The following is a 144,179-nucleotide window of genomic DNA, read 5'->3' as shown; positions in this document are numbered from 1 at the left end:
TTCACCATGTAAATCCTGTTTGTTGTTGAGATTACAGAATTCACCTCTGAATTCTTCATCGTGAAATTGGGTGATCATCTCGCCCTCGCCTTCCAGGTTCAGACGGGTCATTAACATCATCTTCAGCTCATCCACCGTCTCTGAAAGAGCTTCAGTACAAACTCTCTGAATGTTGTCATCTGAAAGAATGACATGAAGCAACAGGCTGGCTTCTATGTTGATGGGAAAATATGGAAAGAGATCTGGGGATAAGATGAGACATGGATATCAGACAGCCATAACAAGGCCAATTTTTGTTGAGAAGATGAAACACTAAATAACACATCCGAGGGTTACAGAAACAAATCAACAGACATATGATCCCTGACTCTTTTGGTCATCATTTTGATCCCCTTACTACATCCTTGTTAATATGTTCAAACTTTACAAACAAACAACCATGCATCAAGCATTTGTTGTTTTACAAAAACAACAAAAAATATAAATAATACCTTTAATGTAGTAGAAAATCCTTGGGTGAGAACAAGATTCTTTCTTGAAGGTGGTAAGGAGATAGTGGGCAGTAGCTGCTCAGTTTTTCTGGTTCAGCAACAACTACATCTGCTGAAGATTTCTTGTTAAGTTCATAAGATCTGAGGTGCTCCAAGTACCAGCAAGACAAACGCTCAATGATGAATGAGGCCTTGTTTGCAACAATTAGTACTTTGAGAATTTTGCCAAAATCTGGGAGGCCACTTGTGCTACCAAGAGACACAAACATGCCCTCAGCATACACTGCCATGCAGAGAGGCGCGAGATGTAAGACACACAGATGAGACATCTTTGTACTTTGACTTTATGGCCTGTCTCAGTGAATAATCCAAAGTGTCTGGAGAAACATGAATCACATTCCTGGCTTCCACTGGGGGCTTAAAAAGACTGGACAGGTTCAGGAAGTAGGCCAGCATGAGTTGATGTCTTTTAGCTAATGTGAGCAAAACATTTTTAAAATTGTTCACATCACGGACAACTTTTTAAAAAACTGTGCTTAGCTTCAAAACGGATAGTCCAGCAGTCAAGCAATTGTCCGAAACAATGAATGAGGTAGGGATAATGTTCTATAAAATGATGTTTGGGTCGTAACATGAAGTCCAGGAAATCCTCCTGCAGGAACTGCCTGTGGTTGGATATTTTGTACTCCAAATAGCACAATGATTCAGTTGTAAACACGGAAGAGGAAAGAAGTTCCACTATGTCTTTCAGTTCAAGCAATATTCTCCAAGTTGTCTTGTTCTCTGGGATCAGATGACCAACCATCAGGGGTAGCAACCGCAAAATAGTCCAATTCTCATGTCCATTGCCCCCAATTGTTACATTAACTTTAAAAGTCTTTGAAGTTGGTTTGTCTTGTCTGAGAACGAATATGGGAAGTTCTGAATGGCAGTGTCTGGGGGTTCCTCAGGGAAATAATGGCAGAGGAGCCAAGGTGAGAGTATTATTGTTTTAATTTCAAGAACAGAGCACATTAACTGCTCCACATAAGGCCACATCAGCATATGACACCCTCTCTCTCGACCACTCACATTTCCTGTGACACTTCCTTTTAAACCATAAGCCCCTCCTACTGGGCGTTGCTCTTCATTAGTCCAAAAAAAAAGTTTTACATTGTTCTGCAAAAACATAAATGAACATACAAAAATAAACAATTCACTCAGAGAAACAGTCTAAGTTATTTACAAAGAAATCCCATTAATCTCCTTTAAAAATAAAATACAAAACAATGTGGCGTTGTGTGAGCTTTGTGTAAGTGTATGCGTGAGGAGTAACAGTCGGCACCCCAGTGTGCACCCAGGGTTACCTGCAGAGGAACAGTGACAGTGCGCACGTGTGTGGGTGTGCATGTATGTGTGTGTGCGAACGCAGCACCAGCTGACGGTGCTACACCGTCACATCATCCCCCTCCTTTGGGAGATTGGCGATGTGCTGCAATCTAGACAGATAATCTGTGACCATGTTATGTTTGCCAGGATACGACTGAGTTTTAGGGCCACCAAAAAAAAAAAAAAGGAAAATTGCGAGATTTTATCTCAGAAATTTACAAGAAAAAAGTCATAGATTATCAAGGAGAATACGCCAAAGTTGTCCGTTTATCGGAGCCTAGCTTGAAGAGGAAATATGTGGAGCCTTTTGTGAAGCTTTATTTCCGGATTATAGGTTTGAAAAACAAAGAGATTCTAAACTTTTTGCCGACTCAAAATCAGATTATTGACAGTGGAGCCGGCTTTCCGGGGTTCGGTGTCGGGAAAGCGGAGTTTCATGTGTAAAACAAGGAGTTCAGAGACACGTTTGGGTGTAGAGGACCGCTGCAGCCTTTATTCTCCTTTTCATCCGAACACCAATGCGGAAGTAAACAGTATTACATACGCCCCCTCCTGCAGATGAAGTGTCCCGTTTCAACATTAAACAATAAAGATGAATGAAAATAGTCTGTTATATTAGCATTAGAACGTTGAAAATCCCAAAAAGTGCTGCTTCTCCTCAGATGGAAGCATCACACAGACGTAGAGATCTGGGGCCTCATTTATAAAACTTTGCGTAGGATTTGCGTCAGAAGTGGCGTACGGATGAAACATAGGACGTGCGTACGCACAGAAATATTCGGATTTATAAAACCGTGCGCACGCACATCCTACGCATCTTTCCCTTAATAAATCACAACCAATTCTAAATGCATCCCAGCTTTTTGCGGCTACATGACACGCCCATAATTACCCATAAATAGTCCGTGAAACGCCCACAAATTAATATTCATGGCTTGCTAAACCATGGCAAACACAGATGGGAAATTAAAAAAAAACGTAACTTCACTCAATGTGAAGTAGAAGTTATCGTTGGCGAGGTGGAAAAGAGGAGAAAAGTGTTGTTTGGAGGGCACAGTGTGTGCATTACTAATGCCAAAAAGGCATGTGAGCGGCAAACGGTGGCAGACGCCGAAAATGCTGTAGCTTCACAACCTCGGACCGTGGCCGAAATAAAAAAGAAATGAAAGAAATGATCGGACATAAAGGCGAGGCAAAAAAGCGTCTAGCGCTGCATCGGCAAAGTGTGTCCGCCACGGGGGGGGACCGGAGCTGACCCCTCTTGATGAGAAACTGCTGGCCGCTATTATTGGGGAATCCCTATTAAGTCCCCCTTATCGGCGTCCTCCTCCGCCTCAGTCACCTGACTGAGACGGAGGGGACGCCGACGCGCCAGGGTCAGGGTGACACAGGTAAGAGAAATAATTAAAATGAATGCAATCAAGTCACATGTATGCAGGCTACACAATTACAGATTATTAATATAGAACAATTTTATTTTAGTTGCTGGGTGTTCCAGCGGGGCCAGTGGTTACGATGCTGCAGCTGAGCAGCCGTCTGGCCCCAGCGTCTCCACGGCACGCGGCTCTCAACACTCCAGCAGTGGGCGTGTCCTCACCAATGCAGTCCTTGAAATGCAGAGGGAAGTCAGTAGTTCAATCAGAGAGGTGGCCAAGGAGTTGGGCGAAATCAAGACCGCCCTGACTGAAATAAATTGCACGATGAGGGAATTCTTAAATAAATTATATTTTCCACACCTCTTGTTGTTCTTTACAAGCGACGCATCACTTCCAAACGCTGGCGCACAGCAGCAGCATTTGGCTAAAATGCGTGGGGATGGGGTTCAGGGTCGGGGCCAACACAGCAATCGGCGCCAGGGGGTAGAGGCACGTTTTTAAGCTGTGCCACATTGTGTAGCACAGCACATCCCAGCACGATTTGGCACACACTGTCACTTTCACGTGTTTCTTCCATCTGCCGACGGTGTCGCCGTTTCTCATTTCACCCGTTTTTGTGCGTACGCCTGGGTCAGAGCTTGCGTGGAGGACCGCACATTTTCCCGTCAAGTTTGCTTTTTATAAATCTCAACTATTGCGTAGAGAGTGGTGTACGCCTTCTTTTGTGCGTACGCAACGTTTATAAATGAGGACCCTGGTCTTTGGTGGAGGAAGAAAGGATTCAAGCAGACAGCTGCAGGGACACAGACGACGGCTTCATCGGGCTGCAGAGATCCTGCAAACTAACCATCAATAAATAAAACGTTAATAAATCATAAATCAAACAACTGAGCTTCCAGACGTTTGGAACGTTATCAATAAACATTTAGCTCACCTGTTCAACTAAGTTTAGTTGGTCTGCTCTGCTGCTGCGCGGCGTTCACCTGCTGCTGTGTATGCTCACTTCCACTTTAATCTCGTAAATTTATGAGTTTTTATCTCCTAAATTTACGAGATAAAACTCTGTCATACCAGGACGATGACGGACATTGAATTTATACGGCTGAAGCGCCAAATGCCAGCGTGTAAGCCGGTTGTGGTGGTCCTTTGTGGAATTTATCCATGTAAGGGCCCTGTGGTCTGTCTCAAGGTCAAACTCCCTGCCAAGTAAGTAGTACCTCAAGTTGTCAAGTGCCCACTTAATGGCAAGTCCATCATTTTCCACTGTGGAGTACCTAGTCTCCCTCGGTTGCAGTTTACAACTGAGGTACAAGACTGGTCGCTCCTCTCCGGGGTCTCCCTGGGCCAGGACAGCACCAAGCCCGACTGCAGAGGCATCCACTTGGACCAGGAAAATTTGATGAAAGTCATGACTCTTGAGCACAGGACACGAACATAATTTAGTTTTTAATGTCTGGAAAGCCATTTCACATTCATCCATCCAGGTTATGGGGTTTTTTCTGCCTTTTCTCTGTAAGGGCAGTGAAGGGAGCTGCAAGAGTGGCGAACTGATGGACGAACCGCCGGTACCATCCAGCTAAACCTAGGAAGGATCGTACCTCTTTCTTGGTGCATGCTCGAGGGCAGTTGCGGATAGCTTCAACTTTATCCACTTGCGAACGCACCTCACCACCTCCCAACAGGTACCCCAGGTAGCGGGTTTCCTTCTGGGCCCACTCACATTTGGTTACATTCAAGGTCGGACCTGCTTTCTGTAGTTTCCCCAGGACAAGACATAGGTGTTCCTCTCCGGTGTGACCGAAGATCACCACGTCCTCCAAATAGGCCGCACTACAGTGGTCACCTCCCTGCAGCACCCTGTCCATCAGCCTTTGAAACGTGGCTGGTGCTCCATGCAGACCGAAAGGCATCACTGTAAACTGAAACAGTCCAGCAGGTGTTTTGAATGTTGTATGTGGTCGACATGTGTTGCTGAGAGGTACTTGCCAGTAACACTTGCATAGGTCGAGGGTGGTGATGAAATTGGCAGCCCCGATCTTCTCCAGCAGATTGTTAATTCTCGGCATTGGATATGCATCTAACTCCGAAATGGCGTTCAGTTTCCTGAAGTCGACACTGTGACGGTGTGGCACCACTTGTGGCACTGCGTTGAGGAACTGTGGTGTCAGAAGTGGGAATGCAGAGGAGCCAAGGTGAGGAGGGTCGTTCTTTATTCAGAACCAGTTGATACCACAGTTCCTCAACGCAGGGCCACACAGCGCATGGCACCTCCGTCACTCCTCCTTTCACTACCTGTGATGCACCCTTTTAAATGATGAGCCCCTCCCATTGGGCGTGGCTCTTCATCATCTTCCAGGTGGCACCACAGGTAGATATTTCATACATAAAATATACACAAATACACAAAATAAAAACAGTGTGGGCCCCCTCGCCATCTGACGGTGCCACACCGTCACATCATCCCCCTCCTCTGAGGGATCGACGATGTGCGGCGATCCAGCTCAGCAGTCCGCCACCGCGCAAGCCCCACGCCGATCTCCACCCGACAGTTCTGCAGACGCCCTCCAGCGTGGTATTCCTACTGTGGAAAAAAGCTGAATTAATGCTCTCATGACTGCAGGAGCTGTAATGGTGCGCAGGGGAAAAGCTTCTGGAAACTGTGTAGCATAAACACAGACCACTAGGATATACTCGTGACTACTGCTGCGTTTAGGTAAAGGTCTGACAATGTCCATGGCTATTCTCCTGAAAGGTATTGAAATAATAGGAAGAGGGTGCAGTAATGCTCTGACTTGTGTGTGATGGCAGTTTTCTGGCAGGTAGGACATGTTGCACAGTACTTCTGAATATCCGTGTACATGGATGGCCAGAAAAAATGTGAACTAACACGAAGATATGTTTTGTGACAACCCAGGTGACCCGCCCATGGAAATGTGTGAGCTAAGTGCATGACAAGTGGCCTGCAGGTGGTTGGAACAACTAACCCACGGTGTTCACCTTCAGCTGCATACAGAACATCATCAACAACAGTAAACTGCATATTTCCCAAATATTTGTAACTTTCAGTCGTCACTTTGGCAAACAAACGTTTCAACGTCTGATCTTCGTTTTGTAAAGCTGAAATGTCAACTGGTATTTTGAATGTTTGTGCCGTGAATTGGATCTCAGGATCAGGCAACTTCAGTTTGTTTTAAACCGTCTCTGACAACGGGACTTTTTGTTATTTCTTTGCCCCTTTCAAAGAAACTGTCATCCAAGTGTGGAAGACTTTGCATCCCAGCTTTGGCCTGAGCTCCAGTAAGCACGGGTGCTGAGACATTGACATCTAGCTTAGCATTAGCATTAGCTGTTTCAGTGGCCTCATTTAATAAATCCCTCAACATGGGTCAATCACACCCCAAAATTAAATCAACAGGCAGGTTCTATACCACCCCAACAGTCAAAAGATATAATTGTTTGTTTATGGTCACAGTTACATCCGCTTTTGGGTACAAATATTTGTCACCATGTACACACACATTTGTTTGCCTGCAATAATCAAATCCACCAAAAGGACTTAAACTCTGTTTGACCAAGGAAAAAAATCTACCAGTGTCCAGCATAGCGGAACTTGCTGACCATTCACAGTTACCAATTTAAGTGGTTGAAAAACGTCTTTGTTCTTGAGAACAACCAACTAGCGGAGACCCCGACCCGCCAAACCTCCAAGGTCCAGTACCGATAGTGCCCCCCCCCCCCCCCCCCCCCCCCCCCACAGGACAGGTCCAACAAGTCCCCCACCCCCAGACCATTAAAATTAAAGGTATTATATCATTATGCAAAAGCAAAAATCCAAAGCGAGATAAACCATTTAATCATTTTTTATTTTGCATAACTTTAACTCAGTACTTGTCAATTATTTTTTGCAAAACCCCCGGAAAAAATAAAAAGTTTCACGCCCCCCCACTCACCGCACTTTGTATAATAATTGTGCAATTATACCTAAAATTTTATTCTTTTTAACATTAACAAAAGAAAAAAAGCAACATAAATAAACTTTCAACAAATGTCTTTATTTACCACACAGAAACCCTGTTCTAGTCTAAAACAGAAAAAAAGCTTAAAGTGCTTGATAGAAAAAGATCTGTCATTACTTATTTTAACTAGAAACATTTTGACCAACTCAACCATTTGATGCCGAGAAAAATAATTCAATCAATCAATAAATATAAAATGTAAATTGATCTGAACCATTAACACAGCAGCACCGAGATATTTAACGTTTTTAGTCTGAAGAAATTGGTTAAAAAAAAACATTGTGCCGATATTTTTTTCTAAGTCACATTAAGTAATAAAAACATATCAGAGGGATTTCATTTTTTAAAAACCTGTTATTGTGAATTTCATTTTTGGGTCTTAATAATAGAACTCATCACTGAAGTTACTGCAAAGACATTTGGAATTTCCCTAATATCATGCAACGCCAACAGTAAACATCCTCCAAAACCATCAATACATTCATAAACAAATGATTATTTAGTTATGATCTTCTAAACGCCAGCTGTTTTAACATCTGCATTACCTGCTGTCTTTATGTCAAACAGATTACAAATACCAACTAAACGACAGGCATACCTGAAGAATACTTTCATGTGAGATAATGACACGTAATAAAAATTTCTACAATAGTCGGCCCATAGCTGAACCCCATTGGTCCAAACTACCTAACAACAGCCTGAGCGACAGAACTGATGGCCAATCAGATCTCTGCATGATGCGTTCAGCGAACTCCAGAACTTTTAATGCGGCCCAACAGCCAAGTTAAACTGAGTCCGCTATAATATGTTTAAAACTAAGTATACAAATGAATGTGTGCTTTGATGTAATTTCAACATTTTTAAAGTACAATAAGTCTGTGGATTCTTCATCAATAACATTGTTATGCTGTTGCTAATAAATGATGAGTATTTCTCGTGGTAGTTTTGCTGATGGTCTAGTCTGGTTGATACGTGGTGAGTTTCTGCTTCATGCAGGCGTTGAGACTTTAAACGTGATCGTAGGTCTGAATGTTCTATAGATGTGAGACAGACATGGAGCCAAACACACACTCACACGCTGCAGTGAGTGACAGACAGCAGGTTTTATGTTATTGCAATCCCTGCGCGATTCACCTGCTGCCGGTCCCCCCCACCCCCCACCCTCTGCTTTCTTCCTCAGACGTCCCGTCCCCGCAATTGCGCGCTCTTTCTCAGAGACGGGAGCGCTCAGTTTTAGGCATGGCAATTCACAGGTTTCCAGTTGGTACAAACTCTGTGTAATAAGAGATAATAGTAAACTGAAAGAGTTGGCGCAGATTTTTCTCTCCAAGCACCACCACTACTGCGCGCCTCTTGCATCGCATCGCGCCCGAGAAGGACTGGTCTAATGAAATAAAAGTATAATTAAAGATTTGTCTGCGAGCCACATGTGATCATCAAAAGAGCCATATATGGCTCGCGAACCATAGGTTCCCGACCCCTGGTCTAAAGGCACTGGATGATCCAGGTGTTGCGCAATAGAGGCTGCACTCCATGCGCGTTTCACCTCACTGCCTACGCCCACTACCTCTCCCCTTTTCCTTGTCAAAGACATGAGCGCGCAGCTGCAGGGCGCCAATTTACAGGTTTCAGGCTGGTAAAAAAGTTGTTATATAACAAATAATAGCAAACCCATAGTGGCAGAATTTTTTTCCAGTTAAATTTGCGCCCCAGGCAATTGCCCGTGCCTAAAACTGCTATTACTATTGCTTTAACTTGTCTAACGCACACACGCAGACACACATACACACACAGTGTTCCCCCACGTATTCACGGTTCAGCGCAGATTTTTACCCCCCAGTCACGTGACACCTCTGTTTCATCACAAAAACTCAGCTCAAGACGCTTTTACAAGACTTTTGCCTCCCACAGGGGTGCTGCGAGGGGGGAGGGCTGCGTGCTTGCCTGTCTCCTTCCTTACAGGCTCCTAAAGACCATTTAACGGCTGGTTCCACCAGTTCCTGAATAGTTATAACCAAAGTTAGTTCCGCTGCACTGAGAAATGGCATCAGCTGATTCAAAAGCAGCCGAAAACATCCTGAAACGCTGAGGAAGATAACCGCGGAGAATAATTATCATCCGGATGGATTAATGTTGGATGAAACTGGCCTCTGGGTATCGTTAAGGTTTTAACGGTACTCCTACTCTTATTGATATTGCTTATCGATCCGTTATTTTAACAATACTCTTTTCGATACTTATTGAGGACGAAAAATAAATAAATAACAAATTAAGAACATAAAGTGTTTTATCTCCTCATTATGCAACAACAGTGGTTTTTTAACAAAACATTTTACTATATACATTTTTCCAATTTGAAAAGTAAAATACATGAAAAAAGAAGTTATTTAAAGAAAAATGAACAGCAATTTGACATATTGCTGTCATTGAGGTAAACATAAAACAAATTAAATAAATGTTTGAGTTCATAAAATCATCCCAGAGAATATCTCTGCTTCATTCCTGCAGTGAAAGCTGCCGTTTTCTACCTGTTCACATCCTCTGCAGCAGCGAGTCGTTTTTTCCCGCGTGAACCATGTAACTCAAATGTTATTACTAAAATCTCAAATTGACATGGTGTATATCTGCAAGGCTACAAAGATGCATTTTCATCGTTTTAAAGTCCACGGAAAATAGAGAAGGAGGAGAGGGCAACAGTGCAACACATGATAATGCAGTTTTCAATGCATTAAAACGTTTTACATATTTTTTTTTGTTTTCAAAGTAAAAAAAATCTTCAACTGGACAGCTCTCACTCTACAAACTGACTGGCACACAACCATGTTGGCTCAAAAAATCTTTAATTACAATACCCTCTGTAGAGCTCATCCCGCTTTTTGAGTTCAAACATTCTGTTCAGTCTTGTCGGTCCTTGCAGGGCAGGATTTTAATTTAACAGATATATTCACACAGGCCTGTTGCCAGTGATGAAGGAATACATTGGGGCAATAGAGTGCAGTGATGAAAACGACCAAAGATCTCTCATCATTTTAATGAAGATCTTGGAATGCTTCAGGGGTTTTTCGAAGGCATTCCTAATGTCTCCAGGGTTTAACAGCATCACATTCAGAGGACAATTTCAAGAGCTCTATACTCAAGTCATAGATTACTGCACAAATTCAGAAATACAGGAAAAAGATTGCAAATGGGTTTGATTGACAAGTATTGATAGTTTGACTTGCCTATTTTCGGCTGTCTGCAGTGCAATACCTGACTCTTCACATCTAAAGCCTATGGTACACAAATATAGGATCTGACAGTTGCATGGGGAAATGGAGAAAAAGAACAGAAAAAGAATCGTTTAAGATGTCAGTAAACATGTATTTGCGTATAATTGGACTTATATTTCTTTAAAATGAGAAGATGTGGGTCAGTTCCTTGTGAAAATAAAATTTAGTAAGTTTTAGTTGGAGAACAAGTCAAGTCAACTTTATTTATAAAGCACTTGTAACCCTTGTGCTATCTTAGATGACCCCCCCCCCCCCTTCCATTGACGTGTTCTCCCTACCATGACAAAGGTGGATAAAGGTGGAAAGATTTCATGTAATCCATGGACACCAGTGAAGATCACAAATCATTAAAGAAAAAAGGTTCAGAGCACTGTCTAGTGGGTCTAGATGACCCAACTCCCAATGGTAAAGTGCCTAAGATAGCACAAGGGGTAAAACAGCAGAGGCTGACCAAAGAGCTTAACAATGAAAGATAAAACAAAACAACAAACTAATATAAACAACATAATACAGAAGTAATAAAAAACAATAAAATCACTGACTTATTGTGAGTTAAAAGCAAGGGAGATAAAAGTGAGTTTTCAACATGGACTTAAATCATTCAATGAACGGGCCTGCCTAACCTGCATAGGCAGTGCATTCCACAAGCTGGGGCCATAAACGGCAAAGGCCCTATCCCCTCTGAGTTTCCGCCGTGTCCTTAGCACATCCAGTCGCAGCTAGTCAGATGATCTAAGCGAGCTAGATAAGGGAATGCAGCTGTAGCAGCTCAGAGAGATAGGGCAGAGCCAAACCATTTACAGATTTAAAAACAAACAAAAGAATTTTAAAATGAACTATAAAATGGAAAGGCAGCCAGTGTAGAGAAACCAGAACTGGCTTCTCTACACTACAGGGCAAGACACAACAACAGAGGAGTGAAATATGCTCTTTCTTCCACATTCCAGTTAACAAGCGTGCAGCAGCGTTCTGCACCAGGTGGAGACGGGACAAGGACGAGTGAGAAACACCAAAGTAAAGTTACAGTAATCCAGCCGGGTTGTAACTAAGGCGTGGATTACTGTCTCAAAGTGCTTTCTTGATAAAAAACGATTTGACTTTAGCCAGCTACCTTTACTGAATGAATCTGGATCTCACCACTGAACTGATCTGCTTGTTCAAATTAAAACTATTGTCCATCTTCACCCCTAAGTTTGTGACAGTAGATTAAACAGATTGAGTTAGAGCCCAGAGCTATAGGGTGTTACCCACCATTGACACTGGGACAGAAGACAATCACCTCCGTCTTTTCTTCATTGAGGTGGAGAAAGTTAAGAGCCATCCAAGCTCTTAATTCCTCCCAGCAATCCATTAAAGAGATGATTGAGTAGGCATCCCTCTTGGTTAATGGCACATACAGTATATCTGGGTATCAGCCGCATAGCATTGAAAAAATTGCGAACGAGTTCGCCTTTCAGGCAGCCAAAAGTCTGCAGTCTCTTCCCCCCCTAGGGCGGTAGCTAATTAACTCACCTGTTCAGCGTTCTATTCAAGTCCAGGTGTGCAGCTGTTCATTCTCTTCCTTACAGCAGCGCTGCATTCGTCGCCCCACCCTCCTCCCCGGCTTCCACCTGTGGGCTCCGTTCGGGGTTTCTTACCCTAAAGTTTATGGAAATTATCTCATGGAATTGTACGGAGCCTTATGCCAATCAAAGTTTGTTAATGCCAACTAAGATGTAATTAAGTATGTGAAAATAAATGTATTCTACTGCAAGAGTTTTGTCTGACTGAAAGCACATTTGTGCTTTCTAAGAATGGAACCCAGGGGGGAGTATGTAAAGGGAGAATAGCTGAGGCCCAAGCACTGAACCCTGCAGGACCCCGTAAAATAGAGAAGAATAAAAGAAGGCTGAACATTATTGAAATTTACACACAACGTTTTTATTTTCCAAATACAACCTAAACCACTGCAGAGCAGTGCCAGCTGCATCAGTTGCTGTTATCGGGAGATGAAGATGTTGTGATCTAGTGTGTCGAAGGCAGCCGTAAGATCCAGCAGTACCAGAACTACATAGTCCCCAGCATCTGGAACTAAAAGAATGTCGTTAAACACCCTGAGGAGAGCTGACTCGGTGCTGTGTAGAGAATTGAAGCCAGACTGGAAAACCTCAAGGTGGGGCCAGGTTGTTGATGGTCCAGCGGGCCCGAAGGAGAGGCTGCAAGCTCTCCGCTACCTGGGGCGGGGAGAACAGGGACCGCGAGGCTGGAACAGCTGCTTCAAGCCGGTGACAGGTAGAAAACCAGGTGCTGAAAGGCTCCAATGAGCGCGGGGAAGGAAAGAGTCAAACAGTTAATAATAATTAACAAAACAGCACAAAAATCAAGTGTAGTAAATAAAGCTTTGCTGCAATTTGGTGCTTTGGTGCATGAGGAAGATCAACCTCATTTCCAAATAAGCTGCACTCTACACGTCATTATCAATTAAATCTTTACTTTGAACCAATAGCCAATGCCTTAGTCTCAAGTGCCCTACAGGCTTTCTGCAAATAAAATTTGGGCAAATCTGTGCAGAGGCAAAAAATATCAAGGTCGTAAACTGGAAGAGTGAAAATGTTCATGGGTATGCTGTGGGCGACAAGTCGTAGGGAATTTCTAAACAACACTTAAGGTTAAGTAAAGGTGAAGTAGGCAAGACGCAAGAGTGTCATGTGGATTTTTCAGTCCTTGCCTGCTTCTTGCCTGACTGTTAGAAATGAGAAAATCAGACAGAGTGTAGTTTGTATGGGTATCCTTCAGGCGTCCTGCGGACACTTACGTATTACCTGCACACCTCATGTGTGCAGTAGATGTTCAGTAAGTAGATATTGAACCTTACTAATGTCTGGTGTGGCGTAAGGGCACCATACAACACCATCAACTGTAGGTCATTAGTGCATATAATTTCAATTAGCCTTAAAAATACTTCACAATACGCACAACAATGGTATGTTCTATTAGCATGACATTTCTTGAGGTGGCCATACGAGGTTGAAGGAAACAGCGAGACATAGCAGTGGTCCATATGCCCCCCTCCCCCCCATAGCTTTAATTGCCCATCTTCCCTTCTCAACCAATCAAAATACTGTTGGCCTTTAAATTAATGTTTATTCTCTGCATTCCAGACAGTTTTGTTGGCCCTCTTCTACCCAGTACTCTAACAGAAACAATGCCCTGGCATGGCCTGCCCCCTAACCAGCATCTAGGCTCTGGAGTTTACTCATAAGGGGTCTGACCTTATCCCATGCATGCAAGACGTCACCAAACCAGAGTCTTCCTGCCAAAGATTATGAACTTATTCCTTTCACACCTAAGATCTCTCCATATTGAATAATTTGTCTTTGACATTGATTTTGTTGTCTTCATTGTCTTCCCTGGGGGAGGTGGTGTTTTGCACTGAGGGGTGAGGGGTCACAGCAGCACGTGATCTGAGTATGAGGGAGACATAGAGAGCGACAGGTGCAACAACAACAGACCACTTCAACACAAAAACATAAAGTGGGGAAAAATCTGGAAATAAGGCCAAATCTGGAACCGTTTCACTTTTATTAATAATAAAAAGGAAGAGTGTAGAGTCTGCAGGAAAATAATTCCATCTAGAACCGGCTCCACAACCAATCTCAGAGAATCTTCTCTAGATCGACACAGATTAAAACTGATAGAAGAAACCAGATGAGTTCCTCAAAGGTTTTTCTAAATGTCAACCTGTACGGTGAATAAAGGCCTTTTTTTCTTTTTGTTTATTTTGTTTTACACGTTTTAATTTGTATTTTGTGTTGTGGTAACAGTGTTTTGTGTTGTATCACTTCAGGAAAAAGCTAAAATGTAATAGACCACAAGAACAAAACAAATTCTATGGTAGAAGTGAAACACGCAGCAAAAAATTAATTCAATTTTAAAAAGTCAGTGAAAAATATAAATGCAGGAAAGATTGTTTAAGAGGAAGATTGCAAGTGAGGATTAAGATATACAAGCTAAAATTAGTAGAGCTGAAGAAGAACATGAGAAAAGAGGTACATTTCCTCAATGTATCAAGTTCTTTGGTACAATAATCAATGTCATATGACTTTATAAATTCAGTGTGTGACGGTGTGGCACCGCCAGCTGGTGGTGGTTTCCACACTGTTTATTTATTTTATGCTATTATGTCTTGTCAATGATTGTAAGACTGATTCCTGTGATGTTAACTGGAGGATAATGAAGAGCCACGCCCAATGGGAGGGGCTTATCATGTAAAAGGGGGCATCACAGGAAGTGAAAATGGAGAGAGACGGAGGTGTCATGAGCTGATGTGGCCCTGCGTGGAGCTAATGAAGTGCTTGAGGTCTTGAAATAAAGAAAGAACACTCTCACCTTGGCTCCTCTGCATTATATTCCAGCGGGACCCACGACAACTATGGTGTCAGAAGTGGGATTGCAGAGGGTAAGCCACAAAAAGGTGGAGACGCAAAGGTATGGGGAGAGGAATCCTACATCAGGCTCAGCTCCTCCGTCGAGGAGTTCATCCTCTGAGGAAGAGGGGGTGGATCCGGGTGGCCTCGTCGGTGCATCAGGCCTGGCCGGGGGCCCGGAGAGAGACCTAACGGCGTCCAACTCGGCGTCCATGGTGAGCGGCGGACTTCACGAACAGCAAGAGTTGCGGGCTGCCGGAGGCGGGGTGGGCATACCGCCCGGTTCCACTGCTGACTACGCAAGCGTTGGAAGCCTGCGCGGCGATGGACAGGGGGCGGGCCAACGTCTACCGGGGCATTAACGGAGCCCTCCGGGTGAGGCTTAACATCTCGCCAGAGACTTGCTGTCGGCGGTTCTGATCTGTTAGGGTGCCATCCAGGGAGAGACCAGCGGGGGCTTGTCGCTGATTGAAGGGCCTTTGCCGGGGCTGGGTCCGACCGGAGCGGCACACCGAGGAGCAGACCGGAGGGGTCGCCATCAAGGAGCAGCTGCAGCGAGTGCATCCATCCGACATCGGGACGTGGGTGGAGGAGCACGAGCCAGAGGAAGGCCCCGCTGATGCCTGGCCGTTGGACTGCAGGGCCCCAGCGTTGGATGAGGGGCGCCTGCGGAGTTGCCTGCGTAGCTGCCTGGTGGAGCGGCGTGGTGCCTGCGCGGTGGCGGACGGCTGGACTGGATTGCCGCACATGGTCAATCTCGCAGAAGAGGGGGATGATGTGACGGTGTGGCACCGTCAGCTGGTGGTGGTTTCCACACTGTTTATTTATTTTATAATAATATGTCTTGTCAATGATTGTAAGACTGATTCCTGTGATGTTACCTGGAGGATAATGAAGTGCTACGCCCAATGGGAGGGGCTTATTATTTAAAAGTGAGCATCACAGGAAGTGAAAATGGAGAGAGACGGAGGTGTCATGAGCTGATGTGGCCCTGCGTGGAGCTAATTGTAGTGTTCGAGGTCTTGAAATAAAGAAAGAACACTCTCACCTTGGCTCCTCTGCATTATTTCCCGGCGGGACCCACCACAAATAGTTTCCGCACATTGGACTGTGATAAATTTTTTTCTGCCTTAGTTTTTTGGACCGAAAAAAATACAGAAAATAGATAAAACTTTATTAATCCCTCAAGGGAGACATTCAGGTGTCCGGCAGCAAAACACACACAAACACACACAATAAATAACAATAAAATAATTGTTCATTAAATAGCAGTTCATATCAGGCAGATTTGTTAAACAGCAGTACCAAACCGAAACGTACCGAACCAAGCCCTATGAAATTCTGAACCGAACCGAATTGAGATTTAAGCGCATCGTTACTCCCCTAATATGGGAGGCTCCAAGACTGTTCAGGTGGTCTGCAGCACGGGGGCTCCACAAGGGACAGTGCTCCCTCCTTTTCTTTTCACACTGTACACATCTGACTTCCACTATGACTCAAACAGCTGCCATATCCAGAAGTTCTACGATGACACAGCCATCGTTGGATGCGTGTCTCAGCCATCACAGCCATCGTTGGACGCGTGGGAAATGATCTGGAATATAAGATGGTGATCAAGGACTTTGTGGACTGGTGTGAACTCAAGCACCTTCACATCTTCTTTCTCTTTCAGCTCTTCCCATCAGGGGTCGCCACAGCGAAATAACCTCTCTTTTGAGTGGGAGTCGTATGGGTAACTTGGCAATGTTCTACGCCGGATGCCCTTCCTGACGCAACCCTCTCCATTCATCCGGGCTTGGGACCGGCACAGAAGCAGAGAAGGGAACAGGAAGCAGCCCGGATTCGAACCCTGGTGTCGGACGGAAGGCACCGCAAACCAGCATGAGTTAAACCGGCTCCCACTCAAGCACTTTCTCATCAATGCCACCAAAACAAAGGATATGGTGGTGGACTTCCAGAAAAAGGCTTCTCAGTGGTCATTCAGGGACATCGAGAGGGGGTGTGTGTACAAGTACCTGGGTTTTCACTGCTGCTGTATCTACCTTGCTATTTATGACGTGCACTTTTACTTCCATTTTTTATTACAATTTTTGTATTCTTACTCATGCTCCCTTGTCCGTTATATTTCTTGTTTGGCTGCTGTGACAACTGAATATCCCATGTTCAAACATACTGGTAAAACATGCATGCTAGTGTGAGTTTAAAAAAGGCAGCGGGAGCAAAACTGAGTTGGTTATGATTACTTTTTTAAGTCATAAAACAGCATCCTAAAAACCATCAAAGTCCTAATCTTCTGTATCTGCAATGAACAGCTAAATTTCATACACGCCAGGTTCCCTTTCGTCATTGTCAGAGTCCGTCTCGTTGCTGTGCGGCTCCTCATGAATGATGATACCGGCTTTTCAGTAGTTTGAAAGCAGTGAAAGCAGACGTTAATCCAAGCTTCTACAATCCATTCACAAATTGTGGCGTAAATCGCCCGGCGCTGCCTCCCACAACATTAAAAGCTGTTCCCCGTTGTGCGTATCGCTACTGCGCTGCTTCCGGTCTTCACTGCAAAAAAAAAAAAAAAAGTTAGAACTTAAAATTGTAAGGCAACAAACTTCCGCAAAATTTTGGGTTAAGACCCCAAACTTAACATTTTAAGTTTTGTGTTGGAGTTTGTGGAATATTCCAAGTTGTCATTTGTAAATTGTATGAACTTACAAGTTCAATTTGGATTAACTTTGAATCCTAATTTTGCCCAGCTCAGATATAAATTACAGTGACCTAAAATGTCACGTAATCCTAACCTTTCCCAACTCAGGCACAAGATGTAAAGACTTAATTTTTTAAGCTGTAACAACTGTAAATTCCAATTATTGGTAACTTAACTATAGGTTGTGTGGCAAGTGGTCGTAGCAGATAAAACAAACGCCACCCCGGGTACAGGGTCTGGGGAACCCAAAGCACTGTAACACAGGCGTGCAGACTATTGTTTAAAATGAGGCCAAGACGTGGTACCAGTTAAAAGTAATTTATTTACACTAAACTGTATTAATAACAAGGAACTCAGTCACACTGGGGAGGGAGAAAGGGGAGGAAACCCTTTGAGGGCCGAAGCTTACCAACGGAGCACTGGGCAGACCCATGTGGAGGAGACTGGGAACCAAAATAAAACAGAACACCACACACACCCACACACACACACACACACACACACACACACACACACACACACACCCACCCACACCCACACACACACACACACACGGAAAAAAACAATAGTAACTAAATCCAAACACGTCCCAGTTGAGCTTCCACTGTTGTCGCCCGACACGCTCCGTCCCTGCACTTGGCCCTAAGAAAAGAAGGATAGAAATAGAAATAAAGGGTTGGCAATATGGTTAAAAAAGAAAAAAAAAATCCGTCAATGCTCACTCTCACACCAACACACTCAATAAAACCAACAGGTAAAACCAGCAAGCAGCAGCCCTTGGGAAGGGCGGGACACCTCTCAGAAGGTCCTCAGTCCAATGACCAGGGAGAAAAAGAGGGGTTGATGCCACTCTGTTGGCTGCCGCAGAGACCAAGAAGATGAAGGTCCGGGCTCGGAGTGCCGCCTGAAGCCCACTGGCAGGAGCTGAAACACCGAGCCTAAAGCTTTCAGCCACTGGTTGAAGCGAGGTGTACTTGCTGCATGATTAAAAATCAGGAAAGCCAAACAAAAGCAGCAGTGTGCCTCTGCTGCCCCTAAATACAAACAAAGATCTGTTAAAACCCAATTAATAAATATTAAAACCAACAGGCAGAGGCTCAGACCAAACAAACTGATCACCTGAGCAGTGAGGAGAAGCTCATCCACGCCTTAAGCTCACTGGGGCGTAGAGAGGAGCTCCGGATGCCAGAGCTCTTTTCTTTTTTTTGCTAAAGAACATAATTTGTTTAGAAAAACCCACAGCAGAGTCACTGGAGACGGCACCACCACACTTACAGGGGGTTAGCCACCAGGAAATGGGCGGGGTTTGAGCACCAGACACAAGTGTTCAAGTGATGGGCCAAGCCATTTTTAAACTGCTCCCAGGTAGTCAGGGGGGTTGCCTGCAGCTGTGCAGCATCATCCTGCTACAGTTGCAGTAACTTAAAATGTAACATTATGTGAACTTTTAATTTTGACCTTCAATTCAGTTGTAAAATCACACATACATTAAATATCACTTCAAATTTGAATCACAACTTTAGGTAAACACTGTACATTACTGTCATCTTTTAACAAATCACTAACATATTTTACAATATATTGTGATTTAATTCCCTAAGGTCTAAATTTTTTGGTTGCAAGTAATGTATACATAGTAATTGTTTAGACTTTGAGCACCAACTAAAAAAATACAATGCACATCTACAGTTATTAGGAAAACTCTAGCTTATCAATGACCTACAAATTCCAAACAAAATTAAATTGCAGATTCAAACGTTTAAAAAACGTTATTCTTTTTATGAACGTCTGTGGCATTTATTCCGAAAAATCTCGAACAACAATTATGACTTATTGCACCTTGAAAAAACAAAACAGATTACACCTTAATTCTGATGTAAGTGTATAAAAGCAAGCCTGGTAAACAAATGGCGATCAAGCTGAAAAAAATACTGTATGGCAGTGAAAATGCTCCAAGTGTGAAACTTCTTAAGCAGCTATAAAACATGCCATCACCTGATACACAAGTAAAAGAAGTGGACAATTTGACACTTAAGATTACTGTAACGAGAATACAACTTTTTTTGAAGGTTTACTATTACATATTTTGATTAACATGTTTTTCTTTAGAAAAGTGTTTAGATTGTAACAAAACAAAAATGTAAAATGGTTTAACTGAGAAACATGCTCAAACCACAACAGAAAAACCTGCACTGTGTGTATGAACACACAACAGCTGTGTTATTGTGGGTGGTCACTCCAAAAGTCTGCTTTTGAGAGATCTTACCCTTGCAGAGAGATCTGGTCCAAGTCCCATAAAAATCTTCTGAACAGGTTCAAAAGTATACCTCTGATCTTTTGGAAACTGAAGGTTTAAGGCATAGATCTGCCCAAGCAGGTACAGTAGGCAAAAGCTGTTGGCAGGTCAGGGAGGTCCTGAAGGACGATGGTTTCTTCCACAACATAGAAAGATTGATGATATTTGCAGCTGTTGAAGTACCACCGTCTTCCAACACAGTAAGGAGACCCATGGCGAGATCTTTTGTCTGCTCCTCCTCTCAGTCAGTGTCGTTGCACACAGAAAATCAGCTTTGACATTAAAGAATTCAACTTTAAACCCTGAAATCAAAAAGCTATTTATACATTATGTACCATAAATTTAATCATTACAACTTTTTAATGATCTAGGTATCAGTTAAGACCAAATACACTGAACAGTAAACTGAAAAACAGTATATATTTGACAAAAAAAGGAGGGAATATAGAGTAAATACACGACATTCACAGTTTTTTCTAATAACGTACAAAGCAGTTCCTGAAGAGCTTCTCATGGCTGTCACAAAGACACTAGGGAAGACCCTTCAAAGCAGCAGTTTGTTGCTGTATTGTGATGTCATTGAGGAGGTGCAGCAAACATTAGGAGACAGACATGTCAAACACAATGCTAACAAATAAACATGAAACTATATTCTGAAAATGTCACTGTCACTACAACAGGCAGATGGCTGGATCCAAATGCAGCATGGTTTATTAGCACAACTAAAAGTCCACAAAGCTTAATCAGGTTCAGGCAGGCAGGGGTCAATAACAGGCATTAGATTAGGGGTGGGGTCGACATTGTGGCTCTCGAGCCTTTTGCAAATGACAGTGTTCTCGACATTGTGGCTCACTGGGATGTCGAAAGTCAGCAGCGCCTCGTCCATGTTGGGGATGTGTCTGGGCTGGAGGTGTTTGTCGGCAATCTTTTTACTGTAAAATGAGCGGAAGATGGACACCTTTTTTTTATTGTAATCCGCTGGAAGTCGCTGCGGCACCATATTCCTCGCCCGGATGGAAAGATGACGTCGTTTCACAAAGTGAAAGCTTAAGTGTTACTGCCCTCAGTGGAATGGTGCTCTCTGATCGTTAATCCATCACTGGAGTCACCTTTTTTCCGCAGAAACTCAGCTGTGTCGTTTTCCAGCTTCCTCCACTTGTGAAGCACAGATTCATTCATCTTGAATTCTCTGCAGCTGCTCCCATGTTCCTCCGCGTAGCTGCAGTGTAAACCGTGCTTCAGCGATATTGTAAACAATGGTGTTCACGCCCACACTTCCCTCCCCCGTTCTCATGCCGTCTCTTTCTATGTCCCACAACAACACAGTAGGCGCCCCCTACATTTTGGAGAAAATCTAAGACCTTTAAGTGCGCCTCATGGTCGTGAAAATACGGTAGTTGGATAAATCACTTCATCGATTAATCATCACACCCCTGATCTGCATTTACTGCTATTAAAAAATGTAAATTGATTAAACTTGTTATAGAACCAGCATAAACAATAATACCACAATAATCTACTTTCACCCCTGGCTATAACCATCTGTAAGGGTCAGCTAATGGCATCTAGATAGATACAGATGCTGGGTTAAAACAACCTGCAAGATCAGAATAACAACATAAGGAAAAAGGACAAAGGACCAAAATGTACGTTTTACAGCCAAGTATAACAGACAGAGGAATGTCAGTCACAGACCTCTCTCTACTCTGCACATATTCTGCTGTCCTCTCCTTTTATTAAGTTTTGGGAGTACCCTGGTTACAATGCGCTGAGCTTCTAAGGCAGGAGACACACAACTGCAGCGCTATCTGAAAAACATTAATTGGAATATGTCCATCTTCTCACGGTCTTCCCACATGGTCTCTCAGATCTACAACATTTTCTTGTGTGATAATTCACACAGAGCGGGCTTTGGTTCCTGTCCTGACACAGATAACACATAGTTCTAATGCTGTTGCTGGGAAGTTGTTTTGGATTTCACCTTCAGCTTCCAGCAAAACTATGGAAGTCTTTCTGTTGCATAATTAAAAATGAAATTCAATACCAGAAATGTTTTTTCATTTTTATGTAACTGCATCAAATGACTCAAAAATAAAATGAATGTGAAAACGAAAAGGCTATCCCCTCTTTGCATTTTCGCTTTAATAATTTTACAGAATGAGTGATGTTAAAGAAGATACTAATAAAGCATTTTAAAGTATTAACTTTTAATTCTATTTTTGAGTCATTTGATGCAGTCACATTGTGATAATGAAAAAGCATTTCTGTTAATCCATTTTAATGATCAAATTAAATATTTCTAATTGAATGTTGCTACACATTTACCAGAGAACTTTTTGAAAATGAAATGTCAAACACTATTTTTTTAATCATTTTATTTAGTGACAGAATAAACGGTGTTAAAGAAGAAAATGAAAAAGCATTTTGGCGGATTGCTTTTTCTTTTTAATTTTGAGTCAAAAAATGCAGCTTCATTTTGAAAATGAAAAAGCATTTCTGGTTTTAACTTTTACTTTTAACTATGCTACAGAAAGACAGAAACACTTTTGCGCATATGATTATTTTACCCAATATAGTTAGGTAATGGAAAGAAAGCACATATGAGATAACTTGTACTAAGTGCCGCCAAATGAGTAAAAAACAAATTTGCCAAAGCAACAAGATTTACACTCAATATACTTTTTCTGGGTTTAAATGTACCTCACCCGTTTTAAGATTTCATAATAACCTCTTACAGATTTTATACTTGGTAGGTTGTCTGATGGCCCAAAGATGAGTTTAACCCTTACGCTATCCTAGGCACTTTAACATTGGGAGTTGGGTCATCTAGACCCACCAGACAGAGCTCTGAACCTTTTTTCTTCAATGATTTGTGATCTTCACTGGTGTCCATGGATTACATGAAATCTTTCCACCTTTATCCACCTTTGTCATGGTAGGGAGAACACGTCAATGGAAGGGGGGGGTCATCTAAGATAGCACAAGGGTTACACAACTAACACTATGACATTCATCCAAGAAGAACCCAAGTAACGCATCATCTAAAACAAATAAATAATATAAATAAGTCAAACTTTTGAGACAGTGTGTCAACCCTTCTCCTTATGGTGCAGTGAGAAAAACATTGCCTTAAACAGACAGGTTTTGTTATACCAGTAGTTGTTTTGTTTGGCTTGCTGTCTTCAAAACCTTGTAAAATAATTTTTCAATTTAGTTTTTAGCTGGACTTATTATTACTGCTTTGCATAGTATTGAAGTTGAAATGACCATACTCAAACTTCATGCAGGCCTTATTTTTATTTTGATCATTTAAGTCATTTTTTGTACATTTAGGTCATTTAGCTAGCTAGCTAGCTAAATTCCTTTCTGTCAATCCTAACTAGCAAAATCAGTGTTACTGTTAATCAATCAGAAAATAAATAAATAAACAAAAGTTTATTTTTTTTATACATAAACATTTCTTACCAAAGAAGCAAAAAACCGCCTGTGCCTTGGTATTAGGGGTGTGTATTGGGAAGAGTCTGGCGATATGTATCCCTATATTGTACAGGAACACACTTTCTTTCTTTTTTTTAAAATTAGACTTGGAAAAAACCTTCGTATTGAAAAAATTTCAATATGTCTTCCATTGTAATTAAATTGTCAAATTCAATTGATTTAATTATAACAATATAACGCACTGCAACTGTATCTCATATCCCAGGACCTTTCCTCAGGCCGGTATCCCTCCCAGTCTACTAGGTATTGAAGACCCCTCCCTCACCGCCTGACGTCCAGCAGGCGATGCACATCGTAAACAAGCTGACCATCAATGAGACGTGGAGGAGGTGGTGGAGAAGGAGACTGTTGCGGCGGACTCGTGACATAAGGTTTAAGCTGAGACACATGGAAAACCCGGTGGATGCGCAGAGGCCTAGGCAAACGCAGCTTCACCGCCACAGGGTTGATGACCGTTATCACCTCAAAAGGGCCAATGTACTTAGGTGAGAGCTTCCTTGACTCAGTCCGGAGCTTTATGTTGGCTGTTGATAGCATAACGGACTGACCTGGCGAGTAAGTGGGTGCTGGAGTACGATGTCGATCAGCCAGCCTCTTGTTTGTTGCAGATGAGCGAAGCAGGGAAGCACGAGCCTCCCTCCATGTGCGTCTGCAGGGCCGATGTTGGACCGATTGAACTGCCACCTCCTTCTCCTGCTCGGGGAACAGCAGGGGTTGATAGCCCAGGGAACACTCAACGAGGGACATGCCCGAAGCTGATGATGTCAGCGTGTTAACCCAAGGAAGCAGGGAGCACCAGGAAGTCTGCCGGCGAGAACAGACCCACCGGAGGGCCACCTCTAGGTCCTGGTTGGTTCTCTCGGCCTGACCATTGGACTGGGGGTGGAAGCCCGAGGAGAGGCTGGCCGTGGCACCAAAAGCTGCAGAGAAGGCCTTCCACACCTGAGAAATAAACTGTGAGTATCTATTTATGCACAAAACGGGCATGCGCGCATACTAGCGCGCACATTGGCATGCACTTGCGATCCCACACACACACGTCGATAAACTGCAAAAACCTCACATAGGCTCACATAGGACGCACGCAACATGCAGCTCACAGCCAGGAAACGTTCACCCACAACGCACAGCACTTCTCGGTGCAGCACGCGCAGTACACACGGACTGGCACACGCATTATTTAGCCTTACACTCTCACAGTTAGAGTAGATATGTCTGGTCTTAACATTGTTAGTTGGAATGTGCGTGGACTTGGCTCTAGGCCAAAGAGACTGAAAGTGTTAACCCACCTGAATGATCTTAAAGCAGATATAGCTTATCTTACCCACTTATCTAAATCAGCTGATCATCTCTTGTGCTGATCACAGTTTCCAATCATGTATTCTGCTAGTTACAACTTCAAACAAAGAGGAGTTGGTGTCTTAATAAAAACATTAACAATATTTACTCATAAGGATACAGTTACTGACCCAGAAGCCGAATTGTAATTATTAATATATCCATTCAGATTAAGGACTTTATAGCGAGTGTTTATGGCCCAAATGTTGACGACTCTTCCTTCTTTCACAGATTCTTCACCTCACTCTTGGTTCACTCTGACTCCATAATTCTTATAGGAGGAGACGTCGATCTGATTCTGGACCCTGAACTTGACAGACTCAGCACAGCAGCAAACCAGCGCACATGGCGGTCTGCAAGTATTCTAAAGCAGTACATGAATGATCTGGGTCTCTGCGACGCTTGGCGCTCATGTCATCCAAGCACTAAAGGGTTCATCTTTTTTTCTCCAGTTCACCCCTCACACTCTCGTTTAGATTATTTATTAGTCAGTAAATCTCTTTTAAAAGATATCCAAAGTTCCAACATTCATCCAATTATTATCAGTGATCATGCTCCAGTTTCTGTTAATATTTCTAGGGGAATATCCTCATTCTCAGGTACAACCTGGAGGCTTAATACATCTCTGCTAAAAGACCAAGAATGTATTCAATTCTTTAAAAAAGAGTGGGCAACCTTCTTAGAATTCAACAATGCTCCTGATATCTCACCATGTCTTCTTTGGGAAACAGGTAGAACGCTTGCGGAAGTCCACTAACCTGGAAGTACACAGACTGCATTCAAAGGAGATGACTGGGGCACTAGACAATATGATTAAGTTTGCCAGATCTAAGTATTTGTCTTATCTAGTATACATGAACAAGAGAAATCCAAAAGTTGTCTTTGATACTGTTCAAAACATTGTTTCACCCCCAGCTCCACCTGTACCTGTTTACACTACTGACCATTGCAACAGATTCTTACAATATTTTGTAAATGAGGTGAATGAACTCAAACTAAACCTAAAATCATCCAATGAGAATACCACTATTGTAGCCTCTTTAAACTACTCCTGGACTAGCTTTTCTTCCATCTCAATAGACAAAGTCATGGTCGTATTAAAAAGGATGTAGCCATCCTCATGCCCCCTAGACATATTGCCATCATCTATGTTTTTTAAAGTTATCGATCGTATTGCCCCATTTCTTGTTAAAATGATTAATTTGTCTCTCTCCACCGGGACTGTCCCAAACTTTAAACAGGAAGCGACAAGTCCCATTTTAAAAAAGGCCAACCTGGATCCATCACAACCCTCCAATTATAGGCCAATTATAGGTAAATTACCTTTACTCTCAAAAGTTTTAGAGAAGATGGTGGCAGAACAGTTAACGTCTTTTTTAAACAACTATGAACTCTTTGATAAGTACCAATCTGGTTTTTAGAAAGATGCATTCCACGGAGACCACTTTACTCAAAGATTCAAATGATATACAGATGGTTGCTGACTCTGGAAAATGTACAGTTTTGGTTCTTTTGGACTTATCCTCAGCATTTGATACTGTAGATCATAAAGTACTGTTGGGCGGATTAGAAAATTAGTTTGGTATCGCTGGGTTTGTTTTAAAGGGGTTTACCTCATACCTGACTAACAGAACATTCTCTGTTCAAAACACTGCTGCAAGGCTTTCAACAGGATCGGACAAAAGGGCACATTTTACCCCCATATTATCCTTGCACTGGCTCCCAATTAAGTGGCGTATTGATTTTAAAATTTTAGTTCTAACCTATAGAGCTTTAAATAGACAGACCCCAAAATACGTATCAGACTTGCTCTGTCCCTAAGCTTCTGGCCGTGCCCTCGATCCTCGGATCAAAATCTTTTAAAGATTTTTAAAACCAAGTATAAAACCAGAAGTGACCGGTCGTTCCAGGCAATAGCCCCCAGACTCTGGAATGCCTTCCCTCTGTCCCTTTGTGTGGCTAATACCATCTATTCTTTTAAAAGTCAACTGAAGACACCTTTATTCGTAAATCTTATTTAATTGATTGTTTTTCTGCTTTTACTGTATTGAATTTTTTTTATTGTTCAGCGCTTTGTGATTTTATCTGTGAAAGGCGCTATACAAATAAAACTTACTTACTGACTTACTTACTTATTTACTTACTGACTTACTGACTTACTTACTTACTTACGTACTTATTGTCTGAACGTCATGAAGTTCTGTTACTTATGCCTAATGGTAAAGCACCAGGGCCTGACGGCTGTCTGCTGAGTTTTATAAAGAATTTTGGTAAAAGCTGGCACCAACATTTTATAAAATGGTCACATCTATCAATGAAAGTCAATCACTAACACCTAACATGAACTCAGCCAACATAATCCTTCTTCCAAAACCAGACAAAGATCCCACTAGTCCTTCAAGCTATCGCCCCATTTCTTTAATCAATGCAGACGTAAAAATTATTTGCAAAGCACTAGCACAGAGAATAGAAAAAATCACTCCTCACATAATTTACCATGATCAAACTGGTTTCATCAAAGGCAGACACTAGGGGGACAATGTCCGCAGACTTGTTGATATAATAGACTTTGCCACTATTAAAACAGGGAAATGACTATACTCTTGTTAGATACTGAAAAAGCTTTTGACAGAGTAAACTGGAAATTTCTCATTGCCGCCCTCCAAAAGTTTGGGTTTGGAAAATCATTCATTGACTGGATTAAAATATTATATCACAACCCCAATGCATCAGTTAGAACTAATAAACAGACTTCTGACAGGTTTTTTCTGGGAAGAAAAAATATTCATGATGTAGAGTAGAGTGTTCTTCCTGAAGTCCAGGATGATCGCCTTGGTCTTGGTGGTGTTCAGGATGAGGTTATTAGCCTGACACCACCTGGACAGTTTCAGGCCGTCTCATCACCCCCAGAGATCAGCCCCACCACAGAAGTGTCGTCTGCAACTTCACTATGGTGTTGCTGGTGTGGGCTGGTCTGCAGTCTGCTGTGTAGAGCGGGTAAAGCAGAGGAATTATGATGGATGACTTCAGGCAAGCAGGGATGAAAGCCTGTATTAGCGACAGGTTAAAAATCTTTGTGAAGACCTGGGAGAGCTGGTCGGCGCAGGCCCGCAGAACCTTCCCAGGAACTCCATCAGGTCCAGCCGGTTTCCTGGGGTTTACCCTGCTGAACATCCGTGCCACGTGCTGTGTCTTCACAGTCAGGGGTTCGGAGCTGGAAGCAGAGTGAGGCTGAGGTGATGGGACTTCAGACTGCGGTGGTGTGGTCTCGAAGTGTGAGAAGAACGCGTTCAGCTCTTCTGCTAGTGCAGCGCTGGAGTGTGCCTCGGTGCTGGTCTGTTCCCTGAAGTTGGTCAGCTGTTGTAGTCCCTGCCACACCTGCCGAGGGTTGTTGTTGGAGAGGTGGTCCTCTATTTTCCTTCTGTAATCCAACTTGGCTTTCCTGATCCCTCTCCTCAGGTCGGCTCTGGCGGTCCTGTACAGATGCTTGTTACCTGACCTAAAGGCAGAGTCACGGCCTTAGTAGCCTAACCTCTTTGGTCATCCAGGGTTTTTGGTTTGGGAAGACCCGGATGCGTTTCACTTCCAGTCTCCATACAGAAGGTGATGTATTCCATCACGGCCTCTGTGAATACTGTCAGGTCCTCGTGTTCAAAAATGCTCCAGTCAGTGTGTTGGAAGCTGTCCTGGAGCTGGAAGAGTGCATCCTCAGGCCAAGTTGTGATGGTCTTCAAGAGTGAGGTTGAGCTCCTTGTCAGAGGTGTGTAAGCAGGTGTTAAGAGCAGAGAGAGGTGATCTGACCGACCTAGGTGTGGAAGCTGAGTGGCTTTTTATGCATGTTTAATGTTTGTGTAAACATGATCTAAAGTATTTTCCCCTCTGGTTGGACACTTAACATGTTGGTAAAAGTTAGGCAGGACAGACTTCAGGTTGGCCAGATTAAAGTCGGCAGCTATTACGTGTAAACCGTCAGGGTGAATCCTCTGTAGTCTGGTATTGTGTCTGTTAGCAGTGAGAGAGCTATGCTAGCGTTAGCGTATGTAAACAGCTGTGATTAGCACAGCTGTTAGCTCTCTGGGTAGGTAGAATGGACGGCATTTAACGGAAAGGGACTCTAAGTCCGGTGAACAATGATTGTGGATTAGTTGGCTGTCTTTTGACCAGTTATTGTTTACGTACACGCACAGGCCTCCCCCTCTGCTCTTACCCGAGGCTTCTTTGTTCTGGTCACTGTGGTGAACAACGCGGCTAGCCAGCTAACTAGCCGCGTCGGGAATCTGCGGGTGTGGCCAGGATTCTGGTATTACCAGCACGTAGCAGTCACGGACACAGCGGTTTCCATCCATGAGTAGTTCCAGTTCGTCAATTTTGTTGGTCAGGGATCGTGCATTCGCAAGGAACATAATCGGACGAGGAGGACTACGGGGTTTTGTCCTCAGTCTTTCCAGCAGGCCTGAGCGGCAGCCCCGCTTCTGCTTCCTGTCTCTACTCTGTCTCTTGCCGGCACTGAAAACAAGCCAGGGGTCTCGCTATCTCCATGGGGATGCCGTGTGTGTGCGGCGAAACTCTTCCGTGACGGTTAGATGCACTGTAGAACCGCTGTCCAGAAGCTTCTGTCGGCTGTAGTGGTTGTTTGCGTGTGCACGGGAGCACAAAAAGCAGCACAAAAACACCACAATCCAACAGCTGCGAGCCGCTGCGTTTGTACGCGCCGCCAACTTAAGAAAACCCAAATACAAGAAGTTTCACAGACGATGTATGGTTCTCAGGTCCTGAGCTGCTCGCATCAGCAACCTTTCAGCACTGTGATTGATGGTTTGAGCTCTTATGGCTGAAAAAGTTTGTGTTTTTTTGGACTTTTGTTTTAATTCAGCAAGACTCAAAGGAAAGGTGTACAAGACAGTGGTGAGACCAGCTCTGCTCTATGGGTTAGAGACGGTAGCAGTGAGACAGAGACAAGAGGCTGAGATGGAGGTAGCGGAGATGAAGATGTTGAGGTTCTCCTTAGGAGTGACCAGGTTAGACAGGATAAGGAACGAGTACATCAGAGGGACGGCTCATGTTGCCTGTCTTAGCGAAAAAGTCAGAGAAGCCAGACTGAGATGGTTTGGACATGTTCAGAGGAGGGACAGTGGATTTATTGGTAGAAGGATGTTGGAGATGGAGCTGCCTGGCAGGAGGGCAAGAGGACGGCCAAAGAGGAGATATATGGATGTCTTAACAGAGGACATGAAGTTGGCTAATGTTAGGGTAGAAGATGTCCATGATAGAGTGAAGTGGAAAACGATGATTCGCTGTGGCGACCCCTGATGGGAAAAGCCGAAAGAGAAAGAAGAAGTTTTAATTCATAGATATAATTAAGGGTCAGGTCAAAAACAGTGTACATATACAGAATATATCTTTGGTTATTAAGGTTTATATTTACCAATCTTAAAGACTTTACCGCTTTAACACCAGTGGCTCCAGTGTTGACATTCTTTTGACCCAACTATTTACACAATTGTTATCCTGTTTCTAGCTCTTTGTCTCTTGTGTTTTTTCTTTGCAGTTACTTTTCTCTTCCACCTGTCATCTTATTGGCTACACCTGTCTTCACTCATGTCATCAGTCCACCTGTGTATATAGTCTGTGTGTTTCCTCCACTCATTACGAGATTGTTTTGTGTTGCCTCTCGAGTCTACTAAGAATTCTAGCCTTGGTTATCAGTCAGTGAGTTCAGTGCTGAATTAAAGACTTTGCTTCTGCATTCCTGCATCCTGCGTTTGTGTCCGCAACCGGATCCTGACAGATGCAGAGATAAGTTGTTTTGGACAACAATTCACATTAGTAATGTGTAGCAAATTGGTGCAAAGCCAATATGAAAAGTGTATTTTCTTTGTCAGAATCAGCTGATTCAGGTTGATCGCATAAACAGTCAAATGTTAGAGTATATTAAAGTGCATGTGTTATTCAGGAATCATCAGCAACAGATCGAATGTTAAAGGGATAAACCTAACGTTTTACAATATCAGTCAATGTTTTTGTGAGTTTGTTAAGCTGCATAATAGATACAGATTACTGTGTAAAATGAGCCCTGCTAAAGGGCATACGAACAGTTTAACAAATTATTATTATATTTTCATGAGAATGATAACGCTTGATGCCTACAGCAAGAAAAAATGATGTGCTGAGAAATATTTCTCCCGGTGATAAAAAACACCGTCACTGACGGTCAATAAAAAATTCATGATACTTTAAATTGTTTTCCTTCAGCAAGAGAAATGCCAAAGTACATGTTTCACATATGACTGGAATAACAGACCCAGAGGGTGAAAAGCATTAGCTGTAAATGGCTCACAAATAAAGATAACTGTCCTTATGCTGAACACTTTGCCGTGTTTAGGCAGCAGCTGCAGTCATGGAAAGCATGTTGAAAACAGCTTTTATCACACTGACGACAGTTTTATTCTTTACTGTTGGGGAAAACTGATCACTGAATGGTTATTTCAACGTTTATAAGAGGCGGGATTTCAAAAATGTGGTCTGGCAAAGAAGTTTCTTTTATTATTTCTGTTTGTCCCCACACTGGAGTCACATTGAAATCAACGGCAGTTCTGGCTGTTCTTTGAGTTCCGAAAGAACTTATCAGAAGTGAATGTGATGGTTTAAGAGCCCTTGTGTTTTATGCACTATGGTACTTTTAATGTATCTTATATGCCATGGGTGTAAAGCTCTATTTAATTATGGAAGCCGCGAAACTCTAATACTTTATTATTTTATATTCCTACTTTCAGCTATACAATTTGACACGAGCTGCTACTGTTGGGTGAAGTCAGGGTACACCCTGAACAGGTCACCAGTCTGTTGCAGGGAAACACTCACATGCACACCAAGGGACAAACCTTTGCATTTCTTATCATGTTTAGCTTTGTTAATACAGCTCAGCTCCCCTTCACATACTTTCGCCACAATGATTGCTTCATCCAATGGCACAGTTTGTATTGTTTTTCTAAGCTTTAATGTATACTTTACAGTATTAATTCCAAATCCATTATCGCTGGTAAAATAAACAGATAAATAAAAATACTGAATTTAAAAAAGCATGCTAACAGAACGTTGCAAATATAGTTTTCACAGTTTCCCGCCAGGGACAATAAAATAAATCTGAATCCAAGTGTAAATTAAAGAGGACTTCATTTACTTTTATTAATATTTTGAGGAAAATCAAAAAGAATGGTAAAGTGTTTTTTTTTTTATTAAAAAAGGAATTAAGACATATTTGAAGTTTTTCAGTGTATGTTTCAAGAACGCAATCTAACCAAACATAAATGATCTGCCTTACATGTATGTTTGGTTTCCTGAGACTGATTTTTAGAAAACCAGAAAGCAACATATTCATTCTTCATTCCTCTCTGTGCCTAACTGTTATTGTTTGGAGGAGCTTTCGTAAAGACCCACTCCAACAATGTGTTGATCTATTGTTTGAGCGTTCCCAGTGGTCTTTTAGTTATGATTATGCCATTTTTAGCCAAAATCAATAACCTGTGTCATTTTCTAGGACATAATTTCTAGAGAGTAGCAGTAGTTCATTAGAAATCACACATAACTGAGTCATCTGTTTGAACTCTCTTCCACTAGCTTACAGCCACTCACACCTCCAACCTAACATTACTGGCTCAAGAAAAATGGGGATTAATGCTGGAGCCATCCAACCTTGGTTTAAGATAGATAGATAGATAGATGACTTTATTAATCCCACAATGGGAAATTTCATTTATTTAAAGAGTTGGTTTAAAGTTAACATTTGTTTTTCTTCACTTTTATTTGCTGAAGTTGTTAGTTGGGTTGTGGTATAAGTATCACAGCGACATCCTTTGAGGACAAAAATCAGAACATTATTCCTCTCGTCTTTCTCCTCTTTTTCATATTCATGCGCTAAAAATAATCTTTTTTATTGAAAAAAGAAATGGTGCCCTGCTCTCTTTCATGGTAAGTCACTTCTTAAACAACACATCTTTCCAGAGTCAAATGAAACCTCTCTCCTTATTACACATCATCCACTACACAAAGGGATCTACAGCTGGCTGCTGATACATGCAGCCTCGTAGGTTTCTAAAGAGATGAGACATTCTCAGAGGTGCAAATGCCACCACTTCTCCACAGCTCAGAGAATGAGGGGGAAAGTGTCACTGGTAAGTACTGATAGTGCTATCAAAGTGATAAGAATTATTCTTTGTGTTCATGTTCTCCCTCTTCCAAATCCTAACAGTTTTTCCCATCTCACATACTTTAAACACACAGGTGCGTTTGTTTATTTGACAGTTTTTTTATGTCTTATGCCATATTGTGTTGCCCCTTTATCATTGTGTTGTTGCATATTTGTTGAATTGTGGAAAAGGTCCACATTTAATACATAAGTGTCAAGAACCAGTGGTGTGGGACCCAAAATGTAGGAGACAGTGGCTCTGTATAGTTCCCTCTGCGCTAGTGCGAATTATAGCACTAAGCTCTGGCATAGTGCAGAACTATCCGGCGCCCTGGATTATAACGCAATTCAGACACCGTGTTCACAATTTTTTTTTTTTTTTTTCAAACGTCAAATGGCTTCATCCATTTGCAGAAAAGTTTCATGTGAACATTATATCAAAATTATTGATGAATCCACTGTGTTCTGATGATGAAAACCTGTATTATTTATACAAATAAATTTAATGACCACAAGTAGTTATAGCGCAATGCATTGTGGTCTATATTCGCCAGTGAGTTTTTTTTTTTTGTGTTGTTTCTTGTGTTGTCTAGTTTTTGCTCAGACTCCTGGGAATTTCCAGGGAACTTGATTTTGGAAATTGTAGGTTTGGACCCCCTAACAATATGGTGAACACCCTTGAGGCATACAGAGCACAAGGTAGTGAGTAGTAATATGTCTGGGATGCTATTTTCCCAGGCTTGATGGAGGAAAACTTGAACATTTAATAATTTCACTTGAACATGACAAAAACATGAAATAAGGGAGTAACAAAATGGTGACAAGGCAGATGACCTAAAAACCAGACACTAAATACACTGAGGGTAATTAACTGAAATTGAATACAGCTGTGGATGATCATCAATCTCATGGGCAGTCTGACGTAACCCTTGTGCTATCCTAGGCACTTTAACATTGGGAGCTGGGTCATCTAGACCCACTAGACAGAGCTCTGAACCTTTTTTCTTCAATGATTTGTGATCTTCACTGGTGTCCATGGATTACATGAAATCTTTCCACCTTTATCCACCTTTGTCATGGTAGGGAGAACAATGCAAGGGTGGAGTCATAGGATAGCACAAGGGTTAAAGCTACGTTCACACCGCCCTCTGCAAGGCACATTCAAGTGAGAAGTCTAGGTAAACAAGCTCCTGTGTTCAAAACTCTCACATCCGGATTCTACACACCAAATACCCAGCCACTGAACGCGTGTTGAAAGTTAAACTAGGTAAAACCTTGACCAATCAGGGATTGGTAGTGATGTATAGGTAGCATCTTTTAAATTTACGGAAGTGCTAACCATTTGAAAACTGATCATAGAGGAAAAATAAATATTCACAGTTTGTGTCTGGCCAGAACTATTTGAAGTCTTTCATAGATCAGAGAAGAGCTGTGAAAGAAAAAGCCTGGATGAAGATTCATGAGATTTGCACCAGTTTGGCATTGGTGCAAGGCTCTTCCGATTGTAGCTGGTGGACATGTACTAGTGAACAGTAGAAAAACAAAAAGAAGGCGGCCCTCCCTGCTTGTCCAGTGTGAACAGCATGGACTATACTTGCATTCAAGAACACGCGTCAAATGCCCAGTGTGTACATAGCTTGACAGGGAGAAATTAAAAACAGAATATGGCCAAAACCAAGACATGACAACAACAAAAAACCTAGGGGCACAATCCTCACAGTTTCTTTTACCATGTTATATGTACATCCAGGCTTTAAATGTGTCAGAGGTGCTCCAGTTATTCCTTCAAAAACACATTGCTTTATTCAAACAATAACACAAATAGATAGATGACTTTATTAATCCCACAATGGGGAAATTTCATGTATCTGATGGCTGTGAGGAGGAATGACCTATATATACCTAAATAAACTACATTACCCATCTTGGCTCTGGTTTACCTGATGTGTGTTGTCTAAATCAAGATAGTTAAACACTTGAAATGATGGCAATCAACACCAACCAGCAGATTACTGCCAGGAAGAAAGTCAGGGCTACTTGGCATCAAGTCTACAGACAAGCAGACCTGACATGGAGAGATATTAGTGTTAGCTTATGAATAGAAAAATGGGTAACACTTTATATTAAGATTCCTTAACAAGCTTTGTTAATGCATTAACAAACATTATAATAGAATTTTTAGGGTGTTATTAAGACATTTATTAGTACAATAGGTCTAATAGGGGTTATAAAATTACTTAGCACATTTACAAGAATAATTATTAGGATGTTTTTAAGAGGCGAGCACACCTGTTATGCTGAAGAGTTTGATTGACAGATTCATTAGGCAATGGTAAAGTAGTTGACCTGCCCATAGATAGATGCTAATATTTTATCCTTTTTAGCTATGATGCTAGATTCCTCCAATACCGATCCCTGTTTTTTTACTAAATGTGTCATTAGCGTCTTAAAAACATCCTATTAATAATGCTTGTAAATGTGCTAACTAAGTACTTTAATAAACCTTATTAGACTTATTGTACTAATAAATGTCTTACTAACACCCTAAATATTCTATTATTATGCTTGTTAATGTGTTAACAAAGCTTGTTAAGGAATCTTAATTTAAAGTGTTACCGAAAAAGGAAGTGACAGACCCCGCATCAGACTTTTGATGTGTTTTTGTGCACCTGTGTCCTCAAACAAGAAACCTTTGATGTGCCGATCCTTGAAAAGAATATTTCTATTAAAGCATTTCTGAGTTGTGTTAACTATGAAGTGACTATAAAGAAAAGATACTTGCCATTCAAATTGTTTTTCCTTTGTCAAAAGCTCTTCTGCATATGACACATGAAGCATGAAAAGAAGTCAACCCTAAAATCAGGTCAATAACCGTCTATAATATTTAAACATACGGAATATCCTTGTGAAACATCTTTGCAGCATCACCCGTCACTACAGGGCCACACAGATACAAATTGCTGCCATTTTCCCTTAAATTAGCCTCTGACTATTTCTGGAGGTGGATCAGAGACCGTCTAAAAACCTACACCGCCGTGGAAAGAGCTGTTCTAAATAAAGAGAGGTGCAGGAAAGACGCCTTAGAGGCTAAATAAAACAGCTACTTGAAAGGAGCTTGAGACACAGGCAAAAAGCCATTCAGACACTCAGTGTTTCAGAAAAATTAACAGAGTGACTCCAGAGCTCAAGAGACAAGAGGAGGAGAGAGTTTGCCTGAGGTGAGGGAGGGGGTAAGGACTAGGAGAGAGGAGTCCAGCAACAACTCTAGTACCAAATCAAACAGGACATAGACAACCGTAAGAAAGGCCGGATATGTGGTTATTGAACCACAATGTGTGGAATGTATTAAAGACCTGAGAACTATCACCGGAGTACACTGATGAAATGTATCGCTCTTTTCATGCTATAGCTGATAGAGATCCCAACCAGCAGCCAGGTGGATCAGACCATCAGCACTCTGACAGGGTGGTCTGCAGCACAAGGCCCCCTCAACCTTTGACGGTTTTACTGATTCTCTTCACCATATGTTCTTCAGATTTAAATATTAAATATAATAATATTAGTGCCAGAGATTGATCAGTTTTATTGGCCATAGATGATTATTGGTGCCAGTATTTGTTATTTAAACTATATCAGCGAATTTTCTTTATTGATAGTAAATTGTGTTAGACAGACCATAAGTCCAGCTGTTAACAGAGACTTTTCAATTCTATCTGTTGTTTCTGATGTGTTTGATCATTTTGAGTTAAATTCTCTTTCAACTCCTTCTCAAGTAGTCAAATCACTCAAACCCACAAACTGCTTTCTTGATGTGATTCCTGCTAAAATTCTAAAAGCAGCTTTTGATATTGTAGGGCTTGAACTTTTGAATTTTATTAACACGTCTTCAAGCTCCGGGGTTGTTCCATCTGCCTTTAAACATGCTGTGGTGTCTCTTTTCATTGTTATGCTGATAATCTGCAGATATATCTTCCCCTCAGTTTGCGAAAAAGAGCTCACACAACAAAGCAGTGGTTGAGCCCGAATTTTCTGTATTTGAAGGAGTCAAAAACGGAGAGAATTGTTTTTGGAGACACATCTACAGCTAACATGACCGGTATTAGATATCTGGGGGTTATTTTTGACAGCTGTTCTAAATTTGACAAACAGATTGACAATGTTATCAAAATGAGCTTTAATCATGTGTGCTTTTTTGCTAAAGCTAGCCCTTCCCTGTGTCGCAGTGATCTAGAAACAGCAGTACACGCCATGATTATCTATACCAAGCGATCACTGAACAGTCTCCAGTTAGTTCAGAATGCAGCAGCACGACTGTTAACTGGAACATCCAAACAAGAACACATCACTCTGGTACTTTTAACTGTCCGCACCTATTCTAAAGCTTTAAGGTCTGCTAATCAATATTTGCTTCATGTGCCCAGGTCACACCAGAAACACTGGAGGGGCCGTGCTATTTCCAATGCCAGCCCTCAGTTACAGAATAACATTCTGCAGAATTGCGTTTTTAATTAACAGCTTTAAATGTCAGTTTAAAAACTTACATTTTAAAATGGCTTTTAATGCTTATTAGTTGGTGGATGGTTTTTTTTCTTTTATTTGTTTTATTGCATTCTTATTTATCTTTTATGTTTTTATTGCTTACTGCTTTTATTTTGGTGTTACTTATCACTGGAAGAAGAAAACCTCACAGACTGACCCGTTCACTCAAGTTAAGTATAAAACAAAGTTTGCAATAGAAGTACAGAACCCTTGTGTAAAACACAAAAAAGCCATGAAAAAAACACAAAAAGGAAAAATGGATTCACAAGGTTTGCCGCAACATAATTACTTCTTGAATTACATCTAAAGACCCATTCGGCCCTGTAGATGAAGCAGCACTCATGGGAAGGAAATGATGCTTAAACAGCTCATGTGACTGGAGCATTAACAATATGAGTTATTCAAGATCAGAAAATACACACCCAAGCAATGATTGAGATGCAGAACCTGTTTGACCTGCACACACAGTTACACACATACAGACACACACATGCTTACTTACTTACTTGCAAAACTCCTTTGGGGAGGTGTCCAACGTTTTTTTTACTAAGATGTGGGGTCCACCATTCCAGAGGTACCAGAGCTGAGAAACAAATCAGGAAGATACATGCATACAGACACAAACACTATCTAACGCTATGCTCATCTCTTCCCCACTGCACAACCTACGTATTAATGGCTAAAAAATTGGACTGTTATGTAGGCTTTTTCTTGGTATTTTTCATTGTTGCCTCTCAGAAAAAGTTTTTTGCCCTATACTTTGCAAAGGACAGACAGGAGCTCACTGCTAATATTCAATGAAACTGAAAACAGAAATGTACTTTTACAGTTGAAGGTGCTGTATACTGACTTTTGTATTTACAACACATCTGCGGGGAAAAGTGAACTAACTGCACATGAAAATGTAATTTAAAGTAGTACGTTTAGTTTGTTTGCTACTTCCAGCTAATAAATCTTAACTACACAGCAAAATCAGCAGTGTTAATTTAACTCCCATGGTGTCAATTTTAACACTTTGCGAGTGTTTATATAATCCTCACCAGCCCTGTGTTAAAATTACACTTTATAAAGTGTTACTATTTTAACTCTGCAATAGTGTTACATTACTGACATTCTTAGTGTTTTTTTTGACACTTCAACAGTGTTTTTTTAACACTAAATTGTGTCAAAAATTAACTCTTATTCTGAGTTGATTCCCATGATTAGTTTTTTTTCTGTACTTTACTGCCATTAAAAGACTAGTTTTATCTTACGTTAAGTTTACTTTTATAAGTAGTCAAATACAAAACATAAAAGGTTTGGTTCCTATAATGTTGTAAATATGTTTATGTCAATATATACATACAAACAACCGACGATCAGTTGAAGCGTGGCTATAGCGGATAATTATAAGAAGCGCTTCACTACTTTCAAAAACCTTTTAGCACTGGAGATGGTGTCTCCATTTACACAATCAATGTGAATCAGCAGAGTCTCATGCTAATAAAAGCGTTGTTATTTATTGGCTTGCACCAATATGCAACAGGTTGCTAACACAAAGCTGCGTTTCTTCCCAGCAGAATTAGTGGGTATAAATAGATTGTGTAAAGTGTTGCATATCAGGTTAAGGCTGCTTTTCTTTTTTCTCCGCGTCAGACTGCACTGGAATTATGTTAATTGTGTAAATGGTTGAAAGGTTACGACACTCGAAACACTGGAACTAAAGCTTTAGAGCACATGTGTTAAACTCAAGGCCCGGGGGCCAAATGTGGCCCTCCATGTCATTTTATGTGGCCCTCAAGACCATAAAAGTTTTTAATTTCTTAAAATAATAAGAAAATATGTGTGTATTTATTCATATCTAGGGGGAATCGGACTTGAAATATTGGAATTGCCAACTATAAATTAGGACTGAAACACTGTCCATATAACCTAACCTGACAATCAAATCTAAAATGATTGAGTAACAAGCAAAAATGTGTTTTCTATGCAACTGCAATTTATTTATTTAATTATGAACAACATAGGACTCCATAATCGTCACTTTAAAAATGTATCATAAATAATGAGTTATTTAACATTAAGGAGTAGTTACATATATTTTTCATTACTTTTAGTTACATGTATTAGTGACATCTGGCCCTTTGAGGACAGACACTATACTACGGTGGCCCAGAAGGGTCACAACACAACACATTAACTTTATACACAACACACTAACTTTACACACAACACATTAACTTTACACACAACACACTAACTTTACACACAACACATTAACTTTACACACAATACATTAACTTAACACACAACACAATAATTCACAACACAATAACTCACAACACAACACAATAACTCACAACACATTAACTCACAACACAACACAATAACTCACAACACAACACATTAACTCACAACACAACACAATAACTCACAACACAACACAATAACTCACAACACAACACATTAACTCACAACACAACACAATAACTCACAACACAACACATTAACTCACAACACAACACAATAACTCACAACACAACACATTAACTCACAACGGAAGTAAAGCAGCAATTGAAGTGCTTTTATTCTGAAATTTCTACTGGGCTGAGCAGCTAACTACCTAACAGAAAGTAAAGTCACAGTGAGCTGTGGAGGGAGCATGTTATTGCTACAAGAGAAGCTAGCAGCAGTGTTGCCAGAAACTTTGTCTTTACTACGGTTCTCCTTCCTCTAAACACACACAATATGAACGCACACTCCTCCCTCCGCTCTGACACCCCTCTCTGTCGCTGCACGCGCGCTCCTCTCCTCTCCTTTTTTCCGCTCCGTCCTGTGTGTGCGTGTGTGTTGGGGACTGCACGTGCCTGTGTGAGAGGACGGAGCGGAAAAAAGGAGAGGAGAGGAGCGCGCATGCAGCGACAGAGTTCTTGCTTTTGCCAGTGTGTTTAAATGAATGAATGAAAACTTATTTCAGTAGCACAATACAACACCAATAAGGTATCAAAGTCCTTTACAAAAAAAGTAGGATAAAAAAGACATTGAGCAAATTAAAATCAAATATTACTATAAAAATGATCAAATGTAATAAAATTAATGAAAGATGAGAATTCAATCAAATGAGTGAAAGAAAATAATATTCAAAGCACAGACCTTAAATAATTTCCATCTCTACTTGCTTTTCCCCGCCCTCGTATTTCCTGGCCAATGATTAAAAAGATCTTTTGTTAACAAGTTCTGGTTCAAAACAGGAAATGCCACTTAACAGCGGTCTGAAGAGACTAAACCAGGGGTCGGCAACCCATGGCTCCGGAGCCACATGTGGCTCTTTCATCCATCTGTTGTGGCTCCCTGTGACTTTGGAAAATAATGAGTATTTTATAATAATTAAATTTTATTTTAGTTTTTTCATTTTTCATGGCATTTCAAAGGCGCTGCTAGCTCCGCACGAAGCACGAGCCACGTAAAAAAACAGCTTCATAATGAGCTCGTATTTATCGGGCGAGACCTGCAGAGCTGATAGCAGGGAGAGGCACACTGGGCGGCTTCAATAAACACTCCGATCTTCTGCCGGGAACTTGACGTACCGCGGGGCAGAGACTGATGACAGACTGAGAGTTCGCGCCAGAGTTGCCAGATAGAGTCACTGTTTTCCAGCCCAAAAGTCATCTGAAAACCGCCAGACCCAGCCAAAAACCGCCCAACACAGCTTTTGTTGATGTTTTCTTTTCGTACTGGACTCATAAAATAAAAGATTTTTCTAAATAAAAGATAGTTCAGACTAATAATAAAATGTGTACAATATTGAATATTTCTTCAGCGGGCCGCCTTCTTCCATTCATTTGCTTAACCCGCTCTGTCCCCGCTATAACCTGCGTCCGGCTCTTTCATCCTTGTGCTGCGCTGGAGCGCCCCGACTATCGTATTTAGCGCTCTCTGTGTAGGACACACTGAGGAGCGCGGGGGAAACCACTCTCAGCTGCAGAGGATGTGAACAGGTGAACAGGTAGAGAGGAAAAGCAGGTGGAGAGGCGGAGGAGGGGCTTTGGCTTCAAACTCTGTCAGAGAGATGGAAACACGGGCGTCAGATTGAGACGCAGCTTTCACTGCAGGAGTTGAAGCAGAGACTTTCTCTGGGATGATTTTATGAACTCACACATGGAAACATGATTACCAATTAGAATAATAATCCTGATCTCTCCACATTCTCAGTGTCTACCATGCATTGATAAACACATCGCTCCATGCAGCGATCAGACCAGAACCAGTAGCTCCTCCCAACGCGGCCGCGGTATCATCCTTTAAAGAACATAATGTGCATTTGTAGCGATATATGCTTCAGACGATCTCCGATTGGCCAATCTCCATGTCAATCAAGTCCCGTACTTCTCAGTGAGGATTTTGATTGGCTGGTGGATTTTAAAGAAGTACTTTTTTTTTTTAATCTTTTCTGGCCCGCGATCTACACTCACGTCATTGAAGATCGACCGGTAGATCGCAGTTTCCAGCTTTTTCTGTAACAATTATCTCAAAAATGCATGTGAGATTGTGGAGGGGCTGTAGATCAATACAGACTATGAGTTTCACCTTTTTTTTTTTTAAATTTTGGATGCTGGTGTGCCGTGGGATTTTTTTTAAGGTTAAAGTGTGCCGTGGCTCAGAAAAGGTTGAAAATTGAAAATTAAGACATTTTGCCCCTGAATGTATCAAAATGAATTGTCTAATTTATGTACTACAGCAGAATAGCAATGTAATTATTTGTGTAAAAAAACTAAAGATGTAATGTATTGAAAATCTTCAAAAATCTGACAGATTTAAAAGATAAACACAAATTAAAATACTCAAGTGCTCATTTAAAAGTTATTTAATGCAGAGACTTCTGTAAATGGCATCCATATGACAGTGTCTATGCAAATATTCAGTTCATATCTTTTAATCAAATACTAAAGTATTAAAATAGCAAATTTGAACAAGAAGGCCAGCTAAGGCTACGTTCACACTGCAGGCTGAAACGACCCAATTCAGATTTTTTTGCCCCTGTGCGACCTGTATCTGATCTTTTCATGACAGTCTGAACGACACAGATCCGATCTTTTCAAATGCGACCCAGGCCACTTGGGTATGTGGTCCTGAATCCGATACGTATCCGATCTTTTGAAATGCGACCGCTGTCTGAACGGCCAGGCAACATGAATCCGACCCGTACGTCATCGATACGCTACAAACGTCATCATTCTGCGTTGAAGTAGGCGGGAACGAGAACATAAACATCAACCATGGCGGACGATGCTGCTGAGACCAGTCAGTGGAAGGGAAGCGAGGTCACCGATTGGATTAATATTTGGGGTGACAGCTCTATTCAGGCCAAACTCAAGGGCTCTTATCGCAACCGGGCGGTTTTAGAAAAAATTTCCAGCGAAATGGCCGAACGTGGTGTTGCGGTGGTGTGGTCTTTCCCACAATGACTTTCTTTTCCCTTTCTCACCGTGGTCAGAATCGCGGGGGACAGAAGGCGGATCCTCCTTCGGGGTTCACTTCCATGTTCTGATCCTTAGATTCTCCAGACCGGGTGAATAAAGAGTCAATAGCATTGATTTCGGGGGGAAACCTTCTTTTATTATCATTCTCCTTCCTTCCTAACACACATGAATGCGCCCCCCACTGCCCCTCTAATTCCCTCCTGCGCTGCACGCGCTCTCTCCTCTCTCTCTCTCTTACACACACGCGCCCGGCCCCAGCACATCCACATCCCCATTCCACAACAGTAGGTCCAGACGATCTTGGCTCCAATGCCTTCTTAAAATGAGAAGATTGTAATTGCGCTGGCTCCTTCGTGAAAATAAATGTAATAATGTAAAAAGAGCTCCTGTTGTTGTTGATATCCATTGTTAACGTTAGCTACTTCCGCAAACAACAGTGATGTCGTTCACCGTTGAGTACTCTTCTGCGGATGCGAGTCACTTCTGGGTCATTTCACGGTTACACAGGAGATAACAAAAGTTTGCATTTAATTGGAAATGTGAACGGCCTGGCAAAAAAATCAAATTAAAAAAAAAATTGGAATTGAGCATTAAGCCCTGCAGTGTGAACGTAGCCTAAAAGCTTAAAAACACAATAATTCTTAGAGAAAACACCAGTAAAATATTATAGAATTATCTTTTTAAAAGATGGTATCATCATTACAATGTTTAACTTTAACAATAATCAAAATCTATATAGAAAAGCACAAAAATAATCAAATATAAAACAATAGGTGCTTTGGATGTGCAAATATAATTTTTCTGTGCATGGACTGCATGTCGTTTAAAGTGGTGCTGGGTCATTTCCTCTTTTTTTCCCCACATCCATGCTTCTCTAGCTCAGCCCTCCAATTGTCATACGACTGAGTCTCTGTGGCTTCACAAAACCAGTTCCCAAAGTACTGACGTTGGCTATCTGTTTCCACATTTGCTTCACATTATGGTATCTGTTTTTTTAATGTATTTCCTTTTCATTAAACCCATTTGTTCAGCTTCAATTTTTTCTTTCTGTATTGCTGCGTTGTGTATGGCGCGTTGGAAACAGGCTGAGAGAGTAGATCGGCACAGAGAGTATGATCGGCACAGCAGGAGGAGGCATGACGACACTGAAGGGGACATTTAAAACGGGAGGAACCAAAACCTGTGAGGTGGACCCTGATGGGACGATGAAGGCTGTAGAGCTCACTGAAGCAGGCAAGTCCAGCTTTTGGGGTGCTATTGCCTGCAGCTGTGGCTTTGGTTTGAGTTTTGCCTCCCCAGCAGTGTTGGGCGGTAGCACAAAAATGTGCAGCTGAGCTGAGGTCCCCATCTGTGAAGGTGGTCCTTTCTGGAGTGGATCTGGTAGTTTTTCTGTTGCTGCCACAGAAGCAGCAGGTTGTGGGATGCCCTGGTTCAAAATGATTTGTTCTTGTGCCCGGCACCGTCTACTGTACCTGTAAAGACAAACAAAACTAAAAGGTTCAACAATAGAATCAAAATAGGGTAACAGCCCAAGCTGCCTCTGTGTTCATAAGATGCAAGATAAATGAAAAAGCCTCGCCTTACCATTGTTTGATCCTATTTTTTGATTAAACTGTTTTGATTTTCCTCTATACATTCTAGAGAACACAGCTTCTTATCTTTTTCTGTTTGATGTTGTTGAAAATGTATTCATAAAGACTGAAAATGTCATATATTAAAATCATTCTAATTTACTTAGCATTGTGTGACTGTAGCAGCATTTACTTCTGGGAGCTGGATGGTGGTCTCACTCATAATTCTGGCATTTGAGACGACACACTCTCTAATCGTCCTGTACATCCGCCGCACCACCATAGTGAACCGAGAAACCTTCTTCCCTTCGCATCGGACGGCGTTTGGATACAAGGCACACAGTCTCACAAATATGGCCTCTGCCACTCGGCTGCAGTCTGGCCACTGTGGAGGACTGTGAGCCCTGATAAAACACCTGAATGAAAAAAGAGGGGGAAAAACATGGACACATAAGCAAGGATATTTGATTTAAAGTATTATTTTAAAGCCAAACATTCGGTTCATTGTCACTTCTTTTGGTGGCTCAGCTCTTGTGTGTTTTTTGTCTACTCACCTTTTTGTGCTTTTGACACCAGGGGCTACAATTTGCTTGGTAGCCCTAAATCTACCCTGCTTCAGGTGGGCTTTGTGATGTTGGGAGTAAACCGTTTTTTGTTTATCATAATCCCCCAATAACTCCCACAGGGAAATGATCCGGTTTGACTCTTCTTCAGTAACCACAAGATTATTGTGCCGGAGGGCGACCAAGACATTAGCCAGCTCCTGCACGGCCCCATAACCATAACCCTCCACGTTGTCAGGGCCGACAGAATCCTTGAAAACAAGAACAACTGCCTTAGTGAATCAAATTGAAAGAAAAATGACATTTATGCTTTTGAAAAGAACTTAGTCTTACGTCACATGAAGAGTCCAACTGTTGAGGGGTTGCTGGCAGATCTGTTTTGGAGGCTGTAAAAGAAAAAAGCTAATCCCTTAATAAACAGTAACATCATACATTCTTATAATTAAAGCACTCCTAGACCTTTTTCCCGTTTGCAAAACAAAATGAATAAATGAAAAAACATTCATACTACTTTACTTTGTTTTTTTTTCAACAGAAAAGTTTACCTAAACTCACTGCTCTGTTCAGCGGGGGATAAGACACAAGGGTGAAGAAGAGGTGAAGAAGTGAGAGATAGTGATGTAGGTCCAGGCGCCGAGTGTTGCAGTTGTTAAAGGACCCTCAGGAGGAGGAGGAGGAGGAGGAGACCAAGAGGGGCCAAGCTGAGGGTCTGGAGCTGACAGACTGCTGGTGGGTGCCTAGGATGACTTTAAAGAGACTGGGAAGGTCCTCACTGGCTCCAAAGTGGGTACAGTGAAGTCTTCAAACTCTTCAGGTTCGTTGAAGCGGTCTTCAATCTCCATGTCAGTTGTCTCCGACTCTTCAACAGCCTGTCTGTAATCTTGGAGAACTTTACCAGTTTGCTTGTAAAGTTACTCTAACCCCAGAAGTTCACCTGTAAACGGCAAAGCACTCATTAGAAACAGAAAACAAGTTTGGAAATTCTTTTCAAAAAAATGTGCATACCTGTAGGGAACAATTTCCTGGCCAAGGACCTCCTCAGACAAACTGTTAGCAGCATGACGCAGGAGATGGTTATGGGAGCATGGCTGCTGCTTGTCGGTTGTGGCTGCTTCAGCGCGGTCTTCATTCCCCCTGGCCAGCCCATCTAACAGGTAGAACTGGAAGAAGATATCACTTGCCAGGGTGCCTGTAATATCCATGGAAAAAAAACATGTTTCCATGCATAAATAAATATGGCTCTTTATTATTTACAATATTTTAGGATTTTTGTGTTTCAAGGAAAGAAAATAGAACAACTTACCAGGGATGTACCTATTCAGGTGAAGATGAAAAGATTCAAAGGATGTTGAACCTCTGGCACAGCGGTATGTGGGCAAACGATGTCCTCCTTTCAGGATTGTTCCCGTCCTGGTTTAGAGCTGGATGCTTGGGGGGTCCTGGATGCAGACCACAAGTTTTGCCTGGGAAGCTAAAATGTCACCCATGCATGCAGAGTTGATCAGTGGGACCCCAGAGTGTCGTGACCATTGTCCCCATCAAAAGCTTGGATGAGGCTTTTGATGAGAGCCAGAGTCTCCTGAGAGCCACGTGTCGTTCTCCTGCAGTGCAGGGCTAACTCACTGCGGCTAATGGACCTCAGCACATCAGCTTCTGACAGATTTGTGAGCCTGGCAGACAGTTCTGAGCGTTTGGCTATCTTGAGGGCTGTCAGATCTTCCTCATCCCACATAAAGAGACACTGGCTGAGGCGCCTCATGAAGGAAGCATAGAGCTGGTGTGAATCAGTGGTGCAGCCCACCAAAAACCTTCTCATAAAGTGCCATATGTCCAGGCGGATCTTAAGGTCTTTCCACTTCTGGAACATTCGTCGAAGAAGCGTGTTTCCGCAGCAGTCTCTGTCAACGTAAAGCACTTCAGGGGGAGGTACCCCAGCCACTGCACATCCCCCTATTAGTCCTTCGATCATTGGCCCCAGGCCAAAACCCTCGCTAGCAGTGAGCACAGACGTGATTATTTGGCGCTGCTCATTGCCAACATTTGTTGCCCAAGTCGCTGTTCCAAAGCCTTTTCCAGCCAGTTTCCGAGCCACTTTCTTGGTGGAGTCCAGCTTCAAGATGCGTCCATAAGTTGATGTTACTGAGGCCTTGATCTCAGTCAGCCTCTGGAGAACAGACCCTTTTTAACAGCCCCTTTGACATGTTTGCAGTCTGTCAGTTACTGGACAGTCTTCTTCAGCCAGTCTTCAGAATGACTCTCCTGCAACTTCCTCCTAATCTGGCTGCTGCTGTTTCCTAAACCTCTCTGGCGCATCAAAGTGACCACCCGCAGGTCACAGGCAAGCTTGGATGTGAGGATGCATGGAAACTGCATCCTGTGACCCACATCCAGCTGGGAGACGATGCCATGGCTCCAGCTGATGACCTTTTTGCATTGTTTGCAAACTAAACACTCAGATGCCACAAAGTAAGTTATCTCCACAGAAATTACTTGTCTGATCTTCTGATGCACACCAGATGAGGTCAGAACCCTTTGTGGCAATCTGAATGAGGACATGTCAGCTTGACTTGCCAGAGTTTTCGGGGCATCCAAAGAAAGAGGGGACTCCCAAAATTGTCTTCCTACTGAGGGACATTGGTTACATGCAAGGGGACTTGAGGAGGAAGCCACCACAGTCTGTCCACCCTGCTGAAGTCCAGTTCAGGATGTCCTTGCGCTGTCTGTTTGAAGAGAGCTTTGGACATCCATCTCTGGTCCACCTCTGGGAGTGTATGAAGCCAGCCGGCTGGAAGACACACTCTTCGTGCTGAGAGGAAAAAAAGAAGGGAAAAAAAAGTCTATTAATAGAAATTGTTTATGGATGGATAAAATGTAAAAATTTCAGGGGACACTTGAACCTTAAAGCTCTTTAAGTGAGAGCAAATGCAAAAGGGTTTTGTTTATGTATATCTATATGGGAATTTTTTCTTTGAATACATAATTGAGTAAAGTCATAAAAATTCTATTTAAAATGTACATACTTGCTGAGTGAGATTTATCCCATCTGTCAACCTCACTCGACACGGGTGGAAAAGACAGAGTTTTTGGATCTGCAGGGGTGGAGAACTGCTCACTGGCTTTAGGGCCAAAGGCTGGTGGTGTCTGTGGAGGATTGATGGAGGTTTCCCAGTTGGGTGTGGGGAAGAGGGTCCTGCTACTGGGAGGAGGAGGAGGCTTGGAGGGTGAAGGGGGATCCTGCAGGCGCAGATGAGGAAGAAAGGGATCCAGCTGGCTGGTTTAAAGTTGTGAATGTGGAATGCAGCCGTGCATGTATCAAAGCTGAAAAACAACAACAACACAGCATTAACATACACTACCAATAAGATTCAATGTGATTCAGGGTTTAGAAAAAAATGAGAATTGTTTTCTTACAGGGTCTGACGTTAAATGGGGACGCCAGCTTTTTTACAGCTTTCTCAATGTTTTTGTTCATTTTTTTTTTACATTCATCTTCTTAACCATTTATTCCCTTTCAGGGTCACGGGGTTGCCGGAGCCTATCCCGGCCACTTGGGCGTAGGCAAGGGATGCCCTGGACTGGTCGCCAGTCTGTCCCAGGGTAGAATATCCTCAATCACACACCCATTCGCTCTCACAGTCACACCTATGGACAATTTAGAGTTGCCAATTAACCTATGAAGCATGTTTTTGGACAGTGGGAGGAAGCCGGAGATCCCGGAGAAAACCCACGCATACACGGGGAGAACATGCAAACTCCACACAGAAAGGTCCCCCATTGATGTTGTGTTTTTCATGTCCCCCAGCCGGGACTTGAACCGGGGGCCTTCTTGCTGTGAGGCAAGAGCGCTAACCACTGCGCCACCGTGCAGCCTGCACGGTCAATGTTTTTGTCCTTGGCCAAATTACCCACCAATAGTGAAGAGAGAGACGAGGTGGAGATGGGCTGAGGAGTTTTGGGATGTGGTGGTGAACTGGGAGGTTTTGCAGCAGAAGGATTTGACGTTGATGGAAACTGAGAAGATGAGGATGCCGTCGATGGTCCTGGCTGGCTGGACAAACTGGGTGGTGTCTTCTCTCGAGACATCTGCTCCTCTTTCATCGCCACTGCAGTTTTGGCAGATGGAAACATTTCCATGTATTCTCTAAAGCTTTCTTTGTTGCTGGCATGATCCTTGGTGTCTTTACTACCCCCTGTTGGATCTTTCTTCATAGCAGCAACAAGGTAGGCAGCATAACCTAAAGCATTTTCCAGCAGCCATTTGAATGTCTGGCCCTGGAAAATACCAAACTGGATCTCAAAGAAGCCAAGAAGATGCTTTCTTGGAAAGATCTCCCTGATGATCCAGCAGGTTCTTTGTTGCCTTTTCCAGTACTGCTTCCGGAGACAAGGGCTTCATCCATGGTTTTCCTTTGTTTGCCCTTCTTAAGGGATACGCTTCAGCGGAGTCTGACAAATTCAGAGTGCCATTAGCCAGTCCTCTGAATCTGGGTTCCATCCTAGAAGCTGAATGAATCAAATGAGAAAAGCGGATTGTAAACCATAAACTGAGCTTTGAAAACACAAGAAGACAAAATAAAATGCTACAAGAAGGCTTTAATACGGCTTTATTTAATTGGATAGATACTCGTATTACTTTGATTTTTTTGTGTTCATAAATACCAACTGGTTGTTTTTTTTGGGAATGTTATTTATTTAAATTATTATTAATTATTATTATTAATTACTATTATTCTAAACATTGAACGCAACAAAAGAAAAAGAACATATTGCAAAGCTCGAGGACAACAGTGGTTCATTCTCAAAAAATGTAATTCATATTTTCTATGTTAAATGATAAAAACAACAACAACAACTTTGAATAAATAAAGGCATTTGTGTGCATGTGTGAGTACTTGCTAAAACACGCAGCAATCGACACGTAAAAGGTCCGGTTTGAGCTAGCTAATTTTATTTTTACTTGACGTTTTATTACAGTAAGTGACAAACGTGGAAAACACCGCTGCTTGCTATGGTAAAAGTTCGGTTCATTCAATATTTCAGTTAGCCTAGCTTTCATACCTTTAAAGATGATTTACTTGTTATTTCTACTATACGGTTACATTAGTGGAAAAACACCGCTGGCTGAACAACAATGGAGGACAACTACTGTAAATGACCAAAGGAAAACAACCTTTCTGTCGGAGTACGACAGCTAACACCATCAGCGTGTTAAAATGTGTTATTACGATAGCACAAACACTTAAAATGAAATTTCCCAATGACAACTCCGTACTTACTGTGAAAAGTCGTGATCAACGTTGAAAACTGGATCAAATCTAACTCTGACACTTTTAGTGATGTTTGCAGATGTAAATGAAGCGCTCTTCTTTCTGCCATTTCATTGGTCAATCCTTGGGTATCGCCCCGGTGGTCCATCGTGACATCTGATTGGGTAATTCTTTGTTACTCTTGGGCGGGATTTCGTATGAACGAACACAGCTAAATGGAGGGGAGGTTTGACTCTTGGGAGCAAGGGAGTGATTTGATTGGATAAGTACCAAGAATTACCCAGATTGAGCTCGACTAACAAGCGGCCGGGAGGACAGACACTTTCCAAAAGGCCTTTTTTTTGTAAAAATTCTGAGATACAGTTTAGTGTGATGTACTCAGCTTTAAAATATTTTTTTCACCTCTTGGGGTGATAAATATTTAGTCAAACAAATGCATTTTTGTTGACATGGATAGTAGAAAGTAACAAAAAAAAACTCATTACTTACAGTTACTTTGAAGAGAAGATGAATTATTGATTAATTCTGATTAAAAAAGGTCCATTTTAATCTACATTAATTTGAAAGTCTTTTTCTTTGTACTCCTGATGGCTCCACTTGCTCTGTTGGTTTGTCTGGCAGCAGCTCATTCACTCTGTTCTTTAAGGGATCAGTTCTTCTGAAACTATTGGACTCAATTCATCTTAAATAAAATAAAAACGTGAAAAAATGATGATGGAATTTTGTTTTGCTGTCATTCTTCCCTGACCAAAAGTCTTTTCACCTTCCACCACTTTGGTTTTGTTACTTCTGTGAGCCAGAAGTTTCCATCTGACAAAAACTGAAAAACGGGAGAGAGGATCTGGTTTCAGCCACCCATGTTCTGCACCTTTTTTTAAGTTTACAGTAAACCTTACCCAAAAAGGTATTTTATTTATTTAAACAATTGAAAAAATCGTGATGGAAGACCATCAAGAAATTTATAAAATAGCCCTAACACACAACTTAAAAAACATTTTAGAAAGCAGTTGGTAAAATTTGTGTCATTTCACATAAAATTTTTGAGATTTAAGAAAATAGCAAAAAAAAGACTGGAACAACAGACGGACAGAGACAAACGGAGAAGAGGAAGAAACCCAAGTAATCAACAGAATAAAGTTAACAATTTTATCACAAAAACTCTGAAGTGCTGAGAAAAATCTGAAAAATGTTTATTGAAATAATATTTCTGTGTAAAATTCTGATAAAGATAATTTTGTAATTAGAGGACTACAAAGAGGTGTTTTTTTAACTTCACCCAAATAGATAATTTTTGTCTCTACTTAAACTGTGGCTGTTCTATGTTTTGTGTCGGAGCGTCTTTGTGTCAATGCTCCAGTTTCTGTGTTTGGGCTTTTGGCATTAAAGCCTTTTCTAGTTAGAACTAGATCTGTGCCGTTCTTTCCTCCCCCTGGCCTCACCGTCACATTCACTGTATTTCCACCAACCAGCATCCTCAGGAAAGACCACAGGGGTCGCTGCTGTGGGATTTTGGTCAAAGTCCCACACGGATCATCTTTTGATCTATTGTAAAGTGTTCCCAGCTGTCTTTTAATTATGATTATACTGTTTTTAGCCAAAATCAAAAAACTTCTTTCATTCTCCAGGACAACATTTCTGCAGAACTTAATTTGAAAATTTGCCTCTGAGTTTTGGCCGGACCGTTGGGGCAGAGTAAGCCCACCTCTACTTCCCATTTTCCATCAGTTTACGTGGGTTCCTGCTAGCTTACAGTCTCTCACACCCCCAACCTAGCTTTAGATGTGCAACAAAAATGGTAAGCAATATTGGAGCTATCCACTTTTGTGACCACATATGGCCTTCCCAGGTTCGGATGGTTAAGGATATTAAAACCCAGATGTGCAAATGGGAAAAAGGAAAAATCCCACAAGTCTGCATGAATTTTCAAACCTTTTGCCAAAGGGAGAGCCAGGGCAGAAAAAGTGCTTCATTACTGCTCTGATCTGCTCTGAGTCCCCCCCTCACAGTAAGCAGGTTTTATTACCCAACATGTGTAAATTAAGTGATTGGCATACTATGGCTCTGCGTTCATCCTTACAAGCACAAAGTTAAGAGACCAGCTGTTCTATGAATGACAGTTATGACTGCAAAAAACAGATACAGCACTTACTTCACAGGATGTTCATGTCTTTAAAAAAACAAGTGAATGCATAATCAAAAAGTGTAATAAAATGCGTGATAATAAAATATGTAATCATGCTACACCACCTATACAGTTCTGAGCCAAATGGCAGATCAGACGAGGAAAACAAAGACGTACAAGGATTTAGTTGTCTGCTCCTGATTCACAACTGCTTTAAGAAACACTCCAATATGTAATTTTAAGCAGATTATATATATATATATATATATATATATATATATATATATATATATATATATATATATATTTATAATTTTAAGCAGATTTTATATATATATGTGATATATATAGATATATAGATATGTATATATATATGTCCTCCACACCAACAACACCATTTTCAGCGGAGTGGGTCACAAACATACTCCCAAACCAATGGCCCAACAGCTATGCCACATACTCAAACCCACCAGAGGAAAACGGGGCTTTGATGTCTCGCCCAAGAGCACTTCCATATGTTACAGGTAAAGCAATGAATCGAACCACAAAGCCTTCGGCTTGGGAGACAGCTGGATACTTTCAAGGCACAGCTCTACTACAGTATGATGCTGTTTCATGAGGTCAAAGCTGCTTCTAAAAAGAAAACTGGAATTTCATATCTGTGTTTCTTACATGACCAAGCAAGACAGTATTTCATTCTGTAAATGCGTTTACCCTCAAATACCTGCATGTCAGCTGTAGCTGTTAATCAGTGGGATTTCAGACTTTGTAAAATAATATCAATCTTTACATGATGTGAGGCTTGTGTAATTTGGATTTGGATCCTTCTTGTGTCAGAAGGAGTTTAACTGCTATGTAACCAGTTCAACAGAATACAGTACATAAATAAGCCTATTTGAAAGATAAGTAAAGAGGATTGAGAAACCATTGAAGATTGGCAGCAGCATTGGGATCAAAAAACCAGAGGGACGTTGTTCCATTGAATCTAAAGTGGTATGAAAAGTGAAGATAATTTGGAGAAGGGGAGGTACTTCTGATCAGGCTATAGGACATTTTAATCTGAAAAGTACTCTAAAGGATCCAGCTGTGTTTTCTATGAGCGATCCTGGAAGCAAGAAGCAGCGGAGCGTCATTACTTTCAGCAGGATGCAAAGAGGATGAACATGATTGAAGACATGAAAAAGTCCGAATAAGAAGAGAAGGCTTCGATAGCATTTGTCTGGATTTGCCTGTTAAACTACAGACGGGTTATGTGTTCAGGTATTCAAAGCTGCTTTTATTTGAGTTATTTGTCCACCTGTGTATTGAAGACATTGGTTTTGGTCGCTTACAGCCAGATCCTCTCATCCTACACCCATCTGCAAGACATTTGTCTGTGTTTCGGTTTGTCACATTTAGTTAAAGATTTGTGTCCACATGGACGTAAATGAGTATCCATTGTTTATTGTGGAGGATCTATATAATCTATAAATAGTCCTTGATATTTGAAATCTACGAAATAGGATAACAGATGTTTTAAGGCTGAAAGACTTTTCTCAAACAGACATGAGTGTGATCATGATCGGATCAGGATCAAAGCTCTATGTAAATGTGTCAAGCTAAACACATTCTGTACAGGAGACACGGCACAGGGAAGACTGATTGACAATGGTCTACAGCAAATCAGGATGCAAAACACAGTAGGCTGATTTAAAAAAAAAGCATGCAAAGAAACAGCAACATTGCAAAAGGTGAACCGCAAAACAGTGTTCCCCCGCTTGTTCAGATCTCAATATTCGCTGTAATCACGTTTTTTTTCTTAAGTCACATAACTCCTCCGATTCAGAACAAAAGCTCAGACAACTAAAGATGCTTATATGAGACTTTTGCGTCCGAAGGAGGTTCTGCGGAGATAAAGAGCATGCCGGCAGGTTCCACCAGTTCCTGAATCGCTATAACCGAAGTTTGTACCCCTGCGTGGAGAAATGGCTCCGAAGCCACCGAAAAATATCCTGATGCGCTGAAGAAGATAATAGCGGAGAATACTTATCATCCGGATGAATGAATAATGGATGAAATCGCCCTCTTCTGGAGTGGTGCTCAAAATCTTCTTCCACTTTCGGCTTCTCCCATCAGGGGTCGCCACAGCGAACAAGTCGCATGGTAAATTTGGCAATGTTTTACGCCGGATGCCCTTCCTGACGCAACCTTCTCAAACCGGGCTTGGAACCGGCACAGAGGTAGAGAAGGGAACAGGGAGCAGCCCGGAGTCGAACCCTGGTTTCACGGACGGAAGGCGCCGCAAACCAGCACGAGCTAAACCGGCTGTGGAGTGGTGCTCAAAATACGAAGGACATATAAAGAAAATTCAGCTTAAAATTGCATTTCTGAAAATTTCTTATTTCAAATCATTGTGAATCAGGTGCAGACCAAATTTCAGATTGATTGTCATTTAACTATTGACATAATTTAGTTGTGATCTAAAGGTTTAAATTAGATAACGGTTTGAGTTCTGTGTAGGTCCTAGTGAGAAAACATGATTCATTTTGGAACATGACTGGGAGATTTTTAAGATCCTCATAAAATAGTTGTTGCCAACAGTATTAAATGTGCTGTTTGGTGTTTTGTTGGTAATAACCTACAAATTTTTATGCATTCAGTAACTGACTCAAACAGCATTTAAATAAGGATTTAGCCTGTGTCAGGACCAGGTCTTGAGGACCAACAAAATATGACAGACCCAGGAGTAAGAACTTCTGAGTTTATTTGAGGAAACTTGACACCAGAGGGCGCTGAGGCAGACCTGTGGGTGATAAGGAAGGAGAGGAGGAAGGTAACGGAGCAGAGTCCAGAGTTCAGAGAGGGGGCAGGACGCTGGTCTTACTGCTTGGTATCTTGAGAGAGGACTTGGCAATGTGTAAATGGAGATCACAGGGAGGTAAGTTGATATTGAAAATTTAGAATCACGGGTAGAGTAGAGAGGCTGGGATATCGGCAGGCAGGCAGGCAAGCAGGCAGGCAGGCAGGCAGGCAGGCAGGCAGGCAGGCAGTCTGAGAGCTTGAGAACATGGAGCAAAGAGGCAGGCTTGCAGACAGGCTGAAGACTGTAAACATAGAGCATGAGTAAGCTGGGAATCAGGCAGAATATTTGACGTTCCAGTAGTGAGTGGAGCTGCATGGCAGTAATATATACTCAGGCGACCAGGTGGAGTGAATCAGAGGCGATGAGCAGCAGCTGGAGGGCGGGGCGGCTGCTGTCATGACAGCCTGATGTAAAGTAGAGCGGTTCACAGATGACAGGCTGCTGCTGGACCAAAATCCCCTTGAAGATTGTTTGAAAATAATGCAAGCTAGGTTTGTTTTCAGTGTCATGAGGGGATACTCAGTCCTTTGTTGCATACTTGGCTGCTGGTCAGTCTGGATCTAGGCTAATGATGGCCAATAATGCTCTAATGAGAGGGATCCAAGGGCTCTCAATGCCAGCACCTTCAAGATGGAGCGCATGGTACTGGAAGAGAAGGCGGGGTGGTGTGTAAGCCACACGAATCAACATTTAATAAAAGGTATGTTTAAAAAGAGGGATGAGGGGATGGAATAAAGCTCATTAGCATTAGCGTTGTTTACCATGAACGACTCCATGTCAGCCCTGAACTCATCCAGATGCTCTAAGATTGGTCAGTTGGTTGGTAAACCACCGACCACATCTGTCCCGGTCATGTCAGGACATACAGAATGTATAGGGCCCATGTTAAGTAATTTATCCCTTGGGTGGTGTTGTGTCATCTTTGATGTCTGTTGTGAACGCTCAGCCCATTGTTGATAACGTCACAGGAAGTGATGTCGAGTTCTTTTCTTCGGTGGTTTTCTGGGTTTGTTGAGCTAGTTCCTGTTGCAGTACCTGAACAGCTCTACAGAAGTCCTCAATCTACCATTCACAAATCCAGACCCCAGCGAGTTTGCCAGGCTTTGCATAGCCCTAGAGAACCTGCTTCCCGCTTCACCTCAGATGACCCAACTCGCAATGTTAAAGTGCCTAGGATAGCACAAGGGTTAAATGCTGTTTGAGTCAGTTACGGAATGCATAAAAATTTGTAGGTTATCACCAACAAAACACCAAACAGCACATTTTATACTGTTGGCACCAACTCTGTATTTTATGAGGGATCCACATCTATGCTTCTCAGGAGATCCAGGTACACTGCTCTGGTTGTCAGACATGTTTTTCCACCAGGTCCGCCTCCTCCCCTGTAGATCGCCCACTCCTCAAGTTCCTTTGGCGAGACCTACGAGTGGATGAACCTCCAAGAGTTTTTGAGTGGCAGGTCCTTCCTTTCAGCACAACAGGGAGCCCCTGCTGTGCCCCTTATGCTCTTCAAGGCCTCGTTGCAGATCACAGCCATCCTAGTGAGGACCTGAAGTTTTTAGTGGAAAACTGCTTCTGCCTTGAGTATTGCTTACAGAGTCTGGATTCATCAGAGGAAGCCACGTCTCTTGTGGATTGTCTAAGAGTCCTCCTAGCACCAGTAGGCTTTGACCTACACCAGTGGGCCTGCAACGATGCAAGTGTTTTCAGCCACTTACCTCAAGATGCCAGATCGAAGAGCCTAGATCTGTGGCTTGCACAAGATAAGACAGATCCGCAAGAATCCACCTTGGCCTCAGTTGGAACTGGGAGACAGACACCCTGGGCTACAAACATTGACTTACGAGAAACCAACTCCCAGGAACATCTACAAAGTCCTGGCATCACAGTATGATCCCTTGGGTGATCTGTTGTCCTACTCCACGCAAGCAAAGCTCATCATTCGACAGTTATAGGACAAGAAACGTGGCTGGGACGACTCCAACCTGCTCTCTGAACTAATTCAAGCCTGGACCAGTTGGGAAGCGGAGCTTCAGTTTCTACCTCTGCTGTCTCTCCCACTGTCTTATGTGCCTGTAAGTACCACATTTTTGCTGATGCATCTGAGCAAGCCTACAGAGCAGTGGCCTATCTGCGAACTCAAGACAGCAAAGGTGAGGTACACCTGTCCTTCATTCTTGCACGTTCACGAGTGGCTCCTAAGCGCTTCCAGTCGATTCCCCGTCTGGAACTCTGTGCTGCCCTCACAACTAGCTCATGTCCTGGAGAAGGAACTCACCCTGACAGTTAGTCAGGCGGTGTTATGTTCTGACTACACAACAGTTTTAACCTGGCTACAATCCAAATCCTCTCGCTATAAGGTCTTCCTCGGGGGAAGAGTAGTCGAGATCCAAGAGCTCACAAAGAATGGTACCCGGCGCTATGTGGATTCAGTCAACAATCCAGCAGATGACCTGACCAGAGGGAAACCCCTGAGAGCCCTCACAGAGCCTAATAGGTGGTCACAAGGTCCTCCTTTTCTTCTCCAAGACCCAGAAACTTGGCCAGAGATACTTAGCACAGAGCCACAGGAAGACTCCACAGAGCTTCGGAAAACTGCCTTCTGCGGTTTGGCAGTTACTTTACAAACCAGCCAAAGTGCTACTGTTTACAAGACCTGGCAGAAGTGCATAGAGGCTAAAGCCCTTGACCTCCATGCATCCAGCCCTTCAGATTCTTGCCAAAGAGTAACATCAAGCGGAGAAACTTATCCTACTGCAAGCACAACAAGAGTCTTTCTCCGAGGACTACAAGCTGTTAGCAGCAGGAAGGTCAGTCTCATCTAGCAGCCGCTTACTCACCCTCTCTCCTGAGCTGGACCAGTCATCAGGCCTAATAAGAGTAGGTGCATCGGCTAGAGGGCCTTAGTGACTCAACGTTGCACCCGATTGTCCTTGACCCGACACATTCAGTAATCCTGCTGCTGATTAAAAACTATGACCAAGACCTCAAACATCTAGGTCCAGAGTGGGTCTTTGCGGAGTTGCGGAGATCATTCTGGATATTACATGGCAGGGAGGCCATCCGCAAATACCAGCATACCTACGTGGAATGTCAGCACTGGAGGGCCCGACCAGCCATCCTTAAGATGGCAGACTTGCCAGCTGCTCGCTTGAGACTAATTAAACCAGTTTTTTACTCCACTGGTGTGGGCTGTTTTGGTCCAATGATGGTGAAAGTGGCCAGATGCCATGAAAAGCACTGGGGAATAATCTTTAATTGTCTGACAACCAGAGCAGTGCACCTAGATCTCCTGAGAAGCATAGATGTGGACACCTACCTCATGGCCCTAAAGAGATTCATCGCCAGAAGTGGGACACCAGTGGAGATCTGGTCTGATCCGGGGACCAACTTCAAAGGTGGAGAACTTGAACTCAAGGAGGCCTTCACAAGAATGGAACCTGCTCTACAGCAACAGCTTGCTCAGCAGAAAATCAAGTTCCATTTCAACCCACCAGCAGCTCCGCACTTCGGTGGCGTGTGGAGCAGGAATTTTGTTATTTGAAGACGGCCCTATACACCTCTTTTGCAGCCCAACCAGTATACGAGGAAGTGCTTCACACTGTGCTCTTGGAGGTGGAGTCAGTCCTTAACTATAAAGCTCTGGGCTACGTCTCTGCGGATGTGGCGGACATCGACCCTGTGACACCTTACAGTCTCCTGATGGGGCAGCCTGACGAATCGCTGCCTCAGGTGGTCTATCCAAACACTGAGATCCTGTGTCGGAGACATTGGCGGCACTCACAGGTGCTTGCTGACCACTTTTGGGCAAGATCCTTCGAGAATACCTCCCCACCCAGCAGACTAGACAGAAATGACATTCAGCCACTCCAGAACTTGGGTGCGGTGATCATGTTAGTTGACCCTTAGCTGCCCTGAGCTTCGTGGCCCATAGGAAGAGTTGTCAAGATTCAGCGGCGTGATGATGGACACATCCGGTCAGCTGATGTTGAGATAAACTGACATGTGTACACCCGACCAGTAGCTCGTTTAATTATGTTACCTGCATTGCCATCTGGAGAATATTACTTTTAGTTGGCACTTTATATTTATTTTGAAGCAAAATGTGCCTTGCACATTTGGGGGCAGCTGTTGTGAAGGCTCAGCCAATTGTTGATGATGTCACAGGAAATGATGTCGAGTTATTTTCTTCTTCTGTGGTTTTCTGGGTTTGTTGAGCTAGTTCCTGTTTTCCATGTGCTCCGGGTCAGTAGCAGAGAGAGTTGCCCAAGAACCCTGACCTACATCCTCAGTTCATTCCAGTTGCTGTATTTTTTAATGTTGAGTAACTGACAAAACGTAAGAGTTTAAATCCATGTTTTTACGTGTATTACTCATTTGATTCGTATTTTCCCGGCCGTTAGGTGTCACTGTTGTCACGTTTTCTATGTGTTTTATTGCAGATTTTATTATATTTTGTCTATTATAATTAGTTTGTTTTCACAAGGACATACTCAAGCAGTTTCCTTGGGTTTATGTAATTTATTTTATTTACAGCAGGCCAGTTTGTGTTATTTATGTAGTGATGAGAGGGATCTTTTGTTGTTTGCAGACTAACTTGGATGAATCAGCAATGGAATAAATTCAGAACATCTGCCAAGTGGAGTCACATCTCTGTTTTCCTCCTCCCTTTGTCCTGACCAACACCCCATCTTGTTTCCTGTTAAACTCCTACCCCGAATCAGTGACACAGTCCTCCATCCTCACAGTCCTCCCTAACAATGTCAATTATGATTATAGGTTGATTAGCTGACCTTAGACAGATGTGTTTCTGGTGGAAAGGCAAGGGGATTTCAACTGCTGTTGCAGTAAGAAATAGATAAATAAAAGGTAGATTTCTCATCAGTGATGTAAATAAAACTATCTGCAACTTTGATCTGAGACTTTTAATTTACTTGTCATACAGGAAAATGACAGTTTAGTCTGTCAATCTGGCAGCACACCTCCTATAAAATGAATAGTGGAAATCAAACTGTTTAAAGATGACAAAATATAATAATTAAGATGAAAAGCTTTACTTAACCTTGTCAAAATATTGGCATTCCAAAACTATTGTAGTGCTTGTGAAGACATTTCAGCGTTATGTTTTGTAATGTCAGTGGTTTAACATTTCTCCTAAAAAGCTAGTTATTTCTGATAATTGACTTGCTTTTTTTTTCTACAGAAGTTATTGTTAGTTTTAAAGAGAAGCAAGTTATGTGACTGAGGAACAATAGCATTACCCTATTGAATTGGAAAATGATTGATTGATTGATCGATCGATCGATTGGTTCATTCATTCTTAATATCAAAAGCCAACAAAATGTTTACAGTTCAGTCTAATCCAAATCAAATCATTTTTTTTTTGTCATTTAAATAAATTGGGTACGTCTCAATTTGACTAGCATTGTTAGTGTTTACTGTTTATTTTCTAAATTTCACTGTATTTTTCTCTTCTTGCATTTTAATAAGACTAATGCCATTCAGCATTGCACTTTCTGCAGGTCTAATCTGACACCTGACCACAAACACAAATTACCTTGTGCAAAATGTTAGAATGTTTCCATTTAATACTGAAATTAGCTACAGGAAAAACAGGCTTTTTTAATAATAAAAAAATCATAATGCAAGTATTCAAAGCACAAAGTGTTTGCTGAAGCTAATTTCCTTCCTTCTCCTCTTGTTGACAGCAGAACGCTATCCCCTGGCACATTTAAAAGCAGTTGTAATTGCAGAGGTATTTGAAGGCCACAGATTGAAAACCAAAGAACGCTAAGTAGGAACCAATGAGAAACATTTGTTTTCAATAAGCTTCTTATGAAGGGACAAAATGTGTTAAGTAAGGCTCTTCACTGTGAGAATGTGGTTTTTCATCCATGCCACATAATAATTTCCATCATGCTTGTTGCTCTCCACTGGAAATCACTGCCATACAGTAAAAGGAGATTATTCTCATGCTTGTCAAACATATTTGTCAATTTTTGCACTGATTTTGCACGGATTTGCTCAGTCACTTTATTATACTGGTTTTTCTGCAGGTGTGATAACAATAATCATACATTTTACAGACATCAAAAAACAGCAAAGACGTTTAATGTCAGTTACTCTATTATTTAAAGGATGGATTCTGCTGACAAAAACTTCATAAAGCTTTACCCACTACTGGCTTTACGGGTGGATACGGGCTGTCTGTGGGCAAAAGATGGTCAAACCTGAACGGGGCACTCAGGAGGGCCACAGGAAGTGTCAAGGTCAAGACTATCCCAACTGGGTCACTGAACATTGAGGGAGCAGCAGAGATGTTGAAATTTTTTGTGTTAAGTGTGTGTCCACTTAACTCATCAAGCCTCCAGACCTTCTTAAGGAGATCAAGAACCAGTATTCATCACCAAAACTTAGAGATCACCAAACTTAGAGATCAGGCCATCCATTGATGGCCTGATCTCTAAGTTTACTTAGTCCAAGTATCCTTGCTCTCGTTTAACTCCGTTCTATGCCTCGTTCTCAGGACATCATTACCACGAGTCTCCAGCCTTCCTGAATAGCAGTTCCTCACGGATCCATCCAGTCACGCCACGAGCCGCTGCTGATTCTCCAGTCTCGCTATGAGCCATAATCCAGCCTCCCGCTTTGCCACAACTCCACGCCTCACCGGACAAAAATAGACTTTATTACTTACCTCATAACCCACCTGTGTTTTCCTTCTGGGTTCCAGTATCTGGGTCTGTCTCGCCTAGCTTGCCATGACATTTTCTTGAAAATTTGAACATTGTTTGAGCTCATTACTTAACCCGTTCCAAAGTTTAGTGCCACACAGAGACACACAGAAACATTTCTTTGTGGTTCTTATCAGTTTGATCTTGAAGTTCCTACATCCCTCAGTTTGTAGCCTCCTTCATTTTCTAAGAACTGTTTTCGGATATTGAATGGTAACGATTTTCCACTGGCTCTGTATAGAGGCTTGTAAATTCTTACAGCTCATAGGAGTACAATACAAAATACAAATACAATACAAAAAGTAACAATAACTCTTACAAGGATAACATCATACATGTTTGCTTGAGGTTTAAACAACCTTCATCATAAGATTTAAAAAAAACTATATACAACTAGTGCAACTTAAAGCTTGAAGCCCATTGAGACTATATGTAATGTTGGGCTATATAATAAAATTTTCAGAGTGGTGATGGCAGCTTCTTCCATCATTCATTCCTGGGAACAACAAATGTGGATGGCATCTCAATTGGTCCTCTGCAAACTGGATGTGTTGGATTGCTGTCAGTCATGGATAAGGGCTTTATAGCTGGGTCAGCTTCAGTTCATCCGCTGAAGCCCCAGTAATGGATGGAGAGTTTTTTGTGTTTGTAATCCTAAACATGGCACATATATTGGGGATAAATAAGTGTTGGCAGAATTTGTTATATGGATTGTAACACACTATAACTGACTATGAAAATATATACCATATTTACTTCACTAGAAATGTAAATGATGTACAAACCAGATGTTTCTTGCTTTTGTGGATCAGATGCAAATGGGCTTTCAGCGTCTGTGGAAATGTTCAGCTCTAACCTGGATCAGGTTTAGTTGAAGGTTAGTTTGCTTTCAGAGAGGTGAAGCAGCATGGCGTGTCTATTTAAAGATGATTTAGTGGATGAAGAAGCTCAGATAATACTTCTTCCACCATGAGAGGGTGAAAAGACCATATACATATTGTAAAGATAAACTTTTTTTCATTGATCTAACTTAATTATTTGCTTCAGTTAAGATAAATATTTTTTTGAGTTCAGTCAACTTAAAAATAACACGTAGTTATCAGACATTTAATTTTACTTTCATTTGAATTAATTCAGTTAAGTAGGTGTAACTTTGGTGTTGCTGTTGGATCGGCACCACAAGAAATTGTGGGATACCATTCCATTTGCCTGTGTGGATGGATTGGGGTGTAGGTTTTTGTAAAAATATGTTTAGTTGTAGCTGTTTTATTGTGTTTTGCCAAGTTATTTTACCCCGTTATGTTTAATTCTTTCTGCACCATGAGTGAGAGGGAGGAAGAGGATGATGAGGGTATTTAGCAACCTTTGTGCAGCTTGATGTTGCAAGAACTAAAGTTAAAGTCAGAGTCATGATAATTAAAGGCATGAAATATATTGTAAATTCACACTGTATCATTTATTTTAACTTTATACAAATGAGAAAATCTGCAGCCTCTAACTTAGACATATGTGAGTTCAAGAAGTACAATAAATTAATATGAAAAATCTGTCATGGCAAGCTCGGCGAGACAGACCCAGATGCAGGAACCCAGAAGGAAAACACAGGTGAGTTATGAGGTAAGTAATAAAGTTTATTTTTGTCCGGTGATGCGTGGAGTTGTGGCGAAGCAGGAGGCTGGGTTATGGCTTGTAGCGAGAATGGAGGTTTTGCAGAGGCTCGTGGTGTGACTGGAACTTCAGCAGTGGCTCATGCCGTGACTGGATGGATCCGTGAGGAACTGCTATTCAGGAAGGCTGAAGACTCAGGTGATTCGTGGTAATGATGTCCTGAGAACGAGGCATAGAACGGAGTTAAATGAGAGCAAAGATGCGTGGACTAAGTAAACTTAGAGATCAGGCCATGCACCATCAGGGGCAATGAACTGGTGATGAATACTGGTTCTGGATCTCCTTAAGAAGGTCTTGAGGCTTGATGAGTTTAGTGGACACAGCTGAGTCGAATCAGGAACCAAGCAGAGAGGGGAGGCGGAGGAGAGCTGCCAGAGGCACTATGACAACCCCCCCCCCGAATCGGGGGGGGGGGGGGGGGATTGTCGGGTGGGCCCGGTAAGTCCTCGATCAGGGACGGGTCCAGGTTGAGAGAGCGGAAGATCTAGGACCGTTCCTCAGGACCGTAACCCTCCCAGGGGACCAGGAACTGAAAAACCATGACCCCGACGCCGGACATCCAAAACCCGGCTAACTGTGAAGGCAGGGGCGCCGTCGCCGCCGTCGGGCGGAGGGGAAGCAGATGGCAGGCAAAGGGGACTGTCCAGAACTGGTTTGATCTGAAAAACATGGTATGAAGGCTGTACCTTGAGAGCTGCCGGTAGTCGGAGGCGGACACTGGAGGGATTGATAATTTTGTCGATAACGTAGGGTCCAATGTAACGGTGAGCCAGTTTCCGGGAAATAGCTTGGATTGGTATGTTCCCAGCCGAGAGCCAGACTCTCTCCAGGCTGGTAATTGGGTCCCACCACCCTGTGTCGATTGGCGATGCTGCAGTTGCTCTCCTTGGTGTGGAGGAGAGCGGCCCTGGTCTGACGCCAGACACGTTGACAGCACTGAAGGGATGTTGGACCGAGGGCACCGCCAGATCAAATTCCTGCGACGGAAACAGAGGTGGTGAGTACCCGAGTGCGGCCTCGAACGGAGACACCCCAGTGGCGGAAGACGGATGAGTATTATGGGCATACTCGATCCAGACCAGAAACTGGGACCAGTCCTTGTTGTTCTGTGCCGCCATGCAACGAAGGGCCACTTCCAATTCCTGGTTCGCTCTCTCTGCTTGGCCATTAGACTGGGGGTGGTGCCCAGAAGTGAGGCGGACTGTGGCTCCCAAGATGGAACAGAATGCCTTCCACACTTGAGACATAAACTGAGTACCACGGTCGGACACAATATCCGAAGGTATGTCATGATGTTGGAACCCTTAAGGAACTCTTAGGACACGCTGCTAACAAAGAGTTTCGGTAATCCAGTCTAGACGTAACAAACGCATGGATGAGCTTTACAGCTTCACTTTTAGAAAGTATATTTCTGATCTTAGCTATATGGCATAGGTGAAAAATTGCTGTTTTACACGGCAGGGATTTGTGAGCCTTAAATGATAAATCCTGGTCAAATAAAATCCCAAGGTTTCTAACTTTGGAACTGAAGGCTATACTTACGTCATCCAGGGAGACTATCTGATCAGAAAGAGCATCTCTGATGTTTTTAGGACCTAGTATAATGACCTCAGTTTTTTTGGGTTCAGGAGGGGGTCAGACCCCCACCGGCCCCTGGCTGCACCTAGTCCATAAAGACTATGAACAGAACCGGGAATAAAGGGCAGCCCTGCTGAAGTCCAACATGCACCACAAACAGGTCTGACTTACTGCTGATTTTACAAACAGAGCCCCTGCTCCAGTCACACAAAACTGGACAGCCCTCAATAAGGCTCCCTGGACCCCATAAAGCACCCTCCACAAGACACTATGGGGGATGCGTTTAAACACCTTCTCCAGATCCACAAAACACTTACGGACTGGATAAGTGAACTGGAGCATAAATAAAAATAAAAGTCAATACTAGAAATGCTTTTTCCTTTTCAAAATAAAGCTGCATTTTTTGACTCCCATTAAAAAACAGAGGATCTGTAAACCAGTCCTTATAAGGACTTGTCTGGCCAAACAACTTACACATGGATGAATTTAACAGGTTTTGTTTTCATAACATTTGTGGTCATGTGTCGTATTTGTCGTCACCCCATTGGATGAACAGGACCACCTGACAGGCGACAGTCAGGCGACAGTCAGGCGACAGTCAGGCGACAGAGCGACACACCTTTTTTTTTATTAGATGCGCTGTAAGGGAGAGGGATGCACAGCTAACAGCCGACCAGGAGCAAGCAACCTCGCATTTGGATTATTTTTCCCAGCTACTTTTGGACTACTTTACTTTTGGGGTATTTTTGAGTGGGTTTTTCTTGAGTATTTTTTTTTTGAGGAGCTCGGATCGTCCAGGATGAGGATCAGCAGCATCATTAACGGGTGGAACGCCTTCCAGCGAGGGGAACGGAGCGGCCTCCCACCAAACGCGTGAGACTGTCTAGCATTCATTTCTTCCAGATCATTTTCTTTTTTTGTCACCAAGACTGCAGGACTTGGGTTTAAACTGTGGGTTTTGTTAATATTATCGACTTTGGGAAACCTGGTTGTTTGTTTTTTTGAGTGTTGGCCGTGGTTTTTAATCAATGTCAAGTTCGTAATTTGTCACAAACACAGAATACACGACTGCAAAAACAAGCGGTTGTTTTATTATTATTTTCAAGAATCCATATTCATCATTACATTACACATTGTTCTCCATACATAGATTTACATAAGGTAATTTTCACTGTTTTGTCATACATATATTACAGAAATCGTGTCCATGAGCGACCAGCAGGGTGCACCCAGTCAGAGTTGTGCGCTGAAGCAGGAGCATTTCCCCTCGTGGACCTAACACCTGATTCCAACCCAATGACTGTCCCCAGTTCACCGCGTTTTGTCACCACCAGAGGCACAAATGGTAAGGTGGGAGAATTGACCAGTGGACAGAGAAAGCAGCTGTAGTCCGTGACTGGAGAAGACCAGCTAACCTAGCTGACCTCCGATCTTTTTTGGGGTTTGCAAGCTACTACAGAAGGTTTATGGCTGGGTTTGCAAAGATTGCTTCTCCATTAAAAAGTTTGGTGGCTAGACTTCTCCCTTCTGGAAGAAAGGGTAAGACGCCTAAAAAGCCGGTGGATGAATTTTGGGACGCAGAGTGTGAGAAAAGCTTTCAGGAACTGAAGACTGCTTTAATAACTGCCCCTGTTCTTGCTTATGCAGACTTTCAGAAACCCTTTGCGCTGGAGGTAGATGCTAGTCATGGAGGGTTGGAGGCTGTACTGTCTCAAGAGCATGAGGGTAAGCGGCACCCTGTGGCTTTTGCAAGTCGTGCCTTAAAGCCAACCGAAAGGAACATGAACAACTACAGCTCCATGAAGTTGGAGCTTGTGGCACTTAAGTGGGCGGTTACGGAGAAGTTTCAGGAGTATCTGCTGGGGAATGCATGCACAGTGTTCACGGTCAACAACCCGTTAATTCATCTAGCGACAGCAAAGTTGGGTGCCACAGAGCAGAGGTGGGCATCTGAGCAGGCAGCGCTTGATTTAACAATAAAGTATCGCCCAGGTTCCCAAATGCTATGCGTTGTCCCGTCAACATCCAGTGTTGGAGTTGTCAGAGGCTAGGCCTTTGGAAACTGAGAGGGTTTAGGGGTGCAAGCTGAGATAAGTACTTTGCCTGGGTTGTCTCCTTCAGACCTCTACACGTTGCAGCGGCAAGACCCTGTCTTTGGCCCCTTTATGAAATACTGGGAAAGTGGTAAAATGCCAGATGCAAGAGAGAGGCACGGGTTAAGTAAACCAGTCCGGGAATTGATAAGGCAGTGGAAGCATCTCCGGGAGGATGAGTCTGTGCTCTATTGCTGTATTTATAGTTCAGACGGGTATTGTCCTATAATAATGATCCTGTGGTTAATAAATCTTTGACTTGCTTTACAGCAGTTATCAGTTTTTACTCGGTGCAGCATAAGTAAATATTAATTTCCACTGATCTCTGTTAATTATACATTTTCAGTCAACTCAACACATTTTCCACAGTTTCTGAGGTTAAAAACGCCGAATTTGAGTGGTGCGGGATCACAGACTGAGCTGAATCTCTGGGTGAGGCTCGGGAGCGCTGTGCCTCATGTCTGACGGCAGGGCTCAATGTTAACAGAGACGTGCCGTGGAAGCCCTGCAGAAACAGCTTCAGGTGAGGCATGCCTCACCAGGAGGGGGCAGACGAAAGCTGACAGCTGCTTTGTAGCTACACTGGTGCCGTAGAAACAGACAGAGGACGTCTGTCTCCATTGAGAGGAAGAAACTCATAAAATAAAGGAAAATAAGGAAGACTTTTTCAACAGATCAGAGAGCTTTTTGGGGAGAAAGCTCGGCAGACAGACGCAAAAAATGAGGAGATGTTTTAAATGTTTGCTTTTTTTAAAATAACATGGGAGTAAGTGGATAAAAATGTAAGTAAAATCATTTATTTTATTTTTATGATAATTTTCACAGACAATATTTGATAAATTATTAAAGCTCCAGAATTTGAAGTTGGAAAAATAACAGAAATAGTTACTGAGGGTCAAATGTGTGCTGAACACATCTTTATTCTTAAAGTATGTATGAATAATTTATACACAAGAAAAGTGTTCTATCCATCTATAAAATAAATATTCTCTGTGGGACAAATATGATTTTGTGTATTTTATAAGCTGTTAGCTGTTTTTGGATTAATGGTGAAATATTTAGTTCTTTCATTGTAAATCTGACTCCAGACGGGTCAGTGCCTCACCAGCCATCAACCTCACCGCACGTCACTGACACTTTCAGTCGGAATAAATCATTTGGTCAAGCGCAATAGTGTTGAAAATACCGGAAGAGGAAATGAGTCCCACTGTAAACAAACCCAGCTGTCATATAAATTTATTCAGCAGCTCTGTAATATATGAGATGATCTAAACGTGCTTTTATCACTGTTATAAATATTATGAAGAGCCTATTTGCTCATCATTTTATTTTTAATCAGTGTGGTCAGTGCTTTTTCTGTTGAAGAACGGAGCTCCCAGGAGAAGTTAACACACACGCGCTAACAACATTAGCCTTGTTTGATTAACATAAAATCCATGCGGGAAATGCTGCAATCTGCATCTTGGCTGCACTTAAATATGTGGAATAACATCAGACTTTATTTTGTCAGGACACGACTGGAAACACAAATCTATGTGATTGTTTGAACAGTTTCTAAGGACTGAGCGACATTTCTGCTTTGAAAAGCTGACACACCGCCCCAGAAAGCCGGTGGTGAACCGTGTGTCCGAGCTCTGCTCTGGGTTCGGCAGCCGCTAACCCAGAGCGGCGGGACGGATCGCAGTCCAAAGCCTCCCACACATAACAAGACAATGAAATGCACACGTAACAAAGCATCCTCCCTTCCTCTCAAACACAAAGTTATAAGTCCGGCTGCTCTGCTCAGAGACACTGTTCACTCAGTCAACTGACACCCGAGCCCGGACCGCACAGGGTCCAGACGTCACGGGGCATGAAGCTCTCCTCCCCCGCAACCCCCTCGTGAGGGGTGTAAGAGAGAGGAGAAGAGCGAGGGCGGAGCGGCGCTTTGCACCGGGCGTCGGCAGAGCAGCCGGTCGGCCCTGTTTGAGCTCCAAAGCTTTTCTGGAACGAAACATCCGTCTATGCGTGATGTTAAACCAGAGCAGTAGTGACACACGATCGGAATGAACTGTTTATATGAACAACGATCGGATCAACTGTCGGCATAACCAACCTATCTCCATCGGAAAGAAATTTTGATCAGAACGAGTCTGATCGGGGCAGAGTACTCTGAACATTGTGTTTATATGATACATTTTTCTTCCGATCAGGGGTTCTTTCCGATTATTTTTGTCCATGTAAACGCAGCTACTGTTGTTTATTTTCATATCCATTATTACAATGCTCACGTCAGCATTCAGTTTTTTTCTCCGGCAAAGAAACATTTCTAAACAACAGCTTTGAAAATCAAACATCAACTTTGTTAATAAAGCTTTAAAACCTAAAATGGTAAACATGGAACAATTCCTAAAGGAAGCACGTCTATAGTAAATAAATTACTTATCTCATTCCACAATTTTAAAAGTGACTACTCATTGCTTTTTTGCCGACAATATACAGTTGTATTTATCCATGAAACCTGACCAGAATGACAATATAGAGAAACTGAATGCCTGCATCAGTGACATCAAGACCTGGATGACAATTAATTACCTCCTCTTGAACCCAGAAAAAACTGAGGTCATTATACTTGGTCCTAAAAACCTCAGAGATGCTCTGTCTGATCAGATAGTCTCCCTGGATTGCATAAGTATAGCCCCCAATTCCACAGTTAGAAACCTTGGGGTCTTATTTGACCAGGATTTATCATTTAAGGCTCACATATTTCTTGTCTTCATATTTCTTGTCTATGTTAGCTTTAGACCAAAAATGTGCCATTTCTCTTTTGATTTGTTTTTTAACATTGTCATTCAATAAAATAGAGCTATTAAGTTTCCAATAAGCTGAATGAGTGGCATAAGACTTAAGAGATGGTAAACTTTATCTTAATAACTATGGCTTTGTGGTCTGTAAGAGGGGTGGGGCAAATGTTTACATCAATCTGATCCATAGCAACATTTTTTGAAACCAACCAAAAGTCAATTCTGGACTGATTTGTACCCGTTTTGTTACTCCATGTAAAGCATTTGACATCAGGGTTTTTCCTTCTCCATATATCATGGAGGTCAAATTTCTCCATAAATTTCTTTAGCTTGGTGTTGCTTCCATCCGGCGCACGAGGAGGACACCTATCTGCATTATTATCTGGGACATTATTGAAATCACCCCCCAACAATATGATGGCATTTGGAAATTTTTCTAACCATTTTAACAATAGGTTTTCTATAGAGAAAAGAAGTTGATCATTTTCTTTGACAGTGTTGTATCCATAAATTTTGGCTGAAATAACAATATTATCATCACATTGTAGTATTTGGCAAATATAATGACCCAATGGATCACTTTCAGTAAGTAAAATATCCCCACTAAACCTATTTTTTAGAGTTGTTAGGAATGACCCCACTGACACTTCCAGAATTTGACATCATCAGATATTGAATGAGACTCTTGTAAAAAACAGAGATCTGACTGAAACTGCTTAGCAAAAAGAAATAAAGCTTTGCGTTTAACATTGTTGCGTAGCCCCCTGGCATTAAAAGAAACAAAAGATACAGTAAACAGATTAACTAGAACAATAAACAACACACAGAAAAAAGATTTTGTTTTATAAAAACTATAAAGTTAGTTAACAAACAGTGCAATATCGAGAACAGCACCAAAATGAATTTTAGCAGCTTTAGGAGAAAAAAAAATGTTAAACTCCTTTTTTTCCTTTCTGCCCCTTCTTCCTCCTTCCTTTGTGACCCCCCCATAAAAACAAAACAAGAGAGAATCATCTCAAATAAAAAATTGAAAAGGGATTTGGGAGGGGGAAAATGTCCTGAGAATACAGATGAGAACATACTGGACCTCTCACATGGTTGGACAAAAACAAAAAAATTAAAAAAATCTCTCTTCTTCATTCATTTTTCTTTCCTTTCTTTAATGACGGGTGAACTTCTGATCCATTAATAAATCCACGGCCTCCTACGAAGTAAGCCGCCTTTCCCTCCTCGCATGCTTTCTTGATTTTCGGCCACAGCTTCTGCCGATTCTCCCTGTCCTCTTTAGTTAGGTCCTCGTTGAAGCGCAGGCCTTTGGCTTGGAGAAACCCGTTCTTCTTGGCCGCTCTCCAAACCTCTTCCTTCAGACGCCGGGAGATGAATCTGATCAGAACCCCTCGAGGCCTCGGGTCCTCCTGGCGTTTTCTTCCCATCCGATGAGCGACATCAACAGCATCGGGAAACTTTTCTTTTTCTGAGGGCAGAACATGCTGGCGAATGTTGATCACCTCCTCGCGCACGTTTTCCTTCTCAGCCTCAGGAAGACCGTAGAGCCTCAGATTCCATCGTCGACCATAAGCTTCCACATCTGCAACCCGTGCCAAGCATTTCGATGTATATTCCTCATTTTTTTCCACACGTTGTTCCATAGCATCAACTTTGTCATTTATGAGTTTAATTTCGGAACGAACAGTTTCAACCATTTTTTCAAGAGCATCGCTTCTTAGTGTTTTATATATTTATTACGTTTTCAGTTTTAAAACATAGAACAAACAAACTCAAAACCCAGTCCCCCACCCCCTGCTGCTGTCAGTGTCATATACACCAATATCAATTTTAGTAATGGAAATATAAGGAAATAAAATGGTACAAGTTATAAGCAGAAAGATGAATATATAAAATCTGTCACAGTATAGTTTAAATAGCATATACATTACAAAAAAATAAGTAAAGTGCAAATATATTAATACACACGTAAAGAAGAAGAGAAAAAGAAAAAAAGAAAAAAACGGCATCATTCTGTTACACTTGTAGATGGTAAACTATAAAAGTTGAGAAATGGTCTCCATACCTTATAAAATTTATGCTCTGATTGTCTTACAGTAAATCTTATTTTTTCAAGCTTAAGATGGTAAAGCACATCTTGAATCCAATGTGAAAGTGGGTGGGGCAGCATCCTTCCACTTAAGAAGAATGAGGCGTCGAGCTAGTAAAGTTGTAAAAGTAATGATTCTCTGACCACCTGCAGGCAATGTCGGAGCCCCACTGTTTATTCCAAACAGAAATACAAGTGGGTTTGAAATCAATTTGACTCCCAAGATGCAGCAAAGTGCCTCACATATATTTCCCCAAAAGCACTGTAATTTGGGGCAGTACCAAAAAGTATGAACTAGTGTGGCCTCTGCTGATTTGCATCTGTTACACAGTGGATCAATTTGTGGGTAAATTTGGGCTAATCTGGATTTACAGAGGTGAGCACGATGCACAACCTTAAACTGCAATAGACAGTGTTTTGCACAAATCGAGGATGAGTTGATGTTCCTCACTATATTTTCCCAGTCTGTTTCATTAATGGTTTCATCAAGATCCTGCTCCCAATATGTTTTAATGGTTAGCATCGAGGAAGACTCTATGGCTGAGATCATGCCAAGCAATTTAGATATGGAATTCTTCCAGGTGGGATTGAAGATCAAAATGTTATCCAGAGTATTTTGAGGAGGTTTAATAGGGAACCCTGTGATGGAGGTCATGATGAGATGACGCACCTGCAAGTATCTAAAAAAATCTGAGTTAGGAACATTATATTTGTCGACCAGTTGCTGAAAAGTGGCAAATTGATTATCAAAAAATAAATCGTTAAAGGTCGTCAAACCGTGTCGCCGCCACCTCTGAAATGCAGCATCCAACAACGAAGGTTGGAAAAATGTATTGGATGCTATTGGAACTTGGAAACTCATCCCTAAGTAACCAAAATGTTTCCTGAATTGATGGCAGATTTTAATCGAGTTATGTACTACAGGATTATCAATAGTCAGAGGTTTAGTCAGTGGGAGTGCTGCACCAACGACCGAGGGTAACAGACCAGGTCCAGCAGAAAGTTTTTCCATCTCCACCCACGGCGGTCCAACATCATTAGAGTAATGTGCCCAGTATGTCACACAACACAGATTAGCAGCCCAATAATAATAACAAAAATTTGGAAGTGAAAAACCACCATGTTGTTTTGCTTTCTGCAGATGTTCCTTGCGCAGCTGTGGTTTTTTGCCGTTCCATATGAACGCTGAGATAATAGAGTCAAGTTTTCTCTGAAATAGATATAGAAATCTGGGTAATACAGAAATCTTAACCACGTTCACTCTCCCAACTAGCGAGAGGTAAAGGGGAGACCATTTAGCCAGGTCCTGTTGTATTGTCACCTGCAGTTTCCCAAAATTTTCTTTAAACAGATCACAGGGTTTTTGTGTTACAGTTATTCCTAAATAGACAAAGCTAGTTCTTGTTATCTTAAATGGGAGAGTAATTTCCTTCATGGCTGAATCAGATATGTTAAGTGGCAATAGCTCATTTTTCTGCAGATTTATTTTGTAACCAGAGATAGTTCCAAACTTACCAAGCAGTTCTAAAACGTGAGGGATAGTGTCTTTAGCCTTAGATATAAACAGCAGGAGGTCATCCGCATAAAGGGCTAACTTATGTTCTGTACCCCATCTTGAAATGCCACAAATGTAATTATTTTTCCTTATTGTTATTGCTAAGGGCTCGATGGCTAACACAAAGAGTAGTGGGCTGAGGGGGCAGCCCTGTCGGGTACCACGATGCAGACTATAGTTTGGAGTAGGTATTATTAGTGAGTACTGTAGCAGATGGACAAGTATACAAAAGCTTGACCCATGATAGAAAGGATGACCCGACCCCAAATTTGTTTAGAGTCTCAAAAAGATATTTCCATTCAATCCTATCAAAGGCTTGCTCAGCATCCATGGAAAGAAGGCATTCAGATTCGGTCACACTAGGGGTGTATAAAATATTGAAAAGCCGTCTAATACTAAAAAATGACCGACGGTCCTTAACAAAACCAGATTGGTCACTAGAGACAAGACTAGGCAGGACAGCTTCGAGTCGGCAGGCAAGGACTTTAGCCAGGATTTTATAGTCAGTGTTCAAGAGTGAAATTGGCCTGTAAGAACCGCAATCTAGTAGGTTTTTATCCTTTTTAGGGAGTAAAGTAATACTGGCTTGGTTCAAACTATTAGGAAGAGTACCTTTGCAGAAAGAGTCTGCAAACATTGTGGTCATCAAAGGGGCCAGTTTTTCAGCAAAAGTAGAATAAAACTCACTTGGCAGACCGTCGGGGCCTGGTGATTTGTGTGGATGTAAAGCCCTAATTGCTTTCAAGACCTCCTGCTGTTGTATAGGTGCATTCAACCTCGACAATTCCTCTGATCTCAGGGTGGGTATTGGTAGGTCTCTAAAAAATTCAGAAAGAAGGTTAGAGTTGCACATATTATCAGAGCTATATAATTTGTAGTAATAAGATTGGAAAGCATCATTTATTTCCTGCTGGTCTTTAAAACTGTGCCATCTGGTGCAGCAACCCCATGAATAACTTGCTTGGCCCTCGCACTTTTCAGTTGCCTCGCCAGTATTTCACCTGCCTTATCCCCATGTTTATACATGTTGCTCCGATTTTTCATTAACAAGTATTCAATAGAGTGTGATGTGAGCCTGTCATGTTCGGCACTGAGTGCCAAGCGCTTTTTATATAAATCTTGTGTGGGGTTTTGAGAGTGCCTTTGATCCACATCAGCTATTTGTTTTTCCAGATCTTTCTGCCTTGATACAGAATCACGTTTCTTTTTGGCCATAAAAGATATCACTTGACCTCTAAGATAGGCCTTAAGAGCCTCCCACACAGTTGCAATAGGGACATCAGATGTTAGATTAAATTCCAGGAACAAGGAGATCTGGTCTGAGATGAAATCTACAAATGTTTCGTCACTCAGTAAAAGAGAGTTAAATCTCCAGTGTCTCCTGGGAGAAAAGGAAGCGGGTATATTCAGTTTTAGCACAAGAGGGGCGTGGTCAGATATTACAATTGGTTGATAATGACATAGCTGAATATTTGGAGTCAATTTGTTATCTGTAAAGAGATGATCAATTCTGCTGTAAGACTGATGCGCATTTGAGAAGAAGGAATATTGCCTGTCTTGTGGGTGTAAAAAACGCCAGATATCCAAAACGCCATAGGTGGAGAGGAATGATTGAACATGGGCAACTGATTTAGGTACAGAGTATCCAGGTTTCACAGACGACCTATCCAGCCCAGGGTTCAGGCATAGGTTAAAGTCTCCTCCCATAATAAGGAAATGTGTGTTAAGGCACGGTATCTGACCAAAAACCCGTGAGAAAAAGGAAGGATCATCGCAATTGGGAGCATAAATATTGACCAAAATAACACCAAGATTATAAAGTGAGCCAGTAACTATGATGTATCTGCCAGCCGGATCAGCCAGGACAGAGGAGCATGTAAAAGAGATATTTTTTCTTATAAGTATTGCAGTCCCTCTAGCTTTCCCTTGAAAGGACGAATGAAAAAGCTGCCCCACCCAGCCACATTTCAACCGGTTGTGATCCGAGATTTTGAGGTGAGTTTCTTGTAGGAAGATTATATCCGCGCTCAAATTTTTTAAGTGTGTCAGAGCCTTCTTTCTTTTAATGGGGTGATTTAAGCCCTTTACATTCCAGGTGATAATATTAATGGAACCAGCCATTACAACTTGTGTTGCTAGGGAGGGGTGAAATGATCACCAGACCATTTATACAACGTTCGAGCTAGAAACATTGACAGCAAACCCCAAACAGCCCCCCCCCCCCAAAAAAGACAACAACAACAAACAAAAAAAACAAAATAAAAAACAGGTGAAACTAGCTGCAAATGTCTGCAGCACACCTACCTTATCTAAATGCAAACCTTCCATACTCAACCTACCTATCCTACAAATACTTAAATAGTAAGTTAAACTATTAAAAGAATATAATAAAAAAATAAACTTTAAGAAAACAAGGTAAACTTTAAAACAAACACACAGAAACAGCAAGTAAGGAATGGACGTAATATCTTAAAGAGTATTTATGAAATACCCATTGTAAACAATTATTGGCAGATTGTAACGTGAAGCATGGAGCATCAAGCTTAGCTACACGCTAATGGTTTGGCATTAGAGCAGCTCCATACTTCACCTGAAGTAGACAGTTTAATCTCGTCCAAAGTCTTCCACAAACTTTTTAGCCTCATCCACAGAGTTGAACATGACACGGGTGCCATCCGTTTTGATGATGCGTAACCGTGCTGGGTACGTGCACTACATCTCCCATGATGCATTGGGTTAAAGTGACAGCGTCTCAGCGCACAATGAGTCTCTCCTCTTAACGTCTTAAAACAACAACGAACACACATCAAACAGTTTTTAAATCTTCTAACTTAACTTTTATTACATCTTTTAGAAAAAAAACAGCTGCAACTTCCAGCTTTTTCTGCAACAATTATCAAAAAATGCATATGAAATTGCAGGTGGACTGTAGATCAATTCAGACTATGAGCTTTTCCTTTTTTTTCTTTTTTTTTGGATGCTGGTGTGCCGCGGGATTTTTGTCAAGGTCAAAGTGTGCCGTGGCTCATAAAAGGTTGAAAAACTGATCTAGACCCACTAGACCGGGGAGATGATGGGGGAGAGAAAATAAATTTTTTGTTTTAATATGGTTTATGTAGGAGGAAAAACAAAACACAAACATTCTTAACGTTTTCCAATGCTGTAAGAATGTGTAGAATAAAAATTAAATTTCAACATTTCTGTCAACCAAGATTTGCGTCATAGTCTGCGACACACGTTTCTACCAGCAGGGCAGCGGACCGCTAGGCTGATGGAAATCCAACCACTGGCAGTTCCGTGCATTGCTTTGTAACAATTCACCCTCCACTCAACGAGGGGAACGTCACAACGCCGTTCTACGGCTGGGGCATTAAGTATCAAGACAATCTGCTCTCTAATATTACCAAGAAAAAAACTTATATAACAGTTTGTTTGTGCAGCCGTGTATTGTGTGAGCCTGACAAACGTACATTAAACACTTCGCCCAACACTCAAACATCAAAAACCCAATTTCCCCAAAAACACAATATATCCAAACCCACAGTTCAGACCCAAGTCCCGAAGTTTTGCTAGCAAAAAAAAGAAATGTTCTGGAGGAAAAATGAGTGTTCGACAGTCTCACGCGTTAGAGGGGAGGCCGCTCCGCCTCACTCGCTGGAACGCATTCCACCCGTCAAGGAAGCTGGCACAGATCCTCGTACCGGACGATCCAAAATATATTCAGTAGGCAAATAATCCCAGCTGGGAAAGGTAATCTGTATGAGAGATCACTTGCTCCTCCGCGCTTCTGTCAGCTCTGTCAGCTGTGCATTTCCCCCCTCGCGCTCCCGCGTCTCCTTACAAAAAAAAGGTGTGTCGCCTTGTCACCTGTCGGCTGGTACCGTTGAACCAATGGGGTGACAACAAATACAACACATGACGACAAAGTTTCATTGAAATAAAACTTTCAACCCTTGTGCTATCCTAGGCACTTTGACATTGGGAGTTGGGTCATCTAGACCCACTAGACAGTGCTCTGAACCTTTTTTCTTCAATGATTTGTGATCTTCACTGGTGTCCATGGATTACATGAAATCTTTCCACCTTTATCCACCTTTGTCATGGTAGGGAGAACACATCAATGGAAGGGGGGGGGGGTCATCTAAGATAGCACAAGGGTTAAACATGCTTCCTGGAATACCCCCCAGTTCCTGACACTTAGTTTTTTTAGTTGTAAACGTTTCTCCTTTTATCTAAGTCAAGACGACCCGTTATAAATATTTTCTGCACTTAATCATCCTGGATAAATAAGGAAAGGGGTGTTTTTTTTATCCTAAATTAATTTTTGGTTCTCAAGTTTAGTTTCCAAATGGCATCTTCATGTTGTGAAACACCTGTGCCAGTCAGGGGGGAGAAACAATTATTTGTACGTAGATAAATTAAACTTGGCAGACGACTATTTTGGCTATTTCATAAATCTCTGTCTGTTGGATGAATATGACCATGGAGCTGGTACAACATGAGGAATGGAGTTGGTGGTTAAGCCACGGTCACAAATACATCTTCCAACGCGCAATAAGGAGGCATCGGCAGAATGTTCAAGATTAATTCATTTGTAAATAGTTTGATTTGAATTGCAGCCGCCAAATTTTTTAAAAATGGTGTAGTCACGAATGCAGTCGGCGACAGACGGGCAGACGTCAGGCGTCAGCCAGGTGGGGATGACATCATTACAAAATCATCCGTTAACAGCGTGCTGGCCAATGGATAGCCAGCCGGCAGCAACTCTGATTGGACGATGTGTAAAATCGGCTGATCATCAGACGATTTTGGGGACCTTGGAGACTCTCCGATCTGTTAATTATCGGGCTGCTGCCGCACGTCACTGGGCTTCCACCGCACAACATCTAAATGTGCTGGGCGGTTACTGACTGATGTCAAGAAATTGTCTGGTCACCCTAAATATTGAACTTTTTCTAAAAACCTCCACAGCTGCAGTGTAAAAATGCAGTTACCGTCTCCCACTTACACGCAGTGGCATTTTGGGACATGCGGCCGTAGTCTTCGTGGGGGGTCTTGAGGCATGTTTATAGTCTTAGTCAATTTTTCCAAAAGGCTTTCAAAGGTCTGTGTAAATACGTCAATCTCCAATATCCTTACATCCTCAATGGAAAACTATAGAAAGATGATAAACAAGTCACAGATTCCGCAAATAAAGATATGACATGAAGTTTGATGTTGCAGTGCAACCGAGCTGCAAGATCATTTGTATTCCCTGAATTTATGTGTAATTGTGTCTCAGCAAGAGTCTGAAGCAGCAAAGTCTCATTCATTTAAAAAAAACTTTGGGAGTGTTTTAGCCAGAGATGTGCCAAACGGGTGACAATAAAATAACAGAGCTCAGCTGTTCTTAGAGGACAGTCCAACACTGCCCTCTAAAGGCAGGAAGAGGCACTAACTATTACTGAGACCAAAAATCTTTTTCACAGAATGAAGCACTTTAAAAGTGAGGTAATGGTAATTCCTTTTTTTTGTTTTTTACTTTTCCTTCAGAATCAATGAAGAATGTCCAAAAAAACAAAGATTTAAAGTTGCACCAATCAGATAATTAAACCTGTGTCTGCATTTTTAATAATAATAATAATACATTGGATTTAAAAGCGCCTTTCAGAACACCCAAGGACACTGTTCAAATTGAAAGAGAACACAATAAAATCACAACATGCTAAAAACAAGAAACAAGTTAAAACCAATAATATAAGCAGATGGCAGAAGATGAAAAATTGGGATCAGGGAAAGCGGATTTATCAGATGGGTTTTTAGTCTGGATTTAAAAATTGAAAAGGAATTGTGAAGAAACTGGATTTTCTAGAAAGGACTGTATTAATAAAAGGATTAGGTTTGTTCCCTTCAGTTTCCTGCACACAGAAATGAATGAATAATGACTCAGAGACAACACTTAGCTTCAGTGAAAGTTTACTCCGCACAAACAGCACAAATTTGTACGAAGGGTCACAGACAGATGAACAGGGTTGCTGCATCAAGGTTCGAACAAAGAAAACAGGAAAATGGGCTTGGTATATAAGCCCTGCATTTGCATATTCAGAAGATCACCCGATAGACCATGGTGTGAAAAGTCCACCCCCAGGTTGTTGCAGGCTAAATGTTCAAAGGTCAGATGAAGTGTCAGATCTCTCTGAGGTTATCACAGACATTTTCCAGAACGCATACAGCAGTAAACACAAAGATGGACGGAAAGCTGAAGGGAATGTTTCTACGGAGGAGATTGGAAATATAAGAGGGAGCAGGTTATGGAGGGCTTTGAACGTGTAGAGAAGGAGTTTGAATTGAATCCAGAAAGCTATTGGAAGTGCAGCTGCTGGAGAACAGCAGTGACGTGATGGAAGGAAGGAGTTCTGGTGATGATGCGGGCTGCTGAATTCTGGACCAACTGAAGTTTATTCAGAGTTTTCTTAGGAAGACCAGAGAGAAGTGCATTGCGATAGTCAATGCGAGAAGTGACCAGACTATGAACTAAGATGGAGGCGGAGTGGACGGTGAGGGAGGGGCGGAGATGAAAGTATGATTCAACGGCAGAAGTATTCTGTTGTGTCAGTGTAGACGCGTTTCAGGCCTGCTCACAACTCTTTAAGCTTCAAATAAATAAAGATTTTATTTTGTCATTTTCATACAATATTTAACCTGGAGGTTTCAGAAAATTTTTAGCTTTAAAATTTTGGGTTTAAAGAAAACTTTACAAAAGTTATGACGCATAATTATGACACCCCTTGGAATAAATCCTTGGGACTTTGTCTGTAGTTTGAAGCTCCGCCTTGTTTTTTTAGACAATAGTCACATTTGTTTTTGGATTTATCTCTACATATTTGATACTTTGTCATAAACCATAAAAACTGTAAACATAAAAATTACCGTATTTGATCTTTTTGCAGAACTAAAAGACATTTTCGGTACCATTTGGAACTGAGTTATTTAGGCATTTTCAATTTTATTGTGGAATTATTGTTTCATATAATGAAAAATATCTGTTAAAAAAGCTGGGGTTGTACTAAAAAGATGAATATCAAGCAACACCACAAAAAACTGTTTTAAAGAGAAAATATTGGAGCAAAATTTAAAGTAAACAAATACACTCAAACGTGCCCCAAACCTATGAAGCGTTAAACAAGCAACCAGGGTTTGTGTGCCGCTTTGGGGTCTGGGTGGATGGGGAGGGTTGTGTCGATGGGGGACATTGTGGGGGTTTTCAATGTGGGTTCACTCATTCTCTGGGTTCTGGGCTGGGTGAGGGTGTGTCTTTTTCCTCTGGGCTGGGGGTCGGGGGCGATCGTGGTCAGTCGGTGGCGTGGAGGGTCTTGCCTGGGGGCCCGCACTGTTTGGGTCTCGTAGCGGGGCAGTGGTTAGCGCTCTTGCCTCATAGGTGACATGAAACAGAACACCAGCAGGGGACCTTTGCATGTTCTCCCCGTGCATGTGTGGGTTCTCTCCGGGGACTCCAGCTTCATCCCACCGTCCAAGAACAGGCTTCATAGGTTAATTGGTTACTCTAAATTGTCCCCGAGTGTGAGTATGGCAACAGACTGGCAACCTGTCCAGGATGTCCCCCGCCCTCGCCTACATGTGGCCAGGATAGGCTCCAGCAGCCCCGTGACCCCAAAACGGACAAAAACAGGTTTAGAAGATAAAAACTGTGGTTTGAAATATTGTGTGTTGCTGCAACCTGACAGGTTCTTTGAGTCTTGGGGTCCTAAACTTCTGAGGAGGGATCGTGTGAATCGCATACAGAACTCCCATCAAATCAGTTGTGGCCCAGGTTAACAACAACCACCACCGAGACTTTTTAGATACAGGGCGTCGGTGGAAACTGGACTACTGTTGGTCAAAAAGGATGGAAGGAGCAGGAATATAAATATTTGTTGTCTTTTTCTGTATTCTCATCTGTGTAATGTCATTGAGAGACTTGAAGGAGGTTTCAAATTGAAACCAACATTAGTATCAACTGTTGTTAATTGTAGTTTTGATTCAGACTGAAATAGATTCAGTTCATCAGCAGGGTGCAGCTCAAAGGCCGTACCAGTGCCACGAGGAGCAGGGGGCCTTTGGTACCTGTCACATCCCATCTGTCTACCAATTTATCTTCAACTCATCCCGTTATCTCTTCTCATCATTTATTATTTTTCCTGCTCATGTAGACCGCCTCTGCTGGGATGAGAACAAACAGAGGAAGCACCAAGGTGAGGTTACTACATCTGAACTCAGGATTCCTCCAAGTTAACACCGTAAAGTATGTAGTGTAAAAGTGGAACATTCCCTCTCAGCACAGCTGGACAGATTTAGTTTCATGTTATATAAATTGCTTTGAAACTTGGCAGGTAATGAATCCTTTGTCAGTCCCTTTCTTTAGCTCCCACTCAGAGACACCTTATAAAAAAAAAACATCTTGACATTTTTGTAATTACACTTTTTCTTTGCAACTCAAAGCAACCTCGAGAGCTGTTTACAAACGGAGGGGGTGGGGGCACTCTGCTTCAGAATAGATGGAAAAACGTTCATTTTACTCTCACCGGTTACCACACTCACTCATGAATGTGCTTGTGTTACTTTTGGTATAATGTCAGTGGCTGTTGTTTCTATGAAAAGACCCCCAGACCATGTCTGCTGTTCCACTGCAAGGAGCACTGAAAGCAAATCCTAAAATCTGAGGGTGTATTCAGACTTCAAAAATCCTTTGGTCCAAACCAAATCCACCCAATCTGAACCTTGTGTTTGATCTGTAGTCAGGCAGCAGTGAAGTGGACCTTCCTGTTCGGACCAAAGCTTGTGAGCAAAAACCATGTGACTAAAGATCTCTTCACTGATTGGTCAGGAAGGAATGAGGGCGGGAAAAGCAACAAGAGGCAAAAATTATGGGCGTCTTCCACTTTGCAGTCTTTGTCGGCACAGTTCACTTATCTAAATTTTATACTTCACTGACCGATTTTGAGTCTTTTTATTACCGTCAGGCTCAACACTTTTTACTTGCTTCTTCTGTACGCTGGAGGCCTTCTGCAGGACGGTTACTGGAAAGAAGATAGGCTGAATAAGTGTTTGTTGTTTCTGACATAAACAGTCAGGACCATAAATATTTGGGCAGGGACACATTCTTTATAATTTAGTTTCTGTACATTACCAGTGGGAATTTGAACCCTTGTGCCATCTTAGATGACCCCACCCACGTTAATGAGCCTGCATTCATCCAATCACATTTGACTGAGTTGCTGTGTCTCATAGTTTTGGCGTTCTGGTACAATAAACGTTCAAATAAATAAACAGTTGGAGCCTTTTTTCTGTTTGATAATACGACAACCCTAGCTTTACATTTTTCTCATCTTTTGCTACATTCCTTATCTGTTTACATTATGTGACCATTGGCTACGGTGGCTGTTCTGGTTCAGTAGTTCCGCTCCGGGAACGGATTGCCTTTAGACTGAGGAATCTCAAAGAGAACCGAAGCTCAGTCCGATTGGAAACTAACCAAGACCACCCCCAAAGATGGGTCCATGAGCAGTTCCAGCAGACCAGGGTCCGCTAGGGCGTATTCAGACTATAAATTTGTTCCAGATTAGCACGAAGCGAAGTCTGGTTCACTTTACGCGAGCAAAAAATGTCCAGTCTGAATACAAATCTAGAAATCAAAGAGATTCTTACTCTTCGGTTACGAAACTCCTCATTTTTTTCTGTGCAGGAAACTGAAGGGAACGAACCAGCCTAATTTCATTATCTTACAGTCCTGTTTAGAATTTGTTTATTTATTATTATTATTTATTTATTATTATATGTATTTATTTGTTTAGAAGTTTTCTAATCACTCCTAACATTTTTTCTAATTTACATTTGGTGGAACATACAAAATGTCAGGAAAAACTATTTGTTTTCTTAGTGAAAGTGTTGTCTTCAGTCCAGTTCATTCCAAAGCAGCTCAACTGCAGGTCACTCCCCTTCAGGTAGTTCTATCATAGTCTTGATTTATGTTAACTGAACTGAGGGACTCCTCCCCTTCGCGTTCCAAACAGGAAGTACCTGCTGGTTCCAAAATTCCGTGGACTTCTATAGAGAAATAAACAGCTGTTACTCAGTGATTCGGTGGTCAGAAGAACCATTCTTGATACTTTTTTCTAAACATGTTCCTGATCATTCTAAGTTGTTTTTTTTCTTCCAAAGTCCAACTTATTTAAGTTATAAACTGACCAATCAGATGCCTCGATTACAAAAGTATGTGGTGCCCAGTGGACCCCATGTCCAAAGACTAACATGTTTGATTGACAGGTCACCCGCTTTCAGGTGGTAGGGGTGTGTCCTTCTTCCTTGACTGGAGAGAGCGGTTGCCACAGAAAAGATGACTCGGACCAATCACTGCTTACTGACATCATCTGGCTCCAACATGACGACATCTGGATCGCGAAAACTTGGCAACTGAATTGACTTCATATGGTTGGAGCCACGGACGTCCAGTTCTCCAATACCCTTTGTGCTATCTTGTGGGGTCCAGACGACCCCACTATCCACCGTGGTGGGTAGTGGGGTCGTCTGGACCCCACAAGATAGCACAAATGGATACAATTATTGGTGAGGATGTAGCACTCTCAAACCTGCACCCTTTAGTGCTGAAAACACTAAAACCATAAAAATCTTGTGAGACTATTTTTCTAGAAAAATTTGGTACATTCTTTCTAATCTAGATTGAGAATAACACTGTGGTATTGTGAGCCCCCCCAATCTGTGTGTTCCATTGGGAAGTCTTTATGAAAACAACATGCACCCCCCAACAGGTTCTGAGTGTAGTTATGCATTCATTTGCCCTTTCAGGTGGATTGATGTCGTCCTGGCCATGCAGACGGCAGCGGCGGCGGCGTGATTGCCTCTAGTGCTGCTCTGGCTAATTACTGAAGCAGCTGCTCATTTGCTGGAGCAGCTCCAGCCTGGCAGGTGTGGGGACGGTTCCTCTGTAGAGCAACACGCATGAGACTGAGGAGCACAGAGATGACGGAAATCTATCATGGAAAACATATTAAACTTTGTGATGAACCGTTTTTAATGATAATGAAGAAATGGATTTATGAGCAGCTACTGGATTATTAGCTTAGGAAAAAAATGAACTATGAGGATTTTTAAAGGATTTGTTTATGGACCTTTTGGCTTTCCTGTTTAATTTATTAGGCTAACGTTACCATGAGCTTTTTAAAATAAAAAACTAAATAAAAACCAACAGTGCTTTAACTTATTTTATTTTTTATTTTTAACAAATAAACACTGAATAGAAAACCTATCTGAGAGAAAATTCCTCCAAACCCCATTTTCCTGCCGTCTGTCAGTCCTGGCTGCTCTCATTCTTCTGTCTTTCAGTCGAGTCCTTGCGTCACTCCCAGCTTCACATCTTCTTGGCTCTTTTCTTGGGTCTCTGGTTGAAAACCGGCGAGGTTCCCATCAGGGAGTCGGGAGAGTGTGACCCGTAGCTGCCATCAGATGCTCCCCCCACTGGGGAGGAGGCCATCGCTCCTCCTGACTCACTCATGGTGGACATCGGCTCCCCTTCCTCAAACACGTCTCCGCCCAGGACGCCGTGGTGATGAGGGTGATGGTGACCGGGGCCGTGCACTTCCTCGTCCTGCGGCTCCATTTTCACGTGGGACCACAGGGGGGAGCTGCTGGCTGCACCCGCGCCTTCCAAGAGAGTGAGGGGGGGGTCGAGTTTGAGGGGCAAAAGCAGAAAATTAGAGTCGATCCAACTGTGGAGAAAGCAGCGCCTAACTACTGAATCCATTTAACTCAAACCTTCAATATACTAGTGAAACAAAAATGAAACTTTTAATATGAATAAATTAAAAACTAACTTTTATGACTGAAAAAAAAGAATGTTTGCTTTTCCGGAGTAAAGATCAATGTAATAATGAATTTTTATAATATGAGATCAGCTGAAACTATGGAAGGTGAACCAAAAAAAAAATCAAATTGATTTACTTTAACCATTTAAAACAAAAAACACTTAAGACACACCACTCACACTAATCAGCCAATCCCATGGCAGCAACTCTTAGACTGCATTTCCACTGCATGGTTCTCATGTGGCTCAGATCGATTATGACCGGTGAACGTGTGAGCAGGAAAAAAGCGAATGGATTACGATTTTCTCAGATCGTATTCAAGCCTCATTCATATGTGGAAACAAATCGGATACGTGCATTTGCGTGTGCCATGTAAGCAGACAAATCGGACATTCCCCAGTAAATGCGAGTCGTACGTCAGTGACGTCAACTCAGGACACCACCAACTGAGATCACATGACTTATTAAAGTGCTTTTGTGCGCTGATGTTGCTGTCAGCGTGTTACCTTTCAGCCTCAGGCTCCAGACCGTAGTCAGAAACCGCTGTTATTCCCGGTCTGGTCCCGGTCTGGTCCCGGTCGGGACGCAAACGGTAACTAATGAAGCTGGACATCGTTGCTCTGGAACAGGCTAGAAGCCGTTTATTTCTTTGCATTCCTCATTCAAAACTCAGAGAGAGCACAGAAGCCGGCCGAGGAGCCCTCCTCTCCTCTCCCGTGCATCACCTCTCATGCGCCAGCCTCATCCAGGAGCGCCCAAGGCCACGCCTCCTTCCGTCGCTGCGTTGCCTCCATGACAACCGCAGTCACAACAACTGATAGGGGGGGGGGGGGGGGGGGGGTTCGCCATCCTAAACGTTTGCCGTTTGGACCAACACACATCTTCTAAATGTGCTTTTATTACTGTCATGCTTATCATTAAGGCCCTGCTCGCACATCATTTTTTAAATCAGTGCGGTCAGTGCTCAATGCTGCTACGTTACGTAGTCCTCAGAACGTCTATGTTTGATGGTTTCAGCATTGTATAGTGTAAATGCAAAAATGGCATACGGGTCACTTTTAAAAGATGATGTAAGCGGGTCATCAAAAAAATCGGATATAGTCAGAAAATCGGATTTGGGCATCAAGACCTGCAGTGGAAATGCAGCCTTGGTCTGTGGAACGCTCTGCCTTCTCATGTCAGAACAGCGCCCTCTGTGGAGCGTTTTAAGTCCCGTCTAAAAAAAACATTTTTGTTCTCTGGCTTTTAACACATCAGTTGTCTGGTCCTTTGTGTTTTTATTTTATTTTTTTTATTCATTTTACTGTTACATTTTGCTTGTTTTTATCTTGTTTCATAATTTTTATTTAATTTTAGTGTCTGTACAGCACTTTAGAAACAGTTTCTTTGGGAAATGTGCTCTATAAATAAAGTGGAGTGGATAGGATCGGATAGACATGGTCCAGACGACCTGCTGCAGTTCAAACTGAGCATCAGTTGAGGTAGAAAAGTGACTGCTGGGATTTTCATCCACAACCATCTCTAGGGTCTAAACAGAGAATGGTCCAAAATAGAGAAAATATCCAGTGAGCAGCAGTGCTGTGGGCAGAAATGCTTTGTTGATGTCAGAGGAGAATGACCAGACTGGTTCCAGCTGATAGAAAGACAACAGGAACTGAAAGAACCACTGGTTCCAACCGAGGTCTGCAGAGGAGCATCTCTGAATCTGACACTCGTTAATCAATGCTGCGCCTGAAAACACGCGATGGTGTTGGTGGATCAGCTTCCAATAGTGACGGCTGACAGGGATACCTCCTTCCACCACATGCAGTGCAGACGTTCACAGTAACACGGGATGGTCCGCTGCACTGTCAGGGTTTATGACATGAATGATGACAGAAGATGTTTAACTGGGACGTGATGACAGAAGACTCTGATCCTGCTTATCCTGATGAAGCTGCTGGATGACAGAGCAGCTGCTGCCACATCCTAATTGTCCTCCAACTTGAACATTATCAACCACCAGCTGCAGTTCAGTTCAGCATCTCTCCATCTCTGACTGAGACGCCATTCCTCTACGTTTTTGTTTGTTTGGAGCAAAGCAGGAGAGACTTGACTCACCAGGACAGAAACGTGATAATGGAGCATCAAACACACAATTCCTTTCGTTTCAAGGGTTTCTCCTGCCTGCCTTTGTGCCACTCACCTGATGTACGGGGGGAGTGGTCAGCATCCAGGCCTGAAGCCAGCCGGTCGGTGTGGGCTCCAAGAACTCCCATGGGCAAGGCCTGGTCCCCAGAGGCCAGATCAGCTTCAGGCTCCTCGCTTTCAGGAAAGGGGATGTCACTCATGGGCTCTTCCTTGATATTCAGAGGCTTTGAGTCCTCTAGAGCTTTCTCTGGATTCACCAGCCGCTCGTATTCCTCTGACAGATCCTTACTGACCTGGAAGAAGAAAAACTGTTGGACGTGTTTTTCCGCTGCACTGAATGTAAGACAGGAACCTGGATCACAACCCAACAATAATTGATCATTTTTCTGCAAGTGTACCAATCCCCAGCTAAATGAGTCTGGAATGATTGATTGTGGAAGTGAAATGTTTTGCACTGTTTGTGTTTTCTCTTTTCTAAAATGCAGTCTTCCTCTATTCCATCCATTATTTACAGCTCATCTATGGCAGCAGTCTCAGAACTGAAGCCTGGTCATCCCGTGCAGCATCCTCTTCCAGGTTTTCAGGAAACCTAGACGCTCCCAGGCCAGCTCAGAGATATCATCCCCCCAACATGTCCTGGGTCCTCCTGATTAAACATGCAAGTAACGACACCTTCTGAAGGCACCCAGGGGAGCCAGACCACCACAGCTCCCTTTGTCCTGTCTCCAAAGGAGGCGCCAACAACCCTATGAAGGAAACTCTTTACTGCCATCCATCTCTGTGAATCCTCACTGTTTACATCCCAAAGCTCACTGCCTAATGTGAAGGTAAACGGAGAGCTTTGTCTTCCGACTCCTCTTCACCAAAAGCAGCCGGTGTGAAGTCTACATCACTGCAGATGCCGGACCAATTCCTCACTCAATCTCAAGCTGCGTTCTCAGGCGTTTAAACGACCACTTCTGCCTTCACGTTTAAAACTCTCACATGCAAGTTAGACTTGGTCAAACTTTGGTAGTACCACCATAGCATGAAAGCCCCTCCCTGCATGTCCAGTGTGAACACCCAGGGCGCTCGTCAAATGCCTGATGAGAAGGTAGCTTCACTTCAGACCCGCTCTGATGTTCTCATGACATTTGTCTGTTACTGGAGGACATGTACAAAGAAAATTAAGCTCCAGATTTCATTCTGAGTTTGTCTTTATTCACATTAGGCCTACACAATAAATCACGATATCTAGATGTGCAATATGCATATTGCAAAAGACGGCAAAAATTGCAATAAATGGTTTTTCACGAATCAAATATATGCCTTTACATCATTGACCAATCGGATGGACGCCATTATGTTGTTGACCAATGGGGCAGAGCTCTTTTATGTTAGATGTTGGCCTCCAATGTAGACTAAGGTTGACTCTTACTTGAATTAAACTGTTGCAGTGAAATGGAAATTATGTTTTTGGTTGTTTTGCTATTTTTTCATGTATTGCAAGTTATAGCGTCATCGCAATACTGATCACTAATATCGCAAATCGCGAGCTTCCCTCATATCGTGCAGCCATAAGTCCCATCTTTGTAAATCAAGAGCAGACGGAAAAGAATCTCATTAGTGTCACAGAAAAGAAGCTGCCCGTTCAGATGCCTCCACATGCAGAAAACAGATCCATGAATGTCTGAGTCAAAACTGCACGGCTCTGCTCCAACAATCCACCCACAAAAAAACTATGAGGCAAATTTCTAAAGAACCCCTGCTGCTCTGCAGAAACTATGTCCTAGAAAATGACACAGGTTTTTGTTTATTTTGGCTCAAAACAGCATAAACATAGTAAAAAAGACCACTGGAAACAATTTTACAATAGATCAAAACTAATTAGAGTGGGCTTTTCAACCTTTTTCTTACTTCTGAACAGACTTAAACCTTTCCAGCTGGGAAAGTGACTCCTTATTACTAAGCTAAAGGGGACCTTCAAGGCTTTGGAGGTGCTGGTTTCCATCCAAGCTGAGAAAATAACCCCCTGAATGATTACTTTACAGTGGTGGAGTCCAAATAATCCCCAGAACTACACTATGTCATCAGGCAACTAGCTGCTAGCAAAGTCTCCAAAGGCAATAAATGTCCACCCTGTGAACTGGACGTACCAGGATGCTGATGTGGCTCCAGGCTTGGGGGAGGGGCCTATGGGACAGCGCTTGCTAGACGGACCTTCACCTGAGGGCTCTGGTTAAACTAAGCCTGAATGAACTACATAGATCTGCACCTCTGAATCCCCTGGATGGACACACAGGAGGGTCCTGGACTTCAGGTACATTGGGGTCTGGCAGCTGGTAGAGACCTTGGCGTTCTGAGCTTTGCCTTCTAAAATTGTCTCAGTTATCTAATAAAGTTTCAGGAAAATTGAACCTCAACCAGAACTTTAGACAGTTTCAGACGTACCCGCAGCATGTAGCTGTGATAGTCCTTGATCCTCACTTGCCAGAAGCGCTGTAGGGCCAACATGCTGCCAATGCCCATCTCGTGGAAGACCTGTTCCACCACGTCTGCAAAAGGACTGGATCCCAGACGGGCCTCTCGATCTACTGCTGTCCTCAGCAGGAAGGTGAGGCGTAAATAGTGCTCATGAACCAAATCGGTTAGGGTCTCCAGCACGCTCTCCTGGGCCGACTCAAAGCCAGCGTGAGCCAGAACCGTGGCGACTGACTGATAGAGGAGCTGCCTGCAGGAGGGCCAACTCAGCTCTGTGACAGGTTCACCTTCACCCCTTTTCACAAAACAGACAGAAGTGGGGGGAAAAGGAGTTCAACTAAACATGCAAACCGATGTTGCAAATGAAGTTGTAAGAGCAAACTTACTTATAGAAGTTGCTCTCAGGATCACTATGGCGAAGCTGAAAGGGCTGACGGGGGGCTTTGCTATCTGCTGGCAACAAATCGTCTGGCATAACGGGTGGGGTTGGAGGGCGGAGCGGCAGATTGGCGTCAGCCTCTTCTAGCCGGTTGCAACCCTCAGACGGGGTGGAGCTCGGACCTTGAGCCTGGGCCGCTGCCAGAAGAGCGCGGAGGCGACGGATGTGCTGGCACAGCTGCACGGTGTGGATGGTGAGGCTGCACGGCTCGGAGGGGATGTCCAGCATGGTTGTGGGCCGGGGACGCTGGGCAGAGGGCTGGTGCAGGGGGGGGTCCTGCATTTCCACTGAGCGAAACTCTCGCTGCAGCAACTCAAAGGAGCTGCGGCTGGGGGGGGCCCCAGCGGGCCCAGGAATCTCACCCCAGTAATGCGTCATAAATACTGATGAGGGGCTCAGAATAGAATGATCAGGATCTAACGCTGCAACACAAAAAGTGGGGGGGCGTTAAGATAACTTAAAGCAAACTCCATGTTACCTTTCCCTACAGAAAATTTGAAGATATATGTACGTTTAATCAACCTGGCAACAGGATTGAGTTACAAGAAAATCAAACTTATTTGAGTAATCTTTTCGCAAACAGTAAATATGCTTTTTTGTATTATTACCTTCTTGCTAACTCATTTCAAACAGTTAAAATAAAACATCCAATCCTAATAATTAATGGAAAAAAACTTCATTCATAAAGAACGTATAAAATAAAGTGTGAATGTCATTAGGAAAGAAAGGAAAAAAACATATGCGAACTACATACAGCCACAGTGCAGGAGCATCACAAAACCAAATCAAAAGTTTACAATAAGCTACAGTGTTTTTATGAAAAAATTACATTTCTCCCAAAAATAAAATGATTCGTGTTATTAAAATAAAAATTCCGGTCCATGTTGTGAGATTATAACAGCCAAAAATGATGTCTTTCACTGAAAGGTGGATTATTTAAACAGTTTTATGACTAATATAATTTTAAAACAATAATCCCAAAATATGTTCGTATATTTACAATTCAGAAAAAAAAAGATGAATAGCCTGATCTTGTGAACTAATTATTAACTGACAACGTGTCCTGTGAAAAGACGACTTTTTGTTTTTTATTGTGTCTCGTTGCCCTGAACTTTTTGCTGGGCTGCACAGACCCAGATGACGGGTTAAGGTTAGGATTAGGGTTCAAGCTCAGGGCTCGACATAGCCATTTGTCCGCTGGCCCGGTGTGGGTACCGGATGTTCTCGGGTTGCCGGATGTTCTCGGGGTCCTTCGGGGTCCTTCGACCAATGATGACGTCACACTATTTGATTGGCTGTAAGTTGCCACGACCAATGAGTTAACGTCGCTAAGTTTTTTAAAAAACTTTATTGACAATTGCGGTATCATACATTAACAATGACATTAACGTTAACAACGAACAATTACGATGTAATCAATATTGCCTCGAAGATCAGTCACCATTGCCAAATATAAAATAATGACATAGAAAATAAAGAATAGAGGGGAAAAAAAGAAACAATGAACATAACACACAAATAAATAAAAACATAAGTAAAATAAAATAAAGGAACATAGAAATAAATCTAAGTAGTCTAATACTAGTTAAGTTAGGGGTACTCGTGAAGTTTGTATTTCTGAACAAAACTAAGCAATTTCAAGCCATTCTTCTTTTTCATATAATGAAGTGATTGAAAGCAAAAACAGAGCTCTTTATTAAATGTTATAAAAGTGATTTGGTCTTCAAAACTTGACCTCACCAAGATGGCGGTGCTCTCCTCCCATGAGGAACCACGTGATGTCTCCTCTAGTGATATAACTCATTTGAAGGACCCTGAAGGACCCCGAGAACATCCGGCAACCCGAGAACATCCGGTACCTACACCGGTCCTGTTTTTCGAGCAGTACGGACCACAAGACTTTATTTTTTATTTGTCCGCTCGGGCCACTAAAATATCTAACAATTAATACATTTTTCACCTTTTACAATAAAGTATATTTTGCGAAAACGTGTAGATTTACCTCGTCTTTATAATTCACTTTTTCTGCTAGTCCTGTGTTCAGACTTCAAGGGTTTCTATGGGAAACCTTTTATCACTCTTCTCCTCTCCCGCCTGCGCGCGCGGCTGTCACTGCCGAGCACCACGCGGCACGCGCTCACTGAATTTTTTTTTCAAACTTTATTGAATGTAACAATTCAATACTAAACAATGTTAAACAGCAACAACGAAGGAACAAGCCAGTGGGTTATTATTACATTTTAGGCAGATATATTTAAACTGACACACATATCAGCGCGCGCCCCCTGGTGGTTTTTCACCGCGATGATCATAAATCCAACACCGTCACTGAAGAGACACTGAAGCATGTCAGAGATGTGGAAGACATGGCAGGAATAGATAGGAATATGTTAGATGGAGTAATGGGTGGAATTAGTAGCAAGATATTTAATGAATGCATTGAAGATGAAACTGTATCCACTAAGCTTTAAGCTGAATGTCAAAGAATCAAAGACAACTCCAAATAGCTGAATCTCAGACTCAAATGGAGTATAAGGTCAAACTACTTAATTTTGTTTTTCTTTACAACACTGTAAGCAGTAAGTATTTCTAGTTAGCTGAATGATCTCAGTAATTTAATTGTATTTAATCTTTCAATTATTTAATTTAATTAGGTAACTAAAGTAACTAAAAAGTAAATGTAACTTTGCAACAGTAACAAAAAGCAGAACCTTAAGGCAGTCAGAGCAGGAAAGTAAATAAAACTTCTTAACTATTGATTAGGAACAAATGTGAAATAGCAGTGATTAGAAGCAGCATGAAAACTTCTTAACTAGTGTTACCTACTACACTGCAGTGCTCTCTTCAAAACATCTGAAACAGACTAGAGCAGATTTAAGTTTGATTTGCTCTGTTTTCAGTCATTGAAAAGTGTATAAATAAGTGCTAGATGTCACCAGAATGCACCAAATTGCAAATTGCACCATATTAAAATTTTCCGGGGGGGCATGCCCCCGGACCCCCCTAAAGTTGCAAGCACCTGCGGAGCGGCGGGTCTCGCTGTGCGCGGAGTCGGGCCAGTAATTTTCAAAAACTACTGGCCCTGTGGGCCAGTGCAAATTTCTGGGCTATGTCAACCCCTGAAACTCCAAATGAGTTTCTGAGTTTCTGCAGCTCACAGCTCCTGCAGGGGATGATCAAACCTGGAGAACATCTCACACAAGGACGGAGCGAGACAACTAATCAGACTTTACCTTTAAAAACAACAAAATGTAACCTTGGACGCACTTAAAATAGGCGCAGGCCTATGCCCAATTGTGCATAATGTGTGCATCTGCACATATTACGTGTGGCCAACATGAATTTCCATCACTTTTTGTGCTAGAAAAGTTTAAAAAATATTTGTTTTTAATATATGCCAAATAATATAGATGTTTTTAAAGGGCAAATATTTGTTCTTATTTAGTGGCGAATGCAATCAATATTTATCAAAAATGATAGAAAAACACTCACGAGAATCTTTCTCTACTTCTGGTGCTTCGCGAGTCAACAAACGACGACGTCACAAAATTGCTAGCAAAAGGACGGCAAAACAACAAACTCGCTATATAACTTCCCAGTGAGCACATTTAAATAGTAAAACAAACGTGTTGCTTCAGAAAAATGGCATTATATAGGTAATAATTCAGGAGAAGAATCAAATTCTTTGGTTTCCTGCATTTGAAGGAAGTGGGCTTTTCGTTGTTGTCCTTTGGGAGAAAAATCTCGTGTAACAAACAAAGACGATTATTTGTTCCGCTTTGAAATTTTGTTAGCCTCAATAAATGTGCGATTAAATAATCAACATTATTAAAAACATGTTTCATTTATTTTACTATTTTTTTAAGCTGTGGTTTAACATAATATTCCCAAATTAATATTTGAAAGGCTCAGAAAATCAGGGCACTTTTTACTGTTGCACCAAATAAAGATGGCAGCCCCATCACCACCAGACGCGAGCCAGCAAAATACAGACGAAGAAAATCAGTCTGCAGAGAAAGCCAGCGGGAGTTCAGCCACAGATAACGGAAGCAAAAGCGACAAGGAGAGTCCGGCGACCACTGACCCAGAAACCGAGGACCCATTTAAGAGACCGGCGGCTTTGACGGCGCCTACCATAACCAGCAAACGCGTTAGCGTCGCTGCTCCAACCCGAGCTAAAGCAGCAGAAACCAGAAGCGGGGACGACAAAGAAGCGCTTTCTGACGCTGTGTGTGAAAACCAAACGTCTGAGGGAGGCAACGAAACGCAACTTGACGACCAGAATGACGGCAGCAATCCTAAACCAGAGTCCAAAGCGAAAGTGCGTCCTGCCAAAGGGCCCCCCGCTGGAAAGTTCCCCCCTATCCCCTACACAGAGCCGCTGTGGGGGGGCTCCCCATCAGACGCGCAGTACGCGCTGGAAATCCTCAAGAACGGCGCCATAGTGGACACGGTGCCGCTCAGCCACAGCAGCTTCTTCGTGGTGGGGCGGCTGCCGGTGTGCGACGTTTCCCTGGAGCACCCGTCCATCTCCCGGTACCACGCGGTGATCCAGTACCGCAGCCAGGCCGGCCAGGAGGGCTGCGTGGGGGAGGAGAGGGGCTTCTACATCCACGACCTGGGGAGCACGCACGGCACGGTGGTGAACAAGAACAAGATCCCCCCGAAGACCTACATCCGGCTGCGCGTGGGGCACGTGCTGAAGTTTGGTGGGAGCACGCGGCTGTTTGTTCTGCAGGTAAACACGGGAGCAGCCTGCAGGTCTGACCTTTAGTGAAGCAGAAAGTCCAACGACTTACAGTCAGCACTGCTGATGTTCACAACTGTGCTCTAGAATGTACCTGTGTCCAGGTGAGAGAACAACTGGAGTCTAATCCATATAAGTCCAACCAGATGTGGATGAGGCCAGCTGTTCATCCATTAGAGCTATACGACTAGAACATTGCTGCAAGATGAAATAAATTGACTAGAATCTATACTGGAAAAGCAAAAACTGAATCACCATCTCTTCAGTACAAACAATGTGTGGATAAAACACAATAATGTTCTCTTTGGGTTATTTTGATGTGGAAAAACAACAGTGGGCTGAACTTTAGGAGACTAGAATGTGAATGAATTTGCACATTAATTCCTGTTTGTTTGTACACACATTTAATCTACATTTGATCATTTTGTAAGAAATACAAGGAACCTGGAAAATTCACCTGATGTTCTGGATCCATTTCAGGTTATTATTTTATTTGAATATTTGTTTAACCATAAAACCAATGGTGACATCAGTGTAACACAAGCATTCTGTGGTCCACTTGGTTTGTGGTAAAATACACAATTTAAGTTTTTAAGAAAAACTGGATTCTGGGTTCTTCGTCACTGAGATATTGATCAGCAGGTCTTCTCCTTATCGCTCAGCCCTGATGCCTGACATGAATGAAGTCATTCTTTATGTTAAAATGGGAGCACCAGAGTACACAGCAGCTCCATGAAGGCTCCCCAGTGAGGGAACCAAACCAACGAGGTGCAGAACGCACGGCTTACGGCGAGGCGTCACTCACTTTTTATGGAGCTCGCCTGTGAAACGGAGCAAAAGCTGTTTGGACCTCAGCTACTTTCAGCAAGGAAGAGGGTTGATCTGAAAGGGGAGGAGCTTATTTGTCCAACTTGTACATCAAACCTGTTTGGAGGTTGAAAGTTCTGCGAATCTGGAAGCACCTGAGATTTGGCCTCCACCCCAGCAGGAACGGATGCTTCAGATGTCATCCATGCTGCCTAACATTACAACATGTTCATGAGCAACCTTAACGTTTTCATGTCTTTAAAGGGTCCGGAATTTGACGAAGAGGAGGAGTCTGAGCTAACTGTGACGGAGCTGAAGGAGCGAGCCGCCAGACAGAAAGCTGAGCTGGAGAAGAGGATGATGGGAGACTTCTCTGATGGGGAGGAAGAGGAGGAAGTGGGTCAAAGCAGCACGGCTGAGGAAAAAGCGTCTAAGCAGGATCTGGGTTGTACCTGGGGGATGGGTGAGGACAGAGTTTTGATGGAAGAAGCTGACTTCTGTTGTTGTTTTTTTTAACAAATCTAATTCCTAAATCCCTGATTCAGATGAGGAAGCAGCTCCAGAGGAGGATGAGAGCGAGGAAAACCCCTTTTCAACAGAATTTCATGAAGATCAGGAAGCGGCTTACCTCAAAGATCCGAAGAAGGCCTTGCAGGGATTCTTTGACAGAGAGGGTTGGACTCTAACACAGAGAGCGCTTAGGGTTTCACTGTGACCCGCCGCCGTCTGACCCGGTTGTTTTTGATCTTAGGAGAAGAGCTGGAGTTCGAGTATGAGGACAAAAGCCACGGCTCCTGGCTGTGCAGGATAAAGTAAGCTCTGGAAAAGCCCGTCTTCGATGTGTTGAGTGCCGAGCTCATGCTCGCTCTTCTCCAGGCTGCCGGTGGACGACGCTTTGGGCCGCCAGCTGGTGGCTGAGGCGACTGTCACGGGAAAGAAGAAAGAAGCGGCCGTGCAGTGCTGCCTGGAGGCCTGCCGCATGCTGGAGGCCAGGGGGCTGCTGCGGCAGGAAGCAGGTGAGCGCCAGAAAGGGCGTCAAGGGGGACGGACAGCGGTTGGGACGTCTGTGACAAGTCTGGCTTTGTCTACAGTGTCACGCAAACGCAAGAAGAAGAACTGGGAAGACGAGGACTACTACGACAGCGACGATGACACCTTCCTGGACCGGACGGGGACGGTGGAAAAGAAGAGACAAAAACGGATGAAGAAGGCGGGAAAAGTCGCCGAGCGGCCAGAGACCTACGAGTCGTTGGTAAACATCTGCTGGGGCTTAGCTAAAGCACAGGAGTCAGAGGAAAACAACAGCTCTTCTCTGAGTAGAAAAGAGATTTTTTATATTTCACCCGATATGAAAATGACTGAAGCTCACAGAGATCAGACAGAAATCTTCCAACGACAAAACTAAAGTTCACTGTGGAGGAAAATGGATACAACTCAAGGATGGTGGTTGGAAAACAGCAAAGGCCTTTTCAGCTCACTTGCATATTGTTCAGCATCTGCAGTACGTAGGTGTTAAGTGTTACCTCATCTTGGGGCGGCCGTGGGGCAGTGGTCGACCTCTGATCGGAAAATTACTGGTTCAATTCCCGCCCATGTGTCGAAGTGTCCTTGGCCAAGACGCTTAAGCCCACCTTGCCTCTGGTGGAAGGTTGGCGCCAGTGTTCGGTAGTGGAGCCGCCACCAGTGTGTGAATGGGTCAGAAAACAAAAGTGTTACCTCATCTCACCTGGTACCAGCATGACTCAGCGCTTTACCGAAGCCTTAGTCACATGCGGTTGATCCATTCGGGTGTTTTGGGTTGTCCGGGCCCGTAGGGGGTCGTGGGGGTGACAGACAGGAGTGGCCACATCTGAAGAGCAGTACAGAAGTGTCTTGCTGTTCCCTTGAGGGTCATTAGACCACCTCAATGGACCCCAAGAAAATGGATCGTACCATTGTCGAGCATGTGATAAGTGTATCATGCAGAATTCATAAAGCGAATTCACAGCGGGCATTAATGCACGTTCAAGAACACGCTAAGTGCAGGTTAGCCTGTGCTGTTCACACTGGAAAAGCAGGGAGGGGCTTCCTCCTCTTTTTCCACTCTTTACCAGCGCATGTCCTCCACCTGCAGATGGAAGAAGCTTGGGCCAAATGTTGCAGCGGTGCAAATCTGGGGAATGTTGCTCCAGGCTTTTCTTTCACAGGCCGACTCTAATATATGGAAGACTTGATGTCATAGATCTGTCCGGACACAAACTATTGATTAACTATTGATGATCAGTTTACAGATGATTGACAGGTCCATGAATCAAAGGGGGTGGCCTCCATACGCTGCCACCAAATCCAAGTCCCTGATTGGTCAAAGTTTGATCTGGTTTAACTTCCAATGCATGTTATGTACTACGGTGTGAATGCTGCTTAACCCTTGTGCTCTCATGTGGGGTCCAGATGACCCCACTCCCAATGTTAACGTTGGGAGTGGGGTCATCTGGACCCCACAAGAGAGCACAAGGGTTAAGGCTACACACAGGTTGTGCAGGTGATATGTCACACACATGATATGAACACACAAACTACACTCTTGTCTGATTTCCTTAACAGTCAGACTGCACACGCTGAGAGCACCGCCCTTATGCAGTCTGCAGGGTTAAAAGAAAAATGAGAAATCTTTACAACACGCATGTGTCTCACCCCGACTTACCTTTACATGTGTCAGTGTTCACTAAGACCTGCAGCACGCCCTTAGAAAAAAATGAGCCTGATCAAGTTGACTGTACGAGCTCAGAGTTGTGTTTACATGTTTCACTTGCAGACAGCTGTGTCCAGCTGCCAGGCTTAAAGCTTAGGTCTTCTCACAGGTATCTAGTGATGAAAGGCTTAGTTTGGGTTTCCTGATTGTCACACAGGTTGGGTTGCAGAGCCTGTCATGTCTCCCACAGTTCAGCCTGAGAATTGCTTAGTGACTCTGGTGTTTGCCGTTCTGCAGATGGCCAAGCTGTCAGAGGTGGAGAGGGAGCTGAGTGAGACTCAGATAAGGCTCAACGCTGGCAAAAAAAGTGAGCTGCCGCCACCTGCTAACACCAGCATCAAGGGCTGCCCTCTGACCTCCGTCTCTGCCTGCAGATGCTTCGGCCTCCTCAGGGGAGGACTCCCTGGAGGCCTTCATGAGCGCAGTCAGAAGTGAGGCGTCTATGGACGCCGTGGAGCGCAGGAAGCTTCACCTGCACATGGCCGACCTGCGCAGAGAGGCCCAGAATCTGCGGAAGCTGGTGGACCTGACGCGGCCGGCTCAGATGCCTGCACTGCTGCCGAGGTTTGAAGGCGCCAAAGACACCAGAAGCATTTCACCGTGGCTTTGCCGTGTTGTAATCACCACAAAAAGGGAGGGTTCCTCTCTGAAAGCTCTGCTGATCTTTGTGACAGCGGCAGCCTGGACCCAGAGAAGCCCAAGAAGACCTTACCGCTGTTTGGAGCCATGAAGGGAGGAAGGAAGCTCAAGCTGAAGACGGGGACCATCGGGGTCGGTGCTCGCACGTCTGCCCCAACCCCCCCCAGCTGCTGTCTGCTCACACTCTCCTCTGCTGCGCAGACGCTACCCCCGAAGAGGCCGATCCTGCCCGCCGAGCTTTTTGACATGAAGGCACTTCCGCCTGGTGTCGAGGAAGAGGAGGAGGAGGAAGAAGAGCAGGAGGCAGACAAAAATGAGGAAGATGAAGCTAAGACTACACCCGCTTCTGAGGAGTCTTCATCAAAGGAGGATGCTCTCCTGAGGAAGACAAAAGACCAGAGCAGGGAGGTGTCAGGTACTTCTCCATTCAACACGGGGGCTTTTATTCGACTTGCATAGGCAAAATGTTCTGCATGTTGCCACTAGGGGGCAGCATACATTTCACACAAACCCAACAGCTTTTTGGAAACGGTCATGTTTGGAGCAAAGGGAGAAGTTTTGTTCATGAAACCTGCTTTAAGCTGGTCTCTTCCTGCATGTCTGAAGATCAAAGCCAGAAGACCAGGAGGAGTGGAGGAGCAGATCAGCAGGATGTGGAGTCCAGCAGTGAGGCTGCAGCCCCCCCAAAGCCAGGCAAGCTGGGCTTTTCTATCCAGATAGATTATTGCTACCACCTCTGCTTTCACAATCAAACTCCCTGATCTCATGAATCAGCAGGGATCAGTTGTCAGTGGGAGAGGTTTTTGTCCATGCGGGGTACAGATCTGCTCAGCAGCAGTTTGTTTAAACATCTCCCATCATCTGTTGTCAAAGCATTTCCAGTGGTCTTTTAATGATGATTTTGCAGTTTTTAGCTCAAATCAAGAAACTTGTTGTTTTCTTGGACATCATTTCTGCAGGAGTGCGTTAGAAATTCCCCTCTGAGTTGTGGGCGGGACCGTTGCAGCGGGCTTCCCAGCGGATTTTCTGTCACAAATGCTGTCTTTTTCAAACGCCGTTTTTTTCATCTGCTCCTGATTCACAACAATGTGAATTTAAAAATACCCAGAAATGCAATTTTAAGCTTCATTTTCTTCATCTAAAAATGCCACAGGAACATGTTAAAAACACTCTTTTCCTCTGAGTGGGTGTGCAAACAAATGTGACTCATGTTTTTTTAATGCTGCTGTGGAAAAGAAAGAACATTAAAGTTAAACACCAAATGAGCCTGGAATGCCCCAGTGTTTCTAAATGTTACTTTTTAGTAACACAATAGTCCACTTTCCCAAAGTCTCCTTCTGCCTCCACAGCATCCGGGGCTGAGGGCGAATCCGGGCCAGCAGCAGGACCCGGTCCTAAAAAGAAGAGAGTGATGGGCCCCAGCAGGGTCAGGCAGCACAAACACCCATCATGCACTTTGCTCCTAGAAAGTTCCAGAGAAATCTTTTTATTCTTCTTTTGCGGTGCAGCCTCCAGGATCCCGTTCAAAAGGCGACCCAGGAGTGCAGCTCTCAGGATCGTATCCAGAAGATGACCCGGATTATTCAGTGTGGATCCCTCCTGCAGGTAAACTGCTGACTCACTGCTGAGGAACCACAATCACAGTACAGTAAACCCTTGTTTTTAGCGGGGGTTACGTTCCAAAAAGAACCCGTGATAGGCAAAATCCGTGAAGTAGAAACCTTTATTTTTTAACTATTATTATACAATTAAATTCTCTATTATACATTGAAAAGAAAGAACAAACCATTTTACAGGCTCAAGCACTTGTTTCACAAATCAAAGTACTTTAGAAAAGTTTTTTCAACAAATAACTTCTGTACTGTCAAATAATAATTTTAATCATCGATGTGAACAGAAGGCTTCAAAATGCGGAGATTAGCCCCGCCCACCACAACCCGAGTAATTGAATTACACGGGAGAAAATTTAAAATGATTATGAATTAAGTACAAAGTACAGTGGGACAAATAGTGACTCAGGTGTATTTCACTGCTCTTCAGACTGAGCTGCTGCATCCTGACTCCGCTCTGCAGTGTTTTCTCCTTTTGAAGCCCGCGGTGCAGCTGTGTTTGTTCAGGAGAAGAACATAGAGATAGGCAGTTGTTGTCGCTCTTTTTTCTGGTTTGCAAAAAGATCCTTACACACCGACCTGCCACCATCAAGAGAATTTGCACGAGCTGATTAGCTGATTTACATACGTGTACATATTAAACTGCAGCGTTATTGACGCACAGGTGGAGAAGAAGCAGAGGGACTTTTTAGCCAATCAGAATGCAGAACATCGTGCATGATGCAAATCCGTGAAGTAGCGAAACCGTGAAAAGTAAACCGTTTTATAGCGAGGGGTCACTGTAAAAGAAATGACTGCAGCTCTGGGATGCGTAACTCTGAAGCTACAGACACACTGACATGTTCAAGAACAAACTGTAATGCAGTCCCTGATTGGTCAAAGTTCAACCTGGTTTTTACCTGCAATGTGCGTTCAACGGCAACGCATTTGGTATGTAGAGCCCTAAAGCAGCAGCAGAAACGTGTGCAGCTACGCATGAACACGGATTTCTGTACGTTTATGTCGACCTTTCATTGAGCGTGACCGCTTGAACGCACATCGCTGAGCGAAACGTAAACGGAGATTCATCGAGTTGGAAGCCTTCCTGCTTGGAGAGGAATCAATGTTTTTATGATGCAACTGTTTGCTTGAGTGCTGCTGAGACTGAAAAGAAAAGGCTGAGTCATGCTCATCCTCTGATGACCAGATTCTTGCACATGCTCAGTTCACATCCTGACGTGAAACCCTCTTCTGCGTCCTGCAGGTCAAACGGGCGACGGCCGAACTCACCTCAACGACAAATACGGCTACTGAGACTGAGCCCCCCCCCCCATCCACCTGCTTTATTTCAGCAGGCAGACCCCCACCAGCACAAAGCCTCCTCAGCCCTGACGGTTGACCCCCTTCATCTTCCTCAGCCCCTGTTCTTCATCTCAAGGATCAAGCTGGGGAAATGGCGCTCCTTCTTCACACGCCTCGAACCTCAGCCCACACCTGGGGGGGTGACCCCCCCCCACACACACACAGAAAATGTGTGCTTTGAAATCTTGCATCACCTGGGCAGAAAGGGAGGGGGCATCTCCGGAGCTTTCCAGTTTTAGCTGTCAGGACCTGACGTCCATTCCATCCCGGCTCAGTTTGGTGCAACCGTCCTGTTTTTTCTCCAAAGGAGGGACTGTGTGTGGCGGGGAGGGAGGGAGGGAGCAGCTTTTCTGGCCATCTGGACACTTGGATGGATTACTGGATGAAACGTAAGCTGATAATGACTCAAACTAAGTGGGGGGTGTGTGTGTGTGTGTGTCTGTATCTACACACACCAGCAGCACAACCTCTTCAAAGTTATCATTTTAACAAGATTGTCTTAACGAGAGAGGAAGAGTGAGCGCGTGGAGCAGCACTAGTCCCTCCAAACTCCAGCTTGGTGTTCTGTGGCTCTGCTGCCACATTTCCCACGCTCTCCCTCCTCACAACACACATGAAACTGTTGGATATTGTTACATACGTGTAGAATAAAAGTGTCTGTACAGAACTGAACATCTGCTCAGTTTACTGACTTTTCCAAACAGTACTGCCGACATTTCACTCCTAAACATATTTAGTCTCAGTCGTGCACACAAAGACTTTGTTGTTGATCCAACTTGGCCCAAACGGACCTGTAAGCAAACTTCCAGGACGCTTTCTTTCCCCGTTTGAATCCCCCCCGAGGTTCCGTACCAACAAGAACTTATATACGAGAACGTTTGCCATTTTTTCACACGCCATGTTGGACCCAGATGTCGTCAGTAAGCAGTGATTGGCCCACTTGAAAGCTGTTGACACTAAATTTGTCAAATGTTGAGACCATTGACTATGTGAAAACTGGAAAGAGTGACCCTAACCCCCAAACAGGAAGTGTCCGCTGGCTCCAAGAAGCCAAAATCCCATAGACTTCTACAGAGAACTTAACAGCGGTTACCCAGTCATTCTATTGGTCAGTTTAGCCCTTGTGCTATCCTATGGGGTCAAGATGACCATTGACGTGTTCTCCCTACCATGACAAAGGTGGATAAAGGTGGAAAGATTTCATGTAATCCATGGACACCAGTGAAGATCACAAATCATTGAAGAAAAAAGGTTCAGAGCACTGTCTAGTGGGTCTAGATGACCCAACTCCCAATGTTACAGTGCCAAGGATAACACAAGGGTTACTGCCAAAAAAGTGTGACTAAATTGTCTTCATTTGATTGAGTCTCTACGGGTGACGTCACTCTCTCAGTTCAGTTCAGTCAATGTTTGGACCAGATGGCCAGCGGGTTCTACAGTCTGGGATTCTGGCTTCTTGGAGCCAGTGGGTACTTCCTATGTCGGATATCACTCAGTCCAGTCCTTATAGGTGAATGAATAATTTTCAGGGATTTGTTTATAGATGAACTTGTAGGAAAATGAAGCATTTGAGCTAAAGTTACCTGATTAAAATCTATTTACAAGCTGCAAGTGCCGCTTGGTTCACTGAAGTGTTAGTTTACTTCGCACTGACTTGGTAGAAGGTTGGACTGATGGCTAGAGAGAGAAAAAATGAATAACAAAATGTAAAAAAAAAAAGATTTCTGTGATATGGAAAGGGCTGTAAACATGAATTTAACTAAGGCTGGAGATAATCTGGTAACACCGGAGGTTTAAGCTCGTGGTTCTGAGGACACCTGACATTTCATTCAACTTCACTTTATTTTTTAAAACTGTTTTTAAAAAAAAGGGTTTTAAGTAGGGACGTAAACGGTACAGATATGCATAAATAACAAACTGTTGAAGACTACAGATACAAACAGGATTATGTTGGTAAAAAAATCTCAATCTGGAAATAATCAGTTTGTCAAACTGTCAGTTTCTCTTCCTGTTGTGTCTCTACTGTCTGTCTTTATGTAGATGTGATGCAAACAAAAAGACCTTCAATCACAGTTTGGCTTCTTAGTCGAGTCAGTTAATTGGCTGAAAGTGAACCAGAGTGAGAATGGTTTTTCTTTGTGAACATGTAACCCACAGCACTTTGAACAACACCTGAATAAATGAAGGACACTTTTAACCACAAAAAACAAAATGCAGGTTTTTAAGTTTGGAAGCTGTTATATTATTTAGACATTTAGTTTTTGTTAGCTAAAAAAATAAAAAGTGTCAGAAAGATATTAAAGAGTTTCTCTGTTAAAAGGTATTTACTAAATATCTAGTTTGTATTCATTTAGGTCAATGAATGGGACTTTGTGCGTCTTTTCCTTTCACATGATTCAGTACACAGCCTAAAAAATGAATAGAACTGTTATAAGCGACAATAAAATAGAAGTTGCTTTTATCTTTTTATTCCTCGCGTTTTTAGGTACTTCCTGTTAAAAATATGAAGGTGGAGAAGAAGAACGGGGATGTCTCTTGGTCCGGTCCAAACAGCAGCCCAGCTTTTCTTAAGGCCGTGCCACACAGCCTCCACCTCAGTTTGAGCACATTGAACGGATACAATTTGGTCAAACGTAAATATGTCAGAAAAAGAAACAGTCGTGTTCTTTTCCAAAGTGCAAATAAACAACACAAAGAACACGTAAATCACCATGCAACATGAATAGTGCGCAATCATGTAATTCATTAGTAATTTGTGCGTCAATGACGTAATTTGGTGATATAAAAGTTATACATTGGAGGTACATGTGTGAAAAGTCAGTAAGACATACGTGGAACAGTTGTGGAAAGCCACAAATTTGCACATGCAGCTCACCAAAAAAAAAAAGAAAATCTCCCAATTGTGTAAGAATTATGTACTTTTCCTCCTTACGCCAAATAGGCGTACACTGCGTAATTCTCAACCGACCAAAGATTTTGAACAGCTCAAAACCAAATTCCCATCTAGACCCACCGGCCAAAACCCTTGATGGACATCTGCACACAATGATGAATGACCAATGCAATAAACATCTATGTATTAACTCTATCAAGCATGTATCATGAAAGACCAAAATTTCGTACGTGGAAAATGCGCAACATGTATGTAGTGGCTGTGTGATCTTTTATCTGCTCATTGTAATTGGGATAATGAGGGAATAACACACACCTGGCCAAGGAACAGCTGAGAAGTCGATTGGCCCATTACTTTTGGTTCTTTAACAAGTGGGAGGCACACATGCAAACTGTTGTAATTCCTACACCACTCTGAATGGAAATACCCTGAAACTAAGGCTGACCGTCTGCAGTTAACGCACATCATGTTTGTTTCATTTCAAATCCATTGTGGTGTTGTATAGAGTCAGAAATGTTGGAATGTTGTCACTGTCCCATTACTTATGGACCTGACTGTAGCCGTTTATTTCTCTATAGAAGTCTATGGGATTTTGGCTTCCTCAAGCAGGTACTTCTTGTTTGGAAAGCCAGGGGGGAGGGGCCGCTCAGTCCAGTTCTCATATACAGTCAAAGGATAAATATCAGAAACCTCATCTGAAAAACAATGACAAACATCCCCCCTTAAAAGAGGCCACTGGACTTTATTCATTCATTTTTGTTCAGCAGTGGACAGAGACGTCACAATGTTACATAAACTCAAGAAAAACCTTAAGTTTCCTTCATCACAACAGGAATGTCGGGCCAAGGCATTGAGAGATCTTTACAAACTCTTGGAGATCAGCAACAAGTGGTCCTCTTCCAGCTGGAAAGTACTGAGGTTCTATATTGGAGAACAGAAATGGCACACTACATGTACGCTATAGGTAGGCTATGCAGAATACATGATGGTCAAGAGGAAGGTGCAGTCAACTATACGTAAACTTTACAGAGCTGTCTTTCTGCAAAACAGCCAAAGTCATGCAAGAAGACAGGAGAGCAGTAAAGCTTTCATTAAGAAACAAACATCACTGCAGTTTGACTCTTCAGCTATAGCCACAGTTTACCTTACCTGGAGCACCCACACAAGGTGTTCTTAAGAAATGTTAGCAGTGTCTGGTGTCAACAACCGACAATGCAGCAAACCTTTGCTTTGATAGGAAGCTGGTAAGAATCTTACACAGGAAGAACCCTTGGAGCCTTTTGATTGTCTAACATGCATCACTCATTCTAACTGAGACTGAGGTTTCAGGGGGAGTGGCTCAACATTTGCTTCAGGATGTGCTGTTTGCAGGAGCCACCACACATCTGTGATGTTCCATTAGGCCACTGTGTTGTTCAGATGTTCCTGCTGCCCGTCAGCAACAGTTCCAGTGACAGAAGGGATTACCTGAGAGAGAGGCAGTTCTACCAGCGCTTCGTTTCCCTCATGACGCTGAAGCCACAACAAAGAGCAGTTGGCCGGGGGTAAAGAGGAGCGGGGCGGTGTCAGCTGGTGTCTGGCAGGAGGACAGACCGGCTTATGAAAACGGAGCATCGTCCGATGGCGTCATGGGGCTGCGGGGGGGCACTGTGCTCAGGGACCGGAAGGCGAAGATGGCTGGGTCATTGGTGTACCTGGGCGGAGGACGACTGCTGGTCAAATTCTGAGGACAGAAGAAAAGAGGTGGAGCAGGCGTCAGTGGGAGGAGCTAAAGTTTGCTAATACTTTAACCACAGGTGTACGGGGGGGTTAGCCCATACAGCTGCTGTGGGTTTTGGGGTTGCCCCGGCCTGTAGAGGGTTGTAGGACAGGTGCGTAGATGGGGGATGTAGGTGTGTCTTGCTGCCACCTCAAAGGACATCATGAAAATGGAACGTACCATTGTTGTGCGTGTGGTAAGTGTGTCGCAAAGTATTTGTAGGAATAAGGTAAGTTACACACACTTATGACGTACAGCTGTTGTTTGGGGTCCTTACACCGCACTCAGTTGTTGGTAAGGTGTGGGTCCTGGCTCCTTACGGAACGTGTGCAAATGCTGCAGGTGGTGCGTACATGTGTAGGATGAACACACAAACTACATTTGAATTGTCTCATTTCCTCCAAACCTGTAGGATATGGCTGTGTGTCAATCGCTTCACCCTTATTTGCCTTTACGTGTTGTATAGGCGCTCACTAAACCCTCTCAGCCAGTAGAAAAGTGTGCAGGAACATTTTGGCTCATTCAGGTTTGCCTTTTTTCTGCCTGCAGAAGTTCCGCGTCCACCCGTAAAGGCCGTTGGGACTAAGGCATAAGCTGCGAGTGTCTCAGCTCAGCCAGGGTTCAGACAAACTCCAAAGATGCATTTTCACTTTCTTTGAGTGTCAAAAGGCTGTGAAAGAATGGACGCGGTTTTTACACTCACTTTGTTTCATTCTCACGGCAGGTTTGGGTACAAATGTTTTTCCATTTGCAGAAACTCCTCTCATCCACCCCTGAGGGGGTGTAAAACATCTCAACACCGCCTCAGTGCGTTTCCTCCCCACGGGAAACGGCAGGAAATCACTTTGTTGGGTTTGGCAGCGGGGAAGCCTTTCCTGCAGACGTCTGAGAAGGTGCAGCGAGCCGACTCCATGCGGCGCTGCAGCTGACTGCTTCCATGTGTGAGGAGGCCACAGGTGTGGAGGTGACTGGAGCCGACGTCTTCAGGGAGAGCTACAGTAACTCGGCAACAATTCCCAAAACCATGTAGGCCAAGGCGTGAAGAAGAGTCAGACTGCTGACAAAAGCTACAGCAACATGAAAGACCCTTTCTGCTACGTTCTTTAGCTGACAGCTTCATGTCAGCCCAACTCTGAGTGACTCACCTTTACTCAGTTCCATCTACTTGATTCTTTTTATTTGACTCAAGTAGATTTCAGCAGGCCTACTACTCAGCAACAGGTGGCTGTTTTAATTGAGTTACTTGATTTTCTCAGTAAAAAATATGTTTATTTTATGCTGATGAGGCACAATATAAGATAATTGCATAAAGCGGTCAACATTGGAACAACAAAGTTGAACATGCAGCAGTGATGCACAGCAGGGATGTTCTATCAGTGAAAGCTTCTGTTTGTTGTTACAGACAGTAAACAAGTGGATCTTATGGTTTCATAAAATGGCTCATTTTTTAACATTAGAATTTACACTTTGATTACTGACTGAATATATTTTCATATATGATTAACTTTTTTTTTAACCATTTTTTGACTTTTAACCCTTGACTCTTTTTTTCAAGTTCTTCCCCTTTCAGCATCTCCCCTCCGGGGTCGCTCCAGTAAATCAGCTTCCACTGAGTCGTGATTCCCTTCCTGACACAACCCTGTATTTGATCCAGGCTGGGGACCGGCGCAGGAAAACCCAGCTTTGGGCCTCCATTAGGCAGAAGCGGGAAAGGTCTTGCCTGAGGACCCACACTGTTGCGACCCCTGGGAATCGGAACCTGAAGTCCACGCTCCAGTCCTACATGCAGTCACTAAAGACAACTCAAGAAAAGACCAGCGCTCAAAATCTTTAGTTTTTGACAAAAGAGGGATAAAGTTTGCTTTGAATAAGTCTTGTGGTTTTTTTGTCACTCAAGATGTAAAAAGCTGTCATTTGCCAATTTAAAAGGGAAATTTTGCAGGGAAGATGCATTAATACGCGAGTTCAGGGGGAAAATTTCACTTTTGCTCAAATTAAGTTTATATCCTGATAACTTCCTAAAATCAGATAGCAGACTTAATATCACAGGTATTGACCGGTTGATGTCAGAGACATCGAGAAGTAGGTCATCTGCATAAAACGAGACCTTTGCCTCCACACCATATCGATGCACTCCTCTAATGTTCAAGTTATCCGGAATAGCAATAGCCAAGGGTTCTATCGCTACAGCAAACAAAAGTGGACTTAGAGGACAGCCCTGTCTGGTTGAACGATGCAGTGAAAAGTAAGTGGACTGAGTGCTATTGGTTCTAACGGCAGCCAATAGATTAGCATATAAAAGTTTGTTCCAGCATAAGAAGTAATCTCCCAAACCAAATCTCCTAACTGTATGAAATAGATAAGCCCACTCTACTCTATCAAAAGCCTTTTCAGCGTCTAATGATATTATGGCTTCCTGTGTATTGCTGTTTAAGTTATTATACATTATATTAAAGAGTCTCCTCAAGTTGGAGAAAGAATGTCTATTTCGGATAAACCCAGTCTGATCAGGGTTGATGATTTTAGGTAAGATTGTTTCCAGTCGGATGGAAAGGATTTTTGATAAGATTTTGAAGTCCACATTTAGCAGGCTTATGGGTCGGTAGGAGGAGCAAGAGAGGGGGTCTTTTTCCTTCTTCAAAATCAAAGAAATAATGGCTTGGTTAAGTGTCTGAGGTAGCATCCCCTCAGAGAATGCCTCATTGTACATGTCTAATAACAGCGGAGCTAACTTATTCATGAACTTCTTATAAAACTCTGAAGGATAACCATCAGGGCCTGGACATTTACCTGCTTGGAGAGACATAACTGCTGTACTAATTTCTGACAATGAAATGGTCCTGTCCAAATTATTGGCATCTTCCTGATCGACGGTATTAATTTTCAATGTTCAAAAAAAAATAGTCAAGGTCCCCATCTGTTGGTGTAGCTTCAGACGTCTATAATGTTTCATAAAATTCTTTAAAGGTTTGGTTAATCTGACAGGGCTCTGTAGTAACACCCCAAGGGGTCTGAATTTTTGAAATTTGCCGCAAGGCTGAGACCTGTCTAATTTGGTGTGCCAAAAGTTTGCTTGCTTTATCTCCATGTTCAAAAAACTGGGTACTGGACTGAAGCATTAGCTCAGTAGTACGATATGTCACAATGGTGTCAAATTCAGCTTGAAGAGAGAGACGCTCTTTATAAATATTTGGAGAAGGCGAGACTGCATACATAGCATCCAGCTGTAATATTTGCTGTCTCAAGTTATTCATTTTGTCACGCCTCAATTTTTGTTCATAGTGAATATAAGAGATCATCTCCCCTCTAATAAAGCCTTGAGGGATTCTCAGAGGAGAGAGGCAGAGACCCCCGGAGTTCGGTTGGCACCCAGAGACAAAAATGACAAAATTTTCATTGGCCAATAGACGAACAATTAGCCGCCATGGTGGACGTTCTGAATTTAGGGTGCTAAATTGTATATCTATTAAAAGGGGGGAATGATCAGACAAAACAATAGCATCATACCTACACCTAGATATTAACGGAAGCAATCTGGGATGGATTTCCATCCAATAAATATGAGTAGCCCCAACTCAAAATAAATTCTTCCATGTCATGAAATATAATTGAGTTAGTCAAACTCAATTTTATCTCAAAAAGCCAAACAGAAAGAAATCCATTAACTTAATGAAACTTACTTACTGCAAAAGAAGGCAAGGCAAAAGACATTGTGTGACGCTAGTCTTGAACCAAAAACTCTACATGCAGACGCCATTGACTGATCCACTGAGCGAACTGTTCTGTGGCCATAAAAACCTGCCAGTATGAACACAGAGAATCCTTTTCTCTATAAATGAGGTTCCTCGTGTATCGTCTTGTTGGGAGAAACTGAGTTGAAACGATTCCAAGCCACAGTATGTTTTTCATGTGGAAAAACACAAACGAAAGTTTTCTCTCCTCGAAAAGTCGAAGGATTTGAAGGACCAAAAGTCATAGCAGGTATTAGACGAAAGAGCTGAACATTGTAATAGTTGAATGGTTAAAATAGGTGAAAAATTGTAGCCGAAAAACGGCAGCTTTCTACTTTCTAAAAGAAAAGTCTCATTTTTTCTTTTCTGATTCTTTGACTGGTTAATAACTAATCAATGTTTAGATTAGTTAACAGCTGAAAGTGCTCAAAGCACCAATCAATCAATTTATCGTCTTCCAAACTCATGTCGTAGTTATGAAGGTAAATTCTCATTAATGCACCCTGATCTGGGTGTTCAACATTTGCACATAGACCTGTCCATAGTAGAAGTTCTCATACTTCTGTTGGTGTAATAACGATAAAGTAGTAAAGATGTTTTCAATCGGTGCTTAAAAGTTTGTTTTTATGAGCAAATCTACTTTTCCAGCCCACTCTGGAAATGTTTCTGATCAGTCTGCTGCTGTGAATCTCCTCTCCTCAGGCTTTAGCAGCACCAGCTTCAGTGTTTCCCCCGCTTCCACATGACCTCTCCCTCTTAAAAACAAACACACTGGAGAGCCGTCGACCTCCTTGACCCCGGCAACCACTTCCACGCTTGAAGAACTGAAAGCAGGGCCCCACTGGATCCAGACGCTCCTCTGGTTGAAGGCCAGAAAACAGAGGGTTAGTTAGAGGAGAGAGCAGCGCACACTACTGTGGGGGAGCAGACGCACAGATTCAAAGAGCCTCACTGGAACAAACCCAGGGTCTGCAGATGTCCCTGACAGCGACCGCGGCCTGACCAGCTCCTCCACAGACGACACAACACGACCAGAATGTATGGTTCAGAGGAGCTACAGGAACCGCACTCAGCCAGGCTATAAATGGAAAATTACTCCATCCTTGGAAATGCACCACAAGGGAACCACATACACTCTTCCTCCTCCTCCTCCTCAGCGCCGCTCAGACACCATCCTGACACTCCACACATTTGTACTCATCGCACAAACCTTAATGGATACGCTCTGCTGCTACAGTTGGTGTGTGTGTATGTGTGCGTATACATAGGGAAGGGTGTGTTAAGGTTCCACTGACACTATCCCACACAACGTGATAATGACGTCACTTCTCTCACCACACTGTGCAACCTTCTGGAGTGTGTTGCTCTCTGCCAAGACGCTGAGCCTCATGTTCTCCAGCTAGCCTTCCTCCAACCGTCACCATGCACTCAGCTCATCACTGAGCCGCTGAGGATCTGATCCACCCAGACGCAGCTTTTTAGGAAAACTTGGTGCACTTACAGCTCCTTCAGTAGGACTTCTGGAAGTCTGACAGTAGGGCAACATTGAACAAACTGAAAAAGCACATCTTTCTGTTGCATCTCAGTTATCACTACTGCTGTTTTTGAAATACTGAAAGAAAAAGAAACTAAAGTCTTTTCTAACTTTTAAAGACCAACTACAATGAAAATGGATGTTTGCGTGTTTTTAACATGTTTTTTTCTGATGATGGAGAACATAAAAGGAGGCATGTCTAAGTATTTCGTTGTTCAAATCGTTGTGAAACAGTAGCAGAAGAAAAAATTCTGTTTTAAAAAGAACATGTGACGTAGAACATATGCTGCTTTGGGCCATAAGCTCTCTGCTCTGCTCCATTCCCATCATCCACCTGCAGACTAACAGATCTGTGTACGTCCTCAATTTCCTCATCTGAGCTGGAATCTGGATCCAGACTGAACAGCTGAATAGCTCCAATACTGGTCGCCATTTTTGTTGCACTGGTAATGTTAGGTTGGGGGTGTGAGGGGCTGTAAGCTTCCGGGAAGGCTCTCAATAATGGGGAGGGGTAGGGGGGCGGGTTGCTCTGTGCCAGCAGTCCCGCCTACAACCCAGAGGTGAATCTGTAATGAACTCCTGCTGCTCTGCAGAAACTACATCCAAGAAAGCAACACAGGTTTTTTGATTTTGGTTAAAAACGCCAATCATCATTAACAGACCGCTGGGAAGGCTGGGAAACAGATCAGAAGATGAGCAGAGAGGGCCTTTGAGGATGTGAGGTATAGCTCTGCAACTAGTAGAGTTTGGAAACAAACACTGAGGCCAGATGCTGCCCCAGTGTGGGCTTGGAGAGAGACCAAGGTCCTGGCAGCAAGACACGCCTCGTTGTTCACAGGGCAACCAAACAACGCTGCTATAATGGACACCCTGATTGCTTACTGCATCACAGTCTTCCTGTGCAGCAGCTGTGTGTCACAGTCACCAACAACAACCATTACACTTCCATGCTTGCAAAAGGAAAAGAAAAAAAGGAAAATGTTAAACACAATGCTCTGATGATAGTAGACCCAGAAAGTCCAGAGAAAACAAGAAAAGCCAGAAATTAATTCGTATTTCTTTAATTGAGGAAAACAAAAGAACTTATTTTTCAACAGAATTTGTCTCTGACTGCATGACGAGTCTGGTGTCTGTTACACAACAACCATAAACTTTTACTTTAGTACTCCTATTTATTTTAAATTCTACAACTATTCTAAAATGCTTTTCATTGCTTGCCATAGTGAAGAAAAGGCTTCCCAGGAAAGAGCTAAATGTGTGTTAATGTTTAAGTTATTTGTGGACAAAACATTTGAGCAAACACCAACATTTCTATCCTATAGCAGATGTCAAATCTTTATCTAATGTCTGTTCCCTTTAAGGGTCTCCACAGTGACTCATCAGCCCCTCCTCATCCCTTTTCACTCACACCATCCACCCTCATGTCCTCCACTTCTACATCCATGATCTTCCTCCTTGATCTCCTCTTTCCTGCTAGTTCCAACCTCAGCATCCTTTTACCAACAACATCCCTCTTCCTGTTCTCAACATGTCCAACCCATCTCCATCTGCTTCACCGGAACATCTGATCTGTTCCTCAACATCTCCATCTCTGCTGCCTCGCGTCTCTGCATCAGAGTCTCTAAACCAACAACATGGCTGCTCTCACCACGTCTACACCTTTCCTTTCATTCTTGCTGACACTCTTTGGTCACACATCACACATGAAACCTTTAAAGTTGCTACTCTTAAGTCCCTCAATCTGTCCACAAACACAATTTCCACCTCTCCTTTCACTAACAGTTGTCCAATTTTCAAAGACACCCTGTAGGTCAACAGCACTGGTGGGGGTCTTTGTTCACCCGAGCCACGATTGACCCGAAATGAAAGTTCTGTTTGTGATTCGCATGATTGATTTGGGTTTACGTGGATGTCCTTTCTGACAACCCTCTGCATGTACCTAAACTTATCCCAAAGCTCTGGATGTGGAAAAACAACAGTGGGTTGAATTTTAGAAAACTAAAATGTGAATAGATTTGCAATTACTTCTTGTTTACTTCTTTGTTTGTATACATTTACTTTACACTTGATTGTATGGCAAGAAATACAAGGAATGTGGAAAGCTTCACCTGCACTGTTCAGTATGTATCTATGAGTCACACCGGTTGAATTTTTGGCTAAAGGTCAGTGAATCGGATTAAATCGCATTGTTTAAAATGAACAAAAATCAAATATAGTCGAATCAGCAACCACAAATATCAAACTAAATCAAACTGTTGTTAAAATGAATCGTTACACCCCCACTAATTACAGATTGGACAATAGGAGATTGGAAAAACTGTGTCTGCTCAGATGAGTCTCCATTTCTGCTGCTACATTCAGACGGTCGGGCCAGAATTTGGAGTCAGCAACATGATCCAGGATCCATCCTGTCTTGAATCAATGGTTCAGGCTGGTGGTGGGGATGTAGAGGATATTTTCTGGACACTTTAGTAACAACTGAGCATGGATCCAACGCCACAGCCTACCTGAGCATTGTTGCTGACCATGTCCATCCCTTTATGACCACATTCTACCATCTTCTGATGGTTACTTCCAGCAGGAGGTACAGTGTCCTAAAGCCTGAATCATCTCAGACTGCTTTCTTGAACATGACAATGAGTTCACTGGACTCAAACGGCCTCCAGTCACCAGATCTAAACCCATTAGATCACCTTTGGTATGTGGTGGAACAGGAAATTGGCATCATGGATGTACAGCCGACAAACCTGCAGCAACTGTGATGCTGTCATGTCAATATGGATCAAACTCTCTGAGGAATGTTTCCAGTATCTTGTATTCAACGAATCTATGCCACCAAGGATTAATGCAGTTCTCAAGGCAAAAGGGGGGGTCCAACCCGGTGGTAACAAGGTGTACCTTGTGAAGTGGCCGGTGAGTGTGTTACACAACAATACCAAACTTCCTTTATTTTGAAAAAATTCCAAAACCAATGAAGCTCAGGAGATAATTTGAGAGCTGGCTAATTTGAAGTGAACTCACCCGAATCTTTATGGTCCGCGTCTTTCCTCCGCACTTCTTTTTCAGCAGCATTTTCTGTGAAGGACAATAGTGGTCAATTTCAGCTGAGAAAGGCCAAACAGCTGCTTTCTCCAGACAATAAAAGCTATACACCATCGCCCTGAAACTACAACAGACACTCTGAAAAACTGAAAAGCTGCATACTTATGTCGTTTACAGATCATCTTTGAGTTTTTTTCTCAGCCTTTAGTTCATGTTGACCTTGATTTAAATAACTGCAATGCCTCTATCATTTCTAACAGTCAAGAGGTTTTCTAAAACATTAGCTGTGACAGCAAAGAGGGAGTATTGTGGTTCAATAGGATTTATAATCATAATAATCCACTCTATTGTTATTAATATATGTGAAATACATTTTATGAATAAGGGCTATAACTAGCTATAACTACCTTTTGAAAAAAACCACAAATGTCTTTCAAACTGATAGAAAAATGTTTTTCCCTCTTTTTCTTTTTCTTTGAGATGAATCTTTTTTTCTTACGTTTTCTTCACTAAAACATTTGAGATATCTTCAAAAATGAGCACTGAAAGCATCTGTTTCAAAAGTTTCTTTATAAGTGACCTCAGATAAAAGACATTCATTCTCAGTGCTGATTTCATGTGATCTGCTGTGGCTGCAGAAGACAGAAAACTTTCTCAGATTACAGAAGACATGCAGAGCCTTATAAAGTCACATCCGTCTGACAGAGTCGTGCTAGTTCAAGCAAAAAGCCAGAGCAGGTGTTTGAGGTTCTACTGGCTTCTGGGTCAAGTTGTATGGACAAAGACAAATGGGGAGTACAGTGTGGGAACTGGAGGATTTCATCTCTGCTTTTGGCAGATAATGCTGTTCTGCTGGCTTCATCAAACAGAGTGTACAGACAGAGGAGGTTGAGTTTCTGTATCCCTTGTTCTATCCTAGGAACTTTAACATTGGGAGTTGGGTCATCTAGACCCACCAGACAGTGCTCTGAACCTTTTTTCTTCAATGATTTGTGATCTTCACCGGTGTCCATGGATTACATGAAATCTATCCACCTTTATCCACCTTTGTCATGGTAGGGAGAACATGTCAATGGAAGGGGGGGGGGGGGGGGTCATCTAAGAATTTTCTAAGAAGTTTCAGTGGAGTGGAAGGTCTGGGCATCTCTGCTGCCCCCCCAATCCAGCTCTTCATAAAGAAGGGAAAGATTGATGGAAGCAACAGATTTTTTATGTTTATAGATTCTCGTTCACTGCCTCTCCACCAACATTTTTGTATGTCTTTTGTCTAACATGAACGTGTTTTCATTGTATTTTGGAACCGGTCCTGAATGTGTGGTCTATAAATTCATCCACGCTGTGATCCAACGCTGAATCAGAACGGTCAAGGACGTCAAAGAACAGTCTCACTAAACAGTGGGAGAAAGAGGCTTATGCAACATCCTGTTTCCCACTCCAGCCCATGCAGCTCTGCTACTCTATCAGAATAAAAGGACAGAAAAAGCCCGCTGAGGGTGGAGGGGCCACATAGTTATCAAATTGTCTGAATTTGGAGAGACACGTTCTAAGGAGCATGAGGACTGAAAATGTGACTGCTGCTGCAGTTCAGAGGCCCTTCTGATCACACCCTGCCTTCGTATTCAATGCAGAAAACATTTGTTTGTTAGTGCCATCAATCATTAAAGGGTTTCTCTACAGAAACACTAACACAATAGGTTGTAGCTTCTCTTTCACTAACACGATGTTTAACATGTCACCCTTTTCTGGAATGATGCAGATTTTTAAAAGGTTATGCAAGTAGAGATGATTTATCTGATAAATGTCTTAAAATTATATAATCAAAACTATTTCATTTGAGATGAGGAAACTTTGTACTGAACACTCCTTCTGTGTATATGTATAAATACACAGACAGCCCACTTTACATGGAATAGTCAAATCCAGCAGCTCTTTCAGTGATTTTTTACTTCTACAGAGTTCAAACCAGCGTACAAATCAGGCACTGGCATATTGCGGTTTGTTTTATGTTCAAATCTTTTTTTTTTACTGAGTTCATTTAGTAAAATCTGAGTGACAGAAAGAGTCTACCAGAAAAGAAAAAACTAAAAAAAATGTAAAAGCTACGTTATTAATAAAAAAAATGTCCTAATGGTCTCAAAAAAGTGTATTTTTATAAAAAGAGTAGTGAGATTCTGCGGCTCTCACTCAGTTTTGTCTTAAAATACGGGACTAAAGAGGTTGCAGACCCCTGGTTTAGCTGTTGGATTAAGAACATTTTTCAAAGTACACATACACTCTTCATACATGCACACCGTATATAGACTTTAACATGCTCAGAGATGCGTGAATGGAGTAAAGTAACGCTTTGGGGTTGTTTTTTGTGAGGAATTAACAATGTAACACACTTAAAAGCTCAAAAAAATTAGATTTTGCATGACATAGACCCTCTAAAATACTTATTTTTTTTAAATATTTTGTTGATTTGTAAATGCAAGACTTTTACATTTAATATAAGAATATAACTCGCTTAGATTGTTTCTTTTCTGAATCTTAAAATCATAACTAAGGAAATCCATGCGACCCCTTTTTGCTAAAGGTTTAACATGAAGGTCTGGCTTCCCTCATGCATAAGAGGGTCTGCCTGCTACCTCTGCACGACCCCTTTGTATCCTCTACAACAGCGGCCCCCAACCTCTGGGCCACAGGCCAGCACCCGGACATGGGTCACTTAGCACTGGGCTACACACAAAGAATGTATAGCCTACACTTCATTGATCTGATTCTGAACAATGTTTTATTTAGAAAAAACTACCAGATTGTCTCTCCGGCATCTCGTCTCAGTCACATGTACATCTGTGACCTTCTTTAAGGGGCTGCTCTGATCAGAAACAAAACACATGAAACCACCAAGTTAGCAAAGTTGCCCAAAACAAACGCCTTTGGACAGTTTCTTAGTGCAGAGTGGAAAAGTGAGGAAACAGACGAAGAGTGTCTACATTTTAAGAAAAGAAAGCTGAATTTAATGGAAAAAAACAGGAGTCCCACTGAAATATGGATTTATTCCAAAAGCTTATTATTACCACACAGAAAACCTGCTTTGCATAATATGTTAGGATTGGCTCTCAAAGTTTACAATTCCTTTTATTATTACATTTAGAAAATAAAAGCTTTTATATGGGTCAAATAATTTTATTTTGTTGTTTTTAATCAGCCACGGCTAATATTTTCACACTACGACCATATTGATGATTTTAAACCAAGACGTTTGGGGCTGTCGACACACAATACACACACACAGACACACACACAGCTTTTTTTCTTCCCTCCCTTTCATTGCTGCCTGCTGTCTCTCATCATCTGCTCTCTTCTTCTAAAACTTCGTGGACATATGGAGCCCTGAAACCTGCAGTGACATGCACGCTCTCCCACACTTTTCCCTTCTCCTTCCGCAAAGTGGCCTGACAGATCCACTGGATTTCTACAGTGGATCAGCTTCCTCATTAGCGGCTGTGGTTGTCTGTTGTTTATTTAATCCTCTCCTGACTCCACCCCCTCATTCACAAGCTTTTGAAACAAATCACAGCCCACATCTGCCATCCGTGCCTCCCTCTACTTATGCTTCTCCAGCCAGACCACCATGGTGGCAAACATTTGACTATGAAAACGAGGACAAAGACTTTGTTTGTTTTGAGTGAAGGAGCACAGTTTGTGTAACCAAATGTGTTGAAGTTTGGAAGGAAGTCATTGTAGCTTTGTTTCAAACCCCCAATCCAAAATTTGAAGCTCGCTTTGGGATAAGCGTTGATCTGATGTGTGGCTACAGAGAACAATAGTAACAGTAATTTCAAAGTCAGGTAATACTGAATGGATATTTATGAAGAGAACTACTTGCAATTTAGATTTTTGACTATTTTCAAGAAGAACATTGATCTGTTTGTTTAACGCTTTGACACCGGAGCTTTAGAGACTACCGTAACGTTTCAGCCGTTTAAGCAATTAATGTTATTCTAGTAGATTTTACAGCGGAGAAAAGCAGCTTTGGGCTGATATGCACCAATTAACAGTAGCGATGTTCTTACGCCAACCGTTATGCGGTGCAAAACTGTTAAGATTTGCAGCTTTTCTCCCCAACAGAAGCAGCTATTTTGTGTCGGTTCCCTAAACGGACGAAAAGTTACGAAATCTCAAAGAGAGTTTGGCGACATCTCTGGTTTTAAAGGGTTGATGAATACAATTCATAATCTTATTCCTCAATGTGTCGTGTACAAGACAGCACTATGTCTTCCTCTGATTAGTCATGATCCAAATTGTGGTATCTTTTTATGTCAAAGAACCTGAGGTACGTGGACGACTCAAGAATCAACTCCAGCAATACAAAGTGTCCAAAAAACTGTTTTCTTTCCACTCTTTCTCTAAAACAGAAAAAATGAGGACGCTTCCTTGGAGTTTGTGAGATCAGAGTTTGTGACGTCACGGTGGATCCAAAACAGCTGCCGAAACAGAGGAAACTGCCAACAAAGATGCCAAAATGTTGTAGTTCCTCAGCTATACACTAGATCCTCGTGCAAAGCCAGATTCCACTAGATCCAACACACTGTGCTAAAATTATTATTATTATTATTAAAAAATACCAAAGAATCATCACTAGATGCTGAATATAAGATGCAACTTAGTACTTGTTCCATAGAAAAAAAGAAGAATTCTTTCACCTGTATTCTGCTCACATTTGAATGTATCATAGGCTCCACTTGATGTTCATTCTTTCAGCAATGACTGCTCCTGTCTAAAACCGCTGACTGGTTCTTTTTAACCACTACAACAACTGGACTGCAGTTCTTCTGAAGCCTCTGCATTTTGTCCACTTTAGGACTAAACCCACACCTACACGAGCACAGGTTCCATGTTTGACTCATGAGCAAAACTCTCAGACATCAATCCCACTTAACCAGCAAGAATAAAAAGCTGCAATCCCAGAATTTACTGAACAACCAAATAAACACACTGACAAACCAATGAGTCAAACGTTTCTCCATCAGCAGAATTTCACCTCAACGTGACGTTTTCCACACAGGCAGTTTAGCAGGTGTTACTGTGCTGGACATGAACAGATGTGAACGCCCTGGTAATTATTAAAATACACACCCGTCAGGTGATACCAGTAAACCCCAAATATGGCTGACTGTACGTCGATGATTACAATATCTGTTTGTAGCTTGATGTTTGGGCTGAGCACTGCAGCAAGAATATAAAACAATATGAAGTTTTGAACTCAGATCATTAAAAGGCATGGTCAAATAAAGGATTGCAACTTTTTCACAGCCGTATGTTGAACCACTGCAGAGTGAAGTATTACCAATGGTTTCCTTAGTTACTGTGGTCCCAGCTGGTTGGACATCATCAACTAACTCCTGCCGTGTTTACGCCGATTTCTCACTGTTCTCATGATCATGGAAACCCCACCAGGTGAGATCTTGTTTGGAGCCCCGGACCAATAGATGGATTGATGGTCATGTTCTTGTATTTTGGCACAATTGCACCAAAAGTTGCCCCTTTAACCCCCAGCTTTTTGCTGATGGTTTTGTAGTCCATTTCAGTCTAGTGCTTTCTAGGTGATTAGTTCAATTCAGGTAGATCACTTGGAGCTGGACATTTCAAAAGTACTGTACATGGGGCGGCTGTGGGGCAGCAGTAGGGCGGTCAACCTTTGATCGACAGATTGCATGTTCAATACCCGCCTTGCCCACCCATGTGTCGAAGTAAGACGATGAACCCTACATTGTCTCTTGTGGTTACAGGTTGGCACCAGTATTGGGCAGTGGAGCCGTAATCAATGCTGATTTTCTACAAATACAGAAATTGACAGATGCCGTGGATAGAAGACTTTTCTGGAGCCCTATATTTGTTACTGATTTATTTTTTTATCAGTAGAAATACTAATTATAATTCAATTTCTTTTTATTATATTACTTTTTTTTATTTCTAAAGATATGCAAAGACTTGTGTGATGGGGACTAATGCCCTAAAACCTGTGCACACTGTAAAAATCAATGCAAACAAACCAACAAAAAGAACAACTGACCTGTTGCATTTTTTCCAGATCCAGGCTCGGTCTTCCTGGCTCTCCACCGTAGCTGTGCCGATACCTTCTATAAGGTGCTGTCTGGTCAAAATGGGTCAGAATAATCGGTCGTGCAACCGGCTTTACTACTTGAAGCTGAAATCTCATTGGGGGTGGCTTCAGGCTATGTGGCGGGCTGGAACTAAAGAGTACGGGGCTGGGAGTGGCAGCACAACAGGCACTGGACTCCACCAGAGGTCTGGAAGGAGCAGGCGGTGACCTGCAACAACAGAGGTTTCGCACCTCCTCATCACTGGAAGCGCTACTGTGGTAGTCCCCGTGGCACTGTGGGAGAGAGGACACCCACTTTCTGTTTTCCCCACGACTGATTCGTTCAAGCTCTTCCTCTGAAGAATCCCGATCCAAATTGGCGTCTAAAAGAAGGCGGAGACGTCGTAACCGAGCGGGTGAAACAGGATCCTGGTTGTGCTGCTGACTGGTGGCCAAAGGCGTGAGGCCACAATTTCTTCTTCTCTCTAGAAGAGTTAAAGAACAGGAAATGTCAAAGTAAACATGTAGCATAAACTTCAAACAGAATTAATGCGGTTGTCTGCAAGCGCATGATGCTTAAACATGCAGTTTCAATTTATTGTAAGATGAATAATCTGTCGGGTGGCACTGTGCACTCACCACGGTCAATCTGTGCCAGCTCCTGGTTCTCGCCTTCAGAATCATCACTCTCTCCTTCTCCACTTCCATTATAAGAAATCTGACAATAAAACACAATCAATAAAATGGTATTTAAAATAATTATTAGTTGAAATATTGAATATGACGAAAGAGTTAACTAATGTAATTCCAGCTAATTCTGAAGTGGAGAAACGTAACCTTGAGCTGATATGCAACACTGTACAGTAGGGAAGCGCTTACGTATTCACTGTAAATCAGCTGATTTACGTTGACCGTGTTAACGTTCAAAGAGTATGTCAAAAAGCGTGTTTGTTTAGCTGTCGCTGGCGACATCTCCATTATTAAGGGATTATGGTAAATGGTGTATACTTCTATAGCGCTTTTCTACTTTCTACTTTCCTTTAAAGCGCTTTACAGCCACAGTCCCATTCACACACACATTCACACACTGATGGAGGCTCCGCTGCCAAACACTGGCGCCAACCATGATGTTAGGCAAGGTGGGGTTCAGTGTCTTGCCCAAGGACACTACCACACATGGGAGAGGCGGGAATCAAACCCGCAATGTATGATTGGAGGTTGACCGCCCCTCCACTGCAGCACGGCCGCCTTTAATGAAGTTGGAGTTTTTTTATATTTAGTTTGGATTTTTGGATTTCTTTCTCACTTCTATGTTTTTTTTTTTAATGCAGTTGACGTTTAACTAATTTTCTCATATTTTCAAGAGAGCCCTTCTAGGTGGTTACATGTGAAGATCTCTGGTAGAGGTCACAGCAGATCTGAAGCTGCTTCTGACTGCAGATACACTGTTGTTTGGTCACTGTCTTATAAAGAGAATTTTGTCTTACGTGTTTTATCAAACTTTGCGAGTGTAAAACATGACAACTTGACTGAAGGATGGAAAAATGGCATCTGTTTATTTTCAAGCTTTATTATAAAGGCTTGGTCTCACTGACAGCAGTTCACATATTGACATAGCGTAGTCTTAAAACAATATTAGACATTCAGAAATAGCAGAAGTTGTTTAATCTGCTCGAATATATATGTATTACTATACAGTACTATTTAGAAGCTGTTTTATTTAGAAAATCAAATTTGTGGTATCATGTAAAAGAACTGCTCATCATTCCTGTTGTCCTCTCTTGCATTTGCTGTGTTTTGCTCTGCTGATTTTTTTTAGTCTATAAAAATCTGTATGTTAGAAAGGTTTTTCTTTAAAAAGTGTTAACAGTTGGTCAGTGTAGATTGACATTTTTGGGTAGACGCATCCATAAATTTTTTTTTTAAATAAATAAAGTTAAGACTCACATACAAAAGGGGTTTATACAAATATAGACCTTGTGTGTCAAAAGATTTATAACCCCCTATTGTAAAAGTAAATTATGTCCAATACAAGATGCCTTTGGCTCTTTTTTTTTCTCACCTGTTGGACAGCACAAGTTAGAGGAACAAAAAGGGAGCACAGATGTGTCTTGCTCCCGTCTTAAAGAATGTCATACAAATGGAACGTAGGATTGTCAATCATGTCGAAACTACAATAGGGCAAGTTCTCTTACTCAAAAAGATTAGAAGCTCCTGTAATTTTCATCATAGCTATACCTCAACTATCAGAGACAAAATGAGAAAAAAAAAACAGAAAATCCCATTGTATGATTTTTAAAACATTTATTAGTAAATTATGGTATTTGATCAACTACAAACAATCAAGAGTTCTGTCTCTCACAGACCTGCAACTTCTTCCCTAGAGGATCCTCTGTCCTCCACTCCTTACCTGCATTAATAGCACCTGTTTGAACTGGTTATCTATAGAAAGACACCTGTCCACAACCTCAAACAGTCACACTCCAAACTCCACTTTGGAGACCAAAGAGCTGTCTAAGGACACCAGAAACCAGATTGTTGACCTGCACCAGGCTGGAAGACTGAAACTGCAACAGGAAAGCTGCTTGGTGTGAAGAAATCAACTGAGGGAGTAAATATTAGGAAATGGAAGACATACAAGACCACTGAGAATCTCCCTCCATCTGGGGCTCTCTGCAAGATCTCACTCCATGGGGTCAAAATGATCAGCAAGGGGGAGCAAAAATCCCAGAACCCCACGGGGGATCTAGTGAACGATCTTGGACCAAAGTAACAAAGGTTACTACCATCAGTAACACATTATGACGCCTGGGAATCAAATCCTGCAGAGCAGACGTGTCTCCCTGCTAAAGCCCGTAGATGTACAGGCCGTCTAAAGTTTGCTAGAGAGCATTTGGATGGTCCAGAAGGGGGTTGGGAGAATGTCCTATGGTCAGGTGAAACCAAAATATAACTTTTTTCTACTCGTCGTGTTTGGAGGAGAAAGAATGCTGAGCTGCATCCAAAGAACACCAAACCTACTGTAAAGCATGGGGGTGGAAACATCATGCTTTGTGGCTGTTTTTCAGCAAAGGGAGCAGCACGACTGATTCGTGTAAAGGACAGAATGAATGGGGCCATGTATGGTCAGATTCTGAGTGAAAATCTCCTTCCCTCAGCTAGGGCATTGAAGATGAAATGTGGCTGGATCTTTCAGCAGGACAACGACCCCAAACACACTGTCCGGGTAATGAAGGTTCCATACAACACACTCTCACCTACTTTCTGAGTCTCTAAAAGGAATCTTTTGGTGTGTTTTACTTCTACAGTGCCCTTGAGAGTCCTGAAAGGTGCTTTTTAAATAAAATGAATTGTAATTATTATTATTATTACTTCACTCATGTTTGCCCTAACGTGTTGTATAAGTGTTAACTACAACCTGTTGTTCACAGCATGCCCATAGAAAACAAGTATGAACACTTTAGTTCTAGGGGCTCACCAAGTGGTCTACAAACATGATAATTCCTGCAGGCCACATGTGTCTGTGCAGGTTAGGCCGTTTTATGCCGCAGAAAGCCGATATCCACCCATAAAGGCACTTGTGGCTAAAACTAAACCAGCAAAATGTAACTCCAGGCCTTGAAGAGACCTGCTGATTTTTTTGTTTTTCATTCATTAAAGCTTTTGTTGTTTCTGATTGGCCTGGACAAATCTAATCCCTAGAGACATGAAGTCGCTTATTGCTGCTACAGATCATAGCCACACAACAAATTCAGAACTTTTTTGAGTTTCTTTTTTTACCTTTTCTTATACTTATTCTGTCACAGACAAAATTCGGGATAAAATCTGGAACAATAAAATATCTGTAAATCTGCCAATAAAATAACCAGCCTAAAAGTAAAATGGAATATAAATAAATGTATTCTAAAACTGCTATTTATATTACAAGAAAACCAAATAAAGAGAAAAATAGTTAATCTTATTCAAACTTTGATGCTTTGCTGATATTTCAGGAAAGTTTTAAAGTTGTTAGAAACCACTTGGTTTCCCCATAGAACTCCATAAAACTGCATAAATCATGAATCCAAATGGATTATTTGTCATTTTTCTCCAACAAACAGAAACAAAAACTAAGATGTGATTTACTGTCATCAAATCACACTTTTATTCCAAAGACCTATACCAGCCCGTCTCTTCCAAATCAATTCCTCCTTTAAAGCAGCAGGAATGCAGACATCCTGCTGACTGCAATGCTAAGAGTTAAATAATGCGCCAAACACACAGTAATTACCGCTCAGAGGCTTCACTGAGCAGCTGCCATCTGTGCTTCTGCATGTGTGTGTATGTCTGCACATTTGCGTACACAAAGTGTCCTCCCTTCCGCACACCCACACATACACCTTTTCTTCTCTCTGAAGCTCTACGAAATGTGTGAAAAATAGGGGAAATAAGCCAGGGTTCCAAATCCCAATGAGCCAAAAGATGGCATCCTAATCGTTTTAAGAGGAAATGTCCCTGGAAGTTTCACAAGCAACATGCTATTTTAATCAGACTGCTCCATGATTCCCCTGGATGGCCGTTCCTGTGACCAAATCATGACAAACGCATGATAAGGTTCAGCTCATCCTGTTTGTTCCAATGTAAATCTTTTTTATTATAAAAACAGTTTAAAGAAATAGAAGCTGTTCACTTAAACTATAAATCAATAATATAATTTCACTACTGAAGTCTGTATGAGCTTTGAGGAAAAAGACTCACTCCAATGAAAATGGTGTTTATTTGGAGTTTTTAACATATTGTAGCATTTTTCTGATGATGGAAGACATTAAAATTGTATTGCGGAGTATTTCTTTATTCAAATTGTTGTGAATCAGAAGTAGACAAAAATTGCTGTAAAAAACATAGAAAATACATTAGGTGGGCTGCAAGCTCCCTGCTCTGCTCTATTCTGATGCATCCACTGCTAGACGACTGGATCCATCTACATCTTGGTTTTCCTTGTTTGTGTTGGCGTCTGGCTCAAAACGGTACGGCTGGATAGCTCTGATACTCCTCGCCTTGTTAGGTTGGAGGTGTGAGAGGCTGTAAACTAGCAGGAGAAAGTGTAAACAGAACGCTCTCAGCAATGGGGTGGGGGGGAATCGGGTTAGGGTCCTGCCCAAACCTCAGAGACCAATTTCTTTGATACTACAATGCTGCGGCTCTCCAGCAACTAAAGAAAATGACAGACTTTTTGATATTCCCTAGAAATGACAATCATTAAACGACCACAGGGAACGTTTTAAAAATACATCAAAATATGATGGAGTGGCACTTTAAGGAGGTCAGGGGTAGAACTTTTAACAAATAGAGCAACAAGTGGAAGGCATTTTATAATCTGAAGGATATTTGTAAACTGTCTTCCCTTTTGGTATGAGCTGCAGAGCATTTCATTAAATTAAAGAGTCTGTATTTAAAGAACAGCAGACTCATACTGGACTGTGTCACTCCATGAACACAGCAGGAAAAATCCACAGAGAAATAACTGCTTTGGGAAAAGCTGCAGCCGCATTAGAAGACGTACAAAATGATGAAGATATAGATACCTAACAGCAGACCACTAACGGATAGATGAAGCTTGTAAATAATTACAAACTTATCATTTCAATTGTTTGCAGTCTGAGACACATTATAAAGTGGAGGTTGACTGATCCGTGAGATCACTAGAGTTTACCCAGTTGTTCTATTTATTTTATCATTTGAGACAACAATCAGCAGCTTCTGCAGTGAGTCATCTTTGACCTCACTGTGTGGTAGTTCAACAGCAGCATGTTAGTTTAACTCACAGCAAAAACTGCTGCCTCCTTTCCCTAAAGGAACACCTCATGCTGTAATCTTGGAGAGAAAAAAAACTTTTAAGATTGTGTCTTCATAATTATGCGTTTTAGAGCCAGTACTTATATTGATATATTTGGGGCTTTGTATAAATGGAAGGGAAATAAGAGTTTTTCCTGGTAAATCACATTGAATGATCTTCTGTTTTGGCATGCTTTGCTAAAACAAACTGTTTTTGCCATACTTCCACCAACCACATGGTTTAATCAGATGACTGAAGTCTCAATTCAAGAACAAGGTTTACCATAAAGCCGTTCTTTTAGGCCTTTTTCCAAATTCATTCACCAGGAAATCGTCTGCACTTTTTTCTGCAGCCGTCTTTTCAATATCACCCATCGGCTTGTGCCGTTCTCCGATACGTGTAGGGGTGTGATGATAACCGCATCACCACACGTTTTTATTTTATTTTTGGAAAGTTCTGTATACGGTGATGAAAGTCAGGCAAGGAAAAAATCCCTGAACTTTTCTTTGAGCGATATGGCGGGCACAGAGCGAAATTTTGGAAAAATACGTGGTCTTAGATGCATTCTGGTGCATTCTGGCAACTAGTTATTCACTTCTTTATCAAGAAACTAAGACTAATTAGAGCATCATGATTTGTCATTCAAACCCCTAGTTTGACTCTCCATTAAGGACTTGCTGGTCCTAAAAAAGAATTTGGAAAATTGCTCAAAGTAACACAATCCTACAATCTACGCTTTTCCTTAAAGCTGCAAAACATACAATTGCTAAAATATAGTAACATCAAAGCCCCAAATGGCAAAAAGAACACCAGTAACTATGATATTCTATGAAAATACCTCAGTTATTTATACATTATTTCTGCTTTAGAAATGACTGATGTACAACATCCACTTGCACTGTTTTCTCAAACTATAATTACATCAAAATATGGGATCTGCTTTAAACTATAATTCTATAACATAATACATCAATTCTTTAACACCAATACTAAGTAATCTGGGAAATATCAAAACAAACATACAAACTAAACTAAACATTGTAAACATTTTTTTAAGGGAGTGCGGGTCCAAACCATCAAATACTTATAATTAATGTTAACTATACTGAACTAAATCATGGTAATTAGGAAATACAAATAAATTAGATAGAGAAATGTATTCAAAATAAAAACTGAAACTCAAAACTAAAATTGAAATTATTTCAAAATGTGGTTTTGAGATTATTTTAAACAAAAAAGTATTTGACCTACACTACCTTAAAAATCTTTTTTTTTTTTCCAGCCAAGACCACTTCAATTTGTTTTTTATCGTCTTCTCACAACTGAGGTCGTGACCACGCTCAATAATGACGATGCCTGCCATTATTTTAACACAAATTTGATCGCAAACTCTTCAGATGTGTTTGTGAAAGTTTAGCGTGGGTCCGCCAGTTTTGGTCTCTAGGGAAGCAAGTCACGCTGACCACGTGGTGCAGACAGAGCCAATCAGACCCGTCGACGCATCCGAAAGCAACTAAAACGTCCCGTCATTGGTCAATTAGGCCGGGAAGACGAAAGATGGCCACGACCATAGAGGAAGCGATCTGCGGAGAAATATAGAAAATAAAGCTAAAATTAGCTGATTTCAGACCATTTTCTAATCCGGAAAGCGATTTGTCCGTAGAGATCAGGTCTTTATTTCCCGGAAAGTACGTTCGGTTTGCTCAAAAACCCGGATTTCCGGGAATTCCCGGAAGACTTTCATCACTGTGTATATGGTGCGTGATTGGAACTATAATAAACACATTAAAAACATTCATCTTTGCTGATAATTTACTTTTTCTGCTAGTCCTGTGTTCAGACTTCAAGGGTGTCTGGGGGAAACCTTTTATTACTGTTCTCCTTCACTCCCTGCACCGCAGCTCTCTCTCCCTCTTCTTACACATATTGGGGGGGGGGGGGGGGGGGGGGGGGATTGGGAGGGTTATTACTGTTCTCCTTCACTCTGTAACGCCAAAAATGAGCGCGCACTGTTAGATTCCCATGAATTTCACTACATGTTTTGTTTAGGAACTATTTTGTGCAGCGCAAAGTTACGTGTCTGTATAAATAAAGGTGGAGCCTCCTGCCCCACCTTCTTCATGGGTGTCAGGCTTCATGGCTACCAGAAAGGTGACAAAGTGCCTGCAGTCTGTTTATTACTGGGTAATATATAATATTCTGAGAAGATGTCTGTACCAGAGAGCACAGGTGAAACCTCGCGTGCAATTAGAGAGCGTCCACTGCAGAAGAATCAACACGCACAGCGGTGATCAAAAATCCCACACCGTCACAGCTCTATGTGGGGGGGTGCAAATGATGATGATGATGACTATCTTCATAGATACCAGCGTCTAAAGTAACGAACATCTGTTAGTCCCTGTATTTATTGGCGTCCATTACAGTCCAGCAACGTTTGGAAAGTAAGTACACAGTAACTCCCAAATTATTTGTGATTTAAAAGCAGTAAAAAATAAAAAACAAAATCCTTTAAAAATGTGTTTGTTGACACCTATAAACCACTGACTGTACAAGAGAACTAGGTTGTGTGAGTGATGTCACCTAAAGAAAATGGTTTAGTTATTTTTCCTGTTAAATTTAGAATAGATTTTGATTTTAGTTTTTAGAGTCTTGCACGGACAAACCCGGATCTATATTTCTGACCTTTTAACTCTCTACACTCCAGCACGTTCCTTGAGGTTCACTGATAAAAATCTTCTATGTGTTCCAAAAACTCATTTTAAAACTAGGGGAGCCCTCGCCTTTCAGGCAGTCGCTCCCCCACTTTGAAATGAGCAGAGATGCCCAGACTTCCCTCGCCCCGGCCACTTCCTCCAGCTCCTCTGAGGGGACCCCGAGGTGTTCCCAGGCCAGCCGAGCAACGTAGTCTCTCCAGCGTGTTCTTGGTCTTCCCTAAGGCCTTCGCCCAGTGGGACATGCCCAAAACACCTCCCCAGGGAGGTGTCCAGGAGGCATCCGAACCAGATGCCCAAGTCACCTCAAGTCTCCTCTTGATGTGGAGGAGCAGCGGCTCCACTCCGAGCTCTCTCCAGGTGACAAACCTTGTCCTCTCATTTTGAGGGAGCGCCCAGCCACCCTCATGAAGAAACTCATTTCAGCCGCTTGTATTCAGGACCTCGTTCTTTCAGTCATGAACCAGAGCTCATGACCAAAGGTGAGTACTGGAACGAAGATCGACCAGGAAATTGAGAGCTTTCTTTCTGGCTCAGCTCTCCCTTCACCACAACGGACCGATACAGCGTCCGCATAATGCGGCCGCACCAATCCGCCTGTTGGTCTTCCCTCACTCGCAAACAAGAACCCAAAATTTTTAAACTCCTCCACCTGGGGCAGGAGCACTCCACCCACCTTAAATAAATTGCACAATGGAAAGAATAGGAAAGAAAATAAGCAACATGTTAAAAACATTGCAGAGCAAGAATAATAAAAACATGATCAAGGTGATGTCGTTTTGAATAAAATATTTGGGAGTCCCTTTAGTCACTGAGCAGCGTGCTAAGCTAATTTAATGGTGATGTCACAGCGAATGTTTACTCTGTTCATCTGACACACAAATCAACTCCCAAACCAACAGAACAATCAAGCCCCTTCTGTAAAAATGACTGGTTCTGCTCTCTCACACAACAGTGGATTCTGGTGGTTCACATCATAGTCAGCTTCTGCTGCACCACAGAAGACTTTTAGTGCAGTCTTAACCCTGATAAATAATCCTTCTGGACTCAGAGGACTTGAATCAAACCTGTGCTCCAGTTCAAAGCAAGATATGTGCAAACCAACTCCCAAAATAAACTGGGACCAGACTTTAAAATTGTGTACAACATTCATTGATTAAAAACAAAACAATCAAATGTTTTCATTTGTTAAAGTCTTGGTACATAACTTGTGGGGTGGTCTCTGTTATTTACAACCTCAATGGTAGAGCAGGGGTGCTCATTACGTCGATGTGAGGGTTGATCGCGGGCCATCAAATATAAATTGAAAAAAAAGTTTTTTTTTGTTTTTTTTAAATCAGTCAACAAATACTCCTATCATTATCGTGAAATCCGCCACTTGATTGAGATGCAGGACGTCCAATCAAACATCCTCTGAAACATACGTCAGTGTTTGACTACACTGAGTGCACGTTCCTCTTTCTTCCTGTCTTCTCCCGGCGCTGAGTTGGGCTTCTGCCAGCCCCGCTATGCGGAGAGTCCTCAGCGGAGGACCAATTCGGCCCACAGGTTTATTAAGCCCCGGCTGGCCTGTGTGTGTCCACGACTGAAATATTAGACATAAGTTAAATCAAGTTATTCCTATTATCAGCCCAGAACAGGCTGAAGCGGTAGAAATGGAGGCATCCATAGAAACCTCTGTAACATTAGACTGCTTCACTGCTGTAGATCAAGCTGAAATAACATCAATTATTACGTCCTCCAAATCCTCAACGTGTCTGTTAGACCCAATTCCCACTAGACTTTTTAAAGAAACTTTTCCCCTAATTAATGATCCCATATTAACAATGATAAATACCTCTCTGGAAACGGGTTACGTGCCACAGTCTTTTAAATATGCAGTTGTTAAACCTCTTCTGAAAAAGCCCAGTTTGGATCCTAGCATCTTGGCCAACTATAGACCGATATCAAACCTGCCCTTTATTTCTAAAATCCTAGAAAGAGTTGTAGTTAAGCAGCTTTACTGCCACCTACAGGACAACAGCCACTTTGAAGACTTTCAGTCGGGGTTTAGACCTCACCACAGTACGGAAACTGCACTAGTTAGAGTCTCTAATGACTTGTTATTGGCCTCAGAAAAGGGACTACTTTCTATTCTGGTCCTGTTGGACCTCAGTGCTGCCTTTGACACTATCGACCACGGTATTTTACTCCATAGATTAGAGCAGGACATAGGGATCAGAGGATCTGCTCTCCAGTGGTTTAAATCCTATCTGTCTGATAGGTATCAGTTCGTTAATGTAAATGGCCATTCCTCTCAGTGCACTCGAGTCAACTATGGAGTCCCACAGGGCTCAGTCTTGGGACCGATCCTGTTTACGCTTTATATGTTACCCCTAGGAAACATAATCAGGAAACACAGCATTAATTTTCATTGTTATGCCGACGATACGCAGTTGTATTTATCCATGAAGCCTGACCAGAATGACCAGATAGAGAAACTGAACGCCTGCATCAGTGACATCAAGACCTGGATGACAATTAATTACCTCCTCTTGAACCCAGAAAAAACTGAGGTCATTATACTTGGTCCTAAAAACCTCAGAGATGCTCTGTCTGCTCAGATAGTCTCCCTGGATGGTATAAGTATAACCCCCAATTCCACAGTTAGAAACCTTGGGGTTTTACTTGACCAGGATTTATCATTTAAGGCTCACATATCTCAGGCATGTAGAACTGCCTTTTTTCACCTGCGAAATATTGCTAAGATCAGAAATATACTTTCTAAGAGTGATGCTGAAAAACTCATCCATGCATTTGTTACGTCGAGGCTGGATTACTGTAACTCCTTGTTAGCAGCGTGTCCTAAGAGTTCCTTAAGAAGTCTCCAGCTTGTTCAGAACGCAGCTGCTAGATTGTTAGCTGGAACCAGCAGAAGAGATCACATCACTCCTGTGTTAGTTTCGCTCCATTGGCTCCCAGTTGATTCTAGAATTAAGTTCAAGATCCTCCTGTTAACCTATAAGGCCTTACATGGAATGGCCCCGTCCTATATTAAGGACCTCATAGTCCCTTACCAACCAATCAGAACACTTCGCTCGCAAAATGCAGGACTGCTTGTGGTTCCTAGAATTAGTAAAAGTACGGTTGGAGGTAGAGCGTTTAGCCACCAAGCCCCTGTCTTATGGAATAAACTCCCAGCTCATGTAAGAGAGGCCGACTCAGTTTCTACATTCAAAGCTAGACTGAAAACATTCCTCTTTGGACAGGCTTATTGTCAGACTAGTTAGTATTCAGAGATTATTTAACTTAATGTTAGTTTGTTTAAATTAAACTTAATAATAACTATTTCTTTTAAAAGGCTGCTAGAAGTTGAAGCTGGGGTAACTATGGTGCACTGGGGTTCTGTCCTCTTTCCTTTTTTACTTCTACCCTTCCTCTCCTCTATTCTTGATCATAATTTATCATTTAGTTCTCCATGCCTCTGTTTGGTGCAGTGCGATTCATGTATTGTCCCTCTTTTCCTCTCCCCTCCTGGGGAGTGGGAGTGCTTCCAGACTCCAGTTGGCTCATCCGTGCTCCAGTTCCTGACCGTTTACCTCGCCTTTGCTCCTGCTCCTACACCTGGCTGTGGATCCTGCCTCTGGCTCATCTCTGGCTCGTCTCTGCTCTGTACCTGACCGAGTACCTCGTCTCTGCTCCTGCTCCTACACCTGGCTGTGGTTCCTGTCTCCGGCTCGACTCGCGCCTTTGACTGTCCCCACAACCACGGCTGGATGAAGCTCGTCTGCTGGACTTTTATATATGTAGTTGTAGATTTAGATAAGTTAATTCTTCTCTAAGATTTCTGGTAAATCGCCTGTCCGTCCTGGGGGAGGATCCCTCCTTCATGTGGGCACCCCTGAGGTTTCTTCGTTTTTTCCGGAATCCGTTTTTTTTGGGAGTTTTTCCTTACCGCGAAGGGGGGTCTAAGGGCAGGGATGCCAGTATAGCTTAGTCAGTTTGTTAGTTCATTTTAGTATTTTTCTATTGAACTCTTTGTATTCGTGATCCTTTTGATTTCATGTTTTACTTCGAAGCCCATCGAGACGACTGTTGTTGTGATTTTGGGCTATACAAATAAAATTGAATTGAATTGAATTGAATTGACTGGAAGAGAGTCCGAGACGCTGCGGCTGACCCTGCTGACCTGCCACGGCGCCTGGCAGTGTCCAGAATCACGTGCTTCTCGAGCCCTGCCCACGGACCGGGGCCACCGTTTGCTCAACCGTGGTAAAGCCAGCCGCACTTTAGAAAATGCCATGTCCCCCCCCATAACATGGTTCACAGCAGAACGTGAAATGCAATCTTCGGTGCTCTCTGTTTAAAGAGTCATATTTGTTCTATTTATGTATCACCACAGAAGTAACATTCAGTACTCCTTCTGTGTAGTTTTTGAGTTATTAGTACATAAACATAGTATTTTTTACTGAAGATATAGTAGACGTTGTCAAATTTGATGGTGAATAAAGTGATTTTGAAGCATAATTCCAGGCCATGACTAGTATTGTTCTAAACAAAGCATACATGGAGCGCCACAACTAAGTGGCTGGAATAATATACAGGAACATGTGTGCAGAATATGAACTGGAAACCCCAAGGTCAAAATGGGAAACACCTCTGAAAGTGGCAGAGAATGAAAGGGCAAAGATCCTGTGGGACTTCCAGATCTAGACTGACAGGATGGTAAAGGTGAACCAACCAGACATACTGAATAACTAACAGAGGAAAGCCGTTGTGGTGGATGTGACAGTAGCAGGCGATGGCAACATCAAGAAGAAGAAGCTTGAGAAACTGAAGAAATACCAGGGTCTTAGGCAAGAACTGAAAAAGCATGGAAGGTCAAGGTGACAGTGGTGCTTGTGGTAATTGGAGCACTCGGGGCAGTAACCCCAAGCTTGCATTCCAAAAAAGTGTGGGCCCCGCTGTGGTGAAGTGTCCATGCTGAGGCTAGGAGGTTGTGGGTTCAAATCAATTGGTCAGGTCAAACTGTAGGCTATGAACTGGACCCAATACCTTCTTGCTTCACACTCAGCATGAAGGAGTTGAACTGGGGGGTTAACGGATGGGTCACATGCAGAGAACAAATTTTACACACCCAAGTGTGACAACTGATTGTACGTTTTTATTTCTTTCTGCCAAGTGGGTGCCAAGGGATGGAGGGTCTGAAAATGCTCCAGAACTTGATTCAATTAAATGTAAATTACACTTACTTTATATATAAATCAACTTCCATCAATTCAATTTTGAGGGTTCATAGCAGGGGTGTCAAACTCAATCAAACAGGGCGCCAAAATAAAGTAAACATTAAAATGAAAAACTTCAGATTTCTTTACTCGTTTGTCATTTTTTATTAAAAAAATAAACTCATAACTGTCCCAAAACATTTTGGTCTCCATAAAAATATATCCTGTCAAAATCATACAAATATGAACTTGCTGCAGAACAAAACAAACAAAGCCTGGAAATATCGATAAAATATCTGATTTTCAGAAGAATCAAATCAGATCTGTTTTCTTTACTTTCGTGTTGTCAGAGCTGGACTCCTGGCATTGTTTTTAGGACAGAGTTCATTTCTATTCGGTGTGTTTGATTAATTTTGTGCAACACCAACAGTAAAAATCCTCCAAAAAACGTCTATACATTCATAAACAAATGATCTATCATTTATTTATTACTGAAAAAGCGCCGCTGTTTTACCGCCTGCATCACCGTCTGTCTTTTCAGTGCAGCTTCATGTCAGATAAAAACACCAAAGAACGTAAAATAGATATTATAAGGAAATAAGACATGTATTAAAAATGTCTACAATGTATAAATAGTTCATAAAGAATTACATTATTATTATCATACGCTGAGCAAACTAAAGACCCGCGATGAACCAGTTTGTTAGGGATTGAGCAATCCAGGCTACACTCCGTGTGTTCTTTCACCTCGCAATCTGCAACGCAATTCGAAAGGAAACACGCAAAATACTGTGATTTTGAGGCTAAAATGATTACAAGTCATTGATATAAATTACATTTAGAGAACAGATTAGTGAACAAGTTTTTCTTTTATCATTAGTTCGATGGAGGATAGTTTACAGTTGAAGAGCTGGCTCACCTTAGTAGCTAAAATGTAGTGAATGTAACAGACACATTGGGATTGGGCCCTTCCCTTTGCCTGTCTAGGTGGATTGCGGTTAAAGTGTGGGTTTCTGTCTATGTGTTTTGTTGTCTGGCCGTTTTACTCTGCTTTGCCCTTAGTTATTTTATCCTGTTATGTTTATTTCTTTCTGCACCTTGAGTGAGAGGAGGGGAGAGGATGATGACATGTGACGTATAACATTGTGTGGTCCATACAGTACGCCAGACTTCCTGATTACTGATCTTTCAGCCTCCTTACTCCAACGTTACTATAATATTTTACCAGTGCCAAATGTCACCGGGCCATTTATGTTAATAATTAAGAATGACGTGGTGGGCCGGATATAATTACTTGGCGGGCCGGGCCTTGACTTTGACGCGCGGTTTATGGGAATGCTGTCAGGTGAAGGAGGGGTACGCCGTGGACAGTATGCCAGGGAAAACCAACCAAGATGTCTACATATGTGTATCAGGGACCGCTCAGGAAAACATCAGCTGATAAGAGCTTTCTCCTGGTGTGCTGTTTTTTGTTTCTCGTGACATTTCTACTGTAGACAGTCAGCTGTTTTATTATCGGGCTTCTGTCTCAAAATGTACAGATCTCATCTGTGCCATCACAATGGTACAGATGAGGTCAGAAAGGTCCTTGATCTGCTTTTCTGAGTCAGCAGTTGAGATTCAATCTTCATGAGGTTGTGAGGTTTCTTGACCCCCCCCCCCAAAAAAAGTGAACCAGTCTCCAAAAACAAAGATTTAAAACATGATTAGGACTTTTTTTTCTTATCAACACCTTTTAATCCAATATTCTTTTATGCTGTGCAAATCTATAAATGGTTAAGAATAAATCTGGATAAACTTCATTCAGACATGAAACTTTTCTGGACTTAGGAAAGACCTTTCCCACACTAAAAGAGTCCACAGGGTCTGGCAAATCCATTTCACAAATCTTTTCGTAGACAGATGCATTTTGTTGTTTACCGAACTAAAAAAGGATCATTTGAACTGTTTGTAGCTAAAAGTGCACAAGCCGAGGTCAGTGATAATATTATCTGGATATGTTTTTAGTCATTTTAGAGGAGTGTTACAAGACAGGACGCTTTGCTATGCCTTTTTGACTAAAATTAGTTTCTGCACATATGTGTGACTAATTAGGTAGAACATGGAGATGTAAGCCTGTTTTGTTTTTCTTTGCTTTCAAATAATGTCACAGAATTATTAAAAATTTATGTAAAACAAGTATAACTGTGTATACTGCCAACAAATATGAAGATATTAATGAAGAAAGACTCCAAACTAGAGATAATTGATTCAGAAACTTCTATTTTTATTTTTATCCGCGTAAATAAACTAGTTATTAATTTTAGTAAACACTGAGGAGCATTTAAAATTAAAGACATTAAAATAAGAAACATTTCTTTGGTATTTTGTAAACAGTTTTGTTGCATTATCTTCGTAGTAAAGCAGCTCGTTTTGACTTCACAGTACTAACACGCTATGCACAGTCTGCAAATGTAATGCTGCAGCTCCACAAACTGTGGTTAGGGTCAAGGATGTGTTCTCAACAGATCCAACGATGTCCCATATGCTTTTAACAAAGCTAAAATCCAACCTCTGCATTATATTTGTAATGGATTACAGCAACATAAGGGCAAACATAAAGACATTACTAATGAATTTTTTAATTTACTCTTTGTATGTTCCGTATCTCATGGGAAAACTGCCTTACATGTAAATGCTCAAAGTAGAGACCATACGGGGTTAACAGCTGAAAAAAGTACCATTAAACTTGTTTTGATCCCTTTACATCTTTTTTATTTCCACCTAAATCTTAGAGCAAAACGTCCTGTAACACTTCAAAGACCTTCCTGATAAATGTGATAAATAGGCACCGTATTTTCTCGACATACACATACAAAAGGCGCACCGGGTGTTAGGGTTCGGGCACGATAAAACATACCGGTAAAACATGCATGCTAGTGTTGAACCTTTCCTGCGATGACGTTTCTGACCGTGGTCGGAAGATGCAGGGGAGACCCTCTCCAGGGCCGAAGGCGGATCTTCCTTCGGGGTTCACGTCCCCGTTCGGACCCTCAGAGCCTCCAGAGCGGGTTAAAAAAAGAACCAGTCTATGTTCTTTTAGAGGAAACCTTTTTTTTATTGCTGTTCTCCGTAACTGAGTAACACAAACGGAATGCGCGCTAAATTTCTATCAAACACGCCAGGTTCCCTTTCGTCTAGGGCTGCACGATATGAGGAAAACTTGCGATATGCGATATTAGAGATTAATATTGCGATAACGATATAATTTGCGGTATATAAAGATATAGAAAAATGCCAAAAACATCTTTCCCATTTCATTGCAACAGTTTAAATTGCACTCCAAATGACCCTCATCGACATAGGTGACAAACATCTAACATAATAGGCCTCCATCTGATTGCTAAACAATGGGAAGGCGTCCATCTGATTGGTCAAAGCAAAAAGGGATTTATTTGATTCGTTAAATGCGTCAAGCTGCCATAAGATTGTTTTAACACAATTTGGGTTTACAATTTATTGCGATATTCGCAGTCTTTTGCGATATGCATATTGCAGAGCTGGATATTGCGATAACGATAAATTTGCGGTATATTGTGCAGGCCTACTTTCGTCATTGTCAGAGTCCGTCTCGTTGCCGTGTGGCTCCTCCTGAATGATGATACCGGCTTTTCGGCACTTTGAAAGCAGTGCAAGCAGACACGTTAGCCCAAGCTTCTACAATCTATTCACAAAGTGTGGCTAACTCGCCCGCCGCTGCCTCCCACAACAATAAAAGCCAACTTTTCCAGCCCCGTGGTGCGTATCCGTCCGCGCTGCTCTCATTCTTCTCAACATTGCTACTCACCGGGATGTTGAAAGTAAACGGCGCCTCGTCCATGTTGGTGATGTGTCTGGGCTGGAGGTGTTTGTCGGCGATCTTTTCACTGCAGTATGAGCGGAAGATGGACAGCTTTTCACTGTATCCGCTGGAAGTTGCTGCGGCACCATATTCCTCGCCCGGATGGAAAAATGACGGCAAGCGATCAAGCGAAAGTGGAACCGTTACTGCCCTCAGTCGAATGGTGACTGCAGAGAAGCTTCTCCAAGTTGATCGCTGATCATTAATCCATCACTCCAGTCGCCTTTTTCCCGCAGAACGGTGTCATCTTTACTTGTCGGAGTTCGTTTTCCAGCTTCCTCCACTTGTGAACTATGGATTCATTCATCTTGAATTTTCTGCAGCTGCTCCCATGTTCCTCCATGTAGCTGATAGCTTGCAGTTTAAACTGTGCTTCAGCCATGTTGTAAACAATGGTGTTCACGCCCACACCTTCCTCCTCCGTTCTCATGCAGTCTTCTTCTACGCCCCACAGCAACACATTAAGCGCACCGCCTCATAAGGCGCCCCCAACATAATACAGTTTTGAGAAAATTTAAGACTTTTAAAAGCGCCTTATGGTCGTTAAAATACAGTAAAAGCTTTCGACTAACCTATCTGAATTCCTGAAATACTTACTATATAGGCCACTCACTGTTTTATCAGGGAGTCCAAATAAACAATTCCGAAATCCAATGTCCTGGAAATTTCCCAGATGTCTCTGCAAAATACTTCAACAATGCTCACTAGAATGCTGAAAATAGACCACCATGCACTGCATTTGAACGATTCGTCTAGTTCAGGGGTCGGCAACCGGTACCACTCAAAGAGCCAACTGGATCAGTTTCCCACAGAAATGAAAGCACAGGGAGCCGCAAAACTAGGGGTGTGAGAAAAAAAAAACATTTTGCCGCTATATCGCGATAGTTCATTTGGCGATACTTGTATTGATTCAAAATGCTGTCAGGATATTTATTTAATTATTTATTTTAATTATTTCTGAGCTTGATGTTTCTTTTGATCTTTTGTCCATTTTCCACAACCTTGAATAGACTTTTATGTATTTAGCCACGGTTACATGGGCAAAATATCTTGATCGGATCAATGGTCGGATTAGAATTCAACCGTGTACATGGGATCAGAAAAACCTTTTTACGATTAGAACAAACGTTCACATGGTCTCACTTTCAGTCAGAATAACTCATTTGGGCATGTGCAGTAGTGTTGAAAATACTGGAAGAGGAAATGAGTCCCACAGTAAACAAAGTGAGCTGCCATATACATTTATGCAGCAGCTCGGAAGCCTTCCCCCCCGGACCGCGCACGTAACAAAGCACCACCCCCCTGTCCGCAAACACAAATCTATAACTCCGGCTGCTCCGCTCACAGACATGGTTCAGTCGTGCGGAGCAGCCGGTTGGTCCTGTTTGAGCTCCAAAGCTTTCTCTGGAGCACCACACCGTCTATCCGTGACGTTAAACCAGAGAAGTAGTGACACACGATCGGAATAAACTGTTTACATGCAACACGATCGGATAGACAATCGGCATAACCCACCCATCTTGATTGGAAAGAGATTTTGATCCGAACGAGTCTGATCGGGGCAGACTATTCCGAACGGCGTTTTTACATGACACATTTTTCTTCCAATCAGGCGTTCTTTCCGATTAATTTTTTCCATGTAAACGCAGCTTTTGTTGGGGGGGGTCTAAGCCCCTCCCCCGCCTTTCTACCTGTTCACATCCTCAGCTACAAGTTGTTTTCCCCTGCGTGCAACCCCCCCCATGAAACCTTTTCAGGATTTGTTTTTGAATGATCCACTTGTGTTTTATTCACTGCAGAAGTTGAGAACTTTATAGCGACAAATATAATTTCCTTATTTCAAATCTTTGCATTTTTATCCGTTTTGTTTTGTTGATTCTGATCTCCTGTTCTAAATAAAGTTCTAAATGATGTTCAACATGTTTTTTACATTTTCATTCATCCAATTAAAAAACAGACATTAAGCAACTATTCAAACCTAAAATAGTGAATAGTAAGAATCGTGGTTGGATGTGTGAATTGTTGAATTGGTTCGTGAGTCAAACTGTATCGCCACCTCAGTGACGATCCACAGCCTTCTTTATTATCTAAAGTGTTTTTAGTCCAATGCATTATTTCTGTCAGTGTAAATCCTCGAAGGCTGAATCTTGTGATGATTCCACAGCAGACTGGATGTTCTGATGTTCCTAAGGAAACACCTCAACCACTTCTGCAACGCGGCGCCGCTTTCATGGAACTCCTCTGACCATGCAGGACGCAATCAGTCCCAGCTGACGGCTCCTTCTTTCCACGACCACCTACAGGAGAACGCATCTGCCTGTCTCATGAACTCTGAGCAGGCCAACACGCCTCCCCTGCACTGGACACCGGGCTTTTAAACAGGCACAAAATGGCTGCCATATCACTGACTACCATTAAAACTGTTGCAGATGGAGCAAAGCTACTGACCCATGCAGGGGACACGTCTAGTCTCCAAAGGGAGACGCTGTGGAAACCAAGCGGACAATAAGATTGCAGGATTTGGGAGAGAATTGATTAAAGCAGCAGACAAATTATAGTTTTTGTTTGTTTGTTTTACTTAATTCAATGGGCTACAGCTCCAATTATGTTTGTTTTCAAACACAGAACTAAAAAAAAAAGTCACATTTACATTTTTTTAGTTCTGTGTACGAAAACAAACATAAAAAATAAAAAATGTATGAACTTAAGTGCACTTTTAACATCTATAATTACTCTGCAAGTCTTTCAAATGACAAAATATGCCACCCAGACATGAGGACTATGGCTCAAAGCTACAAACTAACAACAGTACTGACAGAAATACTACGAAGGAGCCAAAGTATGTGCAGTGTGTACATGATGTAAACCTGCACTCAATGGTTGCTTTTCACAGCCGTAGTGACGATTCTGTACTTTAACAGCAACTAAGTCCGACTTACCTTGACTTGGAACGGGTGTATCTCATTCAGCGAATGTCTTCTTAGCTTCTTCGTCAGCGTCTTTAGCATCTTATAGCTGATTAGCTTATGGTTTGTCCTCTGTCCAATTATTTCCCTTTCATTCGCCGTCTCTTAAAGGACGGTTGTAACTTCATTAGCTTCACATAAGCGACATAGAAAAATCCCTTTTTGTCCTCAAACTCTTCCACGCATTCAAAAAAATGTTTACAAACCGTAAAGCGAGTTAGCCGGTGTCAACAAATATAATACAATAAAGCAAATTTCGTCAAACTGCGTATGTCGCTTTTTTCGCGACGCAAAGTTGTTCATAAGAGTTTTTTACTTGAAGCTATTTTTCCTCCTTTTTTACGTCACCTTGCTTAAAAACGTCCCGTGTTCGCAACTGGACCAAAAAGATGCTGGTTGTAATGAAAGGTTCTATCAACTTGGCTGCATACAGGCACGCACGCGCGCGCGCTCATACACATCCGAAGTACACCGGAGTGCGCAGCAGCAGCAGCCACACAAACAGTTTTTCCTTCAGCCGCAGCGATCTGCGCAGCGATTGGCTGAGCCGCGGCTACGTCATCGCTCCCTGGAGAAGGAGGGTAGAGAATTAAAGTCACACTGTGGTTTCTGCTAAATCCCTTCAAGTCTTAAAACGTTTACACTTAATGTCATTTTTCTGTCGATTTCAATGAACCTCAGAGAAAATGTATCTAATTAAAAAAACAAAAATAACAACGACATAAACCAAAAAACAGGGTTTTTCCTTACGACTCTGAAAGGCGAACAGCAACATTTTATTAGGGGTGTAACAATTAATCAATTAATCGATTACTATTCTTAGGATCGAACCACATCGATCTGTCTGAGGCAAAATGTGATTGAATCGACTGCTACCATTAAAAAATAGTCTCAAAATGATATAATCTGATAATTGAATCAAAATTGGAAAATTACCTTTTGGATTGAGACATGCTTGGTTTATTTTACTATAACATAAAAACAACCAATGCCATTACTTGTGTATGGATTTGCCATTAATTCTTGTTTATTTGTTTATCTGTACACATATTTACATTCCATTTGATTATTCTGGAAGAAATAGAAGGAATGTGGAAAACTTCACCTGCACTGTTCAGTATCAGCTGTTTCTCTCTGAGGCACACTGGTTGGAGTTTTGGCTAAAGATGTCCTGGATCCATTTTAGGTCAGGGAATCGGATCGGCAACCACAATTATGGAATTGAATCATTGTTAAGATGAATCATAAAACCACTTATATGCATAAAATATATATATATATATATACATAAATGTATGAAGAGAGAGAGAGAGAGAGAAATTCCCTTCTCAGCCTGTGTGGGTTGCTTCTCCTCGAAGCTCAGGTGTTCCACCAGAGATCATATTTTCATTGTCTCCTGCGTGCCTCTTGAGGCCAGGAGCCTTTTTTTTTGGCAGTTTCCAGTCCTTCAGGTATGGACATCTGGCTGCATCTCTTAGGCACTTGCTTTTTTATTGACCCTCTCTGGGCCTCTCACTTGTTGCCGAGCTGCCTAGAGGTTGGCAACCGTTGCTTCCATGGTGGGTATTCTTTATTCCTATGGTTGCTCTTATGGTTGCTGCTGCTGAAGTGTAAACCAGTTCATTGGTGTCTGTGATGGTTGTGGTAGGAATTACCCTCAATGCTTCATTTACAGCTTCCAGGAAACTTTCAGGTGGTACATCACTTAACCGTTGTAGCTGGTGTCGGGGTTGCCTAGTGTTCATTCTAGACATTGTTTTATCTTTCAGGTCAGTTGCTGCCTTACTCAGCGTAATTGGGGCTTTGTTCCAAATTTGTGGTTGGGGGTTTGATACAGCCTCCTCTCTGACCTGGTGATATGGCTCTCCCATAGTGTTGCAATAGTGTTGCACCACTAAAATCTCAAGTTGTGATAGGAGTTGCCGGTGGTGGATCTTGGAACAGTAAGCTACTAATTGCTTTAGCAGTTAGCCTTGATTGAGAA

The 144,179-nt window shown here is 42.4% G+C and overlaps 3 protein-coding genes and 1 long non-coding RNA gene across 6 annotated transcripts; 1 reads left to right on the top strand and 3 right to left on the bottom strand.

Annotated features, from left to right (window-relative positions):
- Positions 1–45,071: 45,071 nt before the first annotated feature.
- LOC105358619 lies at positions 45,072–49,654 on the bottom strand. 2 transcript variants are annotated; one of them, XR_002872671.1, is made up of 7 exons: positions 48,983–49,654; positions 48,094–48,391; positions 46,377–47,879; positions 46,079–46,262; positions 45,619–46,007; positions 45,407–45,459; positions 45,072–45,324 (listed from the first exon to the last, which is right to left on the bottom strand). It is a non-coding gene; the product is annotated as an uncharacterized LOC105358619 (long non-coding RNA). The 2 variants fall into 2 exon arrangements; XR_002872672.1 differs by lacking the exon at positions 48,983–49,654 and adding an exon at positions 48,485–48,540.
- Positions 49,655–85,054: 35,400 nt separating this feature from the next.
- supt7l (SPT7 like, STAGA complex gamma subunit) lies at positions 85,055–94,457 on the bottom strand. Its single transcript, XM_004082802.4, has 5 exons — positions 94,190–94,457; positions 90,645–91,119; positions 90,229–90,553; positions 87,854–88,091; positions 85,055–85,507 (listed from the first exon to the last, which is right to left on the bottom strand). The coding sequence occupies exons 2-5, from the start codon at positions 91,073–91,075 to the stop codon at positions 85,215–85,217; spliced, it is 1,287 nt and encodes a 428-aa protein (XP_004082850.1). The 5' UTR covers positions 91,076–91,119; positions 94,190–94,457; the 3' UTR covers positions 85,055–85,214.
- Positions 94,458–94,563: 106 nt separating this feature from the next.
- On the top strand, positions 94,564–103,244 carry slc4a1ap (solute carrier family 4 member 1 adaptor protein). The gene is made up of 14 exons (XM_011490799.3): positions 94,564–95,435; positions 96,516–96,714; positions 96,797–96,925; positions 97,003–97,063; positions 97,128–97,267; positions 97,343–97,503; positions 99,220–99,289; positions 99,357–99,546; positions 99,657–99,753; positions 99,823–100,036; positions 100,228–100,314; positions 100,971–101,047; positions 101,130–101,226; positions 102,475–103,244. The coding sequence occupies exons 1-14, from the start codon at positions 94,647–94,649 to the stop codon at positions 102,522–102,524; spliced, it is 2,361 nt and encodes a 786-aa protein (XP_011489101.1). The 5' UTR covers positions 94,564–94,646; the 3' UTR covers positions 102,525–103,244.
- A 2,943-nt stretch (positions 103,245–106,187) lies between these two features.
- On the bottom strand, positions 106,188–142,691 carry LOC101169158. Of its 2 annotated transcripts, XM_011490801.3 has the most exons (6): positions 142,169–142,691; positions 122,259–122,337; positions 121,936–122,104; positions 121,590–121,848; positions 115,511–115,564; positions 106,188–107,188 (listed from the first exon to the last, which is right to left on the bottom strand). In XM_011490801.3, the coding sequence occupies exons 1-6, from the start codon at positions 142,235–142,237 to the stop codon at positions 107,063–107,065; spliced, it is 756 nt and encodes a 251-aa protein (XP_011489103.1). In that variant the 5' UTR covers positions 142,238–142,691; the 3' UTR covers positions 106,188–107,062. The 2 variants fall into 2 exon arrangements, with proteins under 2 accessions (XP_011489103.1, XP_011489102.1); XM_011490800.3 differs by having other exon boundaries at positions 121,590–122,104; positions 142,169–142,690.
- Between the last annotated feature and the right edge of the window lie 1,488 nt (positions 142,692–144,179).

This window comes from Oryzias latipes, chromosome 22 (genome assembly GCF_002234675.1).
Source record: "Oryzias latipes chromosome 22, ASM223467v1".
Lineage (NCBI taxonomy): Eukaryota > Metazoa > Chordata > Actinopteri > Beloniformes > Adrianichthyidae > Oryzias > Oryzias latipes.
This window is presented reverse-complemented; position numbering and strand designations above follow the sequence as displayed.

Excerpts from the sequence above, each read along its gene's own strand:
- supt7l (XM_004082802.4), bottom strand. The coding sequence starts at position 91,075 with ATGACGCATTACTGGGGTGAGATTCCTGGGCCCGCTGGGGCCCCCCCC. Across the intron at positions 88,092-90,228 it reads ATCACAGCTACATGCTGCGG|GTCAGTAAGGATCTGTCAGA; the intron begins GTACGTCTGAAA and ends TTCTTCTTCCAG. Across the intron at positions 85,508-87,853 it reads CCACTCCCCCCGTACATCAG|GCGCGGGTGCAGCCAGCAGC; the intron begins GTGAGTGGCACA and ends CTCTCTTGGAAG.
- slc4a1ap (XM_011490799.3), top strand. The coding sequence starts at position 94,647 with ATGGCAGCCCCATCACCACCAGACGCGAGCCAGCAAAATACAGACGAA. Across the intron at positions 97,268-97,342 it reads GCTGCTGCGGCAGGAAGCAG|TGTCACGCAAACGCAAGAAG; the intron begins GTGAGCGCCAGA and ends CTTTGTCTACAG. Across the intron at positions 100,037-100,227 it reads CCAGAGCAGGGAGGTGTCAG|ATCAAAGCCAGAAGACCAGG; the intron begins GTACTTCTCCAT and ends GCATGTCTGAAG.
- LOC101169158 (XM_011490800.3), bottom strand. The coding sequence starts at position 142,237 with ATGCTAAAGACGCTGACGAAGAAGCTAAGAAGACATTCGCTGAATGAG. Across the intron at positions 122,105-122,258 it reads GCTGGCACAGATTGACCGTG|AGAGAAGAAGAAATTGTGGC; the intron begins GTGAGTGCACAG and ends TAACTCTTCTAG. Across the intron at positions 107,189-115,510 it reads CGCGGACCATAAAGATTCGG|AATTTGACCAGCAGTCGTCC; the intron begins GTGAGTTCACTT and ends TTCTGTCCTCAG.